General features: G+C 41.5%; 2 protein-coding genes across 12 annotated transcripts; both read left to right on the top strand.

Annotated features, from left to right (window-relative positions):
• The first annotated feature begins 30032 nt into the window (after window positions 1-30032).
• On the top strand, window positions 30033-34991 carry ccn2b (cellular communication network factor 2b). Its single transcript, XM_061760483.1, has 5 exons — window positions 30033-30190; window positions 31014-31230; window positions 31881-32132; window positions 32248-32504; window positions 32709-34991. Exons 1-5 carry the CDS (start codon window positions 30137-30139, stop codon window positions 33012-33014), a joined length of 1086 nt encoding a protein of 361 aa, XP_061616467.1. The 5' UTR covers window positions 30033-30136; the 3' UTR covers window positions 33015-34991.
• Window positions 34992-39869: 4878 nt separating this feature from the next.
• epb41a (erythrocyte membrane protein band 4.1a) lies at window positions 39870-102260 on the top strand. Of its 11 annotated transcripts, none has more exons than XM_061759571.1 (21): window positions 39870-40079; window positions 62052-62344; window positions 63669-63977; window positions 65111-65215; window positions 65415-65457; window positions 65556-65631; window positions 67096-67314; window positions 68758-68845; window positions 70985-71137; window positions 71228-71325; window positions 71419-71594; window positions 71882-72129; window positions 72360-72434; window positions 73266-73313; window positions 76562-76609; window positions 77867-78037; window positions 88337-88465; window positions 89915-90031; window positions 91496-91576; window positions 91869-91988; window positions 99529-102260. In XM_061759571.1, the coding sequence occupies exons 1-20, from the start codon at window positions 40013-40015 to the stop codon at window positions 91965-91967; spliced, it is 2643 nt and encodes an 880-aa protein (XP_061615555.1). In that variant the 5' UTR covers window positions 39870-40012; the 3' UTR covers window positions 91968-91988; window positions 99529-102260. The 11 variants fall into 11 exon arrangements, with proteins under 11 accessions (XP_061615555.1, XP_061615560.1, XP_061615559.1 ...); XM_061759570.1 differs by lacking the exon at window positions 76562-76609 and adding an exon at window positions 76371-76433 and having other exon boundaries at window positions 39871-40079; window positions 89930-90031; XM_061759572.1 differs by having other exon boundaries at window positions 39872-40079; window positions 89930-90031.
• Window positions 102261-103275: the final 1015 nt, after the last annotated feature.

Below are 103275 nucleotides of genomic sequence, written 5' to 3'. Positions count from 1 at the left end.
GAACACGCTATTTCTATTTAACTTACTGCATATCATACGGGAAAAAAATGTTTGCTTAAAAGCTTGATTAAAAGGTTACGTAACCCAGATCCCACTGGGTTTGACATCAGAGTTCCAAACTATCACTTCCATAAACATGATTATATAGGGTGACCTACAGTACAGCGTGTGATAATGAGTCGTTCAATAAGCGGCATTAAACGCTTAAAGGCTCTCCAGCCTCTAATGCCTTGTGGGCAATTTGAATGATTTTCAAGTGACCAGAAATAATCTAAGTATTGCTATTTGTAGAAGATGATGATGATTGTGTTAATCCTCAAACTCCACGAGTAACCTTTTTGTCATAATTGCCAGAGTCACAGTACACAGAGCAACATGAGGGGCTCCGCACAATGTGATGAGTCTACCCCGACCGTGGTCTCTGTGCTGGCGTCCTCTGTGGTTGCAGGCTGTGGCACCTCGGTGTGAATGCCTCCCACAGGTTGTCTTTCCTCGCCCACGATCCTCAGTGCCTTGCCCTTTATTCTATAGGACGGGTATCAAACTCATCTTGGTCACAGGCCACATTGTAGTTCTGCTTTTCCTCAGAGGGCCATTATGACGATGAATCCATATAAAAGTTTGATCGCCTCATATTACATATACACAACAAATGTATGGATAACTTGTTTTGAAATCAGAATCCGGTACAGAATTACTTGTTCAACTATTATTCCATTTCTTTTTTAAAGGGGGTTGGTAACAAAAAAATGCTACCAATGTTATTAAAAATGGGTACAATTTGCTATATTGGTATTTTCTCTTTTGCCAAGAAACATTAAGTCGATTAAGTAGATGATTTGCTTTCGCGGGCCACTCAAAATAATGTGGCGGGCCGAATCTGGCCCCCGGGCCTTGCGTTTGACACCTGCGCTCTATCGTACTGTGTTTGTGTGTACACGCAGGCGTGTGCGTGTTTGCATTGATATGTGAGGATGGGAGGGGAGGGTTTTTGTATATTTGCTGCTACTGTAATTGCCAGTATTTATCTCTGTAAAGCACTTTGGGTTGAAATTGTTCATGTTTGAGAAGTGCTGTATAAAAAGACTTATTGACTGATGGAGCTTGCCTCTACAGACCGTAGCACCGTAATTTGTGCACCCTAATAATGGAATAGAAAAGACCATTCCCAAAGCTGTTACCATACTGGAAGAAGCATATCATTTTGCAACATGTGAGGGCAAAACGGAGGTGTCCGCGGAGTCCGCGGAAAACCAGTCAATGTTGGCGCACTTCTCTTCAATGGCTGTGCGAAGTTGCTGGATTTTGGCAGGAACTGGAACACGCAGTTGTATATATCGAAGCACAGCATCCCAAACATGCTCAATGTCCAGTGAGCATGCTGACCATGCATAAGTGGGATGTTTTCAGGTTCCAGAAATTGTGTAAAGATCCTAACAACATTGTCATGTTGCAACCTGAGGTGATGCTCGTGGCTCAATAGCACAACAATGGGCCTCAGGATCTCCACATCCAGCATCCTCACCCCCAAGATCGTCTGAGACCAGCCACTCCGACAGATCCTGCAATAATCGGTTTGCATAACCACAGAATTAGCTGCACAAACTGTCGGAAACCATCTCAGGGAAGCTCCTCGGTGTATGGCGTTGTATGGAGCCTAACTAAGCCTCGTTGCACGAACTGATGAAGCCTGCTCGGATGAGAGGCGAAACGTCTTCTGAGACAACCGGAACAGTCCAGCTGCCATCGATTCAATACCCTGAGAATGAAATGGCCTGGATGAATGAGAATATTCACAGGCATTGAAGAGGCGTCGACCAACCTTTCACAGGCCACGATCAACAACCTGATCAATTCTATGCGAAGGAGATGCGTTGAACTGCGTGAGGGAAATGGTGGTCAAACTAGATACTGACCGGTTTTCCAACCCCCCTAAGTGAGGTGAATGGTGGTCACAGCAGATTGTGACTGACACGCACAAAATGGTTTTTTAATCCAACCTTTCCTTGCTTTTCCTCATCTACGTCACTATGTAACACAGCTCACGACACTGTCCACCACATGTATCTGACGAGTGACAGTAAGAGCACAATGTGCCAGTCTCTCTGTTTTGCACCCGCTGCTTGGCTGCAAGAAACAACACAGACACCTTCTCAATTACTCCCGCCATCTCTCTGACTGTCTGACGTTTCATAAATGACCGTCCGGCTCTCTCTTTTCTCCTTCAGACTCGCGTCCCCCCCCCCCCCCCCCCCCCCCCCCCCCCTTGGTTTTGCTCTCTTGTGGAAAACCATGTCTGCTTTAGTGCTTTGCATTCCTGTGGTTTGACTGGCACTTCCTGCCATGAGCGAGAAGTAAGGCTGTAGAAGAGAACATTCCTTCAAGCCTTGTCGATTTTTTTTCAGGACTGTTTTTCTACCTCTCACATCTCCCTTGCATTTCTGATCTTGATGAAAATATCCCACAGTTTGTTATTGATGGATGCCTGTATAATGACAAAGCTATGACAAAACTGTAACAACTAGGTATTGAATGCGGTACTTGTCTACTAGCTTTTGGTTAAGTGGTGTGTGTGCAACGAGGGTCGACACGTTCAAACCATTTTTTCCTCTCATTTCTGCAATGTGTTAAAGATATCAAACCGTTAAATAGTGTTCGTCATTTAGGCTAATGGTGGAAAGAATACCCAAGCTCACTTTGTGCAAAACATTTTTGGTTTTCTAATTTGGAGACATTGATTAATGAGCAAGGCCTCATTTGTGTTTTGACTCACAGAGGCAGCACAAATTATGAGTGTAGTGGCTCAGCAAACACATCGCTAAACATTCGAGTATGTTGATGATAACGCTGTTAATCTTTAATAACAGCAGCTCAACATGTCAATTGGCTTTGACATGATAGCGCTTTAGTGTAGTCCAGTGGTCTATGCTCACACTGCACGGCACGTTGCCCAATTCAGATTTTTTGTTAAATCCGATCTTTTCATGTAGTCCTGCACATTACCAGAACAAATGCGGCTTCTGCTGTAGACGCAACGCATCCGCGACGTCGCACGCATGCGCAGGAACCAGGACGTCACGATGCGCACAAACATGAATCGCTGTGTTGACAGCCACGTCGCATACGTATTCAATTTATACCCACATATGAAAGAGACCCGAATTGTACTCTTCACATTGACATGAAGAAAATCAGATACGTGTCACATGGGGCAAGAAAATCCGAATTGACCTGCAGTGTGAACATACCCTAAATGGCAGCTCTTCTCCAAGTGTAGTTGACAAGTCACAGGTAGGGAAACTTGATGGGAGGCAGAACTATGTCACTTAGCCTTACTGTTACATCACAATCTGGAAAAAAAAATAACTATTCATGGTTCAATCATTTTAACACTGGACCCACAGGCATTGGACATGATGTGTGGCTCACTTCATTTGCCATTCTTTTATACGTGAGCCCACCCGGCAGCTTGTATCAGGCTACATCTAGACTCATCAGAACACATTTTTCCATTGCTCCTCAAAAGTGTGGTCATCAGACAGCTAGTGGCCCTCCAGAAAATGTCCCCTGCTGCTTTGCGCATAGTTGCAAACCCCAATTCCAATGAAGTCAAGACATTGTGTAAAATTGAGATACAAATTGTTGAAGCTTTGTCGGTGGAATTCTTTTCAACTTCAGTTGCTCAACAGTCCGAGTTCTCTGTTGTTGTATTTTGCGCTTCACAGGAATGCGCCGCACATTTTTAATAGCAGACAGCTCTGGACTGCTGGCAGGCCAGTCTAGTACTCACACTACTTTAGTATGAAGCAATGTGGCTCTAAAATGTGCAGAATGAAGCTTGGCATTGACCCTGAAAAAGACATTGCTTTTGTCTTTTGTTGCTCCTGTCCCAGCTTTTTTGGGAATGTTTTGCATCCACCAAATTCAAAATGAGAGAATATTTGTAAAACAAAACAATAACATTCATCAGTTTGAACATTCAATATCGTGTCATTGTAATGTATTCAATTGCATATAGGTTGAAAAGGATTTGCAAATCGCTATATGCCGTTTTTGTTTACAGTTTACACCACACGCCGGCTTCATTGGAATAGGGGTTTGTACATACACATGTTATGCAAGTAACTCTTCCAACCATTTTCTATTCAGTTTGTCCTCATTAAGTTGTTGGTGAGCTGGACCCTGTCCCAGCTGACTTTGGCGAGAGGTGGGGTACACACTGGATCGGTTGCATTCGCCCCTCTGGACAATTTCGTCTACCATTAACTTAACATGCATGTTTTCGCAATGTGGGAGCAAGCCTGAGTACCCGGAGAAAAACCCACACGAGCACGGGCGAGAACATGCACATGCATGGATTGGGCAACAGCCAATCACGGGGCACATATGGACAGAGGCAACCTTTCACACTTACATTCACACTGTCACCGAGAGGGAACTGAACCCATAAAGCCTGCCTTCTACGCCATCAGTGTTTGTCAAAATAATTGTATAGTGTAATAGCTCTGGGTCCGCATAGATTGGCCAATATATGTAGAAATTGTCTCATGTTACCCATGAATCCTAGCATTGTTCTCTTCAATGCCAACAGGCAAGAATGAATCAATAGTTGGTGAATAGTATATTTAGATTGTCAACACAGCCATGTCAGTGCAGGAAGAACTTTTACAAGTAACACGTCTATTAGTTCGTTTTCGATACTGAAAGGCTTTATGGGTAAACTGGAGCTTATCCCAGCTGACTTGGGGCCGTTATAGTCCAGTCGTAATGTGGACAAAAATAGTCAGCCCGCAACTAATTGCAAAAATTATTCATTTAATATATACATATATATATATACATATGTTTTTTTTTTATTATTACATTCACATTTTGACATCATGAGATGTTATCATTTTTAGTTAAACAGCAAAAATGACGGTATAAACACAATCGATAAATTACTATGAACCTCTCATTCAGAAATACGCATCAAAACATACAAAACGGAGCCTGTTCTGTGATTGTGCAAGTATATTTACTTGTATGCCAGAAAAATGTTATTCCATATTATAACTGGAGTGTAACCACACTTAGATTCACACTTGTGAAAAATGTACGGTAGTCTTATTGTGTACCAAGTGAAAACACATGCAAGGACACCTGGAAAAGCATTGATCTACTCTCCAATCTGTCTACGTATAATACATATGGAAGAACTTCTGATATAAAGTCACTTCTGTATGCAGGCAGTGGAAGTCATGTATTTTAATCAGCTCAGTCCAAGCCAAGGTGCAAAACCGCAATATGTAACGTCGCATCTACAAATGTGGCCGTTTATAATATGCAGTGCCTTGCTGCGCAATAAAACAGTCAATCCACTGCCTTACGCTTCAAGACCACATGAGCAATTCGGTCGTAATTATGGCTTGTGATTGTTATTATGTTTTCCAAGTCATAAGGAAGACGTAAGAAAATGTTAATAGTTTTCTCATCACTGCTTGATTGTTCCCACTGCAGAGTTCAGAGATTACATAACCTGTATGTGTTTTCAGCATTTTCTCATCCTCAAAAATATAGCATTTTTGAACCTCCAAAAAGAACTTATTTTGCCCAACTACCATAACTTAACTATTTGAAAGTGGATACCATTGGTGGTCCGCCTGCTGAAGTGATCTGATATATTTGGAGCAGTGCTTCTTCTCAGGCGTCTCAATGAAAACTAATGGAAGTAGCCTAGATACTGCATGTTGACTGTTTCTTAATATGAAAAGCCTGCAATATTTGTCAAATTAGGGAGCACGTATAAGATTAAAACCACTAACAAACCAAGAAACAGAAACAACGATGACAATGACAGAAGATCAATGCGATAATAGTAGGAATAACAAATGAGGAGGTGGGACAGAGCAGAAAAGAGACGCTAACTCAAAAACAATAAATGTACAGAATCAAACCTACGCAATGAACCAAAAAAAAAAAAGCAAAACCATGAAAAAGAAAAGAAAAGTACTACAGTAATTACAGATAAGCTAAAGCAACAAGTACGATGGAGGAATAACATAAGACTAGACTTGGAATACTACGAGAAACAAGTTAGTAACTAAGTGATGGCAAAACGTCTCCTTTCGGCCACTGCTGCACCTATAAACCAGTTGAGTTTCAATCAACAATAGGAGATTCCAGTCGTCAACTCTAACTAAAGAAACTGAAACACAAACTAAAACAGTACCATGACATACAGCCTCGATAGAACGGACTAATCGTTGAGTGTAGTCCGATATAGCCGATTGTCTGTTACATTGAAGCACTTTTTTTTTTTTTTTTTTTTTTTGAGGCCCATAATACTTTACAGTGCATAATTATTGTTTTGTAGGTTTTTTTTTTCGTGGCCTAAAACACCAAGTACAGTAAGTCCTTTATTGTAAATAAATAGGGAAAATAAAGCTTGAAAATGTTTGAAATGTTCACATTTTATCCAAACTTACCACACCGGTGTGCTTGGTCATGCTGACATTGTTGACTCATTGTAGGCGAGTCGCTTTCATGTGCCATGAGGAATTAGTGTGCTTCCTAGTTCCAAATCCGTTACCAACGGTGAATGGCTTGACAAAAGAAAAACTAAAACAAAAAAAACGGCACTTTAAACTATTTTTGGACACATTTTTCTGTCCTGACGGTCCATTTTATCCGTCAATGTTCCACTGTGCACTCTTTTCAAGAATAATGTGGCGTCCACCAGTGTATTTTTTTCTCAAGAATACTCCAAGCAAAATAATCGTTCATTGCATTTGCAGCTTCTATAGCTAAGTGAAAGTGAAAACACCATTATATTGGCATCCGTGTAATGATTTTGTTTGAGGTTTCTTTCTCTTTGCAAGAATCAAATCAGATTTCAGATTTCCTAAACCGAACTGTATCCCTTAGTGGAGATATGGCAATAGAAAGGATGTTATTACAAAGGGGGTTTAATTGTTGAATTGGTGACAGGCGATCATTTGAGACACTGTTAATTAGAGTACAGGCTACTCAAATCAGTAATCATAAATACAGTACAAAAATAACAAACCAAAACATTTACATAAAATTGTTTGGAACCTGACCTGTGATTGGCCGGTGACCAGTTAAGGGTGTACCTGGCCTATCCCTCACCTGGGATAGGCTCACACCCTCCCACACTCCACAACTCTCATGAGGACAAGCGGTATAGAAAAAAAAAACAATGGATGGATCATGGAATGAATCCCGTATTAGTTCCCCAAAGAATAAATGAATGACATATAGCTTGAAAATGCCATTGACAATAATAATAATAAAAAAACATGCCAAGTCAATAGCGTGGGTTTCTCATCAGTTCTGTGTGTATTTTTAAGCTCCCTGTTCCTGTTAGCGCTGGTGTTCTTTTCCTCCATCCTTACAGGAATTCAGTAGACACTCACACAGTGTAACCTCACAAACGTGAATCCGAATCTCATGTGGTTAAACCTTCCCGAAACTCAAATTAGGTGAGTGGCCCTCATCCATGCGAAAGGTCAACAAGACAAGCTTGGATCGAAAAAATAAAAAACTGACAGAAATGTGTTTCAGAGTTGCCTTCAGGAGTCATGTTTGTGTGTGTGTAGTGTGTGCATGCGTGTGTGTGTTCTCAAATATTTGTGCACTTGTACCTTTCAAAAGGTAAAGTGAAAACATGCAAAGTAGGCAGCAGAAGGACTATTCTGAGTCACCTTTCACTTTGTAGCTGGATATTGACTACAGTGCAATGTGATTTTTCCTCAAAGGGGAAGCTACTCAATTATTAGTTAAGAAACTAGAAACAAAAAATATAACGCTGCTACTTCATTTAATACACCATGAACATCACAGATGTGCAAGTGCACGAACGTTAGCCACTAGTTTTGCTGCGATTCAAAATGTGAATCGCCGGTGAATGGCATCGCAAATGTAATGGCCAATTAAAAATGCCATATCGTATCACGTATACACACTTTCTTTTTTTGTTTGACTCTACTTTATATATTTTATAAAAAATATACACCTGTAAAGTTAAACGCATCTTTACATTATCCTCTTCAAAAGTTAGCCAACTTTTTTTCTGGGAATCCCACTAAGGTCTTTCAAGAGGGTCTGTGTCACAGGACTGGTCCATCACGCCCCCTAGTGGCCTGGCGCACTTTGCCTATCCTCCCTGTGCTTGCATAGATTTTCTCCTGGTGCCTGTTTAACATCCATGGTTCCTCGATTATAGAACCTGCAACATCCTCGCAGCTCGCTCCTCGACGGGCATTTAAGACAACTGAGATTACAACAACAAGTCCTTAATATGGCGGTATGAGAACAACTTCTGGGTCGCTGTCGAAGCATCGAGGGGTGAGGAACAGAGCAATTAATCGAAATTAGATCCACGCTAAGTTGCCAATATAATGTGTAAATGGAAGTGTGAATGTTTGTTTGTCTAAATGTGCTCTGTGATTGGCTGGGATAGGCTCCAGTTTATCCACAACCCTAATGAGGATAAGAGGTATAAAAAAACAATAATAGATCAATGGATGGATAAATAAACAATAAATGTGAAACATGTAAAAACTGTGAAAAAATAGATTAGTAGCTGTCGTTTGTGTTATATCTCAGGAGTGTCTGCAACATTTGCACAATCGCGACATTGTCCCAGATTATCGCACTACTTGTCACTTTTTGCACAATTGTCAAAAAAAAAAAAAAAAAAAAAAAAATATATATATATATGTATTGTAACGGCATTACGAGATAACTAGCAACCCATTATTGCTCAGTGATTGTTTTTCTCAATGTCTTTACGTCTCCAAAGTGTTCTCTGTCAACTGACTGTCTGTTGTCGTACTCGAGCGGCTCCAACTACCGGAGACAAATTCCTCGTGTGTTTTTTGGACATACTTGGCAAAATAAAGATGATTCTGATTCTGATTCTGATCAAATAATTTCCAATTGTTTAGCGTTGTTGTCATCAGTTGGTCATGATCCTTCTCTCTTGTCACACACATCAATTAAACATTGACTACTTTGCCATTTACATGGCACCTCTCCTACTAAAAAGCAACACAAAGTGTTCCACAGTGCAACTAATACCTCAAACTAGCCCTCATTGTGTTCATTGTTATTTAAAAAAAATGAAAGTTTAAATGTTTAATATTAAAGGATCACTGCTACGCAATCTGAGCACTGGAAATGCTTAATTCGTTGCTGTGCATAAGATCCATTCTTGCATTGCCCTGTGCAAGTAGGACCTCTCTCAAGCAGTAGGTCCCCATCACTCATTGATTGCAGAGCTTTTCTATGGGATGCCAGGTGTGCCAGTGAAAAGAATAGCGTCAAGTCAAGAAGAAAGTGAAGCGGGTAGACTGGATACAAACAAGCAACAGATCACAGCTGGTACACAGTGTTCTGACACCATTAGAGGGTGGAAACGAGAGAGCGAGAACGGGAAGAGACAAATTTGCAGGCTGGCTAAGCGTGTAAGGAATGTAGCAGACTTAAACAACATCCTGAGTGAACAGAGGAGGAGGGTACCACTGTGGTTCCATCCGGAGTGCTATTTTAAGCCATCCACCTCACCTCATTAAAGACAAGGTGTTTTTGTAACCCCAGTAGGTCTCCTACTGGCCAAAAATTGAGAAAAATATACAACGTGCTGCAGTCAGCTCCCAGATGTGAAATGTACAGTGTAACACAGATACGTCAAATTTGTGCAATCTCAGCCACACTCGCACTGCACTGTGGGGTTTGCAACACTCAATTGCTCAAACTCCTCATTTGAGGACTACTTGCCGGTGTACTTGCTGTTGTAGTACTCACTTAATGCTTTCATTTGACAATTTTGCACGGTGCTACAAGATGGAGGAGTCCCAAACTAAAAGCTATCGCAGTTTTGAATGGACAGTTGTCGCTTTTTATTTTCCGGGATGAAAAGTGCAGAGGAAACTGGAAGTTTACGCCTAAATATCCGCGTGGTTTGGTGTGAGGTCATAATGTATGCGCTCATCAAAAAACAAAGTGGAAACGGGGAGAAAAACACTGCTTCGTCAGTTTTTGACTGCCGACGTCCCAGTTCACACACAACCAGCATTCCAATGGAAAGACGCCACAGACCTTTTCATCATACTCTGACACGTCATCGTCTCTGTACAACTATTTACAATATTCACTCAATTTATCCTCTTCATGCATTTGGCTGGATTCATTTGTTTGTTTGTTTGTTTGTTTTTGAACAAATTAAAAAGAAGCCACCTAAACCCTTTTGGAGTACATTCGGCAGCGCAAGCCCAAACACAACAAGTTTTTGTCATTAGGCCTATTTTCAATTCAGCGGTAGAAAGGTCCATCTTGAGTCTACTTCCTTTAAGCTTAATAACAGTTTGACTGTAATCTCACAAATCAAGACATTTTATTAATGCGTGTGGAAAATTGCTCAAATTAATGGTGGGCCTACATTGTAGCGTCATATCACCTGTCGTTTTCCCTGGCTTGATTTATGACATCGGTATTTGCACAAAAGATCATAACAGTACGGCATTAAGTCCTCATGGGATTTAGCGTGAAGTCCTGCCATGACACCTTTTTGAAGTAAGAGACCAAAAACGCTGATAAAAAGTCAAATATAGGCAAGAAGCTCCTTCTATAGCGAATCAAAGTCTGCTAAAGCTTCACAGAAAGGATCAGAATGCTGTTATTTGGTGATAGGCAAACAAAACAGAGCTGAGGAAGATTGAAGAATAGAGGGCTATTAGGGACACCAGAACAGACTGTAAAATAACAAGGATCAGGATAAAAACCAAAGATTACAGTTGAACTCATGTCTGGGAGAGTACACGGTTATATCACCTCAGCACAACCTAAATCCCAGTGCGCCAACCTTTGAACTTTCAAGCACAAGGTTTTCCCCTTTTTTACTTCAACTCCACTTTTACAGCTTTTTGATTCATAATCAACTGAATAATATTGACATAAATTTGTTCATAGAGCTAGTCCAATTCTTGAAAAAAAAAACAAAAAAGAAGTCGGATTCATGATGAATGAGGTGTTTTCCTTCACCAGATGGCAAAATGTGGGGACATCAATGTGTGTGTCTGTGTGTGTATGTAGTGGGGGCGTATGGTAGTAATAGGATGCTATAAAAACACTGGCTTTGTTGTTCTTTTGATTTTCACCATAGTCATCAACATCGAACAAGATATGATGTTTTGCCTGGCTGTTAAAAGCATCTATACTTGAGGTAGAGACCACTGAAATGCCCTCTATTTTTACATGTAATTTTTATTTGAGCCAGACAATGATTACATAAGCCGCTCATATTACTTTCAGAGCAGCTACAGTATGACACCGTATTCTGGAATCATTCTTCGCTCAGCGATTCTGACATTTGGACTTGTTTGAATTAAGAAATAAACTGCGACCATATCAGCAAGTCCGAATTAGCATGGTGAACGGCTGTTACGTGCGTGGGAAGTACAGTGAAAGAGTGGTGAGCGCATCTACCTCACAGTTGTAAAGTTCAGGCTTTGAATCTCGGCTCAGACCTTCAGTTGTTGGCATGTTCTCCTCATGCCACATGGGGTTCCCCGCCTTCGTCCCACATTCCAAGTTAGCCCGCGTAGGGGGTTCTGCAACTCCTTTTCACGGGTGGCCATCCATCAACAACTAGTTTTGTTGCGATTCGAAATTTGAATGGCAGCTGAACGATGTTGCAACATTGCAGATGTAACGGGCCGATCAGAGATGCCATTTCGCATCATGTGATCTTTAACACCAAAAATGATGTTCCCAGGCGTGCCAAGAGACAGACAGCCAGCTGGCCACTGCCAACGTATACCAATACAGTATATATCGCCAGTGTCAAACTCAAGACCACATTCGGCCCGTCGTGTGATTTTATGTGGCCAGTGAAAGCAAATCATGTGCGTCAACTCCCATGATTCTCGCTAAAATCTGTACCGAAACTACAAATTGTCATATGTAAGAAGTAATAACGTTGCGCTATTGCAAGCAGTTTTTGTTGCCAACACCTTTTTTTTTGTACAGTAACTTGAACAATATTTGAACAAACTATTATCCTTGACTTCTGATTTAAAAACTAGCTATCCATCCAGTTGTTGTGTATGTGAAATAATATGATGATGCAATAAAATATTTATATGGTTTCACAGTCATAACGGCCCTCTGAGGGAAACCATAACTATGTGACCAACATTCCTGTATGCTACATGCAGTGTATATTCAGTGTGTATGCAGTGTGTGTGTGTGTTTGTGTGTGTGTGTGTGTGTGTGTGTGCATGCGTGTGTGCACAATTTGTGTGTGTATATATATCTAGTGTATAGTGTGTACAATTCCAATGAAGTTGGGACGTTGTGTTAAACATAAATAAAAACAGAATACAATCATTTGCAAATCATGTTCAACCTATATTTAATTGAATACACTACAAAGACAAGATATTTAATGTTCAAACTGAACAAAACTTTATTGTTTTTAGCAAATAATCATTAACTTAACATTTTATGGCTGCAACATGTTCCAAAAAAGCTGGGACAGGTGGCAAAAAAAGACTGAGAAAGTTGAGGAATGCTCATCAAACCCCTGTTTGGAACATCCCACAGGTGAACAGGCTCATTGGGAACAGGTGGGGGCCATGATTGGGTAGAAAAGGAGCTTCCCTGAATTGCTCAGTCATTCACAAGCAAAGATGGGGCGAGGTTCGCCTCTTTGTGAACAAGTGCGTGAGAAAAGAGTCGAACAGTTTAAGGAAAATGTTCCTCAATGTACAATTTAGGGATTTCATCATCTACGGTCCATAATATCAGCAAAAGGTTCAGAGAATATGGATAAATCACTGCATGTAAGCTGCAAGGTCGAAAACCCTCAGGCGGCACTGCATCAAAAACCAACACCGCATTGGCTCTAGAAAACTTCAGAAAACCAATGTCAGTAAATACAGTTCTGCGCTACATCCGTAAGTGCAACTTGAAACTCTACTATGCAAAGCAAAAGCCATTAATCAACAACACCCAGAAACGCCACCGGCTTCTCTGGGCCCGAGCTCATCTAAGATGGCCTGATGCAAGGTGGAAAAGTGTTCCGTGGTCCGACGAGTCCACATTTCAAATTGTTTTTGGAAATTGTGGACGTCATGTCCTCCGAGGAAAGAGGAAAAGAACCATCCGGACTGTTATGGACGCAAAGTTCAAAAGCCAGCATCTGTGATGTTATGGGGCTGTGTTAGTGCCAATGCCATGGGTAACTTACACATCTGTGAAGGCACCATTAACGCTGAAAGTTACATACAGGTTTTGAAGAAACATATGCTGCCATCCAAGCAATGTCTTTTTCATGGATGCCCCTGCTTATTTCAGCAAGACAATGCCAAACCACAATTTGCACGTGTTACAACAGCGTGGCTTCGTAGTAAAAGAGTGCTGGTGAATGTGAGTCCGAATGGTTGTTTGTTTCTATGTGCCCTGCGATTGGCTGGTGACCAGTTCAGGTTGTGCCCCGCCTCCCGCCCGAAGCTGGCTGGGATGGATGGATGTTGTTGTCGTGGATCGAGTGGCCCATGGTGGAAGTGGGTTTATGGTATTGGCAGGCGTATGTTATGGGCAACGAATACCATTTTATTGATGGCATTTTATTGATGGCATTTTGAATGCACAGAGATACCGTGACGAGATCCTGAGGCCCATTGTTGTGCCATGCATCCACGGCCATCACCTCATTTTGCAGCATGATAATGCACGGTCCCATGTTGCAAGGATCTGTACACGATTCCTGGAAGCTGAATACATCCCAGTTCTTGCATGGCCAGCATACTCCCCCGACATGTCACCCATTGAGCATGCTTGGGATGCTCTGGATCGGCGTATACGACAGCGTGTTCCAGTTCCTGCCAATATCCAACAACTTTGCACAGCCATTGAAGAGGAGTGGAACAACATTTCACAGGCCGCAATCAACAACCTGATCAACTCTATGTGAAGGAAATGTGTTGCACTGCGTGAGGCAGATAGTGGTGAGGCACACCAGATACTGACTGGTTTTCTGACCCCCCAGACCCACACAATAAAGCAAAACTGCACATTATAGAGTGGCCTTTTATTGTGGCCAGCCAAAGGCACACCTAATAACAGCAATAATCATGCTGTCTAATCAGCATCTTGATATGCCACACCTGATTATCTCGACAAAGAAGAAATGCTCACTAACACAGATTTAGACAGATTTGTGAACAATACTTGAGGGAAATGGCCCTTTGTCTATGTAGAAAAAGTTTTAGATCTTTGAGTCCAGCTCACAAAAAATGGGAGCAGTATATATATATATATATATATATATATATATCCATCTACTTTTAGGTCTTCGCCGTGGTCGCTTTGTGTCCAGCGGTATCTGGTAATTGATAGTTTCTGTGGTCCACCTTTTGTCATCTCTTCGGCAACGTGGCCAGCCCATTTCCATTTAAGGGTTTTTATTTTTTGAATGGCGTCGGTAACTCGCGTCTGCTGTTTTATCCAACTGCATCTTTTCTTGTCGCGAATGCTTATTTTCAACATTTGGCATTCCATGTTCCTTTGTGTTACACGTAGCCTTTGTATAACTTTTGAATTTGTAGTCCAAGTTCCAACTACTGTTAAGTGAGGACTGGCAAAATACATAGATTGAAAAGGTTTTTTTGAAGCAAATGGGAAGATTGTTCTTGAATAAAACACTAAGCCTTCCATAGGCCTGCCAGGCAAGCTTTATGCGGCGTTCAAATTCATTGCTTGTACTTCTATCCCTTGATTTACCAACGCCTGCAGTATCGAAGTGGGGGTGACTGAGTCAAACATTTTTTCATAGTCGATGAAGGCTACACACAGAGGCATTTCGTACACGTTGTGTCATTCGATTATTTGTTGAACTGTCTGTATGTGGTCCATAGTATTAAAACTGCTACGGAAACCAGCTTGTGCGTCATTGAGTTTGATTCCAATTCGTTTGTCCAAAACCTTTGCAAAGACTTTAGAAATTGTTGACAGCAGGCTTATTGGGCGATAATTTCTTAGGGCCATTTTATCGCCTGATTTATGGAGCAAAATGATTTCTACATCTTTCCATGTCGGCGGTACTTCTTGCAAGTCCAAGCAGCGTTAAAATCGTTTTCCAAGGACCTTAATAAGTTGGTTGCCTCCTGGTTTAAGCATCCATCCATCATCCATTTTCTGTGCCGCTTCTCCTCACTAGGGTCGTGGGCGTGCTGGAGCCCATCCCAGCTGTCATCGGGCAGGAGGCGGGATACACCCTGTACTCCACACAGGCAGGGCCGGGGATTGAACCCCGGTCCTCAGAACTGTGAGGCAGACGCTCTAACCAGTCGTTCACCGTGCCGCCTGGTTTAAGCATTTCAACAGAAATTTTATCCAGACCACAAGCTTTTCTGGCCTTAAGTGAACTAATAGCATTTTCACCCTCTTCAGGATACATGGAACTGGGTCTGCTTCTTGCTTTCCAGTACTCATTCATGGAAGGTCACTGTCTAGGTTTGCATTCAGTTGTTGTACGATTTCTTGTGACATATCGTTCCATCTGCCATTTTCAAACCAAAAATTATTATCTTGTGGCGAATTAATGCGCGTTTGACATTTTTGATTCCATGCCCAGCTCCAAGCGTTTTCTGAACGAGCCAAACATTGTAAATTCTCAATTTTTCTCGTGTCCTTTTCCGTATTCTGGTCTAGCATAGCCAAGTCCGTTGTCCGTAAGCAGACATAATTAGCTCGGTGATTCTTAGCACCCTCTGCCACCAAGCTTGTCTGCCCGCTGGTGTAGGCAGAGGCTCTTTGGCCTCCGGGGAATGAGGGACGTGTTTTTTGTTGTATTGCCATGAAGAAAGTAATAGGCCCTAATGTGCCACGCTGGCCCAATCCAATGCGTGTTGGCAGATTGCCCAAACTTAGTCCCGTAGTTTTATCTACAGTTAAGCCCCTAAGCGATATATGGGGCATATATATATATATATATATATATACAGTATATACTATATATATATATATATATATGTCTTGATCAAAGCGAACTGACTTGAAACGAACGTAAAAGGACCTCTGGTGATGGCATCCTCTTGTTGATTTGTTTGATGTCGATGGTAATCATGTGCAATTTAAATTCCTTTGAATCTCCAACTTTTGAACAGGTGCCTGCCAGGAGGTTTTGTGCCAAAATTCCCTGTTCCTTCTAAATAAATAGAAGCCCATTTCCAGAAAGAAAAACAGGCCGAAAGCATGATGTTGTCACCACCATGCCTCACCGTAGCTATGATGTTTTTGTGATATTTTTGTGCCAGAAATTTCTTTTGAAATCATGGCCAAAAAGTTCTTTTTGGATCTTATTAACTTAGCCCATGCTTCTGTGAGACTTGTTGTATGTTTTTGCCAAAATGTGTCCAGTTTGAATGTTTTTCTTTATAAGAAAATGCTTCCGTCTGACCACCTGACTCCCTAGCCAAAAACATACAAGAAGTTGCTGTCACAGAAAGTATACAATCTGTACTTGCCAGAAATTCTTACAGCTCCCTCGATGTTGCTGAAGGACTCTTGGCAGCCTCCATGACCAGTTTTCACATGTCTGCCAAATTTTCTCCACTTGTTGATGACAGTCTTCACAGTGGACCGTAGTATATCCTAGTAATTATTTGTAATATTTCCCTGACTGATACCTTTCAACAGTTCTTGCTTTTTTTGGACCATGGCTTTTGTTGTTAAATTATGATTATTGTATTTATTTAGTTATTTATTTATTTTACAGTGGATAACCTTTATTTATCCAGGTAAGGCAATTGAGAACAGATTCTCATTTGCAATGCCGACCTGGCTGTAGACAGCAGGGTAAAAGTAAGTAAAATAACAACAAACAGAACAAACTGTACAAGGAGATATATTTGAATATTTACTGCATATAGTACATTAGGTTACATCATAGCATATGATGAATAAAAGGTTCTTGATAGGGTAAAAGCAAGTACAGGGATCATGTACAGTATCCCTCACTAACTTTTGAAATGATGATATTGGGTTGAATGAGGTAAGTTTAATTATTTGTTGCAGAGTGTTCCGTTCGTTTGGGGCAAACGATTGAAAAGATGAATGATGAAAAAAAAAAAGTGTGGACTTTGGGAACAAAGAGGTTAATAAAACTGATGGAATGGAGAGTGGGCGAGGTGGTATGAATGGTGAGCAGCAGGGTTGGGTCTTGCCAATGAGTGTTTTGTGAAGTAATGAGTAAAGTGAAGGCCACTTAACCAGGGAGTGCAGTTAAAAAAAAAGTAATCGCCATTTTCGATACCGGTTGTCCTCATTAGAGTCACAAGGTAGCTGGAGGCTATCCTACCCTGGACTGGTCACCAGGGAACATATAAAGAAACAACCCTTTATACTCATATTCACGCCGACTGGCAATTTCTAGTCTTCAAACAACTTGCAAAATCCACACAAGAGGACCTCAGCCAATCTTCAAACTCTAGACTGTCATGCTCCCCACATTTTGGAATGCGTGTGGAAGCTTTGAAGAACTTTATGTTAATTGCTTAAATAGGCACCATCAACCTCACAGTGAGGAAATCTGGGTTCGAATTGCCATTGGGACATGGCTGTGTGGAGTTTTGATGTTCTCCCTGTGTTTGCATACTGTAGGTTTTCTCCAGGTGCTCAAGCTTTCCAAATCATGCATGTTAGGTTAACTGAAGACTCACAATCCGGTATGTGCTCCACCTCTTTATCCACAACTCAGTAATCTGGGATAGGCTCCAGTTACCAATAACCCTAATGAGAACAAGCTATCTCCAAATTGGATGGATGATTTAAATAGATGAATTCACTGCTGGATCCGCTTGATCCCTCTCGCGCAAAGGGGAGCAGTGGTGCTCCTGGGTTGCTGCAGCCTCCACCGTCTCTCCTGGTGGACTGCCTTGTCTCCTAGTATGTCCTTCATGATTTGATAATGTGCTGGGAAACACTGGGAACCTTCTGACCATAGAGGATGTACCATGCTTTTGAAACATCGTAAGCCATTTTCTAAATGTTAGAGAGCTGAAAAATGACAAGGAAAAAAATCCGCGTGCTAAATCAGGGTGGTCTTAGTGCTTTTATACCGTAAACCGTGCTGTTCGGGGTGGGGGTGATCGGGACGGGATCGCTGCTACAAATAACGACAGCCCCCAGCCCACCCACCCCCAGTGTATATAATATATTGTGTATATTAATTATTCAAACTGCAAATATACCATAAAGCCACACACACATAAATATCATTTCAATCTAATCTTTCAACATTAGCCTTAAATCAAAAAAATGTTTGCAATTATTTGATTAAAAAAAAACAACACAATAATAATATGCCTGTGTCCATGCGGCAGAGACTCTCCATAACCTCCGCTAACAACCCAGGCTAAACAGAACTCCTCCCTGAGAGACACAAATCTGAGTGTCTTAGTCAAGATTTACAATGGATATAAAAAGTCTACACCCCCCTATTCAAATGCCTCAATTGTGCTACAAAAAAAATTTGACCAAAATAAAAAAATTCCAAACTTTTTTTCACCATAACTGTAGCTTGTAACCGTTGCAAAAGGATTGATTAAACAAATATATAAGAGGGAGTAAAGATAAACAACTAAAATAATGCAGTGGTACAAGGGTGCACACCCACTTATAACTGGGCATGTGTTCAGAATTAACCAATCACATTTAAACTCCTGTTTAATCGTAGTAAGCACACACTTGCCACTATTTAAAGTGCCTCTGATTAACAGCAAATAAAGCTTCTAATAGGATTCTCCTGACATTATTTTGATTTCATAATCCACAGAGAACCTCCGCAGCATCATATTGTTTAAAGTTATCAGTCTGGAATTTGTTTTATTAAATATACAATGGAACCCTGTGAAGACAGTTATAATTAAATGGAGAAAATATGTCAAAACAGAGATATTACAAAGAATTGGATCCATCCATCCATTTTCTGAGCCGCTTCTCCTCACTAGGGAGCCTATCCCAGCTATCATCAGGCACAGGGCGGGGTACATCCTGAACTGGTCGCCAGCCAATCGCAGGGCACATACAAACAAACAACCAGTCGCACTCACATTCACACCTGCGGGCAATTTAGAGTTGTCAATTAACCTAGCATGCATGTTTTCGGGATGTGGGAGGAAACCGGAGTGCCCGGAGAAAACCCACGCAGCCACGGCGAGAACATGCAAACTCCACACAGGCGGGGGCGGGGATTGAACCCTGATCCCCAGAACTGTGAGGCAGACACTCTAACCAGTCGTCCACCGTGCCACCCAAAGAATTGGATGTCCCTCCAAAATTTTTGCAGACAGCAAAATTACCAACATTGCAGAAGCAGAAGTGATTTCTGGCAATTACTGGCTGTTTAGTATATGTGACAACCATCTCCTGTCTTCTTTAAAGGTCTGGGCTGTGGAACAGGGTGGAAAAACGGCAGCCTTATTTTACAAAGAAAAACATCCAAACCTGGCTACATTTTACAGAAAGACACTTGAAATTCATGCAGGAAAATGTTTTACGGTCCGAACATGCAAATAGGTGAGTTTTTCATCAGATGACTAAGGATAGGTTCCAAAGAAAAAAATGAGAATCGGTGAATCAGAATCACAAGCAGCTTTATTGGCCATGTATATTACAAGACACACGTGTGGGGCGGTGGCCGGGTGACATTGCAGTCTGATTTTGTCCTTTGTGGCAGCACCAAACCAGACTGTGATGGATGAACTGTGATGGACTGATACAAGGGCCGCTGTGTAGAACTGTCTCAACAGCTCCTGTGGCAGGCCGTGCTTCCTCAGAAGCCATAGCAGGTACAGTACATCCTCTGCTGAGCCTTTTTGAAGATGGAGTTTGATCTTGATCTCCCTCTCTCTAAAGACTAAAAGAAGAAACAGAAAAAGCTCAATCAACGGTTAGTCTCTATGGTAATGACATTGAGGTTGTAAACTCTACTTGCCTTTTTTTGTTTTTGGTAAATGACTTGCGAAAACAGGCGAAATGGTGGTTTTCCCCGGGCACTCCGGTTTCCTCCCACATCCCAAAAACATGCGTGGTAGGTTGAATGAAGACTCTAAATTGCCCGGAGGTATGAATGTGAGTGTGGATGGTTGTTTGTTTACAGTATATGTGCCCTGCAATTGGCTGGCGACCAGTTCGGGTGTACCCTGCCTCTCGCCCGAAGATAGCTGGGATAGGCTCCAGCATGCCCGCGACCCTCGTGAGGAGAAGCGGGACAGAAAATGGATGGATGGATGGATGGACTTGGGAAACGTGATGCAAATACTCAAAATGACCTGCTCCACCCCTATCTCCCAGCACAAGGTTTAAGTCTCTTCCTAATTGGATATTGTTTCGTTTCACATCACAATCACAAAGTCCAGGGATCAGCCAAACTTGGTGTTGACCGATGACCACACGGGATTTGCAATCGGTAAATGTTGAACAAGTTTACCATATATACGCTCGTCAGACCCAACTGTTTCCCAACAGAACCATTTTTTAGCTCACCCCAAACCACAGGATAATCGAGACATACGGTAATCGGGTCTTTACTGACTTTGATCGGAAGGGAGAAAAAAAATGCTCACATCTGCCTAATTGTTGGTACATGGGTACTCGGATTGAGCAACTTTTGTGGGTAGGAGATACCACGTTAGTTACCACAAGTGGAATAATTCCTTCAGAGAGGTTATTTTGCTTATTGTCTGTCTTGATTCTTTCCACCTTTTGTCCGTGCTATTTGCACAACTACAGGTAACATGTACAAATATTCGTTATTGCTTCCTAACTGGACAGATTGATATCCCAGAAGTGTGATTAACTTGGAGTTGGCTTATGTGTTCCCTTTATTTAGTAGCGTTGTAGTAATATTACACAATCACTATCATAAAAGTTATGAAATTGCTGGTCTTGGTCTCATTTCTTCACAATCAAAACCTAACAATTTGCAAATAGAGTGGGTAAGGAAAGTATTCAGACCCCTTAAACTTTTCAATTGGAATTGTTGAAATTGTTCCAGGTTTATTAAAAAAGAAAAACTGAAATATCACAGAGCCCGAAGTATTCAGAGCCTTCGCTGTGACACTCCTATATTTAACTCGGGTGCTGTCCATTTCTTCTGATCATCCTTGAAATGGTTCTGCACCTTTATTGGAGCCCGGCTGTGTTTGATTATACTGATTGGACTTGATTAGGAAAGCCACACACCTGTCTATATAAGACCTTACAGCGCACAGTGCATTTCAGAGCAAATGAGAATAATGAGGTCAAAGGAACTGCCTGAAGAACTCAGAGACAGAATTGTGGCAAGGCACAGATCTGGCCAAGGTTACAAAAAAAAATTCTGCTGCACTTAAGGTTCCTAAGAGCACAGTGGCCTCCATAATCCTTAAATGGAAGATGTTTGGGACGACCAGAACCCTTCCTAGAGCTGGCCGTCCGGCCAAACTGAGCAATTGGGGGAGAAGAGCCTTGGTGAGAGCGGGAAAGAAGAACCCAAAGATCACTGTGGCTGAGTTCCAGAGATGCATTTGGGAGATGGGAGAAAGTTCTAGAAAGTTAACCATCACTGCAGCCCTCCATCAGTCGGGGCTTTATGGCAGAGTGGCCCGACCGACGGAAGCCTCTCCTCAGTGCAAGACACATGAAAGCCCGCATGGAGTTTGCTAAAAAAAAACACCTGAAGGACTCAGCGTCATGCTGTGGGGGTGTTCTTCAGCTACAGGGACAGGGCGACTGTGCAATTGAAGGAAAGATGAATGTGGGCAAGACTGGGACCAAGGTCCACCTTCCAAAAAGACAATGACCCTAAGCACACAGCTGAAATAACGAAGGAGCGGCTTCAGAACAACTCTGTCACTGTTCTTGAATGGCCCCACAGGAGCCCCGACTTAAACCCAATTGAGCATCTCTGGAAAGACCTGAAAATGGCTGTCCACCATCGTTCAATATCCAACCTGACAGAACTGGAGAGGATCTGCAAGGAGGAATGGCAGAGGATCCCCAAATCCAGGATCATTCCCAAAAAGGCTCATGGCTGTATTTGCTCAAAAGGTTCCTTCTACTAAATACTGAACAAAGGGTCTGAATACTTATGGCTGTGTGATATTTCAGTTTTTCTTTTTGAATAAAACTGTAAAAATTTCAACAATTCAATTGTTTTCTGTCGATATGGGGTGCTGTGTGTACATTAATAAGGAAAAATAATGAACTGAAATGATTTTAGCAAATGGCTGCAATACAACAGAGAGTGAAAAATTTAAGGGGGTCTGAATACTTTCCGTACCCACTGTATGTGTACAATTGTTGAATTTCTACCATATATCTGTTCAAAGTGGGGAGTTTTAGAAAATAGATAATACATTTTGAATTGTAATAACAATCAGTTTTAAAACAAACGTATGCTTTGATATAAAAAAGCAACTTCTGTTGTATCCGACTTTTGGATTATAAACAAATCTTGCTTAATGTTAATGTTATCCAAGGTCCTTTCATTTCAACAGATGGAAGGAAAACTGAAATCAAACGGCCTGGCTTTATATTTCAGCAAGAAAATTTGCTCAATGTAATCAGCTTGTCCTGCCCAATCACACATGTAGGAGCACTCCGCCCTCCTGGGTCACAGGCTAATCTGTCTCTAATAACACTGGTCAGGGCTTTAACAGGTGAGGTCATGGCACAGGAAATGCGAGTCAGCTGAGATAAAAAGAATGATGTAAGGTCATGACCCAGACTGGGTTTCGCTGCTCAGCTGGTGGTTTGGCAAATGCTCAATAAGACTGCCACCCTCACACACTGTCATGGATTGTAAAGCGGAGAGGGAATCAATGATTCAACAATGATTTGAAATCAGAAACACAGACTGTGCAAAAGTCTTACGGCACCAAGAGGTTTGATGTTTCAGGAATTCTCAAACTAATGTCACTAACTAGAGCAAAGACTTCCACCAAGGCCAAACTAGTAACAAAAGTAAATATTTCTCGCACCATACACTGTATTTGTGATTGTTTATGCATTTGTTTGTGACTTAGCATGCTACTTTCTGGTTCATGTCTAAGAAGAAGTTGGTGTCAAGGAAGTATGTTGAGGTGGTTCATCTTGACTAAGAGACAAGCTTTGTATGTTAGGGAGGGGCTAAATTTAGCCTGGGTTGTTAGTAGAAGTTACACAGACTCTTTGCTGCGAGTACATGTGCACTTTCGGTGCAGTTTTTTTAAAAATCATTCATCTGTAAACCATTTCAAGATGAGCTTGAAATTATAGCAAAGGATTTTGGGATCATAGTTTGTTTACTTCATCCATCCATCCATTTTCTGAGCCGCTTCTCCTCACTAGGGTCGCGGGCATGCTGGAGCCTATGCCAGCTGTCATCGGGCAGGAGGCGGGGTACACCCTGAACTGGTTGCCAGCCAATCGCAGGGCACATCGAAACAAACAACCATTCGCACTCACAGTCATGCCTACGGGCAATTTAGAGTCTCCAATTCATGCATGTTTTTGGGATGTGGGAGGAAACCGGAGTGCCCGGAGAAAACCCACGCAGGCACGGGGAGAACATGCAAACTCCACACAGGCGGGGACGGGGATTGAACCCCGCACCTCAGAACTGTGAGGCTGACGCTCTAACCAGTCGGCCACCGTGCCGCCAGTTTGTTTACTTACAAACCCCAATTCCATTGAAGTTGGGATGTTGTGTAAAATGTAAATAAAAATAGAATACAATGATTTGAAAATGCTTTTCAAACTACATTCAATAGAATAGACTACAATGACTTGATACTTAATGTTCAAACTGATAAACAATTTTTTTTTTTTTCAAATATTCACTCATTCTGAATTTGATGCCTGAAACATGTTCCAAATTAGCTGGGACAGGGGCATGTTTACCACTGTGTTAAATCACATTTCCTTTTAACCACACTCATTAAGCGTTTGGGAACAGAGGGCACTAATTGTTGAAACTTTGTAGGAGGAATTCTTTCCCATTCTTGTACAACATTAGTTTTTCAACAGTTTTGGGCCTCCATTGTCGTATTCTGCAGTTTTTAACGCACCACACATTTTCAAGACAGGTCTTGACTGCTGGCAGGCCAGTCTAATACTCACACTCTTTTACTACAAAGTCATGCTGTTGTAACACATGCAGAATGTTGCAGGGACTTCCCTGAAAAAGAAATTGCTTGGATGGCAGCATATGTTGCTCAAAAACGTGTATGTATCTTTCAGCATTAATGGTACCTTCACAGATGTGCACGTTACCCAATCCAGATGGTCTTTCTCCTCTTTGGCTGGGAGGACACGACATCCATGATTTCCCCCAAAAATCTGAAATGTGGACTTGTCAGAACACAGCACACTTTTCCACTTTTGCGTCAGTCCGTCCCAGATGAGCTCAGGCCTGGAGAAGCTGGCAGCGTTTCTGGGTGATATATTTACATGGTAGAGTTTGACTTCAGATTTGTAGAAATAGTGAGGAACTGGGGTGGCACGGTGGGCGACTGGTTAGCACATCTGCCTCACAGTTCTGAGGACCGGGGTTCAAATCCCGGCCCCGCATGTTCTTCCCGTGTCTGGGTGGGTTTTCTCCGGGCACTCCACATCTGAGAGCTCTTTCCAATTAACCTGTTCACCTGTGGAATGTTCCAAACAGGTGTTTCTTGAGCATTCCTCAACTTTCCCGGTCTTTTGTTGCGCCTAAACTTTTTTGGGAATATATGTTGCAGGCATCAAATTCAAAATGAGAGAGTATTTGCGCAAAAAAACAAAACTACCATTTATCAGTTTGAAAAGTAAATATCAAATATCTAATCATTGTATTCTTTTTATTTACATTTTGCACAATGTCCCAACTTCATTGGAATTGGGGTTCGGACGTTATAAACAATTACTATAGGCAATTATTAAAGGACCAATCTAATACTGTGAATATACGCACTTATTCCATAGTTCTGTCCGCAGAAAGGATGTCCCCCTAAAATACGCTCAGTATTCATTTCAGGTCTTTTTTTTCTGACGGCAGACTTAGATTTTCGGCTAGATTGTTGACCGCCTACATTGAGGTCGAAAACCTGCGTGAGTCACACATCGGCCTGCTGACATCAGCGACAGAACGACGCGCACATTTCCTTAGACTGTCATATTGCATAGTACATGTTCTTGGTGTCTTCACATATCAAAAGTATTCGTCTGTCCCCACTTCGTCTGCTACAGTATTTTTATGCAACATTAACCTGCACATTTCGCTCCTGAAATCCCTTCATGGTCTTGAGATTTCATTGTACCCTTCACAGATAAAACACACTCTGTGCTGGAAGCAGCAAAGCATTCTGAGAAGATAAGCAAACCTCCTCCATTTTTTTCACAGTAGGTACAGTATTCTTTTCTTTGTATGCTTCCTTTTTGTGTCTGCATAGGTTATATTGAGCTGACGTTACTTGCCAAAAATTTCTATTTTTGTCTCATCTGTCCAAAGGACATTCTTCCAGAAGCTTTGTGGCTTGTCAATATGTATTTTGGCAAACTCTAGGCTTGTCAGTTTCAAGTTATTTAGTGACCATTGCCGTTTTTTCTTTCTTTAGCAAAAGGGTAGCAGCAAATTTGTCTATGTGTGGAAATTCCATATCGGCACCTTTATCCAGATCCTCAACAGAAATGAATAGGTTCTTAATTGAACCACACACCACCCCTTTACAAAGTACTATTTACTGTTAACAATACTGCTGCAGAAACATTCTTAGAAAAAAGCAACATGCTTCTCTTAATAGTTTGTTTCTTTAGCTTTGCCGAGTCAGAAATTCATCCGATCGTATGACTGGTTGGGAGCTGCCAATCGCTCCTCCCTCCCTCCCTCCCTCGTTTACACAGCGTGACTAACGACACCCGAAATGAGTTAAAACACCAGCGATTCAAAGGTCAATTGGCTGACTTGAGATTGGCATTGAAAAAGGCTTAATTGGGTGATTTTGTGTTCCATCTTTTTTTATTCAAGTGACAAACACCATACATAAAGCAGTATAAAATGGCCCTCATCTATTTGACTAATTTGCATGCAGATGCTCTACAACAGCATTTGGGGGATTTGGTGGGTCACTGCCCCACCTGGCAACACAGCAAGCAAATTCTAAGATCAAAAAGGGAAAATAAATTCTTCAGTACACACCCTTTGCCAGATGTGCACCAAAATGTGCCACTCCTCCGCCAAGTTTCATGGGAATCGGTTATTTGTAGTTTTTGCAAAATCCCGATACCTAACTAAATAACCAACGGCAATCATAACATGAGCTGTCACTTTCAAGCTTGGCGAGAGAATGTTTAAATTGAATTCAAAGTCTTTTAAGACAACATGACTAACACAGCACTCGTGCATCGGAAGTTTGTGTGAATAAGAGCCTGTTAAAGTTTGCTTCAGCGCTTTGGCTGAACAGAGCTAAGCTGCAGCCAAAATCACCAAGCTGAGCTCCAATTCCAGTCAAACACATTCACTCCCTTCAGCTGTTCTACTGTAACACACAGGATGGAATTAATTCTGCATATCCTGCTGTGACCGACAATCTGAAGAGTCAGGTGGCTTGGTTTCACTCCAGTGCATATGAACACCCAAGGGACCGAGGTTATGGAATCATTGCTCACCCAAAAATATGAAAGAAGGTGCCCCATGACCTATGACTGTGCAAAATTGGGGGGGGGGGGGGGGGGGAGACCATCTATTCTGCCTGGGTGCCGCTGGGGGATCATTGATGATTTACACTTCTACTACAGACTACTTGAATGCGAGTGAACAAAAACAGGATAGCAAACTATTCATACATGGCCAGACCTGCATGAAAACACTCTAGAGCTAATATTCTCTAGAAAATGTCCACAAAACAATTATTGTCAGTGTTGAGGTGTGTTTAAATGTGTGAGGACTGACAAAAACAACTTCAGCTAGCACATACATGGAGCATGAATGTGTTCATATTTGACTGGCAGATGGAGGAGATGTTGAGGCGTTACATTGCTCAAACCCAGAATTACTGACCTGCATGTGTTGGCAATACAAAGGTCACTAAGTCAAAAATGAATGCCATTTTTTTTTTTTTTTTTTTTTACTCGAGTGATACCTTATCATTCAAAATGCAACAAAGGTTATAAAAAGTGGGATTCTGCCCAAAATTTGGACATCGCATCGTGTCATTATGTGTGACATGACACAAGATCTCAGAATATCGCGTAAGAGTTCAGCAAATCGATTTTACTTAAGCTCAGTTCAGCCACCATCAAAGAAATACATTCACAAATGTTTTGCCTTTTGACTGTTTTTGTGTGTGAGTGTGTGTGTGTGTGTGTGCGTGTGTGTGTGTTTAGAAGAACATGGACCACTTGCAGGTATCCAAAAAAGTCCAGAAGAGCATGGGTCATTTTCATATAATTTGATGATCCGCGGTAAAGATCTGGTCCACTGAATTTCCTTCATCGTTAATCAATTATTTTTACTGTCATTGAAGCGGTAATAATTGTTTCTATGAAAACAACTATTCTAAAGTGACATTGTATTTTGTTCTTTCTTGAAAATAGTGTCATCATGTCCGTAAGGAAGAAAGAGGTCTTTCTTCGCAATTATTTTTCATTGTGTTCATTTCGATTGCTACTGGTAGTAGCTGTACTCGGACTCTGCATCGGTGCGTACTTACTTGAGAGTGAATAGTCGTACTGACACGGGTCTGAAAAAAGTATCAAGCATCCCTAATGATAGTGACAAGGTTAACTCCGTCTCCGTCATTTCTTATGAGCAAATGTGATTTGAAATCTGAATAGATTGTATGCATCGGGAGCATTATTTTGTAAGTGTAAAGACTCTGCCTTCTTGTTAATGATCCGTGTTCAAGGGCATCCAATGCTTATGAGGACTGAGCATTTTACAGGACAATCCCGCGCAGTCTGTTTGTGTGGCACATGGTAGGAGAACCTCACGCCTGTGTGAGAAAGAACGCAAAGGTGATTTATGCCAGCTGGATGTACGTCATTCAGCAGGCATCAAGTCAGCTGTCTGGGATGGCAGCTATTAGTGTGTCGTCTGATGCAATATTTGTGGCAAGAGGAAAGAAACAAATAACATGTAACAATGTGGTTAGTGTGGAGAGGCAGTTTCCTATTACACATAAAAAGAATGCAGTCTTTTCAGACTTGCATAAATCCTGCATGTCTGTCCTTATTTGTATTAATTGTCACTGGAGCTTCATTAATCGCCATGTCACTTGAAGAAATATGCATTTGTTCATTCCTCGGATGAACGGGGAAACACTACAGTGCTATTTCCACCGACCCTACTCTCATCTCATGTCAAAGTTTGGACTTGGAGATGTGTGTCATCAGTGCAGCGCTGAAGATGCGCTCAAAACATCACATGCACCAGCTTGAAGTCAAAGGGTTCAATAGAATCCCGAAAGAGAGTGTGCTGGAGAGCAGAAACAGACAACATCAGCTGGGAAGACCGGAACAAAGTCATCTAAATGTCAAAGGTCGCTGACTAGGAGTTAATGGATGAAAGAGGACCTCCACGTTTGTGGGCAGACTTTGGAGGCGCTGTCTCATGCATCCATATCATTAGGAAACCAAGCATGCATCACAACTTCCTCCTCAAGATGTTTTGTAACGGATCACACACATTCTTTCATTCCTTCTGGGTTTTCCGGGTTTAATCCTCGTGCAGTGGACAGGTCAGCAAACTCAGTGTTTTCCAACCTGTGTTTTGTCCTGTGTAATCTCTTGGGTTTTTCCCCTCTTGTGCGATTCATTTATGCAGGTCTGAACACTGCCATTGTGCTTGGGCACAAACCAAAACAACTCACGCTGTGACCCTTGGGTGGCCTCGTCTTTCTCAAATTGGTTGTTTGTGGTGAGAACGTCATCAGACCTCAATCCAAACAATCTGGGAGGCTTAATCAGCAAGTTTGAGCTAAATGGTTCTTTTGGTCAGGCTGACCTTGCATGCACAAAAGCTGATAACCATTAGGACTTGGGTCATGGGCGCACAACCGTACAATAAGTATCAAACTGTATGAAGTGCAACTGTTTCTTAAATTAAGCACTTGCACTTGTCTGTTCAAAACAACCACATTGCTTCACCTTTCAGTCCGCTAGCTTAATGCTAATGCTGAAAGCATCTATTTTGCGGAGCTATAACCCTTTAAACAACGGCTTGAACACAAACGGTGCAGCAACCCCGACGATATAACAGTACTCACAGTCATATATTCTTTATCTTCTGCGAAGAATGACTAATATTAGTGCCGTGCTGATGAACGAGCGCGAAGTTTGGCTTCTCAATGAACATTATACGCACCCGTCTGTCTTATACTGTCCCCAAGTGGCCAAGGCGGGCACCGCGCAAAGAACTGCACAATGGCCATTCAATTGATGCAGTGTGACAAAAATGGCCAAGGTGTGAATGTACATGTACAGCTCTACCTACCATGCGCTAAACAACATTCGTGTCAACATTGTTAAAGGCCTTACATGGTCACCTCAAATGCAGAAACTCATATTAGTGCGAAAGCCCTTCTTATTCTACCGGGGCAAATACTGTTAAGTCTTTAATGGCAGATTGTATCAATGCGTTGGTTTAACTGGAATGGATGAAAACCTTTTTGAAAGTGCGTCTGTCTTGTCTGGCCCGTGGTGTGGACTGCTTTGGCAGCCATCACCCTCCTTTCCCAGACCCGTCACCTCGCCTCATGACATCATTTTTCATGCTCTGAGCAGAACATTGACGTTGAAACTCAGGCTGTTTTCCCCTCTCTGTCGTCGTTGTCAGGTAGCATGTAAGAGACCCTTGTCATGCTAGGCCATGTTCATTGGAGGAAAGCCTTTGGCATAGGAACAAATGATTGAGCAGGCATGTAGAACTTTTGAATCCGAATGTTTTCACCTCTCGGAGCAAAGTGGCATGGGCTCTTGTTCCTCTGGCTACACCCACTGGGTTGGTATTTAAGCTAGAGTCCCCCACCATCCTTCTCATCAGTCAGCTCAGGAGCACAACAAGACCCAGCCTCTTGCCACAGGAACCGATACAACATCAAACCGAGTGGACACCAGCTCCTGAATAACCATGTCTGTGGAAACTCCAGCAATGTTCTCTCTTCTTCTGCTCATAGTCTCATCGGTAAGTTTCATTTCAGCAAATCATATCATCAAAGTTACCGGCAAAGAGTCATATTAGGTATAAGTGCATCACTGTATTAATGTGTAAACATACTATATGACATCTACTGCACCTAATCGTAGGATCTGAAAGTTACTAATTGTCGGTGGAAGTAAATTACATTATTTCCCACATGTATGTATATAATAAAAATACTGTACTGTATTCAACTGAAGAATCAAAACATTAAAAGCATGCACCAACGTGAGTGCAGTCCGACGTCGCCCTCTTGTGGCAATCTTTACATGTGTTAAACGACGGCAAAATATATGACACAGCCTTTTTTTTTTTTTTTTTTTTTTTTTTTTAATGACATGTACTTAGCCTGGACCGTCATTTGCAGTTATTTTGAATTCGAAATCCATGATGACTTTCTAATAAACTCATCGGCCACAACATTAGGTACACCTAAACAGATTCATAGGATGCATTCCAACAGCTTAAATCAACATTTTACAAAGATAATACTGCTCAACGTGGTTTATTGCTTCTAATACTATGCTGTGTTTCAGCCACACTTGAGTGCAAACTATTACAAATACTTTTAAGTTTGATGAAGTGCATGTCAAGTATGTGAAGCGCCAATCTTTGTCTGTTCCTTACTGACCAAAATTCTATATGTCCCACAAATGACCGGTAGTGAAAATATCCACATACTGTACATATTTTGCCTAGTAACGGTAATGTCTTCCCATGGAAAGTGGTTTTCATGCCATTTCCAACACACAGGTCTGCTTGCGGCAATGAATTGAGTTGCCTGCCTTAAATGTTTGTTTTGGTGCAGACAGTGGCCCAGGAGTGCTCGAAGCCCTGTGCCTGCCCCGCAGACGCCCCTCCCTGCCCAGTAGGCACCAGCTTGGTGCTGGATGGCTGTGGTTGCTGTAAAGTGTGTGCCAGGCAGCTGGGAGAGCCCTGCAACCTGCTAGAGCCCTGCGACCACCACAAGGAGCTCTACTGTGACTACGCCCTGCTGAGCGACACTGACACCGGCATCTGCATGGGTAACATTCCTTGTCAACTCTGTGACAGGCCCAGTTTAGTGGTACTTGTACTTAAATGATAAATATTCTTCATGCTATCAAATTCGAGTTTTGTTTTATCATGAAATTGAGTAACGATACAAGCTTCATAAATAAATAGCTTCTAAATTCTTAAGCGGCCACTAAAAAGATCTAACCCTCATATACAGTGAAGTTTACCCTACGTATACTAACGCAACAGCATAATAAAGAAATGCATTTGAAATGTACTCCGTAAACTATATGCATCCTTTTATACTGTGTGATATTATATACTGTATATGATGCGGTTTGAATTTCGGCTCAGACCTTCCCATGTGGAGTTTATTTGTTCTCCCCATGCTTGCGTGGTTTTTCTTTGGGTACGCCGGCTTCTTCTTACTTTCCGAAAACATGCATGTTAGGTTAATTAAAGACTCGAAAGACTCTTTTGTCTAAATGAGCCCTGTGATTGGCTGGCGACCAGCCCAGGTTGTATGCTGCCTATTGCTCAGTCAGTGGTATAGAAAATGGATAGACGTATATATGTGTTATATAATACAAGTATACAAACTGCAGGACAATCACCCTTGTCCTTCTGTGTTTGATCAGTGGCAGTTGGTCAAGTTCTCTATCTCCATATTTGTCCCCAGCTCAAGAAGGTCAGCCATGTGACTTGGGTGGCGTCATCTACCACAGCGGAGAGTCTTTCCAACCGAGCTGCAAACACCAATGCGTGTGTATGAATGGCGAGATCGGATGCGTGCCGACGTGTCCCAGTAACGTCCGCTTACCGTCCCCCGACTGTCCGTACCCTCGCCGCATCCACATCCCAGGAAAATGCTGTGAGGAGTGGGTGTGCGACCAGACACCTCAGGACCACCACTATCAGTCAGTGATGGGCGGTCAGTACCAGCGTTGTCACGTCACACAGCATTCGTTACAAATGCATTGAGACCCTTTTTTTTTTTTTGAACATAGAAGAAGTCAATCTTTTTATTTGCGCCTCTGTCCTTGCAGGAGCTTCTCAGATTCATCCACTGCCCTCTTCACAACCCATCTCGGGAATGAAGGAGGCGCCCCTTCATGGGCTAGAACCAGAGAGTCCAAGAGATAACTGCATAGTCCAGACGACAGAGTGGAGTGAGTGCTCAGCCACCTGTGGAATGGGGGTCTCGTCCCGCATCACGAACGACAACCAGCGCTGTCAGCTGGAGAGACAGACGAGGGTCTGTATGATTCGACCCTGCAACATCCAGCAAGAGAAGGAAATTAAGGTAGGCTAATTTCCAGAGGACAATTACATGCCGAACAGCGGACAAGTTCGGAGGCGCCCTCGGAGTGACAATGTGCCCCTGACAATTTTTGATAAGCCCCCTCCCCTTAAACTAAATGCTACACAGTCAATCAAATATCAATTGTTATGGGTTACTAGAGTTCAAACGATGCCGTATTGATAAGATTAGCGTCTTCTTCCACAGCGGGGCAAGAAATGCGTGCGGACACCGAAAGCCCAGCAAGGGATGCGGTTGGAGTTGTCAGGCTGCACCAGCGCCAGGTTATACAAACCGAAGTTCTGCGGCGTTTGTACCGACAACAGATGCTGCACACCTCACACCACCATCACCGCCGAGGTGGAGTTCCGCTGCCCAGAGGGAGACGTGTTCACCAAAAAGATGATGTTCATCAAGACGTGCTCCTGCCACTTCGACTGTCCACGAGACAATGACATCTTCCTGGCTTCCAACACACGAAGGATGATGGGTGACTACGACCACAACATGTGATCTTGAGAAGGCCTTTTACATTGACTGCATCCTGTCCTCCTTTTGCCCACCATCTGACCACTACACAAGACACAATTTAATCTCGAGATGCCATGTAGGACTAGGATATTTGTTGCTGTAAATGTAGTTTTGAGGACGGTACATCTTGCTTTGAGATGTTATTCTTAAAATGATTCAAAGTAACTGTAATATCTTACTCGATTGAAACGTACACAGTTTGTAGTGTGGAAGACAAAAAGACTATATGGATGAGAAACACTTTAATCAATTTCATTAGTTAATCGGGGCTTAGCACTGACCTCTTAGTCCCCCCCCCCCCCGAATCTTTATTCTTCTACATAACTTGACATTTCGGTCATGCCTTCCACACAGTGCCCCAGTGGAGAAAGCAAAGACCGTGATGAGTTGGGTTTGCAAAATACCCTGGACAGGAACTTGACGTCAAGCCCATAAAAAAAATCCTTTGGGCGGGGGGAGGGGCACTGGAACATTAATCGTCAGTCAGACCCCCTCATTCTACATGACTCACACATCTTCTGGATGAATGTCCAAAAATGACCACAGATACTCTCCAACAGATTGTTGAAGGCCTTACCAGAAGAGTGGAAGCTGTGCTACGATTAGAGGTTCTTGGAGATGCAATGGCAATCATATTGCTATTGCCATTTGGTGAATCCAAAATAGGAAGTACTGTATATAAATGTAAAAACGAAAACCAGTTCATTGGCAGCTTTCCCACCCTTCATACAGATTATTCAATATGAGCCTGAATATCTTTTCCCCATGTCAGGTCACTCTGAAAATGCAATGACATACAGTACATTTTTCTTTTTTTTTTTTTTTTTTTTTTTTATAACCAGAAGTTACAGAACTCATCATTTTATCTTTAGGTGCAAATTGGCTTATCACCTGAGCGGCGCCCTGAAAGATATTACTTTTGTACCATTGACACTTGACTTTTGTTGCTCGAGAACAAAGTTAAAGGTACAAACAGTGCGATGATTAATTGACTCTTATTGACTACTACTGTTTATCCCTGTCTGACAATGTGTTCTTGGGTCTGAAAATGTATGCAGGGTTTGCAGTTAGTGAAAAAGATCATTAGTTGTTGTTGCGGTATATTTGGCCCAAAGGAAAAGCTTTCTGTAAAAACTACAGTATATACAACTGGTAACTGATGGTGTACTTGTACATACAGTGCTCAGTTCCAACTCTGTGTTGGTGTGAACGTGACTTTGAATGGTTGTCTGTCTATGTGCCCTGTGATTGACTGGCGACCAATACGAGGGTGAAGTCTGCCTTTCGCCCAAAGTCGGCTGGTGTAGGCTCTTAACTTGAACAGACGACATTGTCGCATGTATTACTTTTTCCTGTTTAAAATGTCAACAACAAATATTTCCAAACATGGCCACATTTTGGCCACATACAGACAAGTTGTTGGGCAGGTTTGTGTTGATGTGCCCAACTAACAATTGTAATTGACAAAAAGCCACAAGAATGTGGAGATGCTGATAGACTGATAGATTGACTACACACACACACACACACACACACACACACATATATATATATATATATATATATATATATATATATATGTCTTACATTCAGACAATGTTGGGACTCTACAGCATTCATTCAGTGCTTTGTAAAACATTTGTATTTTGTATCTTGACGCACTTGTAGCACAACTAAGTGATTGCTGATACAACTTGATTATTTTCATCTTATTTAAAAAAAAAAATAAAAATACAAAAATACAAAAATAAAACATAAGAAAAGACACATTTGGCAGCCAGCAAATGCATACCTAGTGCGAATACTTTGAGACTGTGTACAGTTTTGTACTATAATTTATGTTTCACGCTGACTGTATTATATTGTTTTAGTTTTTCCACTGTAACCACGACTAAGATTCTAATGAGTTATTGTCCGTTGCACTTTTCTCTTTTTCAATAAACAAAGTATATTTTTATACATACGCTGAACACTTGTTCTTGTGGGTAAATGTAGCAAATGTGGCGTTGTCTGTGTTCATTCTTGTCAGTTCTTCTGCTCCATAAGCAGCAGCTGCAGGTGAAGCAGCAGGAGGAGTATCAATTTGTCTTAAGAATAAAGGCGGTTTCCAATACAAAAAATAATTGAAAAAAACACCGTTTGTTAACAAACAATTATTAACCTACAAAATAAATGTAACTCATGAGCAATTATTTAAGTACACTTTTTGATTTTCAAGCACAGGGTTAATTTTTAAACGGTGCATATTGTTACAGTGGTTTACAGTAATGTTAAGTATACATTTCATGAATAAAATCTCTGCTGTGTTTTTGATGAACACTTTGGCCTACTATGCTACTGTACAATCACTATTAGTCATTATGGTATTATTTTTCAAGGTGGTACTTGGTGTAAACAGTTTGAGAACCACTGTTTTAGAGCACAGAAAATGTAATATCTGTAATAAAACACAATTGTTTCACAATTACAGGGAAGGTATCCACAGCTGCTGTTTAATGCTCGTTTTAGGGAGTCCGTTTAGAAGACCATTACAATAGTCAAGTCTACTTGAGATAAAAGCATGGATGAGCTTCTCTTGGTCTGCTCGGCACATGCAAGCCTTCACTCTGGATAGGTTCTTCAGATGGTAGAAGGCACTTTTAGTAATTGATTTGATACGACTGTTGAAAGTCAGGTCGGAATCTATCAGAACACCAAGGTTTTGGAGTTGGTCTTTGATTTTTAAAGAGAATGACTCCAGGTATTTACTAACAGCAATTCTCTTTTCTTTATTGCCCAAAACAATTATCTCAGTTTTGTTGTGGTTTAATTGAAGAACATTGTGTCTCATCCAGATATTTATCTGTTTTAGAAAGTGACGCAACACCTCAATTGAACTGTAGTCATCTGCAGACACTGCTAGATATAACTGTGTGTCATCTGCATAGCTATGATAGTCAAGATTAAAGTTCTGAAGAATTTGACCCAAGGGTAGCATATACAGGCTGAACAGGAGTACAGTAAATAGTATACAAAGACCTGAACCTGGACCTGAAGTTCCGTAACAAAGTACCGTTTTTTTACAGTATTTCTTGACTTCCCAACACTGCTGTACTGTATTGCGAACCCAGCTGCTACAAGCACCATTCTCTCATTGTGTCAACGAGGAGGATTTGGTGCATAAAAGCCGCTGTGGATGTGAGCGAGGGCGGATGTTGCTGCTGCCTGCCAGCTTTGCTGCAGTGCGATCACCTCATCTGGCCTGCCTGCTCCATCCAGACTGACACAAAGCCTGCAGCTCATCATCCACCCTGCAGGTTATTTTGTCCATAGAGCAGCATCAGCACGTTTGATGCATCCACACACCATGGAGTGCACAGGTATTTAAATGTGTACTCCAACATGACATCGTTTTATATCCTGCAAATACGATCGGAGGAGATAAACTTTTAATTTGGGGTGTAATTTGAAGGTTTTACGTGTTTCCGGTGTTCACGTGAGCTTGACTCAGCAGTGTCGGAGCCGCGGCGACCACTCCCACGCGTAATCGCGGTGCGTGGACGTGGAGAGGAGTCCTCTTGGAGATGTGCTGCCGGCCGGCGAGGATGGTGATTATACTAGCGGGAATGTAAGCTGAGGAGTGGATGAGAACTCAAATTCTCACTGCAGTTGAAGGGAACCAATACCAAAGGTAAATAAACTCTCCACTATCATTCTTTATTATTATTATTATTATTATTTTGTATTTTAACTAGAGCATAACTGCATTAGTTTTGGCTGACAGCTATTATGATGATGATTTATTATTATTATTTAGGATTTTTAGGAGTTGCAGTGGTCAATGGCTCTGATTTATTCATATATGTGCTCCCCCCCCCCCCCTTTGCATGCATTTAATGTAAAATATGTCGGAGTTCAACCTTCACTTCTGTACCAAACCTTTGTAGTCACATAGTTTGTATACTTTCACAACTGTCAAATATAGTTTCTGTATTTAGGCGCTACTGAAATGTTTCATTTTGAGATTTGTTGTAGCCTGATAGTGATCATTATATAGTTTTCATGGTAGCTCAAGCCGACCAAAAATATATATCAAAACTAGTTCATTATGATGTCCAATCCTCAAGAACTGCAGGGATTTTCAATGCTGTATTATTGGGTCGCTACGTCGACTACAGCGTGCATGCGGCTGCGGCACGGCTGATCAAATTCTCAAGTCATGTTCTGTGAGAGCTGTCGTGGCCCACACAGTTTGGCCTGCAGAACTTGCCGGTCCGGTTAGCTCCACACTCCCACAGTGCATCGCTGCCAGTCTGCAAAGAGCGCTGCACTTTAAGGCGGTGCAGACATAATCAAACGTGGATTTTGCAATGGAAATGAAAAGCACAATAGACACTGTCAAAGTTTCACGATTCAACTTTTATACTGCCAGATGTAAATACTGTATGGAGAAGACACTTCAATTGGCATAAATGACGTAAGGATGAATGTTTCACTGCATGTTCTTTAACCCTAATTATTGCCGTTTTCTGCTTGAAAGGAAGGTCAGCCCGCATATTCAGTCGATTTAGTACATTCTACTTTTTAGCCTTCGTCGTGCAAAAGCGAAAATATGTTTACTGCTATTAACATGAAACTATAACGGCAATATTTACTCACCCTTAACTTATGGACACAAATGGGTCCCGATTATCTTTCTGTTTGGGGGAGTCCGACATCAACTCATTATTAAAACCTGCAAGAATAGTGGCGTACCATTAGTAGCCAGGAAGAAATTTGATCAGTGATAATATGATTGGAGATTACTTAAATGTCAAAATCAAATCACCACACATGTTACAAATTATTATGCAAATAATATTTTTCTCTGATTCTCCTAAATCTTCGTTGCAAATGACATCAACTTGAACCAATACAGTATAGTTTGAATGTTTTTAATCAAACTTCCAAATTATAACGCTAAAATAATAATAATAATAATAATAATAATAAAGAATTGCATTCTTTCAAATTATTATGCACAAAAGTGTTTCAAGAGACTTTAGAGCTTTTAAAGAACAGAAAATTGTCCTTTGTTTAATTTGCAGCATTAGGAGGTCATGTTTCATGAAATCAAAAGCTATTTCAAACAGGAACATCTTACTGGTCAAGTTCTATTTTCAAATGCAACCACCTTATTTGATAGCATCTTAACAATTCTTGCATCCATTGGACTTGTGAGTCTTTGCTTCAATTTCTTTCCCGGATGTCAGAATAACCTCCCGGAGTTGCTGTGTGGACGTGAACTGCCTCCCACGTTCATTGACCAGCTCTTTCACCCTGATTCCAGCCCGAAACGTGACTCTGTCACCCCTTTGCTGACGTTGCAGCCTTGTTGGGACGTGGTGCCCATCCATTACTCCCTCCAAGGGTTGCACGGCACTCCTCAATGAACCATCTCATGCTGCATCGTTGGCACCTATGGGCATAAAACGAGAGAAACTCATCGTGTGGCCCCAATCCTTCCCTGACCACAACCCTGTTGAGAATCTTTGGCGCATCCTCAAGCAAAAGATCAATGACGGCGGGAGGTAGTTCACATCCACGAAGCGGCTCTGGGAGATTATTCTGACGTCCTGCAAATAAATTCAAGCAGAAACTCTCTAAATCAATTGAACTTGTGAGATAAGTTCAATTGATTCAAAAATTGCGAATCTGCTATCAAATAAGGGGTTCTGTTCAAACGTAACCTGATCTGTTGAGACGTTTTGGATTGAAATAGCTTTTCATTTCAGTAAATGTGACCTCCTAATGCTGCAATTTCAGTTCTTTACAACCTATAAAATATTTTGAAACTCTGTTGTACATAATCATTTGGAACAGTTTTATATTTTTCAAAATATACTGTACTGTCATTTGTATCATCATCAAGATTTGAATTGAAAATGATGCTGACTGTCATATGCATTGAGAGTTTAGGAAATGAAGAGAAAAAATATCATTTGCATATTAATTTGGACGTCGCAGCTGCATTAGATATAAAAGGTCTACACACCCCGGTTTAAATGCCCGGTATTTGTGATATAAAAGAAATGAGACCAAGATAGATCATTGCAAAAACGTTTCCACCATTAATGGGACATATAAATAAAAACAAGCTTTTTGAGATGCGACGTAAAAATAAACAACTGTGGTCATGTGGTTGCAAAAGTGTGCACACACTCTGGGAATACGTCTGTGTTCAGAATTAACCGATTACATTCAAACTCATGTTAAATGACAGTCAGCGCACGCATGCCACCATTTAAAGTGCCTCCAATTAACCCCAAATATATTTGAGGGGTTCCAGTAGTCCTCTCCTGACAACACGACAAAATCTGCCAAACAGGTTTGAAAATGAGCTATGGTCCAATGAAAGCAAGGTTGAACCTTTTGGCTATAATTCCAAAATGTATGCGTGTCGCAAACACAACACTCCTCATCACCAAATAACACCATACCTATAGTGAAGCATGAAATGATGTATCTTGGTCTTATTTTTGTTGCATGGCAAAACTTGACATTTGAACAGGGGTGTGTAGACTTTCAATATCCACTGTATGTCTAATACTGAAGAAACCATAAGGGAACTTACCTGGTACCTGTGCACCCTGGTAAATAAACGCTAGCGAACATAATGACTGGTAGCCGGCCGGAGCAGGGCACACACCTTCTAAACATGTTTTGATTTTATTTTCAAAGTTTTCATCTCCAAGATGTGACCCCGGCTGAGACAACACTGACACTGTCACAGAATTGAAGAATTTAAGGGCCGAGTCAGCAATTCAATCCCCGTCCCCTCCTGTGTGGAGTTTGTATGTTTTCTCCGGGCACTCCGGTTTCCTCCCACACCCCAAAAACATGCGTGAATTGGAGACTCTAAATTGCCCGTAGGTGTGCATGTGAGTGCGAATGGCTGTTTGTTTGTATGTGCCCTGCGATTGGCTGGCAACCAGTTGAGGGTGTACCCCGCCTCCTGCCCGATGACAGCTGGGATAGGCTCCATCCAGCACGCCCGCGACCCTCGTGAGGAGAAGCGGCTCAGAAAATGTAATAAATAGAAAGTGCTCAAGGACTAAACAAGAACTTAAACATAATGGTTCTGAAGTGAACCGTGAAGCCTGAAAATAATACAGTATGTTGTTGATGACATCTGATAACCTTTTTTTTTTTTTCTTCTTTTCTGGTCCACTCTGTGAAACTCTGACTCATGACTGCTGATGATGACATCTAAAAATGTTCCCTTTGGTGGAATGGTGAGTAAAAGAGCATTCCTCCGTGCTATATTTCATTGTTGACAGTATCTATAAAAAGAGCTGCACAGTTGCTCAAGTTTGTCTCATTAACAGAGGGCAAACTCATATTTTGAATATTATATTCACATTACGTATCTATTACGTACTGCATACGTATATATCATTTGAACTGCCTCAGTGTACAGCACATCCATATACTGTATAAGCTAAAAGCGCTCAGCGCCGTACTGTGTAATGCCTCATTGCAAATCAGCCTATCCCATCGTAGACACTTACGACAACGCATCCCTTCTAAACGGTAACGTTGAGCCAAGCAAATTTAAGGCTTGGTACACACAAAATGGATTTTTCAATTCTTAAAAGATTGTTGATCTGTTACAGATGCCACACTTGAAGATACAAAATAAGTAATTTAGCAGTTTTGGGTGTACTGTGTGTGGTGTGCTCCAATAATCTCAACACAGAACAGGACATAGATAAAGATTCTGTTCCACTACCGATCGCTAATCTCGTCCGCCAAGACAGAAATCTTACGTGATCAAACGTGATCTGAAAAACGAAGAAGTAGAAGAAACACTAGTGGATATGGTTTTTTTTTAATATTTCCCAAGTGTTTCTGAAGGGACCAGAGGTGGGAGAGTTGTAGAATGGTGATGTCGTCAATAAAAAGAATTGCTTTGGAAAATAACTCTTGCCGTCTTGTCAACCCACGTACAGTATATAAAATACGACATCAGTTAGGACATTTGTGTTTTGATTTACGGCCGCTTCCTTGTTCCTCACTCAGATCGCGTCTTGATTGGCTACATTCCGTTGCATGTCACAATTTACGGCGTCGGGAGACTCCGGCTTCCCCTACGCGCACGATTTTTTTATCTTAAATACTGAAAAAGTTTAATATTTAAGACTGTCGATCAGCCCCTCCTGGAAGCCAGCACCTTATCGTGGTGGAGGGGTTTGTGTGTCCCAATGATCCTAGGAGCTAAATTGTCTGGGGCTTCACATGCCATGGTAGGGTCACCCATGGCAAACAGGTCCTAGGTGAGGGACCAGACAAAGCACGGCTAAAAGACCCCTTATGATGACGACAAAAAATGGACTCAGGTTTCCCTTGCCCGGACGCGGGTCACCGGGGCCCCCCTCTGGAGCCAGGCCTGGAGGTGGGGCTCGAAGGCAAGCGCCTGGTGGCCTCACCGCCCGTAAGGTCAACGTGGGGCCCCCTTCCCATGGGCTCACCACCTGTGGGAGGGGCCATAGGGATCGGGTGAAGTGTGACCTGGGCGGCGGCCGAAGGCGGGGACCTTGGCCATCCGATCCCCGGCTACAGAAGCTGGCTGGGGGACTTCAATGCTCATGTGGCCAATGACAGTGAGACCTGGAATGGTGTGATCGAGAGGAACGGCCCCGCCGATCAGAAACCCGATGGTGATCGACTTTGTGGTCGTGTCATCGGACTTGCGGCACTCTACACTCGGGTGAAGAGAGGGGGCGGAGCTGTCAACTGATCACCACCTGGTGGTGAGTTGGCTCCGATGGTGGGGGAAGGTGCCAGTCCGACGTGGCAGGCCCAAACGTATTGTGAGGGTCTGGCAGAATCCCCTGTCAGAAGGCGTTTCCACTCCCACCTCCGGCAGAACTTTGCTCACGTTCCGGGGGAGGCGGGGGACATCGAGTCCGAGTGGACCATGTTCCGCGCCTCGATTGCTGAGGCGACCGACCGGAGCTGTGGCCGTAAGGTGGTCGGTGGCTGTCGTGGCGCCAATCCCCGAACCCGTTGGTGGACACCAATGGTGAGGGATGCCGTCAAACTGAAGAAGGAGTCCTATCAGGCCTTTTTGGCCCGTGAGACTCCTGAGGCAGCTGATGGGTACCGGCTGGCCAAGCGGAATGCAGCTCTGGTGGTCGCTGAAGCAAAAACCCGGTGAGGCCATGGAGAAAGACTTCCAGATGGCTTCGAGGAAATTCTGGTCCACCATCCGGCGTCTCAGGAGGGGGAAGCAGTGCAGCATCAACACTGTGTATAGTGGGGATGGGCCGCTGCTGACCTCGACTTTGTGAGTCAGTGGGGAGAATACTTGGAAGACCTCCTCAATTCCACCGACACGCCTTCCATGAGGAAGCAGAGTCTGGGGTCTCCTATCTCTGGGGTTGAGGTCACCGAGGTGGTTAAAAAGCTCCTCGGTGGCAAGGCCCGGGGGTGGATGAGATTCGCCCGGTGTGAGTCACCCTGGCACGTCCCACCGGGAGGAGACCCCAGGGACAACCCAGGACACGCTGGAGAGACTACTTCTTTCGGGTGGCCTGGAAACTCCTCGGGATCCCCCCGGAAGAGCTGGATGAAGTGGCTGGGGAGAGGGAAGGCTGGGCGTCCCTGCTAAAGCTACTGCCCCCGTGACCTGACCTCGAATAAGCGGTAGAAAATGGATGGATGGATGGCCTGTCGATCAGCCCCTATTATCGGGACAAATTCATTCTTAACACACCACAGACCACAGGATAATCCCATTGGATAATATATTAACGCATAAAATAGTGTGGTGTTTGCCATCCTTGGTCAGGGAGGGAGACTCTTTTAATACATCTTTGTATACTTTTTAGGCAATGAATCAGGTAATTTAGATGGTTTTAAATAGTCATTTGAGCAATTCTTTTTTTTATGCATCCAACTCACATGTCACAGACTAGTTTTGCTAAGTGTTTGTGCAGGCCGTGTTGCCAATGCAGTTGATTTCAGTTTTGTCATGTTGTACCAAGTGTATCCAGAAGATTGCAGCAGAGAGCAATACAAATGAAATCACTGAACAGGTGGTCTACTTTAGAATGGATTATCGTCATCAGATGACATCATGTTGATCCACAATTACATGTAAAGTGCATTCTTATCTTCTGGCAGTTCTTTACCAAACGTAATAATTGTTAGTGCTTCGGTTTGCAGTGTAAACAAAAAATTGGAGCATGCAAATCAATCACTGTGAGTTATTAATACACTGAACTTGGTTCAACTGACGTTGTGGTTCATTCAAGTGATTTGGTTTCTTGTGTCAGGTTAATGTCAAATGGCTATACATCTTTTCAAAGTGGGTTAAATATGACTCATGTAAAAATAGTCATTAGTGCATGTCATAATCCTGTATCCTGTATAGAATTAAAATGGACACCATTGGCTTCTGAGGCATCCATTGTTTTATTTGATTTTAGTTTATTTTAGGCAGGTCAGGCTGGCCTGGTGAGGATAAGCGGTAATGGAAATGGATGGATGGATGGATGGATGGATGGATAGGCTGGTCAGCACGACATTGACAAATTGCTTTCAACACAAGGGGTGGACATGGGCTGTGAATGTCACTGGTTCCACTTCACACGCTTCACAGTGGCATCGGTAGGCCTATTTTAGGGTGGCTTCAGCCCCCCTCAATGATCTTGGTTTAAACAAATACATACACATTTTTAACCCCAAAACATTTTGAGTAAGCAGGAATAAACCACCGATAAGCGTTTTTGGGGTTGCCCGCAATGCCCTCAAAAAGGAAATTAAAAAAAGCAAAAAGAAAAAAAGAAAAGCAAATAAAAAAAAATAATAAAAGAATTAAGCTCCTGGCTTCACAATGCCATTGTGAAGCTCATGGTTGTTTACATAAAGATGAAGGAAGTTATAAAGTGAACTTCACACACTATGAAACAGGAGCTGAGTTCATTCACTTATAGTTGTCATCAGTGGATGATGATGGTAATAATAATAATAATAATAATAATAATAATAATAGACGGCACAGTTCTGAGGACCCAGGTTCAAATCCGGCCTCTCCTGTGTGGAGTTTGCATGTTCTCCCCATGCCTGCACAGGTTTTCACCAGGTAGATCCGGTTTCCTCCCACATCCCAAAAACATGCGTGGTTGGTTAACTGAAGGCTCTAAATTGTCCATAGGTGTGAATGCGAGTGTGACTGGTTGTTTGTTTATATGTACCCTGCGATTGGCTGCCGACCAGTTCAGGGTGTACCCCTGCTTCTCGCCCAGAGTCGGCCGGGATAGGCTCCAGCATACCCGCGGTCCTAGTGAGAATAAGCGGTGTAGAAAATGTATGGATGGCTAATCCATCCATTTTCTCTACCACCTATTTCAAGTGAAATTTAGCTCGAAAGAAGTGAAAAGTTCTTTTTCAGGTGATGAGTCTTATCTTAAGAGCAGAGGAAGATTTCTGATTGTGTTTGACCAAGCTAGTGCCTATTGTTGTGCTGGCGGTGGGTTAATTGAGTGGAAGCCACATACACTCAATGAGACGCCACAGATGTTAGTGGAAAAAGGGGGTGGAGAAAGTTCTTGAACATCCTGCTACATTGAGGCAGCAAAACAAGGGATTTATGTCAAATGCAGGGTGTGAAATCTTCAGCCGAACTGAGGAACTGTAGAAACCAGAGCTAAGACTGGCTTAACTGTGGTTCAGTAGCCGTGAGAGGATGTAGATCCAGGAAGTCACAATGGTATGACTTGTTCTCTGCTGGGGTCCATCTCCTTTTGAAGTCCATGGTGCTCTAATTTAACATCATGTCCTGCTTGCTTACAAGAAAAGATACATTTATGTATGGGAAATAGGTATGAAAATTTCATAATTTTACAAGAAAACGCTCATACTATTATGTTTATTATATTAGGGCTTGACCGATTCATCGGACAGACAATTTAATTGGACGATATTAGCATTTTTCAAATCAGCAAAAATCAACAGATTTTTGGGCGATTTTTTTTTTTTTTTACACATTACAACATAAGACAAAGATAATAACATTCAAACAAACAAACAAACAAACAAAAAATCGTCAATCAGCCGATTTTTCTCAAAATATTCTCTGTTGTAAAGTTAAACAAATATTACTAAGTATCATAAATACTGTAATTCATGTCTTTATTGTGGTAAGCGTTAAGGGACCCACATTTTTTTTTTTAATTCATTATATTTTTTTCAATTAATCGGCCGGTTAATCAGTTATCTGAATTTTATTCTGCCAAATATCAGAATCAACCTAAAAAATCCACATCAGTCGGTCCCTAATGAATACCCATGAAAGTCAGATATTCAGTAGCAAAAAAAATATAGTCAATATTTAACCTTTGTTTTGTTACGGCTCTGCTAAAAAAAAAAAAAAAAAAAAGGTTACTTGATTATGAAATTTTTCAATAACCATTATGGGCTTTTTGATCAAGCCAAATATTAATCACTCCTTAGACCTGCTAAAATTAGAATCGTAATAATCTTTTACCCACCTTATATGATAAACTGATAAGTGTTTGCAGGCGGATAACGTTATTATGTGGACAGCATTACCTCCATTGTAGCAATGTACAATTTATTTATTATATACAGTTGCGTGTTCACAATAATAGCAGTGTGTGTTAAAAAAAAAAAAAAAAGAGTATGTACGTGAGTGTGTGTTTGTGTGTGTAGGTTTATATATAATGTCTAAAAAATTTTTTTTTACCTTTTCATATTTTACCATATTTTTCTACAATTATGAAGCGTTCTCTCGTGAACACGGTCTTGAGTGAGTGGTGGGGCGTTAATGTTGAAGTGTGGCATTCTCCCGGCATCGCTCCAGGGAGCCGTGGTGCTCGCTGCTGTCACTTCACCTCGGCAGACAGTCTGGCTCAGCACCTGCTCCTCACACTGGGAGGAGGGGATGCTGCTATGATAGTGAACACGGGGGAGGGCTGCGAGGGCAAAGGGCGGCCTTTTGTGCCGCTGTGTGGGGGGGCGGGGTGGAGTGTATGAATGTATAAGCAACGCTAACTGTACAGACTGCTGATGCATGGAGCGTCGGTCTGATAATGCTGCTCCCCAGACAAAAGCGTTCCAACTGGCTTAGATATGCCAATTACAGGCAGACTGCTGCATGTGTAGAAAGGCCACTTCATATAGCGCTGTACACTGGTGCCGTACATGGCTGCTTGTTTGCTCTTCTTTTCTGCTGATTGACCGTGATGTTGCAGCCGATTTGCTTGTTAGTCTTTAGTTTTGACGAAGACGCTGAAATTGGACTTTCAGCAAACGTTTGTACCTGTTTAGATTTAGTAGTAACTGCACTGTATTTACTTTGTATTCAATCTATATTCTACTGGATTTGTTGTGTTACCAAATTTGAATTTATTTTTTAAATGATGACTTAAAGGGAGAGTATGCAGTTTTCGAATTGCGAGCAAGATTTTAATGTAGCCTCAATTCAGTGTCCTCATCCTCCCCTGCCCCCTGATGAGGATAAGCACTATAGAAAATGGATGGATAGATGGATGGATTTATAGAGCGCTTCTCAAGGGACTCAAGCAGGGGCGTCACTAGGTTTTATGGATGACGGGGCGGGGGGATGGGGGGGGGGGGGGGGGGGGTCGGGTGCTTAATACCCAGCTTAGAAATGACTTGGTTTTTGGACAGATTTTAAAACAGTACAATACTGAGTAAAAGTTAAAAGTAGTTATTTTAGTCAGTTTTTTTTTTAATACAGTACACAAACAATACTGGGAAGTATGTTTACAGCATTAACTATGAAAAAAAAAACATGTACACGCTGTTACAGTGTATGCAAAACTGTATGCAAAAAAAGGTCACTGTGTTGTCATAAACTCAGCTGAGTCAACTATTTACAAGTGACGAAAGCATTACGGAGAATAATTTCCCTTGGAGGAGTTAACAATGTCATCAAAATCAAATTAACACCTGCTATCACCAGCTAGAGAACTTGGGGTCTGGAAGCATCAATGAATGCTGTCTGTTTGGAAGGGTGGCAACTCGGTCTATCACTCTGTTGTGACTCAGATACTGAACTGTGTCTTTTTCAAATGACACAGACTGTAAGACTGTGAATTCGTCCCCTTCGAGATACATTGAAGCCCAATTAACAACTGAGCAATGCAGAGGGTCATGAAATATTGAATTCCATATGATTCCTGGACTGCATAACAAATGGCTTTATTCTGTGAAGTCCTGTAGACTCACATTTCCAGTAGTACTTCCTAAAGTTCAATATGGGTGGAGGAGTTCTTGTTATCATTACGATTGTTATTATTATCCACTGATGACAACTATAAGTGAAGGAGGTCAGCTCCTGTTTCATGATGTGAATTCATGCACAAAGTTCACCTTTATGTAAAAGCCAGCCAACACTTCTGGGTTCGTCGTCACTGCTGGTTGAAACAATCATTTTTTTTTCTTTTCTTGTTTTTTTTCTTTTTTTGAAGAAACATTCCCGAGGCAGCATGTTACAGTGAAATTGTAAGTCAACTGTTTCAGAGGTCGAAGGCGAGAGGGAAGAAGCTGTTGAAATGTCTGTTGGTTTTAGTTACCTGAGGGAAGGAGGTGCAAGAGGTGGCGACCAGGTTGCGGAGGCTCCAAGAGAATTTTCCATGCGCTTGTCTTAGTTCTGGCAGCGTGCAAGTCCTCAAGTCCGGTGTCATTTGCAAAACTTCAGGAGTTTGACAGTCGGGTGCGTAGAGGTGCAGTCGTTCGTGTAGAGAGAAAAGATCACCGCCGATAAGACACATCCTCGGGGCACCCCGGTGCTGATGGTGCGTGTCGATGAGGTTCTGTCCCCCAGCTTCACCTTCAGTGTCCTGCCCGTCAGGAAGCTCTAGATCCACTGGCAGATGGCAGGCGAGACGTTGAGCTGGAGAAGCTTGGAGGAGAGGAGCTCGTAGATGATAGTGTTGGACGCAGAGCTGAAGTCCACAAACGCAATCCTCGCATAGGAGTGCAGTCCCATGTTGACTGCGTCCTCCACATGCCGGTTTGCTCCACAGGCAAATTGCAGGGGGTCCAGCAGGGGTCCTGTGATGCTCTTGAGGTGGTCCAGCACAGAAAAAATAAAATACAATTCATGGCACTGTAGAGTTAAAAATGATACGTTTAGTTTCTCTTGACTCTCTGTTTGGCTTTTAGGCAGTCAAAACGTGGCTGGTTGCGGGCAAGTCGTGAAATCATTCAGTCTCCACTGCTTCAAGAAGTAGCAACTACACACCATAACCATTCAATGGGGCCTTCTCACGATTTCGACATCATTCTTAGTGATAAATAATATCAATTTGTCATGCCAATATGGGACTGCAAGAATATGATCACATTCAAATGTTTAGTCTACTCCCACTTGATGCATGAAACAATTTGAGAAGATTCATGTTTAATGGCAGCCTTTCGTCATGTTGCAGCACCTCTCCCAGGAAATATTTATGAAGCTAAATACATTACCGTCTATCTTTGTGTTGAAAGAACATTCTCTCACGCCATGTGTAAATACGACTTCATTATTCACAGCTCATAAGTGCAGTACAGGGAGATATTACCATATTTTACAATCATATTTGACATGCCAGTGCTAGCACATGACATTATATAACCAACGCATTCCAAACACAGTCAGCTATGATCCTCTCCGCCTCACACAATCTGTTAAATAATAAATACAGTCCCTGGAATCAAATTAGCAACCAGTCGCTTCCTTTTGAATTCATTGCAATGATTTCAGCCTGAAAATGGATGTATTGATTTTTATATGACTCGGGGATCATCAGTATCCTTGGCTACTGATGGCAAAGAACAGCAACACAAAGGATGGTGATTGGTGCAGGCTTCTCCCGATGCTGCTCCCATTGGCCGGATCCAGAAATACACTCGCTTCATTACACCGCAGCCACACGCACACACGCACACTCGCACACGCACACACGCACGCGCCTCTACAATAGGGAGGGAGGCAGGTTGTTGCCTCCCCGAGTGTTGTCTGACAGGATTAAAACACACATTGTACAACAGGTTGATGGCGGCACAGACAGTGGTGATGAACTTGGGTGCGAAATATTCAGCAAAGAAAATGAAAGAAAATGCTTCTTGGCATTCACATTGTGCTTCTTGTAATCAGTTTATGTACAATTACTAAAAGATACAAGATGATTCATTCCCAATTATACCCATACGGTCACTCCCAAATTCGGCTGACTAAAATCATGATACAGAAGAGTGAATTTTAATATTGCGTATCCTAGTTAGTCATGGCTAATTATGCACCAGAAATGACGATGAAGACAAAATTATTACCTTTTGGGACCATTCAGTCCCTAATAAATGTTTCTCACTCATAAATGTTTTTTTTTTTTTCATTGGATACATCATTTCTACTCCAACAGTTATGTCGTCTTTATGCCTTTGTGTTTCCCGAATGTTTTTTGCCAGTGAGCAATGCATACTAACGGCTCGAAATATGAATAGGTATTGATATGGATTCAAACCATTATTATAGAGCACTTGAGTAAATGAATACAGTATTTGTCCAGGAGTACTATGGCCTATATGGAACTATCATAAAACAGAAGAAGCACGTTGACGAGCTGTAGGCGCCTCTAATGCCTGCGAGACAAAACTGAGGGTGAAGCGATATAAATCCACGCTGGTATCGAAACACATTGGAAGCTTCTTGATAAACGCTTATGAATCACTACTTGGCTAATTCCACTGTTAGACGGGATCTATAACTTGTAACTTTAACACACTATCGTTGTTATTTCCCGCTGGATGATCAGCGCTGAGCGGGTGAGTGATTTTCAACATTTTTGTGCGCGCCTGCTTAAACACAGAGAATTTGTTGACATCTTTGTTTCCCCCCCCCCCAGCCCCCCATATTCAGCGCCATTTGCAGACAGGTGCACCCACCGCCCTCTTTATTGGTCCCGCCGTAAAACGAGCTGTTTTATTAAAAATAAACCAACTGTATATCGGCAAAATGACGTGGTAATACATCCCCCCCCCCCCTCTCATCTGGAGAGGAGCGCGTCTCTTTTCGTCGATGCTGTTACTAGTGCGCACATGAACAGATGTGATTCAATGGTGGTTGGTCTTAAAATTAAATTGTGAGTTTTATATATATATATATATATATATCTGAAGACGTTACAAATGTATTTTATTTAAATGCTGCTGATCCATTGACATACAGTGAACTCCAAAGAAACAAACAAACGAACAAAAAAAAAAGAAATCACACCACTATCTCAGCTCTGTATGCCGTTAAATAGGCTACACCTCTCAGTCTACTGGAGTTCGGGTTGTAAACTCCAATACGATCATAAATTCATATTTTGTGGAATGAGTGTTGCCATTGTTACCCGGGGATGGTCAAGGATGTGTCATGAGTGCATGAGCGGATTGTGTTGCTGCCAGTAAACCGACTGTACAATGACACATTCACAGACATTGTCACGGTTGTCAATGGAAACCGATCAGAAATGAATTATGTGACAGAAAAAGGGAAAGCGTCACAAGTGCCCCCTGGTGGCGGGTGGCGTTGTGCATGGGATGCATACATGTCCTGAGGCAAATGTGAAAATGTCACTTGGGTGTGGACTGTCAACAGGGGAACGTGTGGAAAAGTTCTGTGAGACAGTTATGATTGACACTTTAGGGGCTGATGAGACGTGTAGAAGAGGGAGCCACTAATCATTCAGTAAGTGTCTCTTCAGAATCAGAATCAGAAGCAGAAACAGAATCAGAATCATCTTTATTTGCCAAGTATGTCCAAAAAACACGCAAGGAATTTGTCTCCGGTAGCTGGAGCCGCTCTAGTACGACAACAGTATATCCATCCATCCATTTTCTGAGCCGCTTCTCCTCACTAGGGACGCGGGCGTGCTGGAGCCTATCCCAGCTGTCATCGGGCAGGAGGCGGGGTACACCCTGAACTGGTTGCCATATAAACGAAACAACCATTCGCACTCAGAGTCACACCTACGGGCAATTTGACAACAGTATATTGACAGTATTTTGACTCAATTGAGAGGAGAGGTTACAAATGGCGCAACATAAGAATATGTCAGCATGCAGTGCGAAAAAGCGTGCTTCGTTTATTTGTTTACTGTAATTATGACTCTACCACGGTGTTAGCATAGGTTTGTGATAATCTATTGCGTGTTTCAATTTACATACAAATTTGGCATTTGTTTCTGCCATAGGAATATTTGACATGTTGTATTTTCCGATTCCCTATCCTTGACTTACTGTCATTTAAACAATACTTGAGTCGTCAATAGCCAATGAGTTACCGTGATTTGTTGTGTATAATGCGCACCCATGTATAATACACCCAAAGTTGACCTCAAAATTCTGGAAAAGCCTTCTACCTATGTAGAATGCATTTTTGCAATGCATGTTTTTGCTTCTATCCATATGATCAGAACATTAAGTATTATCTGTATTTTGTTAGTTTTTTTCCAAAGAATTATTCTGAAGTGAAGCACTTTATTTGAACACGTAATGCTTTCTTTTTTATTTACTTACTCTTATTTTGAAATTCACAGCCCTACTTCCATCCATTTTCTGTACCGCTTCTCCTCACTAGGGTCGCGGGCGTGCTGGAGCCTATCCCAGCTATCTTCGGGCAAGAGATGGGGTACACCTTGAACTGGTCGCCAGCCAATCACAGGGCACATATCAACAAACAAGCATTCACACCCACATTCACACCTACGGGCAATTTAGAGTCTTCAATCAACCTACCATGCATGTTTTGGGGATGCGGGAGGAAACCGGAGTACCCGCAGAAAACCCACGCAGGCACGGGGAGAACATGCAAACTCCACACAGGCGGGGCCGGGATTTGAATTCCGATCCTCGGAACTGTGAGGCTGACGCTCTAAGCAGTCGTCCACCGTGCCGCCCATTTGCATAAATACATTGAAACCTCTTTAGAGGACCACGTACAAACTAGGTTATTTCCAAGGTCTGTTGCTAAACAAGCCAAGCATGTGAACGTATATTGCAGACCTATAAAGTAGACGAGGAAATTATTTTCCGTACAACAAGCCGGTGTGCCATCCAAATTATCATGAAGCAGTTGTTTTAAATTCAAATTAGAATGAGTCTCTAAATTTATCCTTCCTCACATTTCATTTCACACACAGAGGAGACTGGTTCATTTGAAGTGAGTGAGGTGAACAAAACAAAGTGTGAAGACAGTTGTTGAAGACATCTTTAACTCTTCCGTACCTTTGTAGTCTTCACCGATTCAAAACTGTCAAGTGCTTTGTAGATAATGATGAACAGAAAAGGCTGCTCATGTGTATTAGTGCCCATGCATGTAAGCATATTTTTTTTCACGAATACTTTTTGGAATACTGAAAACGTTACCATCAAGGCAATGAATTGGAACATACATTATCTTTAATTTCCTCCATGGTGATATTGTGGAAAATCTGCATCTGCTTGTACAACATCCACCCATCCATCATCTGACTCTTGCTCCATGACCTATGGGTATTTTAGTATATTTCATATACTGTACTGTGGAATGTCAAAGGTCAAACAATATCCGTTCAAGGATGCTGGCCGACCTTTTTTTTTCACACTTCAAAACAATTTCAAAATGAAAATCATAACAATTTAAGATGCGTTTCTAACTGTCATACAATAAAGGTCAGCATGTCAGGTCAAGCACTCTTAATATTAACATTAAAAACAATTGAAAATAACAAAGGACAATTCATAACCAATGTCTACGCACGACTGGAGTCTTACTACTTGGACTGTGAGTCGGCTTACATGACTACTGCATTTGTGCGTCTTATCTTTAACTCCCCTTGTTGAGGCTGGCCTTATAAAAAAAGGAAAAACATAGGCAGAGTTAATCCTGTGCTGGACTCAGGTTTTCTGTGCTACACTGTGTGGTCTTGCGTGATATGGCGACTGCTCATACATTTCGTCTATGATGGAGGTTGGAACTCTGAAGTTTTTTTTTTTTTATAGGACATTGGCGGCATATTGCTCCAAGAGATTCTGGTCAAATTCAAAATTGTTACTCCGTCAGAGACATTTGACTTGTGGGAGGGATGATTTTTTTAAGAACGAACAATTAAGTCAAAGGGCTCCATTTTCGTAGTCGGTGCATCTGTGGCAGAGCTGCAAAACTGGCGTAACTTGATTTTCGTACAAGTGCAAGGCTCGCTGCACGTGTTTTGCCAACACAACCTGGGCGTAACGGCGCGACGAGGGTGTGACCTTTGACATGCGCCCGGCACATTGACAACTTTGTGGTAGAATGTCAGCCTAAACCAGGGGTGTCAAACTCATTGTAGTTCAGGGACAGCATATCGCCACTAAATTCAAAGCATACTTGATATGTGTATATATAACAATAGGTTTTGCTCTTTGTTTGAATGCAAAACAAAACAAGTACATTAGGAAAAGCTTTACAATTAATGACTTCTTTTGTTATCATTTTACACAAACAAAAAAGCATTTTTTTCAGAGAAAAGTTTGGTTCAGTTTGTCATCTACACACGTGTGGCTAATAACTGATCACGGTGATTGTATTTTAGGGCACAAAACATTAAGTCACAGGAAATTTGAAAATGAAAACTGTAGTATTGCACTTGAAACTTAAATCAACTTATGAAGATATCGAAATTATTACCACTCCATTTTCTACATGAGCATAATAATTCTCAAAATTAGCCATAGTCCACCACAAAATCTTGTGTATGTTTTCACTTTAAAGTTCATCCTGCAGGCCGATTGTGACCCACGGGCCGCATGTTTGACACCGCTGGTCTAAACCTACACCTACTGAGACCATGTGTAACTTTTGGCGCAGCTAGTGTGACGCGGTTTTGGTGAATTTTCAATTCAATTAGCCCGTTCTCGGGTTTATTTTTGGAATTATTATTTACCATTTATTCTAAAATGAGAATCCATTTACTGTAAAGTTTGATTTTGCATTGTTTTCCCCTAACATGATTGTGATTAGCGTATTGCTCCAAATAATCGTTATTATTTCGGCCATAGGACCTGCTAACGTTCAATGCCCCAGTCACGCACAGATCGCTGCGTGACTATTTTGCTGCCTTTAAAGGAAATGAAAGGAACGCCTTCGATTAGACACGCTAGACGTCGGCTGTGGTGTGGTATCAGTGCAAACGTCCCTCTTTTCAATGCGCTAGGGGTCCGCCGCCCCGCGAAATTACCAACGCCGGGTTTAACCCGCCTCCTCGCAGAGTTACGCCATGCGTAGCGCTGGATTTACGCCAGGTCACGAAAAAAGGGCCCAAAATGTTTCTTTTTCGGGTCTTTTACCTCTTGCGACGGTTGCTGCTCATGCTTCTTCCTTCAGAAGATCGAAAATGGGTTGATGTTAAGAGTTTGTTGCTTTTTTTTTTATCAGCTGCTGTCTGGCTCACTGTAATTGTCTGCTTTGACTATGATAGGGCAGCATCTATCTATAGCACAAGAGTTGGATGCAGTATTCACTTCCCTTCTACTTTTTTATTTTTTTATTTGTATTTTTTTTACTATTGTTACTTTTAGTGTTTTTCTGAATTATTTGAATACTGTGCTTTGTCATCTCTTTCATCCAGTGCTTGCTGCCTCTGATTTCATCTGGGTCAGGCTGGTTTCTGTATCTTCTCCACAGCTCGTGCCAACCGAGCATGTGTGTGTGTGTGCGTGCGTGTGTGTGTGTGTGTGTGTGTGTGTGCGTGTGGGTGGTTGGGGTGATGGGGAGGACGGCTGTACGCCACATCAGCGTCCTTTAATCCCACACAGGGCCCGATTAATTTTAAAGCCGCTTTCTGTTTTTAAGCTTACTTTCAGCACTCTGACTCAAGCTAACATGCAGGCATCAACACCCCTCCCTGCTATACGTATGTTTACTTCATGTTCACAAATGCATTTCTAATAATTGTTTGACATTTCGATTCATTGTGAAGTTAAAATTTAAAGCAACATCAATGAAGGAATTTTGCTTTCTTTGGATTTTAAAACTTTGGTATATTAAAAAAAACAAAAAAAAAATACATCCTTGGAACATATATCGTAACTTTATGTCTTGTGCCATATGTTCTTAAAGGAGCTGGGTGAATCACTGCCCTTTGATTTCAAATCGGCTCAGTTGCCAGACATCTGGAGCTTCTCTTTTCATTTCCGATTTTATTACCAATTAGTTCTGAGCAGTATATTGGACACAATTTGATTCCCTACCTAGATTCCCAGAGATCATTTTTTTAATTTTTTTTTATCAAAATATATTATAGTGAAGTTGTTTGATCTCCACGTTAGAGGAAAGGCTGTAACAACCATCTTAACAAATAAAGTCATCAAACCCTTTCCACTGTGCATACATTACACTCCCCTCCAAAAGTATTGGAACGGTGAATTTTGTTTTTGTCGTAGACTGTAAACATTTGGGCGGCACGGTGAATGACTGGTTAGAGCGTCTGCCTCACAGTTCTGAGGACCGGGGTTCAATCCCCGGCCCCGCCTGTGTGGAGTGTGCATGTTCTCCCCGTGCCTGCGTGGGTTTTCTCCGGGCACTCCTGGTTTCCTCCCACATCCCAAAAACATGCGTGGTAGGTTAATTGAAGACTCTAAATTGCCCGTAGGTGTGAATGTGAGTGCGAATGGTTGGATGGATGGATCAATAGATGAATGAGATAAGAGCGCTTTTATTTCCAGAAATTTACATCTGCACATTTTAGACATACACATTTTAGAAGCACCTTTTTTTTTTAATCCCCCCATTTTTAAGACGAAGAATTGGTAGACCAATCTGGGATTTGCCAAAGAGTAAAGAGGAGCGCCTAAAAAAATTCTTCTTCTTTTATGGTCTGATGAGCCAAAGATGAACCTTTACCAAAGCTAAAGCGTAAAGTATTGAAAGAGTGTAAGTAATTCTCAGGGCATTGAATCGATCACAACGTGACTGTTGACGTTTCGTCTCTCATCGGAGCAAGCTTCATCAGTTCATGCAACAAGGCTTAGGATGCACTAGCCAGTGTTTGTGTAGAAGACTATTTATGCTCCAATTTAGAGGGATGCCCCACACCATGTATGGAATCATTCTTTTGGAATGCAAAAAACGAGGATAGACTTTACACCGATCTGATCGGTTTGATCGGTATCGGCCGATCGTTAGCATTCTATGCTAATGATCGGCCGATACCGATCTTGAATGCGCCCTAGCGGTCACTGATGTTGGAACTTTTGTCTAAAATGCTAGAGAACACTTTAAGATACTCTGTATACAGTACACAAGTATAACTCCTCAGGTCAAGACTCAGCTGTCTTCCTGCACGTCCAAGAGAAAAAGCACAAAAATGTGTATATTCAGGACAGGGAAGACAGATGGTTTGAAAGAGGGGTGAGAGAGGCCATATACACCAATGTGGAAAAACCATCACTTAACAGCGAAAGGGGCTTATGACATCACCTATCCTACGTACAATGCCGTCCTTTTGTCCATTCCAAAGTAACTCAATAATTCTGACCCCAACAAACAGCACAGCCTCCTTGACTGTTAGGTAACTCCACGACCACTTTGCAACTGAATGGAATATCAATGAGGGAGTTTCCGCCCAACAACTCCGGTGGACGGACAATGGCCTCTCGGCCTGGCGGCTTGACGGCTCTCCTCCTTTTTTGCATTCCGAAAGAATGATTCGATATGTGGTGTGGGGCGTGGCTCTAAGTTGGAGCATAAATAGTTGAGTCTTCCACAGACACACTGGCTAGTTTGTTCCGAACTAAGTCTTGTTGCATGAACTGATGAACCCTACTCGGATGAGAGACGAAACATCTTCTAAGACAAACAGAACAGTCCAGTTGCGATCGATTCAGTGGCCCGAGAATGAAATGACCCGGATGAATTAAAATTATTCGCAAGCAACTGTAAGTGTTATCATGGCTTAGGCTTGCATGGCTTCTTCCGGGAAGATCCATTATTTACTAATACTCAATGATGATGTAATAAACGATGACAGCAGCAAATTAAGGAAGTTTACAGAAACATGTTCTCTGCCAATTTAAGAAAGAAGCAACCAAACCGATTGGGAAATCATTCATCATGCATAATGACCAAAATACGCAGCTAAAACAACAAAGGAGTAGAACACAGAAAGAAGTGGAAGGTTTTCGATTGGCCAAGTCTATTTCCAAATTTAATATAGGCGTGCATTTTACCTGCTAAATAGGTGAATGAAGGCAGTGACACCAATAACAAACAAACAACTGGAAGAAGCTGTGGTGAAGGCCTGGAAACACATTACGAAACAAGAACGCAATAGTTTGTTTATGGCAGTGGGTCACAGTCTTGATATAGTTGTAAAAAGCAAAGGATTTGCAACAAAATATTCACGTCTATTCACTTCAGTCTATTTAATGCTGTTGTAATTTGCATGCCAGACCAGTAGATGGTGGTGCAATTCTATTATCACTCAAATTGCACACAGCTAATGCGTGTTTGTTGTCCTAGTTTAACATGAACCTGGGGAGGATGTTGAAAGGACTTAATGGATTTTACATTTGGTGACGTGTTGGCGCAAACACCAAGCAAATCAAACAATTTCTGTAACTCTCAATGGTAGTGGGACTTACTTCTCAGCGTTCTGTTTCAGCGGTTTGCAATATCTGCTTTTAATTACTTCATTTCCAGTCATTTTTAAAATGCCTTATTATTTTTGTCAGTTTCTAGTTATGTCAGTCAACTTTGAGGGAATCAATAATTTTGCCTAAAAGTATAAATACTGTACATGTGTTTGTCTATCCATTTAATTACGCGCTATTGTCTAGTACATTGAGAATTACTGATAGTGTTTAGATAGCTCACCAACAAATAAAAGAACCAACCAACAAACGGCCATTACTCAGTTTCAGGATACCTTTCCCGACTCTCGAATATAAAAAGTTCAGCACTTGAAATTGTGGTTATTGTCCGCCTAGCCCATACAGTATGGCTATTTAGCACATACTGCAAATCACGTTGAAAAATGGATTTGGTGATTCCACAGACAAAAATCTGTAGCCCTGACCCGGACTACAAAAGTGCACCCAGTCAGTTTCAGCAGCCATATGCTGCTGAGTTCCAGCACACGCTGACTGAACACTCACAGCCATGAGAACAGTTTGTTTTGCTGGAAAACAGTGTTTAGTCCCCCTCCCTCTCTGTGTACACCTGGTGCTTTGGAGCCCACACTCTCGTTGTCTCTGCCCCGTCAGCACTTGCGTTGCACTGGCAGCAATAAATCGACAGTGCGGGTGGCCAGCAGCTTCTACAGCTCCATAGATTGGGACTTTTAACCTTTATTAACCCACAAATACTTATCATTTAAGATGATTCAGAAATACCAGAAATCGCTGGTATCGAAGTTTTGTGACCCTAAAACCCAGTCGTCGACGGGGTGGGGGGTTTGCGGATGAAACATTTCCAAATGTAAAAAAAGGGGTATTGTATTACCGGTTGACTTGCTCATACAGTGAATGTTTAATTTTCTAAAACGGAATTGTAATTTTCGGGGGGTTGAACATCAGTTTTAGGGGGGCTAAAACAATAAATCTTCGCCATATAGTACCAAATAATTTGTGTGGTGCTTGAGAAGTTTTTAAGTGTCCCCCATAAATAGGCTTGGCGACGCCCCTGTGTGGTAGGCAGGGACCCAACCCCTTAATTCTTACCTTGTCTTGTCTTATCAATACAAACAGTGCCACAAGCTAAAATGATTAGACAATAATACATAACCGAAATGATTTTGTAAAGGGTGGCATCGTGGCGTATTTAGCGCACTCGTTGGTTCTGAGTTTAAATTTTAGCTTGGGCCTTTCTGTGTGGTGTTCCCCTCTTACTGTAATTGTGTGGGTTTTCTCCTGTTACGTCGGCTTTGTCCAAATCGTGCATGTTAGGGTAATTGAAGACTCGCAATTGCCAATAGGTTTGAATGTGAGTGTAAATTGTTGTGTGTCTATAATATTTAGAGATGAAACACAATGAACATTTCATATCACAATTACAGTAGAAAGACCAAAGTTGTCTCTGTTATTGATATTATTACCATATTGCTACCAGGAATGTAAAAAAATAAAAATACAAATACAAATATGGCAAGACGGTCACCTGCAGTATTTTCTGGAAGACAGCAGTATTAATTATTCTATTAATCAGAGCGAGTTGTCCAGGTCCTGAAGTAGCAATACAGCCCCAGATAGTCACACTGCTGCCAAAACCATATTTGACTGTTGGAATTATGTTTTTTTTTTGTTTTTTTATCAAATGCTTTTATTTTGACGCCTGATTTAAAAGCTTTTTTCTCATTAGTCCACACAATATTGCTCTAAAAATCTTGGGGATCGTCAAGCTGTGTCTTGGCAAATGTGAGACGCAACCATTTTTTTCGTTGTCATGTGTGAGGTCTCCCATGTATTAAAAATAAGTATGTTTACTGTGTACCAAGCTTCAGAGGAAACTGAACTATCGCTGACTACACAAGTCAGATTGAACCACAAATTCAGTGACCTGAATTTGATACCAAAAATGTAAATAATTAATCTGACCCCAAGTTAATGAAATTGCTATCTAATGTGTGAAGATACCAAATAACAGTCTTTTTATATAACCTTCTTTTGTGTCATTAGGGAGTTACTGTACGTCAAGAAAAAAAAAGATTTTATATGACAGTAATGGAATATGGAACGTTGTCAAATAATAATGGCCTATCTCTTACTATCTTTTTATAGCAACAGTCTGTACATCGCTGTCTTCATTAACAAATTGAATTTGTTCTGTTGCCATGGAAATAAAGCAGTTTGCGTCCTGTTTTGGGAATAGAAATTCAATCACAACCTTTCTGTGCTCCAAAAATGACCTTTGACGTCAGATGCGAACGCCCTCTTGAATCTTTCTGCAACTCTCTGAATCCTCGACCTTTGACCTCGCCACCGTGATGCTGTTATTCTGTTGAGCCTGGCGTTCTGACAGCTGCTTCCTGTCTCGATGTTGCTTCCTATTTTTTGCCGTGCTTTGCAAACTGGCTATGCCACATCAGAAGCTTTTCGTTGTCAACACATTTAAGACAGAAGTAATGCAACCCTCTGTATAAAATGCAAACAGCTGAAACTAATGATATAATGTTCCTCTGTTGCTATTATTATTGCCATTGAAATCTACAATATATCAAAGAAACTGTATGATACGACACAACCTCGAAAGAACATACATCCACATGCATTATGCTTTGTTTCTAAAAATGGGTCAATTCAAAGTTTATTTCTTCATTTATTTGTCATTGATTTCATGAAATAACAATTTAGTTGACTCCTTGTAAGTAACAAATACAAATAATCAAATTAACTTTTCTACATAAGCATTTAATTCAAAACCCGGTCAACTAATTATATATCATGAGATTCAAAAAACAGGCAGCATTGGCGAATGTTTAGCACATCTGCCTCACAGTTCTGAGGTCGGGGGTTTAAATCCAGGGCTCTGGCCTTCCTGTGTGGAGTTTGCATGTTCTCCTTGTGTTTGTGTGGGTTTTCTCTGGGTACTCCAATTTTGTCCCACATTTCCAAAACATGCTTGTTAGGTTAATTGAGAGTCTAAATTGTCCTTAGGTGTGTCTATGTTTGTCCATATGTGGCCATCGATCTGCTGTCGACCAGTCCAGGGTGCAGTGGCGCGCAAAGGTGTGTCCGGGGCCAAATAGGCTTCATGTTTGCCCACCCGAGCTCTGTAAAGTCAGAGTACATGTTGCTGATTGCTCGTTCTTTTCCCCACTTTTAACACTTCAGACTTGGTGCTATTCCAGCCTCTGCTTTTTTAAAATTCAGTTTTCCTTTCTGACCAGATTGTTGTTGCTGCAGCAAAAATGTGCTCCCAAGCCGTGGCTGGGTGTAGGTGGTGAAATGTAAATTTGAGAACACAACTGTCATATGGTGACGCTGGCCCCAAGCCAAGTCTACTTCTACTGATGGGGAGCAAAAGGAATGATCATGGCGCTGAACTTTGTCACAATCACAGGGGTCTTTGGAGGTCCGTGCCTCCCCCATCAGCACCAGATGAACACGATGCGCAGTCGTCTTTCAATCCCTGACAGATGTGTCAACCGAAACACTAGTTAAAAAAAAACCCAGCATGTGAACATAATGTTCAAATTCAGTGACAATTTATTATTCTTGCTGCTATGCATGTTTAACTATAACTAATATGTATTTACTGTATTTATGAACTGATTTGATTGTACTATATATGTAGTTCTACATAGTACACATCATTTTATGTGGCCCGTGAAGCAAATCGTGTGCATCAACTCCTGTGATTCTTGCTAAAATATGTACCCAAATTTTGAATTGTCATGTGTAATAAATAATGTTAAAACATTGTAAGCATTTTTTGTTACCAATCCCCCTTTTTTTGTTTTTACAAAACTGAACAAGCTTGACTTCTGATTTCAGAATTGGTTATTCATCTATTTGTTGTGTATATGCAATAATATGAGGCGATTAACCCTTTATATGGTTTCACAGTCGTAACGGCCATGTGAGGCAAATGGGAACTACAACGTGGCCCGCGACAAAAAGGCTTAGCGGTTCAATCTGTCGCAGCTGCCGCCGCCGCCGCTGCTGCAGCCGATATAATTTTAATGTTCTTCTTAATGCTATGGTTAGACTGTGAAGACTGCATTTGTATAGAACCCATAGTGTTTGCTTATAGTTGTCCCTCCACACTTTCAAAAGACAGCTTGAATAGAGCTGCCCTTATTATTTGGAACCTGATAATTCTGTTAAACTCCCTGTACGTCATATAGTATCATAAGCAATTCAACAATACATTGGGATTGTCTACAACCATGCATTGCTAGGCTTAAACTGTAATACTAGTATACTAAAACTGAACAAGGTTTTCTTTGTCATTATTATCTCTTCATTTCTCTCTCTTTTTAAACCTCAATCCCATCACAGGTGTCACCATGACAACAGACGAAACAGAGAGTCACCAGAAGAAGCCGAGGCAGCAGGAGGAGGCTGGCCAGGACGCAAAACCATCCTCCCCAGACAAGGAACTCCTGCGGCCTCGCAACCGCAACTCAGCCGGGCGTGGCCTCTCCCGCCTTTTCTCCTCCTTCCTGAAGAGACGCTCGCAGTGTGAGAGCGAGGGAGGGGAGAAGGAGGAAGAAGAAGCAAAAGCTCCCATTGCTGACCCGGAACCTGAGTTGAAGATTGAGGGAGAGGTGGCCCACGACCAGCACTCAGTCAGCAGCGCTGAGGCCCAGGTCAGGACACATGGGCACATCATCTTACATCTTTATCTGTTGCAATTCCATAAGAAAAAAAATTCCTCGAATAGTGGTTTCTGTTCTAAGAGATGCTCTGGCCCAATTAATCATTATCCCCGTGAATAAATATGTGTGTGTACTTCTAATTGACACCTCCTTTCCCCCCCTCAGGAAGACATTTAAATATGAGACGAGACATCCACAGTTCCACTTTTATTGCTACTTTTTTTTTTTTTTTTTTTTAACATCTTGATCGGATATCTAACTTAGAAGATTTTTTTTTTTTTATGTCAGCAAAAGTATTGGACCAGATAAATGTAAGTGAATAAGACTCGTTTACGTGCAATAACTGCATCAAGCCTGTTAGCCATTGACTTCACTAGAATTTTACATTCTTTTCTTGTGATGCTTTTCCAGGCTTTGCTTTTTTGGGGGAGGTTACTACCGTCACTCATGTCTTTAGCAGGAACAATGTATGCGCTATAAGGTTTAAGGTAGGAGAATGATTTGGACACTCTAAAACCTTCCATTGCTTGTCATTTCATAGCAGATGTTTCTATAGACTTCTTAGCTCTTTTTGCTGCTACCGTCATGTGATCCATGAACAAAGATTAGTCAACCAGTTCCAAAAGAAGCCTATGCAAGTCCAAGTCATAACATTACCTCCACTGAGTTTCACCGCTGATCTTGGGCATCGGGAGCAGATCCCTTCTTACTGAAAGCTATAGCCTTTTCATCACATTGCCTTATCAGTCCATACAACTTTGACGCATCATTTTTTAGGCTTGTGCCTTTACTTTTTGGGGCTCCCTTTTCCTCTTGCCAATAAGTGTTTTGCATGTTCTCGTGTAGGATCTGTACATTTGCAAATACAATGAGGAAATACAGTAATTTTCATTTTCAAAAACTACAATTTTATGACATGTTCAAAAAAAAAAAAAACTTTTGTCTTTTTCTTTCAGTTGTTATACTCGTGATTTTGTTTTGATTGATTGATGACTGATTTTTGTCAACCCATCAGTGGACTTAATTGGGCCTGGCTCGACTGTTTAGTTACCGTAATGTAACAGTGATTGTTCGTTCCACTTAAATGTGTCAAAAAGTGGCGTGATTACTTTTCTTCCTTTTGCAACTTTGACAAGGAAAAAAAATCCAAAATAGGTGTGATACTAAACAAAACCAAACGGTACTGCTCGCTAGATAGGGCTTTAATGTACATAACTGTTTGCTGTCAGTTAAGCTTTCTATACTATAGTCAAAGCAACACGTCATCACAATGAGTATTTAACGATTGTACGTTTAATCAAATTGTCTTCCTCAGGCTGCCCAGGTAGAGAAGAAAGAAGCTGAGGAGGGAGAGGAGGAGGAGGGTGGAAAAGACAAAGAGGTCAACAAGGAGAAAGCCGAGGTGGCTACACTGGAGAATAAGGAGGATAACAAGGAAGAGGAGGAGAAGGAGAAGGGGAAGGATGAGGGAAAGGAGGGAGGCTCTGAAGTTAGCAGTAATGGAGAGAAAGAAAAGAAAGTCACAGAAGAGGAGTCTAAAACTCCCAAAGCTCCACGTCGCCCCAAACCCATGCAGATTAAAGTCACCCTGCTGGATGACACTCTGTATGAGTGTGAGCTGGATGTAAGAAGCAATAACATTTCTTTCTTTTTTGGTGTAATAACATGAATGTGAATGCAACGTGGATGTTTTTATATGCTCTTATAACTTGTAAGTAATCCTTATAATCTACAATTTAAAATGCAGGGAACATAGACGTGTTGTCGGCGAGCAGAAATGAGCGGCGCTTCCACGTCTTTTATGCATCACATGTTCATAATTTCACTTTAAAACTTGCAGAAGAAGTCCAATGTTTTTAAACCAAGGAGTGTTTAGTGTGTGGAATATAATATATTTCCTGTGCCAAATGAAACAGTTATTATTACATACATTTTGTGAGGTGAATGCTTTGTGTTGCTTTGGTAAACAAACTAAAAAGTCTAACTTACCCTTTTTTTTTTTGTAATGTCACAAAAAAGCTTAAGAAAGAAACAAAACGCGCACGTTCACCCCTTTGATGCTCACTGAACTGAGGTCTTGTGAGGTACGAGCAAAAAGCCATTCAGATACTTGATATCTTATTTTCTCTAGAAGTGCCACTATCACAGATAATAGATACTTGAGCCCCAAAAATTCCTTCCACACATTTGTCAACTTCAAATCAATCATCAAGTGACATTTAATATATTGAATTGAAGTCACAACATCACATCAAACACTCCAATTTCCTTGAATCATGCTCCTTGAGAATTCAAGTATAGTTTGATGGGTCACTTTTACAATGTCACTCTTGGTTGAAGCATTAACAGTCACAATCTTATCAGGTTATCTCCTTTCCGACCTTTGACGATGAATGATTTTCATGTAAAAAATTACTCTTATCACACAGATTATTAGACTAAACTCATCTTCCTGGAATGAAACGTCAACGCAAGACCTTACTGTACCTAAATCTAACAAAGGAAGTCTATCGAAAGGCAAGGCTCGGGATGTGTGCTATTTTTTGGAAGGAAACAAACATCTCTCATTTGCCTGCTTCAGTCTAACTCTAAAAGCTGTTAGCGGTCCTTTGGGCAAGTCCACTATTCCCCCGAGTCCTCTGTGCTGTTCTCACCATCCGCTCACCCATGTTTGACGCAAGAATGTAATCAGTGTCCTCTGTAAATCACCGTCTGTTACATTATCAACTTGTCTTGTTCTTTTTGTGTTTGTGTCAGAAACATGCCAAAGGCCAAGAACTGTTCACAAAAGTATGCGACCACCTCAATCTGCTAGAGAGAGACTATTATGGGCTGGTCATCTGGGAGACACCCAACGTGAAGGTGAGTCGGTGTCGAATTGTCAGTCATTTGGAGTCGCTCCAGCAATAGCGACCTTAGCATTGCATCTAGATAGGATAAAAAAAAGCACCTTTGAATATGTAAATGTCAACTTGAAGCAGATTAACCTGTGGCGCTGAGGAGTTTGGGATCCTCATACACTATAAGGTTGATGCTGACATGCCTTATTTATTTTTTGCAGACTTGGATGGACCTAGCCAAGGAAATCCGCAGGCAGGTGCAAGGTGAGGTCAATATGGGCTACAAATGTACCTCCCTTCATCATAATGTTCCCCATGGATGTCCAAGGCTATTCAAATACAATTTATCATCACTTTTAAAGGTGCCAACTATGATTTCACGTTCAATGTGAAATTCTACCCACCGGATCCAGCCCAATTTTCTGAAGACATCACAAGGTAGAGCACAAGTCCAATTTTGTCAGCCTCAGATTATTATTTGACTGACTTAAAAGCTTATTGTGGACAGCCTTTATTAGTCTTGAGGGATAGCTACAGTACAACCTCCATCCTATCACTAACAGTGACCTTGGTCCACCTTTGGTTTCTAAAAAAAAACTTCAGAAAGGAGGGATAGCTACGCTGGTGTTAGCTGTTCACAGTCGCACTTCAGTCCTCTCCAATCAACGCAGCTCCTCTCATTTCCTTTAAATGCAGCGCAATAGTCTCCCATGGAGACATCTCTCTGTGCATAAGAGAAACTTACATCATCGCAATTGTCACTGGTCTTGGCCGGTGTGGCATCGTACGATGTTAGCATGAACCCTCTGTAAATACAGAATGAGCTGGTGAAAAGCGCTGGCGACTTAAGTCCGCAATCATTAGTGTGTAACTGCCACGCTCTTCTCTAATTATGTAAAAAAAAAAAAAAAAAAAAAGTTTTGTTTAGCCGAATACCGAAATCAAAATTATCACATGAAAAAGTAGAACTTATCACATTAAAACGTGACATCACATTATTACGTGATACTGAACGTTTGTTCACTAGATTTGTATTAATGAGTCTGTAACTTCTTTTCTGCTCATGTTGTATAAGTGTCAGAAAAAGCAAATGATGTGCAGTTAATGTTTGCTGCAGCAGCTTCCTCACACAATATGCTGATATCTCATCTGAAGTTTTGGGTGACATTAAATATGTTTTTAGGAAATCCTGGTCGAATTGCACAACCTCAGGGGCGTTCAACTGTGCGTCATTATATCTTCCGGTGTACAGTGACTTATCACTGTGGGCTTACACTCAACCTTACCTTTGAGTACAACAATCAGACATCCTTTTGGGATAGTACAATTCCATATTGCGAGCGTCGAGCGGAATCCTCGTGTGTCCAAAACCATCACTTTTCATCCCCAAATCCCCCCAAAAAAAGCATCTCATTTGTTGAACCATTTAAATTGGATCGTCAAAGAGAGCAAGCCATTTTCAATAATTGAGATTGGTCAATAAATTGTACACACATGGGGACTGACCAGTGGGAAAGACATTTGTGAAGAAATATGAAATTGACCAAATTTGGACATAAGAGGGTCGTGTGTTGGGAGGTTGCTCCAGAACTTCTTTTTCTTTTGTGACACTTTTCCTGCTATTTTATTGACACACCTCTTTTATGTATGTATGTATTTATGTATTGTTTTTTTTTTTCTGGCATGGTTGAAACATATATACCATTAGTTATAAGACTTTTGGAAGTAAAGGGTTTCAGTTGATAAAAAAAACTGTTTATAAAGTGACCATGGTGGTCCCCAAACAATGCTCTACGGAGTCATATTATTTGTTTTTTTTTTTCTTCCTGTTTTCTCGCTGATCCACTTTTAGGAGTTCAAGGTTTGCATTATTTATTGTCACCTGAATTTGTCATTTGCAAGGTACTACCTGTGTCTCCAACTGCGTAAGGACATACTGCAAGGACGTCTGCCGTGCTCTTTTGTCACCCTGGCCTTGCTTGGCTCCTACGCTCTGCAATCAGAATTGGGCGAGTATGACCCTGAGGTGCATGGCAGTGAATATGCGAAGGAGATGAAGATGGCTAACGGGCAGACCAAGGAGCTTGAGGAAAAGATGATGGAGCTGCACCACACTTACAGGTCAGAACACTTGCTCCATCAGCCAGTGGTGGAAGTGCTCAGATAAATTAAAGACAATATGACATATTCATATACAAGCCCTTGAAATGGTCCATGTTAATATAGAATAAAGTGCTACCTTGACTTTTTACAGGGGGAGGGAAAAGTGTGTTACATTTCTGCATTAATTGGTCATAAAATGTGGTCCGATCCTCATCTACCTCACAAGAATAAACAAACAAAGTCTGCTTCAACTAATACCACACAAACAATTAGGATTTCATATATTTATAGAGCAAAAAATTAACATAAACATTCACAGGACAGGGAGGGAAAAAAGTAATACCAATAGCATTGTATTGTAAAATATCAATATAAAAAAATAATAAAACATTTTTTTTTTTTTTAAATTAAGAACAAACTGCAATCCGGTATAATTTGCAACCTACTTCCGCAGTCGGCTAAACAGCTGAAAGCGCTTCCTCTTGGCACGGGTAAATACCGGAGTGGGACTGGGACTGAGCAACTGTGGGAACTTTAAAGGTCTGCAATGTCTTTTGATTAACACGAGATGTCACCACAGAGCCGCCAAGGACGACAATATCCAATGTATAGGCTTCTTTCATTCTTTCATTCATCGTGCTGGAGCCTATCCCAGCTATTTCGTGTTAACATATACTGCATCATATATCATATCATATATGTATCAATTAAATGATGTACATGTACAGTATTTAACTTTTGCCTGAAGACACCAGCCATAAAGAAAACATTTGAGCAAGTTCAGCTTCCAACTATCATGTCATCAATGCTTAGTCGTGCTCATTAGCACAGCATACAGAGGAAGTCCACGAACCTGTTTTCTGGGTTTGGTCACATGATGTTCTGCATATAGTGGCTCAAAGTGCAAGTAACCCAAAAAGTCTCACATACATACGCACACGTACGCACTATAATATTTTGGTGTGTACCTTTAAGGGGCGTGGCCTAGTAAGTGACATCAGGAGCTCTGACTCTTAGCACCGGTTGGCCATTTACAATGTACAGGGAGTTCGTTTAGTGTTTGCGACTGCTCCATGCTCCTTGCAAGTGCGATCATATTGTATTTGCATGTTTGACTGTTTGTCACGTTCGATGAACGGCTGAAAGTGCATCAGCGACTTTTCAACTAGCAACAAGCAGCAGCGTATCTGAAGCTCCCTTGTAATTCAAATTTTGTCTCGTAACGCAAATCAACCAGAGGCTGATAACGAAAAAAAAATCATAAGTTGGGTCACTCGTAAGTCAAGGTACCACTGCATAATATTCAGTTTAGTGGTATGTGCAGTTTTTGAGTCACACTAGATTGACAATAGGTCTTGGGGAAACACCACTGTCTTCTGTACTGGATTTATTTATTGTTCATTGTGCTTGTGGAGTTCTAATCCTGCATCCCAGATAGTTGACTTTGCTTTGGTTTTGCAGGTCAATGAGTCCAGCTCAGGCTGACATGATGTTCCTGGAGAACGCAAAAAAGCTGTCCATGTACGGAGTCGACCTCCACCAGGCGAAGGTGAACACAGCGGATGTACAAGCCCAATTCCAATGAAGTTGGGATGTTGTGTTAAACATAAATAAAAACAGAATACAATGATTTGCAAATCATGTTCAACCTGTATTTAACTGAATACACTACAAAGACAAGATATTTCATGTTCAAAAAAATGCTAAACTTTATTGTTTTTAGAAAATAATCATGAACTTAGAATTTTATGGCTGCAACACGTTCCAAAAAAGCTGGGACAGGTGGCAAAAAAGTTGAGGAATGCTCATCAAACACCTGTTTGGAACAGGCTGATTGGGAACAGGTGGGTGCCATGATTGGGTAGAAAAGGAGCTTCCCTGAATTGCTCAGTCATTCACAAGCAAAGATGGGGTGAGGTTCACCTCTTTGTGAACAAGAACGTGAGAAAATAGTCGAAAAGTTTAAGGAGAATGTTCCTCAACGTACAATTGCAAGGAATTTAGGGATTTCATCATCTACGGTCCATAATATCATCTAAAGGTTCAGAGAATCCTGAGAAATCACTGCATGTAAGCCGCAAGACCGAAGACCAACATTGAATGCCCGTGACCTTCGATCCCTCAGGCGGCAATGCATCTAAAACCGACATCAATGTGTAAAGGATATCACCACATGGGCTCAGGAACACTTCAGAAAACCAATGTCACTAAATATAGTTCGGCGCTACATCCGTAAGTGCAACTTGATATTTTTCTATGCAAAGCAAAAGCCATTTATCAACAACACCCAGAAACGGCTTCTCTGGGCACGAGCTCATCTAAGATGGACTGACGCAAAGTGGAAAAGTGTTCTGTGGTCCGACGAGTCCACATTTAAAATTGTTTTTGGAAATTGTGGACGTCGTGTCCTCCGGGCCAAAGAGGAAAAGAACCATCCGGACTGTTATGGACGCAAAGTTCAAAAGCCAGCATCTGTGATGGTATGGGGCTGTGTTATTGCCAATGGCATGGGTAACTTACACATCTGTGAAGGCACCATTAATGTTGAAAGGTACATACAGGTTTTGGAGAAACATATGCTGCCATCCAAGCAACGTCTTTTTCATGGATGCCCCTGCTTATTTCAGCAAGACAATGCCAAACCATATTCTGCACGTGCTACAACAGTGTGGCTTCGTAGTAAAAGAGTGCAGGTACTAGACTGCCCTGCCTGCAGTCTAGACCTGTCTCCCATGGAAAATGTGTGGCGCGTTATGAAGCGTAAAATACGACGACGGAGACCCCGGACTGTTGAACAGCTGAAGCTGTACATCAATCAAGAATGGGAAAGAATTCCACCTACAAAGCTTCAACAATTAGTGTCCTCAGTTCCCAAACGTTTATTGAATGTTGTTAAAAGAAAAGGGGATGTAACACAGTGGTAAACATGACCCTGTCGCAGCTTTTTTAGAACGTGTTGCAGACATAAAATTCTAAGTTAATGATTATTTGCTAGAAACAATAAAGCTTATCAGTTTGAACATTAAATATCTTGTCTTTGTAGTGTATTCAATTAAATATATTTTGAACATGATTTGCAAGTCATTGTATTCTGTTTTTATTTATGTTAAACACAACATCCCAACTTCATTGGAATTGGGCTTGTCCTTGTCATAGCAAAGCAAATAAATGATGATTATGTGACTAAATTACAGATATAGATAAAAAAAATGGCATGCATAGGAGACAAAACTCATAAGGCAGCACATCCCATCTCCTAAATCTGCCTGTGTGGGCCCAACAACAGGAGGACATGTGACTTGCCAGATTTTATAACAGAAATCAGGTCAATCGGCATCAGACCAGGGATTTAATACAGATATGGTGCCTTTTAGAAGATTGTGCTGCCCCCTTGTGGTTTCTAGTAAACAGTACAAGACAATCGTTAAATATAGCCTCTAACTGCAGAGCTGTATAATCCAAGTAAATTTTGCAAATTTGTATACTTAAGAAGATAATCATTCATGATGTATATATGTAAAAACATGTAATGCATACAAGTTTATATACATTCACAAGAACAAAGATTTTTTTTTGAAGGTAATATTACTCAATTATGTGCGTTATAAGATGTACAAATATATGAAATTATAAAACATAACCCAAACAAATTGAAAATACATCATCATTGTGCCTTTTTTTGTTTCAGGATCTCGATGGGGTGGACATCATGCTGGGAGTTTGCTCCAACGGTCTGATGGTTTATAAAGACAAACTGAGGATCAACCGTTTTCCCTGGCCCAAAGTCCTGAAGGTCTCATACAAGCGCAGCAGCTTCTTCATCAAAATACGCCCGTCAGAGGTACAAAGTCCGAAAACATTCACCGACTTGTGCAAATTGGTTTGAATGTCTTCAGTTTGTGGTCAGATGTCTTGTCATCTCCTCTATCAGGTAGAACAGTATGAGAGCGCTATAGGCTTCAAACTACCCAACTACAAAGCAGCCAAGAAACTGTGGAAAGTGTGTGTCGAACATCACACCTTTTTCAGGTAAGAGGAAATCCTTAATCCCCCTCCTCACAAGCAGCTGTTCAAAGTTCCAAGTTCCAATGATTAGATGATTAAACTTGCCTGTGTGTGCAGGCTTACATCCACTGAGATGGTCACAACTCCCAGGAAGTTTCTGGCTCTGGGCTCCAAATTTCGGTACAGCGGTCGAACTCAGGCTCAGACCAAACAGGCCAGCTCTCTCATTGACAGGCCAGCTCCTCTTTTCCAGCGCACTTCCAGCAAGAGGAACTCCCGCAGCATGGATGGAGGTAGAGTATTCTTGGTGTTTATCGATTGTCCTCCGAGTCACTGATGGTGTAAAGGTTCACCCACTCTAAACAGTATAGAAAACAGATTTCCCTTTATTTATATTCATGGCATTGAATTGTTTTCATACAAATAATTACTGTAATTGTGCCTTCACCCCTGCTTTCGCATAGGTTGGGGATAAGACTCAAAATCACGTTGTTATTAAGTTCACAAGGTGACACCTGTAGTCGAAACACTTCTGCAATTTTGACATCGCTTTACTGTTTCCCCTCTGTGTTTACTCAAGCCATGGCGTCCACCCCAGACAACAAATCGAGCCGCCCAGTCAGCGCACCCATCATGTCGCCGCTGTCTCCCGGGGAGAACACGCCATCGCCGCTCTTGCACACCCTTCATTTCGCCAACCGCAGCAACAGCTCCACACCTAAGTTCCACCGCTCTGCAGACAGGAAAGCAGAGATAAAGGGCCATAGTCGGAAAACTGATTCCGCCAAAAGCCAGAGCCCCAGACCAGAGTCCACTCCAGAAATGAAGGTATTGCGCATTACTGCACTATTAAAGAGGATTAAGCCTTCTTTTATTTTATTTTTATTTTTTTTGGGTGTCCAGCACGCTCCCATTAACCATCAGTGTACGTCGTGTTTGGAGGAATTTATTAGCTTTTTATTCAAAGGGTGAAAAGAAATGTATTTATGACAAGTTGGAGTTTGCGAGTTGTGGTTGGAGTCGATCGTGATATGTTTGAGCTGTGTCTGCACTACCAGACATTGGCCAGGAGAGAACGGAGACGTTCCCCCTCTGTGACCACCGCCAATGGGGAACGAGAGAAAAAGAACCAGGTTTGTTTACGCAATGCATGATCGGACCAAAAAAAACAAAAACCAAAAAAAAGAGAGTGATTATGTTCAAACGGTTTTCGTTAAGAAGAGGGATGAGATTTTCAAAATGGAAATGAAAAGAACATTGTGGCAGGATAGACTCACTGGGCTCTTCATTAGGTCCACCTGCACGACCAAGAATTGCGCCGAAGCAAAGTCAGGGGGGTATTCATTGCTTCAATCTACTTCAATCTCATTTCTTGTGGTGGTTGTACATGTTTGCCACTTAAGTAGAACTGTATTTTGGTTACCTAATGTTATGGCCGCTGAGTCGTAGCGTGAAAACCGCCCTTCCATATGGCAAGATTATACACTATACTGCATATTATGTTGATTTAATAAGAAGACATTTTTGCTACTATAAACGTAAACCATACCAGGATCCTTTGTGTTGAAAATAGTCTTCATAAGTGTCTGATAAGCTGCAATTTTAGCGCATGATTGAGGATTTGTCTTTAATATAACAACGTCATTTTCACCACTCTACGTGAAATAATTTTCACATTTTTTTTAAAATGACTTTCTGTTATTATTTCCATAGTATGCAGTATATAATGTATAACGTTCCTAAATTTCGGCCTTTATCGGGGACTGCTCGTGCTCACACTGGATTAATTATACATTCCATTATTATTGTACTTCATGTGAATTTTTCATTTTTTAGCTTACATGTTAGATCACTGGAAGTACTTGCACATGTATGCTTTCAGTTTTACAAATGATCTCAGAGGCAGAACCATAACACAAGCATAACTGTTTTTTTTTTTTTTTTTTTCTCTGATGGGAGAGCAGCACTCTCCTCAGGACAAAACAAAGACGGAGATGATGCGAGTGAGGAAGGTTAGCATGCATCTGCTAACTCGCTTTGTTCATGCTTGCATCACTACCACTTTGATTTTCTTTGCTGTCACATAGACATTGTTTTGGCTGCCTTTTCTGTTTTATATTATGCCCATGCCCTGTAGCTGACTTCATTTTGCAAATATTTTACTGACTGTATTTATTATTATTATTTTTTTAAATCAAAGGGTGGATTTTGCCTTCTTATGGCTATATATACATCAAATATTTTGATGGATTACTGTAGGTGTATACTAAAAAACATAAAGTTAGGGCTAGGAATTTTTAGTTACAAGTTACAAATCTGAAATGACATTTACTATACAGTCAACCGCACCCTTTCACAGCTCGCTGTTCACAAATTCACCTTTTTTTTTTCTTCTTCTGTGAAACCTGTCCACATCATATTTTTGGTCTCTCTTTGTTACACATTATAATATGTCACGAGATGCTGTCAGAGCCATGGCCAATAGGGAATAGGAAGTACCTTCTAACGTCTTTGTATGTTAGGGAAAAGCTAAGTTTAGCCTAGGTCATTATCAGAAGTTGCCACATGTTTTTTTTTTTTGTGCTGAGTGGCTATTAAAAAGTTCATGCTAACAAACGCTGGTGCTTGACAAATGGTATTTTTATGGCTTGCAAAGTGGCCCTTCTGGTGCTTTTTTTTTTTTAAATCACATCATATTTTATTATCACGGTGGACAACTGGTTAGCGCATCTGCCTCACAGTTCTGGGGACCGGGGTTCAAATCCCGGCCCCGTCTGTGTGGAGTTTGCATGTTCTCCCCGTGCCTGGGTGGGTTTTCTCCGGGTACTCCGGTTTCCTCCCACATCCCAAAAACATGCATGGTAGGTTGATTGAGGACTCTGAATTGCCCGTAGGTGTGAATGTGTGCACGAATGGTTGTTTGCTTATATGTGGCCTGCGATTGAGCCATAAGTATACAGACCCTTTGCTGTGACACTCATATATTTAAGTTGGGTGCTGTCCAATTCTTCTGATCATCTTTGATTTGGTTCTACATCTTCATTGGAGTCCAGCTGTGTTTGATAATTCTGATTGGACTTGATTAGGAAAGCCACACACCTGTCTATATAAGACCTTACAGCTCACACTGCATGTCAGAGCAAATGAGAATCATGAGGTCAAAGGAACTGCCTGAAGAGCTCAGAGACAAGGCACAGATCTGGCCAAGGTTACAAAAACATTTCTGCTGCACTTAAGGTTCCTAAGAGCACAGTGGCCTCCACAATCCTGAAATGGAAGACGTTTGGGACAACCAGAACCCTTCCTAGAGCTGGCCGTCCGGCCAAACCGAGCAATCAGGGGAGAATAACCCTGGTGAGAGAGGTAAAAAAGAAAGCAAAGATCACTGTGGTTGAGCTGAGAGATGCAGTCGGGAAATGGGAGAAAGTTCTAGAAAGTCAACCATCACTGCAGCCCTCCACCAGTCGGGGCTTTATGGCAGAGTGGCCCGACCGACGGAAGCCTCTCCTCAGTGCAAGACACATGAAAGCCCTCATGGAGTTTGCTCAAAAAACACATGAAGAACTCCAAGATGGTGAGAAATAAGATTCTCTGGCCTGATGAGACCAAGATAGGACTTTTTGGCCTGAATTCTAAGCGGTATGTGTGGAGAAAACCAGGTACTGCTCATCACCTCTCCAATAGAATCCCAACAGTGAAGCATGGTGATGGCAGCATCATGCTGCGGGTGTGTTTTCAGCTGCAGGGACAGGACTACTGGTTGCAATCGAAGGGAAGATGAATGCGGCCAAGTACAGGGATATCCTGGACGTAAACCTTCTCCAGAGGGCTCAGGACCTCAGACTGGGCCCAAGGTTCCCCTTCCAACAAGACAATGACCCTAAGCACACAGCACAAATTACTAAGGAGTGGCTTCAGAACAAGTCTGTGACTGTTCTTGAATGGCCCAGCCAGAGCCCTGACTTAAACCCGATTGAGCATCTCTGGAAAGATCTGAAAATGGCTGTCCACCAACGTTCGCCATCCAACATGACAGAACTGGAGAGGATCTGCAAGGAGGAATGGCAGAGGATCCATAAATCCAGGTGTGAAAAACATGTTGCATCATTCCCAAAACGACTCATGGCTGTAATAGCCTAAAAGCGTGCTTCTACTAAATACTGTGGTAAAGGGTCTGAATACCTATGGCTGTGTGATATTTCAGTTTTTGTTTTTTTTAATCAATCTGCAAATATTTCAACAATTCATTTTTTTTCTGTCAATGTGGGGTGCTGTGCGTACATTAATGAGGGAAAAAACAAACTTCAATGATTTGAGAAAATGGCTGCAATATAACAAAGAATGAAAAATTTAATGGGGTCTGAATACTTTTCATACCGATTGTATACTTGAAGTGCTTTGGTGATAAGCAAATAAATGTTTTGGTCACTTCATGCAACTTCTGCATCAGTGTGCCAGGAATTAGGGCATTGGAAAAAAAAAAGTACCATGTTGCTTGGAGTGTAGAAGTAGAAAAGCAAATAAAAATGTTCCCTTAAAAAAAAAAAAATCAAAATGAATGCTTTTTAATAACAACCAATCATGTTTAATGAAGGACATCAACCCAATGAATGAAAACATTACACAGTCTTGACAAACAAGAAAATGAAGAAGAAGTTGTACAATTACTGATGATTTCTATATTAACCTTATGTTATATAGAAACGCAAGACTACTTGGATTAATGGTGACAGCAGCTCAGTGTGTAAGTGCGATGCACTGCAGCAGGCTCTGCACGCACAGTGTTTGCTGCGCTCACTCGCACTACTGCTTTGACGCGGTCTCACCTTGATTCTTTTCATACACACACAACTTGAGTCCGTGTGTGGGAATTTCCCTTTTTTTTTTTCCGAATGCGCCCACACCACGCTCTGTGTTCTTGCAAGCTTATTATTTTTCACAGTTCATGATTCTTGCCCTGGCTGGTGCTTCTCATTGGATTCCATTGCAAGACAAATGCAATATCCCTTGTTGAGAATGACTGCAAAGCAATTTTCAACCAGATGTTCTGTTTTCCCGATTTCCTACAGAAACGAGCTAAGAAACTCGAGGGCGAAACTATTTATATCAGACATAGCAATTTAATGTTGGAGGTTTGTATGGGCTTCACTTCTGTTTTGAATGTTGTGTTCACGTTTCTCTGCCCGCTTCATATTTCTGTCGAATCTTTTTTCTTTTCTTTGACTCTTCTGTTTTTCTTTATTCATTGTATTTTTTCCAGCTTGACCCTAAAGGCTTGGCATGCACCATTTTCCTCTCTGACTCTGATGCAAGTAACTTCATTTCTCTTTGACATTGTCACTTTCATGTGTTGCTTTCATGAACTACAGTACACTCTATGACTGGATGTGGTTCCCTTCTGCTGCGTTAGGATAAACTGGCCGTCCAGCTTTAGCTTTGGTGTCGCAACAAACAATGCGCAGGCGAAATGTTTTACAGTTACAGTACACTTCGGACTATTTAAGGGTTATATTAGTTTTGGTTTGTCCCAGAAAGACCACTGAATTTGATCTACAGTGGAACCTGGCTGGCACCTCTATATTATCTCAACTATACTAACTGTTAATACGTTTACAACTACAGTATACATTTATTTGCAACCTTGCTGGCTAAGCTGTCAATTTTAGGCACTGATCCACCCTCTTCTAGGGTTACAGGATGAGTATTAGGCACGTAACGCATTATACGTCAAATCATTTTGATGCACTAAATGACATAATTGGTCTGGTTTTCTCACAGTCTTCCTTGAGAACTAAATGAGTTCTGCTTCCCAGTCATACAGTGCACAGTATACAGTATTGTCAGTGAAAAGCCTTGGACGCTGTTGTTCTCTTTGTGCAGTCACATTATTGAACAATCATGCTTACTTCCTGTCCGTTTGGTTTCTTCATCGTTCCTTTAACACTCACATGCTGTTTGTTGGTGTCTTTGTACTTCTGCTCTGAACATTGTTCAGTCAATACCTGTCTGATTGTGCCAGTCAAAACTGAACATCATTATCTTTGTAAAGACAAATATCACGTATTTTTTGTCAGGTCATAATATCGTGCCTTGGGAGTGTACATTTCTGCGAGGTGGAATTAAGAACGTGCGCTTTAATGAAACATAGATCATTCAAATGTTTCCTTCGGTCATCAGCTGCTATTTTGTATTGGCTGTTAACTGAGAATGTCATCAAGATAATCGTGCTTCTATTTGATTTGGATGACAGGAGACACATGATGACCTCTCTTAATTTAGTCTAGTGTCCATCCATCCGCTCAGCATGAGTGTCCAGTAAATATCCGTAAACCTTCCGCGCAACAGTTGAATTAGGAAAGTTTGGGATGTGGCCTCCGTGACTCTGCAGTCATCTGGGCTGTGTACACCATGCAGGATGCACATTTCCATTTATTTTGCCTTAAAGCTGATTGTTTTAAACCAGGATTACAATTCAATATATTTTCATTCCGATGATCCCATTATTACAATGCTGTTTTTCTCCCCTTTCCATTAACCTATTCTCACACGTTCGCTCTTTTCGAAGGACGTGGATAAAACCCAGACTGAGATCATGCGTCACCACACAAGCATCAGCGAGTTGAAGAGGAGTTTCATGGAGTCCGTACCAGAGCCTCGACCCAGCGAGTGGGACAAGCGTCTTTCCACCAACTCGCCTTTCCGCACAGCCGGCATCAACGGCCAGCTGCAACCAGCGGTGAGTCCGGCAGCCGATAATGCCGCTTGACTCTGTTGTTGGTGTCAGACGTCCTTTTATCATACAAAAAAATATTTTCATTTGAAACAAATTCATATATAGAACACCCATACGTTTATTATGCTTACTTACTCGAGCAAAGCACACAGCGCAGAAGCCGACCGAATCATTTTGAGGAAGCTTCTAATGTGAATTGGGCAAATTCACAGCCCATTCGGAAGTTGTTCATTATTACTAGCTGAGCTGAAAACAATCCCAAACAAACTTTGTATTCTATTCTTACATTATTGCGCCATGCAGTTGCCACCTGCAGCGAATGTTATGGTAGTACTTTACTATCAATTCTAAAAAAAAAAGTAATAAAGTCCCTCCCAAAATTTAAAACCTATCTATGCTGTCTTAGGAGGTTTGCAATTGTGTATCAGAGCAATTCAAGCGACAACCAAAAGGTTTTTGGTGACACTCGGGATATGCCATTGGCATTATTCTATTTGTGATATCAATTCTATCACTCTGCCCGGCTGCAGGTTAAATCTTTGCGTAAAATTTGTATTTGAAATGTTCAAAATGTGATTTACACACTTGCATGTAGGCATGTTAAGGGCGAGAGCCTTAGCAAACAAATGGAAAGGCTGTCCATGATTGATTTTGCAGAGGGTTCGGGTTGTTGTTGTTGTTGTTGTTGTTGTTTTTTTTTTTTACATTACAGCAATGTTCCACTTGGCGGCGCTGTTGGCTTCTGTCATCACTATGCTTCTGCATGAGTAACCGCAGTCACAAGGGGGGCTATAGTCTTGTTCTTAGGGTTAGTTTATTTGTGTTTGTTTGTTTGTTTGTTTATGTTTGCTGATGTGAAGAGTGTGCAAGGGGAGGATGTGCGCAGTTGTACCACACCAGCCACATACAAAGTAGCTGCGTGCTGCATCTGAGGAAAAAGGTGCATTGCATTTCCGTTGTCTTTGACCCAGGCTGCAAAAGGTCAACGTAGCCACGGCTTAGTGGCGACAATGACATCCCATCCCTAACATCAGCACACTGCGCTTGGCTGCCAAAACTAAAGAATTCAGTCCGCTTCAAGCAAAGCGAGAGGAGAATGTGGTGCAAATGTAAAGAGTTCGACTCGGGTTCCAAATGGCCGCGCAGAAGCAGGACATGTATGCAAGGCAAGTCAAAAGATGATAAATGAGAAATATATGAAGCCACCGAGCCAGGTAAGCACTTTGAAGCATACCGCCGGTGTGTTTCAGCTCTTGCATCCTAACTTTCCCCCCCCCCGCCCCCCAAAAAAAAGCCTCACGCTTGGCTTTGCTTTTCCAATGGCTGCTGCACAACGTGTCATCCTGCTTCATCGAGCAATGGCTGGGTTGACCCTGATGATTTATTCGCATGTTTTGAGCCTGCTTGGAGTTCAAAGAGCAAAAAGAACACTTGGAAAACTCGACAGACCAATAGATAAGAACTAGAACTTTCCTCCCCTCATCTGGAATCTGTCTCATTCTCTCACCTTTCCTTACTGTTCCTCATTGTCTCTATCTGTCTCTATTGTCCTTCCTGTTGCCCCCCCCAAAAAAAAAAAAAGGTTTTGGTGTTTTTTTGTTGTTGACAATGTAGATAAGAGATGGTCGACCTCAATTCTTAAATGTTGGCCTTAACTCTCATGTTTCCATTAACTACCGTGCGCTTAGTCCCTCAGGGGGAGAAAAAAATGGGACTAACTGTAATTACCCCTGTCATAGCTGCTTTTGTTCACACCTGAGACGGCAGTAGCTCGTCTGGTTCGCTCTGTATGCTGCGCTAAACAAAATACAGCAGAGTTCTAAATTGAAATTCCCTTTGAGGCATTATAATCAGTAGAATGAACTAAATCAAGGAGCAAAAACATGGACTTTAAAGAATTAAATCATTTCAAATCAGTTGCCAACCAAAACAGTCGTAGATAAATGAAAGTGTGGAGTCTGTTGTAAATGAAATCCCTAAGAGTATTAAAGAATCATGCATTATGTGGAAACTGTCATTTTCTGGCAATTAGTGCTCCTGTAACTTCTGTGCTCACTCCACAATATTGTGTGGAATTTTGCAACTTATTATTTCTATTATTTTTATATAAGATTGGAAATTAACATATTTGTGGAAACGTTTGTTTGTTTTTTAAAAAAATGTCTAGTCTTTTACAAATTGGGGCCTTCCCGTAATAAACGACTCATCGCTAATGAATGCCTGGTCCTCTTTAAAGTTGTGTGACATAAATCCACTGTATTGTATGAGGAAATGCAGGATACTTCTGTTAGCACACATCTCACCACCCGAAGACACAGTTCATGATCACAGACAGGATTATCTGCATAACAATTGCCCACTTTAATCCAAAAATTCAGTCATAATGGAACTTTTTTAGACAGTGCCTGAGGCAAAACTCTGATCAGTTTTATTGCAGAACGTTGGGAAGTATGATGACACGCAAGATAAAAATGAGAAATCTTCTCCACTGCATCACTTAGTTAATACTCCTAGTGGTAGTACAGTATTTTTATCCTCCATCAGGTAATGTGCAAGGCCAATACAGTACTATGCGAAATTATTTACGTTTTTTGGCATGACATTTCCCCCAGTAATCGTTTTGACATAATGAAACCGTAAATGAGCAGGATTAGAAGAAAAAAAATAAAAATACAAAACCGATTTTCCACAAAGAGCATATGTACATGTGAAAAGAAACATCCTGTTCAATTTTGGTGAGGCTCTCGATGAAGCTGTAACTGTAGGAAGCTATTTGACTACTCGTACAAATGACTAATAATCATTTTGAAAGCTATAAAAAAGTGTACTTGTCATTATTTTAGTTAAGGCTGTGGTCTGTCTGTCATATTTGGGGAAACAAAGTTTCAGGCATCTTTACGTGCAAGACTTTTGCACCCAAGATCTAACGAAGAAAAATTCCAGAAACCAGAAATTCTTCATTTGTGGCATCTAGGGGTGTAGCACCAAATTTTGTATGAGCGAGCTCAACAAGAAGTAACAGCAAACAGCAGCAGAGGCTAATGTTGCTTGCTCCTAAGGACACGCACACCCTCACGCCCAATTTTCTTGAAACTTGGGAGGTACAAAACCGTAGTATTACATCAATCATTAGGCGCGTTAACATTTGGGCTTTCTTTCAAAAAAATAAAATACAAATAAAAACATGGTAAGCATTTTGCTGCCTGATTTTAGCTTTCTTTCTCCTCTGCCAGTCCTGTATGTACTGTGTACCCAGAGCACTGTGTATTAAGGTAATGAGACGGATGGAATAAACCATTTAGCATTTTTGCAAGGTGGGTGTCACAGTTTCCATTTGATTAAAGCAACCTCACTATTGAACTTTCACAGCAACATTTATTGTATCTTAATATTTCTGACGTTGTCGGTTTGTAATTCTGACATTGTTAAATAAAAAAAAGTAATGACTTACCTAGTGGCACCATCTGATATTTTGTTCCTGAAGGGGGTTTATTTGAGGTCTGGCATTTATTTGTCTACGTGGACACCCCAGGGATTAAGCCCTCCAATCGAGCGGAGGCCACTATTTGAGGAATTCTGGTCCTTTGCAAAACATTGTTTCATTGTGTTCCATGAACCATAATCTTTGAACTAAACAGATTTTGTCTGTTGTAACCCTTTTATACACATTAAGGACAAAATATAGGGGACACACTTTCAGTTCCAACTCGACTGTGCCCCAATGCTTAAAGATGGACAAGAACTAGAGATTGTCCAACATCTGTGAGCCCTGACCTCGTAACCTTCCATTCTGGATGAATACACAAAACTTCCCGCAGACCGCCACAACATCTACAAAGTCTTTCCAGAATCGTGGAAGCTGTTAATACCCAAGTGTTACAATATTTTTGTCCATATCGTGTTTTTTTTTCATCATTTCTCAGCAAATAAATCTTACGTGATACTGTATCAGCTGCCTAAACCAGCAACCTCCAGCAATTCTGCCATACCTTTTCTCCAGTGTCTCACTTGTCCATTTCGTTTTCCCTCTGTCCACCTCTTATCTCCTCCTGTGAGCTGACCATATTCCACATGTCTGTTCATTGTTATTTGTCTTTCCTGGTCTTCCACTGCTGAGCACAGCGAGGGAGGCAGTCACTGTTTGGACAAAAGGTAAGAGCATGTAGCTTGTCCCCGACGCCAGGGGAATCGCCGCCGTTCAGACACGGTCTTCTGCTGGACGACGAGGACAGTGAGGTACATTGGGTAGATGAGGAAGAGGAGGACGAGGAGGAGGAGGAGGAGGAAGATGAGGAAGAACAAGCCTGTGGCCACACTTTAGAGGTGGCTATCAGGGTGCCAGATGAGGCGAGGCGCTCGGACAGTTCTGGTGAGGTCAGCACATCCAGGCTCCACACACACTATAGGCACTCTCGGATGTCCTTCTTCCTGTCAGGCCTTCTTGCGATGGCTCTGACCGTGCTGTGGTTGGCTTTTATTTGCAACACAAATGTATGATAAGCTTAAAACGACGCCCTCAGCAGTCTAAAGGGCTCCACATTCAAATGCTGTTTTCATCACTCCGCTGGCTCTGCAGAGATTTCTGTCGGTGTCCGAAACAAAAGGCACCCTTTTTGATTTGGATCGACAACCGTGCATGGATCTAGTTTCTCTCTCATCTGTTTGCACCTTTCTATTGTTCCTCCCGCATCAAACTTTGAAAACATCTCCATTGGGTTAACTGTGAAGCGCTACATTCTGCACACCGGATAGCTCCAGTTTGCATAATTAGTAGAAATCCATTGTAACTCTTTGGTTGAACAGCTTTATCAGCTCCAGCACGTAATTTTATTTGTTGTTGATGTCCTCAGAATTGTGGTTCGAATTCTGAGTGCTTTTGTACCATTCCAAGTGTTTCTTGTGTTTTCTTTCACTGTAGTAAACACAACGAGTTTAAATGACATGCATGATCGTCATGTTCATGTTGGACCAATTGAAGCAGACAATCAAGGCCGTATGCTTGACCACAAACAATCACTGGACGTGATACATTTCTCAGGACTATAACCCAGCATTCTTGTTTGAATTCTTAATTTAATTACATATAATTCAAATATTGGTTCCATTAAGTCCTGAATGGTAGTTGCCAGGTAAATGTCGAGACCAGATTCAAACTCTTTCAGAGGAGAAAAGCATGTGGCATAAGCCTTATTTGATAACAAAGCAAATTGTTGGAGGGGTTGTTGTTGTACCAAGGTAATAGGAAGACAAGTGGTGCCAAGACTGTTACGAATATAGCTTTGAACATAATTGTACACTATCAAATTATTGTAACACTGTCACATTTGTATTTTCCATATATAGTATAATGTTAGCTGCATGACAGTAAAAAAGTGATACTCTTTGTTTGCCTGTCTGCAATACTGTACACTATATATTTTCTCGCTCCACGAAGGTGAAGTTTCTACCCGAATTTGTATTGTCCAGCTCTATGAACCCGTGAGACTTGCAGCGAACTGAGCAGAAAGGGCAAAGCGTTAATGCCTAATATTGTGGTTGTAAGGCACAGGTGTCAAACTCAAGGGCCGGGGGGGGGGGGGGCCAGATCCGGAGCACGGTGGTTCACGGACCGCATCGGTCTATGTGATCCGTGAAAGCAAATCATGTGCTTCAGCTTCCATGATTCTTGCTCAAACCTGGACCAAAAATTCTAATTGTCATATATAATAGATAATGTTAACATATTACAAGCATTTTTTTTTTTTGTTGCCAATCCCCTTTTCTTACAGTAACTTAACAACCTATTATCCTTGACCTCTGATTTCAAAATTGGTTATCAATCAATTTGTCGTGTGTATGAAATAATATGAGGCAATTAACCATTTATATGGTTTCACAGTCATAATGGCCCTCTGAGGGAAATCATAACTACGTGGCCTGCGGAGAAAAAAAAAAAGGAGTTTGACACCCTTGTTTAAATTGTCATGGTTGTAGCATGTTTGTCCAAAGTGTTCATTGAATATGTGCTCTTGTTGAATAATCATGTCCACTCATTCTACGCTACAATATGGACAAAAGTATTGGGCCCTGGAGAAATCACACACTTACATCTGCTATAGATCACAATCGACAGTCTAAAAGATTTTGGAGTGTGTCATCAACCTTTTTCCCATTCATCCAAAAGAGTCGAAGATGACTGTTGGACAGGAGGGCCTGGCGTCTATCGAAACATATCTTGATGGACCTTACTGGGGTACAATCATGCTGTCAAAGAATACGGCCTTACCCAAATTATTCCCGCAAAAGAATTGTCTAAATCTTCTTGGAAAGTTGAACATTTAATAAGCAATAAGAGGTCGTGGCCAAGTTCATAGCAATATCCCTCCACCAGGCAACTTTAATGTTGGCACAATGACAGGCAGGTAATGTTCTCTTGGCGTTCAACAACCCTCAACTCATCCATCTGGCTGCCAAGTAGAGAATTGTGATTCATCACTCAAAAGGACACTAAACTGATTTGTTCCAACAGTAGCTTCCATTATAGTATTGTGCTCCAATTCCGGATGCTCTTTAAAACAACACATTGCTTCACAACATGTTTGCAAAAGGCAGGCTACATACAATATGTGTGACAATCGGACAGACAGAAGCAATGTAAGATGAGCGGCCCAACACATTTTCCATATGAACTACAATGTGTTACTATTTCTATTGAACTTGGATCCAGCTTTTTTTTCAGTTGATATTTTCAGTTTATTAGGCTTTATTTAGCTGGCTGATGAAGGATGAAACATTTGTAGGGGTTGGCCGATAAAGCGGTGAATGAATGAAGCCGTATCGTCCTCGTGAATAGAATTTCAACGTCAAATTAAATCAGCGAAATTCTACGGTGGCGACATGTTAGCGCTGTATCTGTTGCACAGCTAATTGTGCTACGGTGAAATTGTCCAACATTAAATTGAAACCTAGGGATTTTATTATGTGTAGAATTTTCTGCTATCCAATGAAAATATGTTTTGGTGAAGTGACATTATGACACAGTTTTCAAACTCTTAGCAATTTCAATTTGAATGTAGCCTCATTTCCACGCCACCGCCACTATCCCCACGTATCGGACAAACACCACCATTATATATCTTTACCATTGATTTGAAGTTTTTTAACTTTTGCTGTGAACCGAAGTTAAATCATCCGGCCAAGAAATGTTAATTTCTTAATACTCTGCGAGAGGCTGTGGTACATCCTTGCAAGTCCATGTGCCAGACATGTGACAGACTATTCGGCCACGCCTCCTGTCATTATACTCATTGGCTATGCTTGTCCCACCGTGCCCAGTTTTAAACTAATAATTAAAATTAAATTAGAGGCATTAAATGTGGTCAGAAAGAGCTGATTTTCCATTTTAATAATAATATACTGTCAGGTCATACAGTTTTAACATATCACAATAAATGTTTTTTTTGGGGGGGGGGGGGGGGGGAACGGAAAACTCTCTCTTTAATGGTGGAAAATGTTTTGAAATGCTTTTTGTCTTGGTCTCTTTTTTTGTTGTAGTTTAACAAAAAAACTGACATTTGAACTTTTCCGGTTGCGCCCATCTATTGAAATCTGATAAGCTTCCATTTCTTTCAGACAAAACTAGTGTATACATAAACACATTTGTTCCGAATGTTGTAACAAACATCACATGATCTGCAAAATTGTTAACCATCAAAAATCAGTAAATTCATTGATCATTCCCATCCCTAGCTCAGAGCAAAGCTACCGTATTTTCACGACCATAGCGCGCACCGTATTAAAAGGCGCAGTCTCAGTTACGGGGTCTATTTCTGTATTTAACACTTACATAAGGCGCAGGCATGGTAAAACATACGCTGGCTTAAAACATACGGTAGCATGCATGCACGCTAAAACAATGTTTTTAAAAAGGCAGCGGGAGCAAAACTGAGTTCGGTTGTACTTTATTGAAGTATTTAACAATGTACTCGCGTTATTTTTTGATCAATCCTCATCCACAAATCCATCAAAGTCCACATGTTCTGTATCCGAAATGAACAGCTGGGCAAGTTCTCAATCAAACACGCCAGGTTCCCTCTCGTACTCGTCGGAGTCAGTCTCGTTGCCGTGCGGCTCCTCAGAAATGATGCCGCCGGCTTTTACGAAAGCTCGTACAACAGCGCAAGCAGACACCTTAGCCCAAGCATCCACAACCCGTTCACAAATTGTGGCATATCTCGCCCGGCGCTGCCTCCTAGTCTTAGTAAAGCTGTCTTCGTCATCTGTCATCCATCGCTCTCACGCCAGCTTTTCTTTGTAATCCGCCGGAAGTTGCTGCGCCACGGTAGTCCTTGCCCGGATGGATAAATGGCGCCGTTTCATAAAACGAAAGCACCAAGACCGAGCTCCTTGAAAATGTTCAATTTTCATTTCTTCTGCAAGCGTTATTGCCCTCAGTCGAATGGTGACTGTAGAGACACTTGTCCCGGCTTTTCTTTGCTCATTAATCCATGAGTTGGTCTTCCAACTCAGGCCACCTCGCCTTGTTTCCGCGGAAACTGAGCTTTGTCTTCTTGACTTGGCGAAGCTCGTTTTCCTGCTTCCTCCACTTGCGAACCATGGATTCGTTGATCTTGAATTCCCTCGCGGCTGCTCGATTCCCATGTTCCTCCGCATAACTGCTAGCTTGCAGTTTATACTGTGCTTCGTAAGCGTGTCTCTTCGTAGGTGCCATTTTCGGGGGTCCTTAGCCAAACCGATGTTGTTTTGCACAATGCACACCCTGGCGCTATATGCCTACCGGGGGCGTGGCTTTAGCGTCCTCCTTCACGCGCACCCTTCCCCCTTTACGTCCGCATGCTGTCCTCAGCCACGTCAGCTTTTCCTCTGTATAAGCAGCGTGTCGGCAGGAACAAAAAAAAGAAAAAAGCGGGGCGCTCATCACACAACATTTGTAGATGTTGGAACTCGGTGCGCACATAAGGCCCCGTCCAGTTTGGAGAAAATGTAAGACTTTTAAGTGCGCCTTATGGTTGTGAAAATACGGTAGTCTGTAGCTTAATCATTGTTTTCCAATGTTACACTAAGCTATAGAGGTCAATGCCCTTAATTTGCAAACCATTGTATGCCTCATTTTGTATGGCATCAAACCAGCCTTCCACTTTCCAGCAGTGTGTTGCATGCATAGTACCCAAGAAATAAGTTTTAAGGTCTGGGTGTGCTATGATTTTAGTCTTGAAGTCACAACCTTTCAAAATGCGTTCACTTGGCTGGCTGGCTGGCCCCTGAGCAAATGCTTGTGGTATTGACTGAACTGACAGGTGTTATTACTCACAGTCATCTAGAGGCCTCCTTATGCATGCACTGCCTCGCTTCTGTTACCGATCACTTTCGGGTTTTTATTGTGCTGCTGACAGTGAATATCGGCAATTGCCCACCTCTATACAATTGCTACCAGGCAGAGTATCTACATTCCAGGGCCGTAATGTACATGTATATACAGTAACTATAGTTAATGCATTCATTATGGAACTAAAGATGCTCTTGCATGCTCATTGAAGACAACTGTCGATGATTAGCAGGCTTGGAGAAAAAAACCCAAAACATTTCTTTTTATCTTTCCTTTCAGCAAGCACGATGATTTTGGGACAATTTTCAATGTTTTCCGTCATGAATCAAAATAAGGACTAATGTTTCATGAATCTGCTCTACCGTTCCAATAAAGACAATCACCAAATGATGGCACGTGCCGAACAAAGACTCCTAGAGACTGAAAGCCTATACTGTATGTCGTCTCGTCAAGTTGTTTACCTGCAATGTTTTTATTGACTTACTATATGTTGATAAGTTAAACTATATTATGTCTGAAGGAGAAGAAAAATACTCTGCTGTTTTGGTGTCTCAAATTAACTGAGTTAAAAAAAAGTGTTTTTGCATGTTGTACCCTGATTGGCGTCCACTTGGAATAATCATGTGGGAATGAATTTTATTTATTTTGATTTACAATAAATGTTTTCCCTTCAGGGCAGTTCACATGAATAAAAGGGAAATGCCCCCAATAATTTTAACAATGTATTAAAGATGTTTTTTTTCTTGTTTTTTTTACCCACTTAATGTTTCCCCTTGCAGGTTCTAAAAAGTGATCCATAATATTACATTATTGGTTGTGACAGTTATTGGGACTCATAATCATTAAATAGTTGTTTTACAATTCTTAGAATAGTCCTCACAACAGTTTCATGACTATTAAAGAACTTTGTATGACTGCGAATGTGTCCTGTTAGCTTTCGCAGAGAGTTTGTCTCTGACTGGGTTTGCTCTTTGCAGTCTCCAGTGCTGAAGACCCAGACAATCACCATCTCAGACATCACCAACTCTCTACGAGGAACTGTGGCCTACAAGGACATCCCCTTGGTTCACACTGAGACAAAGACAATTACATACGAGTCAGCCCAGGTAAGAGGCATTCTGCGCCTGGAGATTTTAAAACATTGATTTTAGTAATATGGTAAATGGACTGCACTTATATAGCGCTTTCTCTACACCATCACATTGCCCAAAGCGCTTTACAAAGCCTCACATTCATACACCAAGCAAGGCGCTGCCGGCCCCACCGGGAGCAAATTCAGGTTCAATGTCTTGTCCAAGGACACTTTGACATGCGGACAGTCCTAGCCGGGATTTGAACCAGTGACCCTTGTCACTCGACAACCCTCTCTACCTACTGAGCCACAGCCGCAGGCAAAACATCTAGGGCTCTGCTGGGGTGTCGTGAAGTCTCGCTGTGCGTATTTTACAATTTGGAAGACCAGTCTGCGCCAAGGTGGGCGTTCTGGTGCAGTGATGCTGTGTCCTTTGTGATGCGCCTGTCGAATAGTCGCTCTAAGCTTACGCCTGCTGAGATCACGTCCAAGTGCCGGCGCAGGGTAGACTGCTCGTCTAACGCGATTTTGGTGAACTCGATTGGGGCATAGGCAGACAGATACAATCTCTTGCCGTGATCAATAGCTTATTCTTTATACCCGCTCACATTGTTTGTTGCCACACCATGGCCAGAGAAGTGACAATTTTCCACTCAGTCACGGACCGCTGCAAGTACGCGTCGTCCTCTTCACCGATTTCACCGTCGAGACTGTCACCGCGGCACATTTAATGGGAAGAGGAGACGCTTTGATTGGTGGCAAATGAAGTCGGATTTAAACACTCACAGTCGTGCAACACGCCCACTCTGGCACCTGCCGGGCTACAAAATTACCATCACCGGTCTAACCCACCCCTTGAGCATAGTTGCGCCGCCCGCTGCGCCAGATTTACCCCGTTCACGCAAATAGGGCCCATAGCGTCTACTTGTCGCAATGTGACTGCTATGTATTATGTTCTGTTCTGTTTTCTGTGTCGTGGTCATATTTTACTGTTTGGTGGCATTCTAAAAGACCCCATACATAAAAACACAGTATTTTTAAATGGTCACTGAGTGGAGGTTACCCAATACTTTGCACAAGTATTAAGAGATATGGCAGTTTTTACTGTTTTTGTACAACATTATACAGTAGGTTCATTTTCCAGATGAAATTTAGTTGAACAACAACTTTAGTTTTAATTACACAGTCGGTCATTATGCCAAATTTACTGAAGTTTCTCGTGTTTAATGCACATTTCTTTTCACAAACCGAGCATGTTATATTTCATACGAGGTTATTTTACACATGACATGAGTCAAATGTCCTATAACAATGCACAGTTGTTTCATCTCTACTTAGTGTATCAAGGATGCTTCATTTCATACAAGTTGACTTTTTGCCGAGCGTTAGTTCTTCGGAGTATTAAGTGCTTAATAAGGTTTCACACAAAAAGTGTAAAAAAAAAAAAAAAAAAAGTGATTATTTGAGGTCTAACACTGAAAAGGTGTCTCTCCCACAGCCGGTGGACACCTTGGCAGAGCGGGACTCAGGAGTGCTGCTGAGTGCCCAGACCATCACATCCGAGACCATCAGCACCACTACCACTACCCAGATCACGAAGGTCTGCCTCACCGACCAGTACAGATCAATACAGTCATTTGCTTGAATGCTGTGACGGCTCTTTCGCCTTAATCAATTGCAGCTGCATCCAAATCCAGCAAATGGCCTTGTAGTTTCAGATGTTACAGTACACTACAAAAAAACTGCTTAGTAGTAGCTTGTCATGGCATAAATTATATATCAAATGATGAATCACTTACAGTATATAGGAGGAATGATCAGCATGAATCTGTTCTATGTTTCATTACTGTTTAATGCTCTGTATTTGCTTTTGCTCTTGACCAGCGTGAACAACAACAAAGCTCTCCCCCTTTGCCACGTCTCCCACTGACAGGACATAAAACAAGTTGACCTGGCATTTGGAATAATGATGCTCTTGAATAGGCATTCCGAGATGTACCGCTATATAGCCTATTGTAGGTCATATCTGTGACACGAGTCACAGACGATTCAACTCACAGTGCTTTGTGGCAAGAAGCTCTTCCATATGCCGGCTGAGCGTCCTTTCAAGCCAGCGGCAATCGAACGAAACACAGCGCTAAGGCTAAACAAAAGTACTTGGACATCTTTTCTGTTTGTATGTGAGTTACATTAATCAATTAATATTTTTCTCACCCAAATTGTTGTATTTAACTCCAAATTGTGCATCATTTGGAGCGTTCCTAGTTTATGTGCCGTAGTATGTTAATTCATAAATGAATGAATGAATAAGTAGCCTCTTAGTTTCACCTGAATTTATCAGTATAAGAAATACTTGAAAGTAATTAGTTAAAGTCGTTTCCAATGATAATGCCTCTGACAGTTGCATGTTATTTTTGAGTTACTATCACGAAAACAACTGCAGGATTCTTAAGTATTCAACTTTAACAGACAAGACAGAAAAATGCCAGAACAACAGATTAGATCAAAATGAGTAAAGTAACACCCTATTTTAAAATATTTTTCTCCATTTTTTTTTTTTTTTACTTGAAGGGGCGAATACGAGAAGTTATGTTTTCCATCCCACAAGAGTTCCTTGTGAAATCAGTTAATGCGGCTTGAGAAACTGGTGGCTAATGCCGGCGCCCCTATCGAATTTTTAATAAAACTCCATGCAATACATTTTCTTCTCATGTTCATTTCTTGTAAGAATTATAGTTCAGAAAGAAATTACAAGTACTTAAAAATAGGGAGTTACTTTTCAATCAGCCAGTCGATCAAAAGGTGTATTTCTTTCTTTTCTTTAAACAGGTGACTTAAACAGCTGTTTGATAGTCAGACAGAAACACTCAGCAGATGAATACGTCCCGGCGAAGTGAATAAAAAAAGAAAAAGAAAGATTTGATAAGATTATAGATTCTTACATAACTAGGTTTGCTAGTTAGCAGCGAAACAGACCAACTGTGTTGTCTCGCGTCTCATTCCATCCATTAAGTTCTGGACTACGGCTCAAATTTTGGGTGATTTTTAATTTTTAATTTTGTAGACGGTGAAAGGAGGAATCTCCGAAACTCGCATTGAGAAGAGGATCGTTATAACAGGAGATACTGAAATTGATCATGACAAGGTAAGCTGCTTTTCTTGGTTCACATTAATACAAAAGTAGAGTTAGAATAGTTTCTTCAAGCTGGCAAGGTGATTTCATCACGATTTGATTTGATCTATTTCCTCTGTATTTGCTTTTATTGGACAATATATTTCCCATGGCCAAGCAGGAATCATTTGCAAGTTTAATTCCCCTCCTATAGCAATTGCACCCGTATATCAAGTCAATCTGTCCCACAAGCTGTTTTAATGAAAGCCATTTATCTTGCTCTACTGAACCAACCTGCTATGGTTGTTGTACTTCATTTGTTCAGGCTTTGGCTCAGGCTATTAAAGAAGCAAAAGAACAACACCCAGATATGTCTGTCACCAAAGTGGTTGTCCACCAAGAAACCGAGATTTCCCCCGAGTAAGACAAGCTCATCCTTTGGAAGGTTTGCGCCCACTCTACATCTCCTCATTCCTCTTATCATCTATTTTCCGGGTCCAGTGCTGGATCGCATTCAAGTATAAAACATCACACAAAATGAGCCACAAGCACAATATAAACTCTCTTCTAAAAGTACTGGAACACTGAGGCCAATTCCTTTATTTCCTCTTGAAGACTTGAATTATTGGAATTGACGTAAAAACTAATTTAAAAAAAGACACCAGAGATCAGCTTTTATTTCTGGGAATTTTGGTCATTTTTGTGTAATTTCAAACATTTGTTAAAAAAAAAAAAAAAAAGTCTTCCATGCTGAAACAGCCATGCTTTAAGTTCTATTTTCTAACAATTAGTCATTTTAAATTTTAGGCCATAAAGACAATCAAGACATATAGAGTAGACTATACCTTCATTTCGTGGCAGTATAAAGCAAATGTAATCGTGCAGAAGTAATCAACAAGATTTCTTAAATGTGTATGGGAAAAATCATAAACAATTATAACTTGTATTTGTGAACAACAACTTTATTCAATAATAAAAAAATAAAGAAATCAGCAGTGAAGTTAAAGGCTAAACATTACTTTGTTAAAACTTTATAGCATTATACAACTGTCAAAGTAATTCCGACTTAAATTCTGCCAAAGCTTTGCTGATAGAACCCATTGAGAGAGCAAATGTAGTGGCCCACTGAAAATACTCTTCTTGCATAACGTTAAACACAAACGCGCATAACAGTAAAAACATGAACAACTTCATAGCAACAATGTGAGTTGCACAATTTACAATACAGGTGCTGTCCTTCAAACTGCAAATACAAGTGACTCGAGTCGAGTCAAATGACTTGACTCGAGTCGACTCGAGTTGCCAGTTTTATGACTTGCTTGCCAAATGTTGCAGAATGACTTGACTTTGACTTGGTAGCCAAGAGACTTGACATTGATGTTGACTTGAACTACATGACTTGACAAGTCATCTCGTTGCATTTGAATTGAGACAGTTTGCCTTTTTTTGTTTGAAAGTAAGAAACATTTTGGCGGATCATTCGCGCCAACCTGGCAACACAGTCCGCATTGTTGAGCACTTGCCAGTGTCAAGTAGCCACCTGCATGAACCACGATGGAAGGTGCTGCGAAAATAATAAAATTTGGATTCAAGGATTATGTTGTTGGTGCCACGGTGACTGACTGGTTAGCACATCTGCCTCAGACTTCTGAGGACCTAGGTTACAGAGTTAGCATGTTCTGCCCGTGCCTGCGAGGGTTTTCTCTGGGTTTCCTCCCACATCCCAAAAACATGCACTGTAGGTTACTTGAAGAGTCTAAGTTGCCCGTGTGAATGTGAGTGCGAATGGTTGTTTGTTTGTTTGTTTATATGTGCCCCGCTATGGGCTGGCGACCACTTCAGGGTGTACCCCAACTCTCACTCAAAGTCAGCTGGATAGCCTCCAGCACGCACGCGACCCGTGAGGATAAGCGGTATGGAAAATGGATGGATGGATGGATTATGTTGTCGATGAAGTCTCAAAAAAAGAGGATGGCAACTCGCATGGTTGCAACTCGCACATTAAAGACCGACGTCGAACTTTATCCGTCACTACAAAACTCACAAAGACAGGTTATCGAATTTTACAGTTTAGCTAGCTGGTCGAACATTAAAGTTTTATAGACTGGTTTGGGACAATTAAAAATAAAAATGATGTAATTGTGAACATTTTACTACAGCTAAGTAATGTAACTAGGGGCGGTTTATGATAACTGCTCTGAACTATTTGTTCCGGTTTATAGGCATGCAAAAGTCTCTTTTTCTCTCTCTCTCTCTCTCCCTCTCTCTCTCTCATGCACTCTCGAGCAGAAACTGCCGGCTAAAATATAATGCCAAAGGCTGAATGCAGAAGAAGTGAAGCAGCGTTGTGAGAGATTTGGAGATAAAGAAAAAAAAAGATGCTGAGATGTTTGTGGGCATGATGAAAGAGTCACCGCTAGAAGATGCCAAGTGCGTTATTGGTCTGCTGTATGGGATCACTTTGCATTACGATCACAGCAATGGAGAAGCTATTCCACTATTACTAAGTACAGTACAAATTGTGAGTCGCGACGTGTGAATATAATTTTCATACTACTGAACATGTTTATTGAAGTGTCACCATTAAAGAATTGTTTCGGCTCTGTGATAAAGCTGTCTGCACTATGTTTTTAAAATTGAGACCGCAGCATGTGAAGCGTAACCTTTGATCTAATGACAAATGTCAATTGTCCAGAGTCAGTGCATCTAAATAAATACACAAACCCGACTGACCGATTTCATTCAAGTACAGGGCACAGGAGGAATGCATATTTTGTTCACATTCCTTCTTTTGGAAGGTTGCAACATTTTTATGTCATCTATTATTCCCTTAATTATGAATCTCTTTTATTCTACAATAACCCATTAGGTGCACATCTACAACCCCAATTCCAATGAAGTTGGGACGTTGTGCTAAACATAAATAAAAACAGAATACAATGATTAGCAAATCATGTTCGACCTATATTTAATTGAATACACTACAAAGACAAGATATTTAATGTTCAAACTGATAAACTTTATTGCTTTTAGCAAATAATCATTACCTTAGAATTTTATGGCTCCAACACGTTCCAAAAAAGCTGGGACAGGGTCATGTTTACCACTGTGTTACATCACCTTTTCTTTTAACAACATTCAATAAACGTTTGGGAACTGAGGACACTAATTGTTGAAACTTTGTAGGTGGAATTCTTTCCCATTCTTGCTTGATGTACAGCTTCAGCTGTTCAACAGTCCGGGGTCTTCATTGTCGTATTTTACACTTCATAATGCGCCACACATTTTCAATGGGAGACAGGTCTGGACTGTAGGCAGACCAGTCTCGTAACCGCACTCTTTTACTACGAAGCCACGCTGTTGTAGCACGTGCAGAATGTGGTTTGGCATTGTCTTGCTAAAATAAGCAGGGGCATCCATGAAAAAGACGTTTCTTGGATGGCAGCATATGCTTCTCCAAAACCTGTATGTACCTTTCAGCAATAATGGTGCCTTCACATATGTGTAAGTTATCCATGCCATTGGCACTAACACAGCCCCATACATCACAGATGCTGGCTTTTGAACAGATGGTTCTTTTCCTCTTTGGCCCAGAGGACATGATGTCCACAATTTCCAAAAACTATTTGAAATGTGGCCTCGTCGGAACACAGAACACTTTTCCACTTTGCATCAGTCCATCTTAGATGAGCTCGGGCCCAGAGAATTCGGCGGCGTCTCTGGGTGTTGCTTTGCATAGTAGAGTTTCAAGTTGCACTTACGGATGTAGCGCTGAACTGTATTTACTGACATTGGTTTTCTGAAATGGAAGCTTCTTTTATACCCAATTATGGAACCCACCTGTTCCCTTTTAGCCTGTTCACCTGTGGGATGTTCCAAACAGGTGTTTGATGAGCATTCCTCAACTTTCTCAGTCTTTTTTGCCACCTGGCCCAGCTTTTTTGGAACGTGTTGCAGCCATAAAATTCTAAGTTAATGATTATTTGCTAAAAACAATAAAGTTTATCAGTTTGAACATTAAATAGCTCGTCTTTGTAGTGTATTCAATTAAATATAGGTTGAAAATGATTTGCCAATCATTGTATTCTGTTTTTATTTCTGTTTAGCAAAACGTCCCAACTTCATTGGAATTGGGGTTATAATTATATTTGACCAACACAGAGCAGTCTTGACTTTTGTTTAATGGTGTTCTCTTAAGAACCGTAGGAGTTGCAAGGATCTTACCCCAAAGTACACAGCATAGTTTGTTCAGCAATAAGGTTGAGTTAAATTGAGTTTGGAATACAATTTAAAAAATAAAATCAGTGCAATAAAGTAAATCAATCAAAATTTCAGTTGTTTTTCATTTAACTTTTATATAGTGTGAATACTTAGTGTTATGATGTATGGAGTTGATGAAAAAACATTTTATTTCCACTCCAATGTAGGTTTCAACTGGACCAAGATTGTATGACTTGACTTGCGACTTGCTTAAACCAAGTAATGACTTGACTCGACTTGCTTGAAATTTTTTGGCGACCTGACTTGACTTGCTTGATTTCTTTTCCCACTGTGACTCGGGACTTGCTTGAGACTTTGTTTGTGACTTGCACATGTGTGAGTTACTGGAGTTCTTGCGTTAAAAAAACTGCTTTACTTTTTTAGACAAACTAACCCATGATCTCTGTATCGGAAACAGACAAATCCGAAGGTCCATCTTTCCAATTGTAATGGCGAGGAAACAAGTGGGGAATTACTTCCACAGTTAACAGCACCTTGTTAATGATGTGACCCGAGAATAAAAGAACACATCAGTAGAATCTGCCAATGTGGGACATACTAGCTCCACTCTTAACTTTAAATGCCTCCCTCAAAGAGATAACTTCCAATATGCCTGGCAATTGAGTTAAAAAAAAAAAAAATGTGATTCTCACATTCGTAAGACATTAAGATGCCATACAGCAGCTTCAATTCTTCGATTAAGAGCAGAGCCACAGAGTTTGCTGCTTTCACTCATTATTATAACTCAGTCAATACCATCTAACACATTCCTGTTGGTCAGCCCAAAAAGTACACACATTGAACTTGACTGCCCTTGACTCTGTGATTTCTAATTACATCTAGTGTTTAGCTGTGGCTGCACAATTTCTCCCCATTTGCAAAAATGAAAATGCACTGACAGGTTTGCTCTACCAGGGACCCACTGATCACATTTCAGTCAAGGGCTTAAACACTAAATGAACCGCTAATGTGCCAATGTCGTAACAATAAAAGCGAGCAACGAATGTAGATGAGCACACTCTGATTACAAAGCGTCTGAGAAGAACGGGTAACGTTAATATGTGATGGTGAAAAACATGGAAAACACAGTAGAATGTAAACATGAAATAAAGCCCCTCAGAATGACGTATGTTAAATAATGGTGCCCATGTGGCTTTAATTGTAGTCCTGTTTATGTGATGTTCAAGGGTCCAGGCTGAGAGTCTGGAACTGTTTAGCTGACTGACTATGCTGCAATGTAAACAGAGTCTACCTCCCACTTTGTTCTTTAGTGGCGAAGTGGGGTGGGAGTTCCCTACTTTGAGGAGGTCAAAGCCATCAGCATCTGACAAACACGTTGGAATTGTATAGAAGTGTGTCATAAATTTGAAATCTAACGTCAGAAGCTATCATTTGTTTTGTCATACATGACTATCACAGTATTACACATTTATTCTCTACATGCCGGCTTTTGGCAACGTTCAAATTGCATTTTAGGTCAATGAAAACTGATTTTGTTGTATCTTACCTATTTGGATGCATCATAGTTATTATCCATCACCGCATCGAACTACATATTGTAGATTACTTTCCGTGCAATGCCAAGGTCATGGGATGGTCGCATTTTTCTTTTTAGTTCTTTTTAGTTCTTCTGTTTTAGTTATGACAGTTTTGCTCGTATGTTTATTGCAAATTGTCAAACAGACGAGGATGGAAGACTGCCCAGATGTAGACGGCAGTAAGACACTACAAACCATTTGCAAAGTACAACACAAAAAAATTATATATATGCAGCAAAAGACACATGTATCATCTTTTGAGTAACCATAGTTTCTGCACTGATTAAAACAACAACAACAACATTTTGTAGACTCCAATTTGGAACAAAATATAATGTTGTATTCGAAAGAAGAAAGCAAAACAGTTATTTCATCTCTGCTCTGTTGAACATATTTTATTGGAGGATGTACAACACCAATTCCAATGAAGTTGGGACATTGTGTTAAACCTAAATAAAAACAGAATACAATGAGTTGCAAAGCATGTTCAACCTATATTTAATGGAATACACTACAAAGACAAGATATTTAATGTTCAAACTGATAAACTTTATTGCTTTTAGCAAATAATCATTAACTTAGAATTTTATGGCTGCAACACGTTCCAAAAAAACTGGGACAGGTGGCAAAAAAGACTGAGAAAGTTGAGGAATGCTCATCAAACCCCTGTTTGGAACATCCCACAGGTGAACAGGCTCATTGGGAACAGGTGGGGGCCATGATTGGGTAGAAAAGGAGCTTCCCTGAATTGCTCAGTCATTCACAAGCAAAGATGGGGCGAGGTTCACCTCTTTGTAAACAAGTACATGAGAAAATAGTCGAACAGTTTAAGGACAATGTTCTTCAATGTACAATTGCAAGGCATTTAGGGATTTCATCATCTACGGTCCATAATATCATCAAAAGGTTGAGACAATCTGGAGAAATCATGCCCGTGACCTTCGATCCGTTAGGCGGCAATGCATCAAAAACCGACATCAATATGGAAAGGATATCACCACATGGGCTCAAGAACACTTCAGAAAACCAATGTCAGTAAATACAGTTCGGCGCTACATCCGTAAGTGCAACTTGAAACTCTACTATGCAAAGCAAAAGCCATTTATCAACAACACCCAGAAATGCCTGGACTGATGCAAAGTGGAAAAGTGATCTGTGGTCCATGGAGTCCACATTTCAAATTGTTTTTGGAAACTGTGGACGTCGTGTCCTCCGGGTCAAAGAGGAAAAGAACCATCCGGACTGTTATGGACGCAAAGTTCAAAAGCCAGCATCTGTGATGGTATGGGGCTGTGTTAGTGCCAATGGCAAGGATAACGTACACATCTGTGAAGGCGCCATTAATGCTGAAAGGTACATACAGGTTTTGGAGAAACATATGCTGCCATCCAAGCAACGTCTTTTTCATGTACGCCCCTGCTTATTTCAGCAAGACAATGCCAAACCACATTATGCACATGTTACAACAGCGTGGCTTCGTCGTAAAAACGTGCAGGTACTAGGTCTGGCCTGCCTGCAGTCCAGACCTGTCTCCCATTGAAAATGTGTGGCGCATTACGAAGAGTAAAATACGACAAAGGAGACCCCGGACCGTTGAACAGCTGAAGCTGTACATCGAGCCAGAATGGGAAAGAATTCCACCTACAAAGTTTCAACAATTAGTGTCCTCAGTTCCCAAACGTTTATTGAATGTTGTTAAAAGAAAAGGTGATGTAACACAGTGGTAAACATGACCCTGTCCCAGCTTTACTGGAACGTGTTGCAGCCATAAAATTCTAAGGTAAGTTCCAATGATTTTTGTTAACAGTGTTACACTCATATTGAATCTGCGGTGTGTTCCTGAGGAAATATACAGTACATTAATGGTGAATGCCCCATTCTTTGAGAGGTTGTTTTTCCTGTGCTCTCCCACATCACCAAAACATGCATATTAGCCAACAGGTGTGAATGTGGGTGTGTGGTGTTGTTGTTCTTCTTGTTGCTACAATGCCTGCGATTGACTCGCATAGTGTACGCCCGCTCTTGGCCAAAGTCTATGACAGGCTCCATTTATCCACGACCTCAATGAGGACAATTGCTCAAGAAAATGAATGGATTTTGTTGCTGTTGAAACACTGATTCTCTTTTTTCTGTTCCTCTATTTCCCATCCATTTGCCTTCTTGTGACACCCAATTTGATCCTCTCAGATGCCTACATGCCTCTCCCACCCATATCACATCCTTTTTACCTCAGAGCCACACCCAACAGCACTGCCTTGGACATAAAACACCAAGATCACATCAGCGGGACTAACTTCTTCATGGAACTATGAACTTTAAGCTCTGTGATTGTGAAGCTGTGTCACCGTAGAGTCGCAGAAAAAAATTCCCAAGAATCCTCCCAGTTCCCTCTCCTGTTCTACTTAATGCCAAAACACTGACCGAGGGACAATTTAAAAAGAAAACGTGTTTAAGGAAAGAGAAAAGGTACAACAGTTGTGAAATGATACCTCTCCAATTTGGAGATTTAAAGAAAAATTTCAAATGGGCATTTGGTCTTTTAATCTTTGTGATTACTGAACTTTGTATTTGTATAGCTTTTCTTACAATCAGAATTGGTTATCAATAATGTGGATCACTGCAGTCAAGTGTTTTTTTTTAACAATGTGATTCAAACAGCATCAACACAGGGAATGTGGGTGATTTTCTTGGGATAGTACACATCAAGACTCACGGTTCCCTTTAATTTCTTGTTCAGGATGTTTTTGTCACTTCCCTTTTAATGTGAAGAAATGTTTTTTCAATCAATCTGAAAAAAATATTGCCTGTCTTAACATTTAATCAGTTGTTAGCTTATCATTGTTTATTGTTTCGTACTTGCTGTAGTGTTTGTGAAGGAGACCTTTACATTTATTTATTCTCGACTGTCTTCTTTTTGTGTTTTTGTGTTATAGGTCCTCTAAGCACACATATGTAGCTTTATTCATTTCTATGAACAGCATTCAATTTACCACATGCAACGTGAGTCATTTCTACTGCATTTTTGACAAAAGTGAGTTATCATTGCCTCAAGCAAGACAAGAGTGCATAAGAGGTTAGATTGTCGATTTGTTTGCTTCGCTTGGGATTAAGGGATAATTAATTGAATGTTTCTCTTTGAAGTACAAGAAGTATTTGTGCCATCACTTGACTAATTTGCATTTAGGCTGATGAAGGCAATAAAGAGGTCGTTGGTTTACGATTGTCGCAGCATATAGAGTTTTAAGGTGATGAACGGCATGCAGTGAACTAGTTTGCACAGCGACGTAAGAATGATTATGGCTTTAGTACTGTGTAAGCATAGGTTAGTTAGTTAGTTAGTTAGTTAGTTAGGTTAGCTCGTTCCGATTTACATATTACAAATTTGGGTTACGTTCCTCCTATAAGAATGGAACTCTGTCGTAAACCGAGGACCCCCTGTAGGCCTACTGATAATTTGTACTAATAATTAGTAATGCAATGGAACCTCAATCCACATTACGTGATGCTGGTTTATTTCTAGAGCAATTATTTTCAAACCCTTACTATGGTGAGCACTGAGGTGATGAGAGGGAGGCATTCATAACAGTCGTATACTGTAAGTGTATACATATGTCAGCTCTTGTAGTCAATTTGAACAAACAACAAATCATGCGCTCGCCAACTGAATGTGTTGGCGTGTGGTATACGCGTGGCACTGTGGCAAAAGTGTAGATGAAGATTGACGCGTGTGCCTGTGAGGTGAGTTTTGACGTTAACCCATTAGCCTCCTTCAAGAGACTTTTTTATTTGATTTTAATTAATGATGTTAACTTATTGTTTCTTGAACAATACAGTATTGTACTGAGCAGCCTTGACATGTCGTATTAAGTTCTATTTAATGCTTCTTTGGTCATCTACACCAAAACACACTTGTCAATCATTTCGATGCTCTCAGAGCTGAAGTCTCCCAGGATTTGCTGATGTCATGCAATGTTACGCACGATGACAATTCATTTTTGTGCGGCTTTTTTGTTCAAGAAAACTTCACATTGTGACTTCAGAAGCGTTTGTCCTGAGAGGTTCCACTGTACGCACACAAAAAATAACACTTTTTTTTTGTCTGCATCCTAATAAGGTTAATAAAACGCACACTATTTTTAAATACATGCACATTTGCAAAGAAACCGAATGTTAATCGCTTTTGCATCACGTTTTTAAAATCTCAGTTCAATTAGTTGTCATATTTTTTTTTTTAAATAAATACCTGTTACATTTTCAAACAGATTTTAACATATTCAACTGTATATCCAGACTATCTCTTACAGTTAAAGTCATACAAATCTAGATAAAAGATGGTGATCCATTAAATACTATCTCACTAAAGGGAGCCGATTTACCTCAGTTAGAACAGTCGTAATCAACTCTTGCCTGTACTCTTTCACCATTTTTCATGTACATGTGTAACTACATCTACAAATGATTCCCAGCTATTTTTTTAATTCTAAGAACTGGTATTTTTATAATGTCCCAGCCTTGGATGCTGGCTTGACCTCTGATTTGCATTGCTGGTAAGTGTTGACACCGAAGTATGTACCGTAGATTTGATCTGTACTTGATACTTAAAAAGTAAGCGTGAATTAGATACCTACATGTCCATGTAATGATTAAGGAAAATTGCATAGTCAAATACTGAATTACTTTAATAAACCACTCAAATGTATTTTCCATGCCATCCTTGTGTACAATATATGACGGGCATACATTGTAATCCAATGATTGTCATATAAGGTTTTTCATATTATTGTACACACTAAAATTTTACATTACATTCATGCAAATATAATTTGTTTTGGAGAGAACTTTAAGACATCCTCCCCTTTGGTTACTACTGCTAACATGTTTAGTATGCCTGGTGTCATTTTTATTTTATTTTTTTGCAACATGATCCCTAAACATACCATAATCATATTTATAATATATTTCTATAATCACATTACACACATTATTCACTCTATATTAACACTCACCTATACTTTCACATAAAACATTACACCACCTCAACCCTTTCCTTCCCCCATACAACCTCTCCCATCCATCCAACCCATAAAAAACATAACCAATACCACCACCAATCAAAAACCCCCCCCCCCAACCCCACTATCAAACACATACCACCCTCCCACATATATACCAATACCCACCTCAATCCATCACACCATCTAAAACAAAACAACCCTATCCAACCCCAATTTCCCCCACCCCACAACTCCAACCCCCCCCACCCCCCACCAACACCAAACAAACCACAAATCCCTCTCCCCCCTAAAAAAAACACCCACCACAACACCAAACACCCCCCCACACCACCAACCACCCCCCCCCCCCCCCCCCCACCCCCCCCCCCCCCCCCCACCCCACACACCCCCCCACCCCCCCCCCCCACCCCCCCACCCCCACCCCCCCCCCCCCCCCCCCCCCCCCCCCCCCCCCCCCACCCCCCCCCCCCCCCCCCCCCCCCCCCCCCCCCCCCCCCCCCCCCCCCCCCCCCCCCCCCCCCCACCCCCCCCCCCCACCCCCCCCCCCCCCCCCCCCCCCCCCACCCCCCCCCCCCCCCCCCCCCCCCCCCCCCCCCCCCCCCCCCCCCCCCCCCCCCCACCCCCCCCCCCCCCCCCCCCCCCCCCACCCCCCCCCCCCCCCCCCCCCCCCCACCCCCCCCCCCCCCCCCCCCCCCCCCCCCCCCCCCCCCCCCCCCCCCCCCCCCCCCCCCCCCCCCCCCCCCCCCCCCCCCCCCCCCCCCCCCCCCCCCCCCCCCCCCCCCCCCCCCCCCCCCCCCCCCCCCCCCCCCCCCCACCCCCCCCCCCCCCCCCCCCCCCCCCCCCCACCCCCCCCCCCCCCCCCCCACTCAAACCAACCACCAACAAAAAAAAAAAACACACACAAAAACAACCCACAGTC

The sequence above is a fragment of the Phyllopteryx taeniolatus genome, chromosome 21 (assembly GCF_024500385.1).
Source record: "Phyllopteryx taeniolatus isolate TA_2022b chromosome 21, UOR_Ptae_1.2, whole genome shotgun sequence".
NCBI classification, from domain to species: domain Eukaryota; kingdom Metazoa; phylum Chordata; class Actinopteri; order Syngnathiformes; family Syngnathidae; genus Phyllopteryx; species Phyllopteryx taeniolatus.
This window is presented reverse-complemented; position numbering and strand designations above follow the sequence as displayed.

Bases quoted from the DNA above. Each gene is read 5' to 3' on its own strand.
- ccn2b (XM_061760483.1), top strand. From the start codon at position 30,137: ATGTCTGTGGAAACTCCAGCAATGTTCTCTCTTCTTCTGCTCATAGTC. The intron at 31,231-31,880 runs GTAACATTCCTT...ATTTGTCCCCAG, and splicing joins TGACACCGGCATCTGCATGG to CTCAAGAAGGTCAGCCATGT. The intron at 32,133-32,247 runs GTCAGTACCAGC...CTGTCCTTGCAG, and splicing joins CTATCAGTCAGTGATGGGCG to GAGCTTCTCAGATTCATCCA.
- epb41a (XM_061759571.1), top strand. From the start codon at position 40,013: ATGACAGCTGGGATAGGCTCCATCCAGCACGCCCGCGACCCTCGTGAG. The intron at 65,632-67,095 runs GTAGAGCACAAG...GTCATTTGCAAG, and splicing joins TTTTCTGAAGACATCACAAG to GTACTACCTGTGTCTCCAAC. The intron at 68,846-70,984 runs GTGAACACAGCG...TTTTTGTTTCAG, and splicing joins TCGACCTCCACCAGGCGAAG to GATCTCGATGGGGTGGACAT.